The sequence below is a fragment of the Thamnophis elegans genome, chromosome 14 (assembly GCF_009769535.1).
Source record: "Thamnophis elegans isolate rThaEle1 chromosome 14, rThaEle1.pri, whole genome shotgun sequence".
NCBI lineage: Eukaryota > Metazoa > Chordata > Lepidosauria > Squamata > Colubridae > Thamnophis > Thamnophis elegans.
In genome coordinates this window covers 12757138-12898989 of record NC_045554.1, presented here as the reverse complement: position 1 = coordinate 12898989, position 141852 = coordinate 12757138, and the positions used below count along the sequence as shown (strand labels likewise).

Sequence of the window (141852 nt, the reverse complement as noted above, 5' to 3'; positions counted from 1 at the left end):
CTGATGATGTCCCCTAGTTGTGTAGTAAAACATCTGTAGGAAAACCACCAAGCTGAGAGAGCACCGACACCCCACAGTCTCTTTCCTCCCCCTCCTCCCTTCTCCTCCACAAAGCCCACTCCCTTCTAGAGCACTGATGATGTTACCTAGTTAGGTAATGAAATGTCTACAAGAAAACAAGCAAGCACAGAGAGCACCAAGGACCCCACATTCTCCCTCCTCCTCCTTTCTCTTCCACTCCGCAAAGCCCACTCCCTTCTAGCATTGATGTTATTACCTAGTTAGGTAATGAAATGTCTATAAGAAAACAAGCAAGTTCAGAGAGCACCAAGGACCCCACATTCTCCCTCCTCCTCCTTTCTCTTCCACTCCGCAAAGCCCACTCCCTTCTAGAGCACTGATGATGTTACCCAGCTTGGGTAACGTAACATCTGCAAGAAAACCACCAAGCTCTGGAGAGCACCAAGGACCCCTCATTTAACCCTGAGTTACAAATACCCTCCTTTATTAGTCCAGATCTTGCCACTCCTCAGCAGGAGTGCAAAACAAGTGTGTTTGGGACAGGTGTGTGCAAGCCCACAGATTATTTGCCCTCCCCTGATGTGGCTCCGTGTCCTGGAAACTGAGCTTTTGCTGGTGGTTATATAGACTCGCATCTAGTAACAGGAGGATGTGACTCTTCTTCAAGACTTGGTGGGACAAATCCAGCACGAATGGTGACGTTTTAGCCGGCAGTTAGGATAGGATTGGCAGGAGTGCGTTATTTTTTCCACAACTCTATTTTCACTTGCCTGGAGTAGGGAATTAGAGGCAATCTTTTTACATGTCATAATGTTGGAGAAGCGGATGTAGAATTTTATGACTTGCTGACTAGTGACATCTGGCCATGTTGCAACCAGCTGTTAAGTTTGTTTCTTTGGTATCTGTGACACTATGCAATGTTTTTATCTCTCTCTCTCTCCACTATACAAAGCTCTTTATGTACATTTTTGACTCCCATCCCGGAATAAAACAGATCTGTTGCTGGAGCTGTTGAAAGCAGCTCACTGGAATGGAATGGAATCCCCAGATTTTATTGTGTTTCTGTGTGTGGGGGGGGGGAACAATGAGAAATTTCTGAGCATGCTAGACCGAAACCCAAAACGGGAAAGCAGGAAAGCAAATCCTGGATATTTACTAAATATTTGCAGAAAACACGACTTCAGCAACGGAGTGGTCAATGCCTGGAATGCTCTACCTGACTCTGTGGTTACATCCTCAAACCCCCATAATTTTAATCTTAGACTCTCTACTGTTGACTTCACCCCATTCCTAAGAAGTCCGTAAAGGGGATGTCCATAAGGCCAGTGGTCTCCAACCTTGGCAACTTTAAGACCTGTGGACTTCAACTCCCAGAGTTCTCCCAGGAACTCTGGGAGTTGAAGTCCACAGGTCTTAAAGTTGCCAAGGTTGAAGACCACTGGAATAAGCGCACCAGCCTGCCTTCGGTCCCTGTCCTAACAGAACTGGGCCTGGCTAGTCTAGTGAAGAGAAGGACCAGGGGAGACATGATAGCAGACTTCTGATATTTGAGGAGCTGCCACAGAGAGGAGAGGGTCAAGCTATTTTCCAAGGCACCTGAAGGCCAGACAAGGAATAATGAATGGAAACTGAACAAGGAGAGATTCAACCTGGAAATGAGGAAGAACTTTCTGACAATGAGAACAATTAACCAGTGGAGCAGAAGTTCTGGGAGACAACCTTCATTAACATGATAGGCTGAGAATTGCACACTTCTATCTTCCTTTTAATAATAATAATAATAATAATAATAATAATAATAATAACAACAACAACAACAACAACAATAACAACAACAATAATAATTGATGCCAAATGCAGACTTTGCAAAGAAGCTGATGAAACTGTTGATCACATACTCAGACTGATTGTAAATTGTGGCACAATTCAGTAGCACAAATGATCCATTGGAATTTGTGCAAAAATTATAATATTAAAACAGCAACAAACTGGTGGGAACATCAGCCTGAAAAAGTCACCGAAAATCAGATGGTCAAGATCTTGTGGGATTTTCGCATACAAACGGACAAAATACTGGCCCATAATACACCAGACATCACACTGGTTGAGAAAAATAAGGTTACAATCATAGACATAGCAATACCAGGCGACAGCAGGGTCGACGAGAAGGAATATGAAAAAATCACAAAATACCAGGACTTAAAAATTGAAATTCAACGACTATGGCACAAACCAGTAGTGGTAATTCCCATGGTGATTGGCACACTGGGTGCTATTCCAAAAGCACTGGAATTACATTTAAAACAGTTAAAAATTGACAAAATCACCATCAGTCAAATGCAAAAAGCTGCACTGCTTGGATCTGCACGCATATTATGAAAATACATTATAACGTCCTAGGCCCCTGGGTGGGGCCCGACTAGTAATCAATGCCAAATCCAGCGAAACAACTGGCCGCTGTGATACAATTCTGTTGTTGCTTAATAATAATAATAAATCCCGACTAGTTTTAAGCTCCTTTCTTTCCTTCTTTCTTTTTCTAAAGGCAGCTAGGAGGGAATGTTGAAAAGAACAGATGTAAAGTTTACAAATTAGGTGGGAGCCAGACCAGAAATATCATGGGAAGTTTGGCAGACAAGAAATCTTCCCTGCCAGGCAAATGGCCAAACCTGATTATTTCATATAATTGTGCCTTTCAACCCCCTTATTTTTCTGTAACTATTTTTGCCCAGTATATGTAGTGTATCTCGCCTCACAATCAGGGGGACTGTGAGTTCGATCCTAGATAGAGGCAGATATTTCTTTCTCTGGGCACACTGAGAATATATCTGCTAAGCAAAAACTCTGCATTGGCAACAGGAAAGGCATCCGGCCAATAAACACTCCGCAAGGGATTATGGGGTAATTAAAAGAGGATGAGGATGATGATATTCAAAGGCAGATTTGGGCAGTTTCTTTGGCAGTGATGAGGACTAGGAGTTTGGGTGGTTTTTTTTGAAGTTAAAAGACTCTCTTTTTAACATGAAAAGACTTTTAATGTTAAAAGATGCAGCCGCTGTGGAATCGGCTTTTCATTTCTATGGAAGGAGGATGGGGGGGGGGGGGCTCTGGGGAGACAGGCACCAAACTGTGATTAAATTATGGTCAGATTTTCTTTTCCTGAAAGCTAGCAAACAGTTTAGACCTGGCGGGGGGGGGGGGGGCAATTATTTCATGGGGATGGGCAGTTGGCATTTAAAGTAGAATTCAATTTTTCAAGGGACCAGATGGAAGGTTTCCTGGCAGTCAAATCAGAATGACATGCTTTGATCCAAAGAGGTTAATATTTTGAGTTTCAACCTGTATTTTAATTTAAGGAGTCAGTGAGTTCCGTGGGGGTGGGATGGCTCAGCTGTTGTGGCCCACCAGCGGAGCTGGCAGCTGTCAGACAATGAGAAGATTGGGGAAGAGCATGGGCCAGTCCAGGAGTCTGGGTGAGGCTCAGACAAGAACTCTGCATCAGAGGCAGAGACAGGGCCGAGGTTGTCTAGCAGTGATCAGGTGCCTTTAGAGTCAGACATCAGTGAGGCAGAGGAACAGCTGGAGCCTGTTCCCAGTGTGCGCATGCGCAGAGCTGCAGGAAGAAAAGAACAGCTAAGGAATCAGGTTCGACTTGGGAGTAAGGCCACAGGTGGAAGGTGATTGGCCCCTCCTATAGGAAATAAAAGAGGAGCGAAAGGGGAGTGGGCTTTTTCAGGAAACAATTCCGTCGGTCAGTCATTAGATTCATTTCCGAAGATTTGTCCGTGAATCTCAGAGACTCTGTGCCCAGTCTTTCCTTGCACAGCACCTCGTTTGGAAAATATTTACATGGCAGCTTTCCAAGATAGATAAGGTTTGTGGTCATAAATATTCCTTTGAAAGATTGTTTTCCAGGCTTTGGCTGAATGTGAATGGGAGGAATTCACATTCATTTAATAAAAGGGATTTTGTCAGGAGCAGGACTCTACCTCATGGGGAAGCCTAGGTCAGAACATCAGCGGTTAAAGACTCTGAGCTTGTCAGCTGGGAAAGCTAGCAGCCTGGGTTCGAGACCCGAGCGCTGCACGATGGGGTGAGTTCCTGTTCTCACCCCAGGTCCTGCCCACCTAGCCGCTAGAAAGCACGCAAACGCAAGTAGATTAATAGGTACCACTCTGGGCAACTGCCCTGACAAAGTTCAAAGTGTGTAGGAAAACCGAAGTTTGTGGCTTTGAGAATTTCAGATGCATCTCAAGGTTGTAGTCCTCGTGACGCATAGCCCTTTTTCTCTTAAAGCCCAGACCAAGCAGACCTTATGGAGGGTTGAACCTGTTTCCTTTTCCTTCCAGATTAGAACAGCTGGGGTTCAACGCGCTCCTGCAGCTGATGATCGGGGTACCACTAGAGATGGTGCATGGCGTTCTTCGCATCAGCTTCCTCTACCTCGCAGGAGTCCTGGCAGGTGAGTCAAGAACCTGGAGTATTTTGGCAGGATGCCCGTATCTCGGTCTTCCAGCTCAGCTACCAAATTTGATTCATCTGTTCTGGTCAGCCACAAAGGGTCAGCCTTTTGGGGTTCAACCATACATGCCAGGGGAAAAACAGGGGTCCTTTTTTTAAAAAAAAAAACATGTAGCGGTCAGGAATCCTTTAAAAAAACAAAACTTCTAAAAAAAACTGCTGAAGCAACTTTCCTGAACCTGATGTCTAAAAAAGTGTTGGGATTACAGCACCCATAAACCACCAATACTTGGATCACTGAGAACTGGAATGTCCCCGATCTCTGGTTCCCCTCCCCCCTTGAACATATGTGCTAGTCGTTCCTGACTCTAGGAGGCAGTGCTCATCTCTGTTTCAAAGCCAAAGAGCCAGCGCTGTCCGAGGACGTCTCCGTGGTCATGTGGCCGGCAAGACTAAACACTGAAGGCATACAGAACACTGTTACCTTCCCATCAGAGGTGGTTCCTATTTTTTCTACTTGCATTTTTTAGATGCTTTTGAACTGCTAGGATGGCAGAAGCTGGGACAAGTAACAGGAGCTCACTCCGTTATGCAGTGCTAGGGATTCGAACCACTAAACTGCCAACCTTTCTGATCGACAAGCTCAGCGTCTTAGCCCCTGAGCCACCAATCTTGGGAGAACCGAAATGGAGACAAATGGTGCATTATGGTGCTTTTTTCAACACGGTTCTTCCCCAAATCTTTGTTTCTCCAAGAATTCCGGGGAGCCTGGATGTGGGGGGGGATGACTGATTTTATTGCTGTTAACTCAAGAAAAGAAAGGGAGAAAGAAATGTGATTTTTCATCAGGTGATGGACAAGCAAAAGCCTTTCAAAGTAGGAAAGGAAGGTTTGTAGCTCAGCAACAGAGGGTTATTTTTATGCAGGGAGCTTTAGTTTAATCCTTGGCAGCGACAAGGCCATTCCCTCTGCTTCTAAGAAATGGAGGGCTTCGTAAGGTAGATAAGGATGTGTGCAGAACACCTGCAGACGGCGAATTGGAAGGAACCTTGGAAGGCTGAATCAACCTTGAGCCGATGAGATTCGAACTGCCAAAATGCAGATAGCAGTCAGCTGAAGTAGCCTGCAGTGTTGTACTCTAGCCACTGTGCCACCTCGGATCGAACTGCTGGAAGTTGGCAGAGTTAGCCTGCAATACTGCACTCGAAGGAAGGAAGGAAGGAAGGAAGGAAGGAAGGAAGGAAGGAGGGAGGGAGGGAGGGAGGGAGGAAGGAAGGAAGGAAGGAAGGAAGGAAGGAAGAAAGGAAGGGAAGGAGGGAGGCAGGAAGGAAGGAAGGAAAACTGCAATAGCAATAGCAATAGCCCTTAGACTTCTATACCATTTACTGCCCTCTCTAAGCAGTTTACAGAGTCAGCCTCTTGCTCCCAGCAATCTGGGTCCTCATTTTACCCACCTCGGAAGGATGGAAGGCTGAGTCAACCTGGAGCCTGGTGAGATTTGAACTGCTAAAGTGCAGATAGCAGTCAGCTGAAGTAGCCTGCAGTGCTGCACTCTAGCTACTGTGCCACCTCGGATTAAACTGCTGGCAGTTGGCAGAGTTAGCCTGCAATACTGCACTGGAAGGAAGGAAGGAAGGAAGGAAGGAAGGAAGGAAGGAAGGAAGGAAGGAAAACTGCAATAGCAATAGCCCTTAGACTTCTATACCATTTACTGCCCTCTTTAAGCAGTTTACAGAGTTAACCTCTTGTCCCCAACAATCTGGGTCCTCATTTTACCCACCTCAGAAGGATGGAAGGCTGAGTCAACCTGGAGCCGATGAGATTTGAACTGCCAAAGTGCAGATAGCAGTCAGCTGAAATAGCCTGCAGTCCTGCACTCTATCCCCTGTGCCACCTCGGCTTTTAAGCAGAAAGTACTTTTGTTCCTCTTTTTCCCTCATCTCCCCACCCTCCATTTCCTTGCAGGTTCGCTGACTGTCTCCATCACCGACATGAGAGCCCCCCTGGTTGGAGGTTCAGGGGGCGTCTACGCCCTTTGCTCGGCTCACCTGGCCAACGTCGTCATGGTGAGAACGGGGCAGAAAGCACAGCTTTTCTTTTGGAAATTCAGACGGTGCTGAATTTGCATCTATTTCCTCGCCGATCTTTTGAGAGCAAGTCAGAAGAGGGGAGATAAAAAAAATATTGCAGAGAGAAGGACTGTCCCGTGGCCAGGACTGAAGCGGAGAATCTGAGGGGTCTTCCAAACCGACTCAGTTATTTTGGCACCAGCATTCCAGGGTAGCAGCCAAGTTAAATCAGGAAAAGTATATACAACCCCACAGCTGTGACAGTTGAGAGTGTGGCAGAGTTATTTTGACAATCCATCAGGCCCAAGTTGGGGACTTGGGTATGAGGCACCTGAAATAGGCCAGTTTGTAGCTGCAGAGGGGAGAGGGTGGAAGGGGAAACTGAGTCACGGAGGCATCCTCTTCTCCTCTCTCCCTCTACAGAATTGGGCTGGGATGCGTTGCCCCTATAAACTCCTCCGTATGGTGCTGGCATTGGTGTGCAGTAAGTGTGCTTGCCTCCTTCGTTTTTTCCCCCTCTTGCGCTTCCTCTATCTTGTTGTGGCCCGCTAGCAGCCAGTGGAGCTGACAGCAGATTCGGACAGTGAGGAGCGCTTGAAGCACACGCGGAACACGTGTGAACTGGTACCAATGCAGGTAGGAGCCCACCCCTGGAGGGGCCATTCACCATCCACCTGTGTCTTTACTCCCAAGTCAGCCCTTGTTCCCTAGCCGCTCCCTTCTCCTGGCATGCGCACACTGGGAACAGGCTCCAGCTGTTCTTCTGCCCCATTGATGTCTGACTCTGAAGGCAGCTGATAACTGGCATACGGCCCTTCCCCAGACTCCAGGACTGGCCCAGGTTCCTCCCCAACCTCCTCACTGTCCGAATCTGCTGCCATCTGCTGGGAGGCCACAACACCTTCCTTCCTTTCTTCCTTGGCTCACTAACATGAAAGGTGACCAAGGCAGAGGTTTTGTGGCAGGAGATGTCCTGAGGACTAGAAACTTGACCTTCCACCCATGTTCTCTCTCTCCCTCCTTCCCTCCCTCTCTCTCTCTCTCTCCGCTTCCCTGCAGTGAGTTCCGAAGTGGGCCGTGCCGTCTGGCTGCGTTTCTCACCGCCGTTGCCCTCCGCTGGCCCCCAGCCCAGTTTCATGGCCCACTTGGCCGGAGCCATTGTGGGCATCAGCATGGGCCTGACCATCCTTCGCAGCTATGAGGAAAACCTGCAGGATCAGTGCGGGTGGTGGGTGGTGCTCCTGTCCTATGCCACCTTCCTGGTTTTCGCCGTCTTCTGGAACATCTTCGCTTACGACCTCCTGGGCACACAGATCCCGCTGCCCCCGTAGCCCTCAGCCCAGCCCGGGTTCTCTTGGCATCTGGATGACCCTGGGAAGGCCCAGACTTTTGCAGGGTTTTGAAAATCGGGTGGGGGAAAAAGGGGGGCTGGGCTGAGACCCTCGAGAGGGGCGATCCGGAGCGTGCAACCCCTCGCCTGGCCCAGCAGAGCGCTGATCCCATCGGATGCTGGAAAAGCAAAGCCAGGCTAGAGGCTGGTGGAGGCCGGAAGGCTGGGAGGTGGGTTGGTGAGCGCAGAGGGGGGAGCCAGGGGGGGTCCTAACCGTGCCTGCAGAAGGGGTGCTTGTCTCCCCAAGAAGAAACAAAGAAAAAAATAATCCTTCAGCGTGTGCAGTGGGTGACTCTTTTCAAGGCATGAGGATCTATGGGGTTTTTGAGGGGGAGGAGGGAGGTTACTGTCCCCACATCTTGGCCATTCGAGGGAAGGAGCCTTTCCCAGCCAAGCCCGGGCTGTGTCCGGCCTTGGTGACCCACTTCTGGAGCAAGGCTGTAGGAGATGCCCTCAGCTGATTCCCTGGGTGGTTGTTGGACTGAATGTTCCTTTGCCTTCTCCTCTCCTTCCCCCTCTCCTTGTCTCTTCTCCTCCTCCTTCCCCTGTTGTCATCTTCCTCCTCTTCCCCTTCTTCTACAGTCATCCTTCCCTCCCTTCTCCCCTCCTCCTTCTTTCCCTTCTCCTTGTCTCGGTTCTCTTTCTCTTGTCATTTCCCCCCTTCCCTTCCCTTCATCTCTTCTTCCTTTTCTTCCCCTCTCTTCCCCTTTCTTCCCTTCCCTTCATCTCTTCTTCCTTTCCTTCCCCTCCTTTCTTCCCTTCCCTTCATCTCTTCTTCCTTTTCTTTCTTTCTCCTCCCTTCTCTTCATCTCTTCTTCCTTTCCTTCCCTTCCCTTCATCTCTTCTTCCTTTCCTTTCCTTCCCCTCCCTTCCCTTCTCTTCATCTCTTCTTCCTGTCCTTCCCTTTCCTTCCCCTCTCTTTCCCTCCCTTCCCTCCATCTCTTCTTCCTTTCCTTCCCTTCCCTTCATCTCTTCTTCCTTTACTTCCTTTCCCCTCCCTGCCCTTCCCTTCCTGATAAAAGTGTCAGGTTGGGCTCTCCAGATCTCTAGGGAGAGCTGAGGGGACTTCCTGCCTGCCACCCTAACCCAGAAGTCATGGCTCAACACAATATTGTGTCCAATATTTCCAAACTTGTCCCGTCGCCCGATTTAGCCTGAGAACCCTTCCGGCATTAGCTCATGGTCTCCACAGTTCTAGTTCTGAAGAGGGTCCTCCGATGGATGCCTCAAAGGCCTCTGGTTCCAGTCCCTGCCCCAACCTCCCCATGCCCTTGTCCCCACTCCCGCTGACCTCACCCCCGAGACCATCAGCAACCCCCACCCCACCCTGGTCCGATTCCGACAGATGTGCAATGGTTCCTGAGCAGGCTAAGAGTTCCGCTTGTGTTGCCTGCTTTTTTTTTACAATCAGGGTTTAGTGAAATCAGGGATAGCCAATTTCTAGATTTTTTTTTGGTCCTGGGGAGGGGTCATGTGTATAGATGGGGTGGGCGATATTCTCCGAGGAGTTGGAAAGGAGCTTGTCTAAAAGTCTTACTTATTTATTATTATTTTCCCCACGTGAATTCTCCCCTTATTGACAATCTGGCTTTAAAAAATAAAAGCACAAAAGCACTTTTTGGGCGAGGGAAACACCAGAGTGAAGAGGTTTAGCTTGGCCCTAAGACAAGCCTCCTTCAAGCTCTCCCCATCATATCAATCTCCTCCTCCAACTTTGGAGCAAATCAGGGTTAAGGCCAGAGGTGGATTCCTACCAATTTGGACCGGTTCGACCGAGTAGGTAGTCACTCGGTCTGCCACCGGTTCTATCGGCGGCGGCACCATCTTGATTTTCAGTTCTGCCCATGCGCAGAACAGTTTTCATTGCAAAAAAAATATTTTTTTTTCCTTTCCTAATGTCATGTACCTACACAGAGCAATCTTCATTGCAAAAATTTTTTATTTTTTCCCCTTTTCTAACATCGTGTGCATGCGCAGACCTTTTTTTAAAGTTTTTTATTTATTTTTGTTACATAATCAAAATTCTTTTGTGAACAGAGTATTGTCCGAATTCCCCCTTGAACCTTCCCACCAAAAGACATAATTCATTTTACATTATATTTCCAATTTTAGCCATATTATTTTTCTTCTCCCATTTTCCAATGTCTAGTTTTTAACACGTACAAACAATATAATTTTTCTTTCCCTTTAAAAATAAATAATGTATCATTTCTTTTCCATCTATTTCCCGTTAACAATATGAATCTTCCAGTTTCAAATGTCAAGTCTTATATAATTAACATAACATAATTATTGAACAGCTTTAAGGTTCTTAATATAATTCCCACACATTCGAATTAAAACATATTTTTACCTTGTTAACAAGCTCTCTTTCTTCTGGGTCATATCATTCTACAATTCTCCTATTTCTAAATTTTCTTCTCTCTTTTTCTTCTTCTTTTATGTGTCTTATATATTTTCTTCTGTATTTTCCCTCTCACTTTTCGATTGATTTTTTTGAGTATCTCTGCCCCAAGTTTCTCTTTCCCATCTGCCTTTATTTCTCTCTTTGTTTTTGGCTAATTTCTTTTTCGGATGTTATTTCCATTTTTTCCTTTTGCACAGAATTTTTTTTGCACGCCGAACCAACAGGAATCCATGCCTGGTTAAGGCCACTCTCTCTCTCCCAGAGGCCCCAGTTCTCCTTGACATTCAGGGTGGATCCTTCAGATCTCTAGGAAAGGCTTGTAGCAAATGCTGCAGTCAGGGGTTCAAATCCTGCAGAGATATCAGCCGCCACGTCTAACTTTCTCCCTGGATGGAAAATGCCGTTTCAGCTGCAATGGTTTGTCTGGGGAGGCGCAGCGCCTGAAAACTGCTCAAAACCATCTCCAAGGCAGAAAATTAAACACTGTGGCCCAGCTAAGAGTCAAAACGATCCGTCGGCTTTTAAGTCTGGTTTCAAAACCCAATTTGGGTCCTTCTCAGTGGTGAAATTCAAATTGTTTACTACCAGTTCTGTGGGGGTGGCTTGGTGGGTGTGGTGGCTTGGTGAGCATGGCAGGGGAAGGATACTGCAAAATCCCCATCCACCCCACTCTGGGGCCAGCCGGAGATAGCATTTGCCAGTTCTCCGAACTACTCAAAATTTCCACTACCAGTTCTCCGAAATACTCAAAATTTCTGCTACCGGTTCTCTGGACTACACAAAATTTCCGCTACCGGTTCTCCGAACTATTCAAAAATTTTGCTACCAGTTCTCCAAACTACTCAAAATTTCCACTACCGGTTCTCTGAACTACTCAAAAAATTTGCTGCCAGTTCTCCAAACTACTCAAAATTTCCTCTATCGGTTCTCCAAACTACTCTAATTTTTTGCTACCAGTTCTCCAGAACCTGCTGAATTTCACCACTGGTCCTTCTGCCTTTGAGTCCATCGGGGCAGTGTGAAACCAGGTGTAAGAGGCCGGTGCCTGGCAGATGTTTCCCTGCGTCATCCACCCTCTTTTGCTCTTTCTCAAAGCTGGCTCTTGCAAAAAACAACAACAACACACACACCCCGTCACTCTGACAGGAGAAGTAGACAAGGGTGAGAACGGTTGGTGGAAGAAATGGAGGAGAAGGGAAGGGCCTTGGGATGGGGTGGAGTGGAGTGGAAAGGGAGAAGTTGTTAATAAAAAAAGCAATGCACTAATCCAGATTTTAAAAAATGTGACTGGGGGCGGAGAGGAAGATGTATGTTCGAATAAATATTTTGCACACCATCTGCCTGTTTGTTTTCTTGTCACTCCTAAATTTCCAATGCTGGCTAAACGGATGGGTTACTCACAGTTAAAAGGCGGCAGATGGCTCCGAGGCACATTTCATCTTCCAAAAAAAAGTGATGCGGAAAAATATATAAATGGTTCCACTTCTGAGGAATCCAGAGCCAAACTGGGATGGTTTTTCAATACCGCTGAAAACTTAATTTTGACTTAAATCATCCCTTTTCTGCCTTTTGCGGAATACCCTAGATCAGTGTCTGTCAAAATCGTTAAGACATCTCCAAGAATCTCCCAACCAACTTGAAGATGGGTGCAGTTCAACTCCCAGAATTCCTCCATCAGCTTTAAGATGGGTAGAGTTCAACTCCCAGAATTCCCCAATCAGCTTTAAAATGGGTGGAATTCAACTCCCAGAATTCCCAATCAGCTTTAAGATGGGTGCAGTTCAACTCCCAGAATTCCTCAATCAGCTTTAAGATGGGTGCAGTTCAACTCCCAGAATTCTCCAATCAGCTTTAAGATGGGTGCAGTTCAACTCCCAGAATTCCCCAATCAGCTTTAAGATGGGTGGAGTTCAACTCACAGAATTCCCCAATCAGCTTTAAGATGGGTGCAGTTCAACTCCCAGAATTCCTCAATCAGCTTTAAGATGGGTGCAGTTCAACTCCCAGAATTCCTCAATCAGCTTTAAGATGGGTGGAGTTCAACTCCCAGAATTCCCCAATCAGCTTTAAGATGGGTGGAGTTCAACTCCCAGAATTCCCCAATCAGCTTTAAGATGGGTGCAGTTCAACTCCCAGAATTCCCCAATCAGCTTTAAGATGGGTGGAGTTCAACTCCCAGAATTCCCCAACCAGCTTTAAGGTGGGTGGACTTTAACTCCTAAAATTCCCAAGTCAACTTGACGATGGGTGGACTTCACTTCCCAGAATTCTCTAACCAGTTTGAAGAAGGGTGGAGTTCAACTCCCAGAATTCCCAAGCCGACGAATGTGGTTGGACTTCAACTCCCAAAGTGCTGGGGAATTCTGGAAGTTGGTCCACAAAACTTCAAGTTGTCAAGGTTGAGAAACATCCTCTCAATCCTAACTTCGACAAGCTGCCATCAATCACCATGGTGCAGCCAGTAGGGGATTGAGATGCCTAGTTAAACCTTGGTGCAAACCCACTTTCAAACTGGGATTGAAAAGTAGGAAAGAGACTGATGGTATTTGAAGACGATGGGGGTTGGAATACCCCAACAGGAGCCTGTGTGCTGCAAATTACAAAGGCAACAATCAACCAATGGAACAGAAGTTGTGGGAGCTTCATCACTGGAGGCTTTCAAGAAGAGACTGGACTGCCATCTGTCAAACATAGTATAGGGTCTCCTGCTTGGGCGGGGGGTTGGACTAGATGACCTACAAGGTCCCTTCCAACTCTGTTAATCTGTAAATCTGCATCTGATAAACAAGCAGAACTATTGCTTGGTGCCAGTGCGGTTGTGTTGATTGTGTGGGAGGACAGCCATGCATGTTTGTGTATATTCACACACCCTGCCTGCCTGCCTCTCAATAGGCACAGTCCCAAATTATAACTTATTTTTGTGTTATTGTAGGTGGTTTGTAGTAAGATAAGGGGGCAGACAATGTGGGTTTCGAGAGAGTCTTAGTGACTGGTGGAAATTGCACAGGGTGGGACTTCACTCAACGCCCACAAAATATCTTTATCAGATTAGAGGCCAAACGTGTTTGGATCCAGCAGTTTCTGCCACATTAACAGTGATGAGACCTTTGGAAACAATGGGGAAAAAACAGCTCATCTTCAGCTATCCTATTAAGAAGGCTGAAGCCAAATGATAATTATTTCATCCTATGTACAGAACTATTATAGGGAGGACGAGGTGGCTCAGGGGCTAAGACACTGAGCTTGTTGATCAGAAAGGTCAGCCGTTTGGCAGTTCAAATCCTAAGCTCTGCATAACGGAGTGAGCTCCCGTTACTTGTCCCAGTTTTTGCCAATCTAGCAGTTTGAAAGCATGTAAAAATGCAAGTAGAAAAACAGGGACCACCTTTGGTGGGAAGGTAACAGTGTTCTGTGCACCTTCAGCACTTAGTCATGCCGGCCACATGACCACAGAGACGTCTTTGGACAGCACTGGCTCTTTGGCTTTGAAATGGAGATGAGCACCGCCCCCTAGAGTGTGAGGGGAACCTTTACCTTTACAGAACTATGGAAAGACACTACCAAGACTACATATAATATAATGTTTTAAATAACTTGGGGAAGCCAAAAGAGAAAACAAAAAAAGAAGAGAAAAGAGAAGAGAAAAGAAAAGAGAGAAGAGGAAAGGAAGAGAAGAGGAAAGGAGAAGGGAAGAGGAAGAGAGGAGAAGAGAACAGGAAAGGAAGAGAAGAAAGAGAGGAAAGGAAAATGGAAGAGAGAAGAGAAAATACAAAGAAGGGAGGGAGGGAAAGGGAGAGAGAGAGGAAGGAAGGAAGGAAAAATATTCTGTTTGAGCAGTGAGTTGGACTAGAAGACCTCAAAAATCCCTTCTAACTCTGTTACACTGTTACTATTACTGAAAGCTAGTTTCTCAAAATATCTCAGCCATATTTCAACCATCTATCTTCCCACCAAAACCAGATGCTCCGAGAACTCGAAAACCTGATCTTTAATACATACTTTTTTCCCCTTTCCGTCTTTTGCTGGCTTCCTGCTGCTTCCTCATCCCTCAAACATGGCCAATATCAGCACTGTTTATTTTCAGCTGCTATTCCTCCTTCCCTCCCCTCTCCTTTAGAAAATTAGTCAACGATTTTGTTTTGAAGGGCTTAAAACATAGCTGAATGGTTTGCAAGTCCTTTTTTTCCCCTCTCAAATTGCAGCCGGGCAGAAATACAACCGAACATATTTTTAACTTCTGAAGCTGTTTTTTTATGACATTAAAAAAATAAGAAGCGACAGAAGGTGGCCTTGAAAAGGCAGATAATAATAACTTTCTCTTCCTGAACACCCTTATTTCTTTTCCGAACTTTTCTCGGCCACCGTCATCCAAGAGAGGATTTCATGTCCTGTAGGAGATGTTCTGAGAAGTTCTGAAGGGGTTGCAATCTTGCAGAAATAGCGGTCAATATGTTTGGAAGCTGGAGAGAACTTCATGTTATTTGATGTATTCTGTTTTCTGTTTTTTCCCCACTTTTTTTTACAAAGATATCAATACGTGAATAGTGTGGCACCTGGGTAGTCCTTGATTTAAGAGCCGTGGTGGCGCAGTGGTTAGAGTGCAGTACTGCCTGTAATTTGGCAGTTCAAGTCTCACCAACTCAAGGTTGACTCAGCCTTCCCTCCTTCCGAGGTGGGTAAAATGAGGACCCAGATTGCTGGAGGCAAGAGGCTGACTCTGTAAACCTCTTAGAGAGGGCTGTAAAAGCACTGTGAAGTGCTAAGTGCTACTGCTGATTAGCTGTAGTGACGCAGTGGTTAGAATGCAATATTACAAGCCAATTCTGCCCACTGCCAGAAGTTCAATCCTAACTGGCTCAAGGTGACTCAGCCTTCCATCCTTCCAAGGTAGGTAAAATGAGGACCCAGATTGTTGGGCGCAAGAGGATGACTCTGTAAACCTCTCAGAGAGGGCTGGAAAGCATTATAAAGCGGTATAGAAGTCTAAGTGCTATTGCTATTTACAACCACAGTTGTGTCCAAAATTTCCATGCCTGAGCAAGGCATGGAACCAACTGTTGAGTTGGTATGGCCAAGTTAAAGAAAAGGATGTGGGTGACATGACAGCAGGATTCCAGTTTTGGAGGGGCTGCCACAAAGAAGAGGGGGGTCAATTTGTTTTCCAAAGCACCCAGAAGGCAAGACAAGAAATAATAGATGGGAACTAATCAAGGAGAGAAGCAATATGGAATTAAGGAGAAACTTCCTAACGGTGAGGACAATTAACCAGTGGAACAGCTTGCCACCTGAAGTTGTGGGTGCTCCATCACTGGAGGTTTTTAAGAAGAGACTGGACAGCCACTTTGTCTCAAATTGGCCTCAAGGAAAGGCATCTGGCCATTAAAACATACTGCCAGCTCCATTCAGTTGCCCGGACTCCACCCCACAAGGGATTATGGGGTTGTTAAGTGAAGATGATGGCAGGCGATCTCATGGTTTGCACTGAAGATGCTACCCCTAGTAACATCTGCAAGGAAACGAGCAAGCTCAGAGAGCAAGGACCCTACTGTCAGCGTTCCAAATAGCATCCAAAAGTAAATCAGAGTCCAAGGCATCCTCAAAGTTCCAATTGATTAAGAGAGCCATGTTGGCACATCCGTGAAAACCCGAATCTGAAAGCTTTCCAGTTTTCCCCACCTGGTTGAAAGTTCAAGATCTTGCCCCCACACCCACAAGTCCATCCCATGATCCAATCTCCCACTGCCATGCTGGCAGTTCCACCCATCAATCCGGTCAAGTGCAGAGGTGCAAAGACAAAGGGTGACCTTGGCTTTCTAGAAAGAATGTTGTTATGGCTACATACATTTAACTCTGTCCAATCCCCCCTCCCATTTTCCCCACAATAGAAACATCATAGTAGAATAATAGAAAGTGTGGCAGGCCTGAGAAGAGAATATGGTTGCAGGCCTGATATCTACATTTGTACAAAAAACCTCTTCAAAAGTTATGTTTAGACCTTGATTGACAGACGTGCCCTCTCAATGCTCATTAGGAACCTTCCCAGCTCCCGGGATTATTAAGCAGCCATCTCCAGGCTGGATGGAACAATGTTCTCCTTCACGCACACCTGCCACATCTGTAGGCAGAGCACATCTCTGTAATGGGCTGTAAATGAATTGGTGAAATCTCTCCCAGCAGCGTTAATGCTGGGGGAATTGCAAACTGCAGCCTCCTTGGGGGAAAAAGACGGAGGCAGGGGAATCGAAACCTATCAATATCCAATCCATGTTTACCTCCTTAACAAGGAGTAGATGAAGATGGACGGGAGCTAACTTCATGTCAGCATCGTCCTGCAAAGTATCAAGCAAAGGGATCGATGCAAACACTCAACAACGGCTCTGCTTTCTCCTCCCTCCCTCCACTCCCGTCCCCATTAATCTCCCCAACCCAGAATCAGAGGGGGCATTCAGCAGGTTCTGACCAGTTCTGGAGAACCGGTAGCGGAAATTTTGAGTAGTTCGGAGAACCGGCAAATACCACCACTGGCTGGCCCCGCCCACTCTGTTCTCTGCTGCCTGAGTCCCAGCTGATCGAGAGGGAATGGGGATTTTGCAGTATCCTTCCCTTGCCACGCCCACCAGGCCACGGCCACACAACTGGTAGTAAAATGTTTTGAATCCCACCATTGCCCAGAATGTCTTTTGTTTTAATGGGTGGGTCTTTTAAAATTCAAGATTTAAAAATGTGGGTGCAGGGGAGGGGAAGTTTAGCACAACAGTCCAGGTGTAAAGGACTTGCCTCAGCTGCCTCAGCTACCTAAAAAGATTTTGAGACTCTAGAAAGAGTACAGAGAAAAGCAACCAAGATGATTAGGGGATTGGAGGCTAAAACCGAAGAACGGTTGCAGGAACTGGACGTGATTTAATTTTGGATGCTATTTGGAACCGTGACACTGGGTATGTCTAGTTTGATGAAAAGAAGGACGAGGGGAGACATGGTAGCAGTGTTCCAATATCTCAGGGGCTGCCACAAAGAAGAGGGAGTTCAAACTATTCTCCAAAGCACCTGAGGGTCGGACAAGAAGCAACGGGTGGAAACTAATCAAGGAGAGAAGCAACTTAGAATGGAGGAGAAATTTCCTGATAGTGAGAACAATTAACCAGTGGAACAACTTGCCTCCAGAAGTTGTGAATGCCCCAACACTGGTGTCAGGCCTGCAATTCTATTCCTTTTAGAATTTTGGCCTGCCACACTTTATCTTATTTCATTATGCTGTTTCATTAGTATAGTTGATGGGAGGGGGGAATAGACAGGAGTAGTATTGTGGAATGTGTTGTTGTCATTCTTTTCTAGAAGACCAAGGTCATCTTTTGTCTCCGCACTTTTACACCTGACCGGAAGCAGCTGGGTGTAGATGCCAGCGTAGAAGAAGAAGATTGGACTGTGTGATGGATTGTGGGTGTGGAGACAAGATCATGAACTTTTAACTGGGTGGAATTCTGATGTAATTTCCAGAATTGGGATTACACAGATGTGCTATGATGTCTGATTTATTAAATTGGAACTTTAAGAATCGTTTTGCCTTGGACTCTGATTTAATTCTACATGATACTTGGAATGCTGACATCTGGAGGTTTTTAAGAAGATGTTGGATAACCATTTGTCTGAAGTGGGGTAGGATTTCCTGCCTAAGCAAGAGTTGGACTAGAAGACCTCCAAGGTCCCTTCCAATTCTGCTATTCTGTTCTATTCTATTCTATTCTATTCTACTCTACTCTACTCTACTCTACTTTATTCTCATTCCATTATTCTATTCTATTCTTATTCTATATTAAGATAATGCAGAGGGTTATGGTTATAAATATGGATACAGATTCTAAATTACCTGCATTCAGAACATGATGTTTGTTTACTACCTAGTTGTGGGTGCCTAAATAATTTACTGAAATATAAACATCCTACTTTTGTTAAGCTCTTCATGGTACTGTAAATAACATTAAGATTTTATTGTCCCTGTAGGACTCCTAGGTAAAAATTTAACAGAATGCCTGCAGTTTTGGGAACATAGGAAATAGACTTAGAAAAGCTGTGGGAGGAAGTTGGGAAAACAGGACAAAACATTCATGATACTCAAGAATAAATGAGCCATAATTGCAGTAAGACTAAAAAATAGGTCAACTCCTCTTTTCCAAAGAAACAAAAACATGGTTTGGATGAATTTCACCCTGTGCCAAAGTATGCTCCTTCTGCATCTTTTTATAAAATTTGCTTTTTTATAAAATTTTCTATTCATTAGATATGGTAAGGTAAAGGTTCCCCTCGCACATATGTGCTACCCGTTCCCAACTCTAGGGGGCGGTGCTCATCTCTGTTTCAAAGTCAAAGAGCCAGCGCTGTCTGAAGACGTCTCCGTGGTCATGTGACTGGCGTGACTCAATGCAGAAGGCGCACGGAACGCTGTTACCTTCCCACCAAAAGTGGTCCCCATTTTTCTACTTGCAGTTTTTACGTGCTTTCGAACTGCTAGGTTGGCAGAAGCTGGGACAAGTCATGGAAGCTCACTCCGTTACACGGCGCTAGGGATTCGAACCGCTGAATTGCCAACCTTTCTGACCGACAAGCTCAGCGTCTTAGCCAAGGTATTGCAGTGACAATGTGGGAATGATCTGGGAAACAGAAGAAAGAACTACAGCCAGGGAAACCATTGGATAAGAGGCAGCTGAGCCCACAGAAAACATGTCAAATATCTCAGAAGGGACCCTCAGACTTGCAAGAATCTGCCTATAGCAGCAGCACTTAGCCTTATATGCCACTTCACAGTGATTACAGCCTTCTCTAAGCAGTTTACAGAGTCAGCCCATTGCCCCCAATGATCTGGGTCCTCATTTTACCGACCTTGGAAGGATGGAAAGATGAGTTAACCTTGAGCCGGTCAGGATTGAACTTCAGGCTATGGGCAGAGTTTGTCTGCAATACTGCATTCTAACCACTGCACACCAGGGAAGAAAGATGGAAGGAAGGAGAAAAGGAAGAGCAATAGCTTTAGCACTATTTATACAGTTGCACAGCGCTTTATAGCCCTCTCTAAGCAGGTTACAGAGTCAGCCTCTTGTCCCCAACCATCTGGGTCCACAGTTCACTGACCTTGGAAGGATCAAAGGCTGAATCAACCTTGAGTCAATCAGGATCGAACTCCTGGCAGTCGGCAGAATTAGCCTGCGTATTGCATTCTAATCACTGCAAAGGAAGGAAGGAAGGAAGGAAGGAAGGAAGGAAGGAAGGAAGGAAGGAAGGGGAAAAGGAAGAGCAATAGCACTTAGACTTATATACAGTTTCATAGTGCTTTACATCCCTCTCTAAGTGGTTTACAGAATCAGCCTTTTGACCCCAACAATCTGAGTCCTCATTTTACCCACCTTGGAAGGATGGAAGGCTGAGTCAACTTTGAGCTGATCAGGCTGTGGAGAGTTTACCTGCAATACTGGTTGAAATTTCGGGCTTGGACAATCTGGAATTGCGCCACCTGCAGTCCGATCTAAGGACAGTACACAAAATTGTATGCTACTACATCCTACCTGTCAACGACTACTTCAGCTTCAACCTCAATAATACACGGGCAAACAATAGATACAAACTCACGGTAAACCGTTCCAAACTCAATTGCAGAAAATACTACTTCAGCAACAGAGGAGTCAACGGCTGGAATGCTTTACCCGACTCGGTTGTTACATCCTCAAACCCCACACAGCTTCAACCTCAAACTGTCTACCGTGGACCTCACCCCATTCCTAAGAGGTCCGTAAAGGGGGAGTGCATAAGCCCACCAGCATGCCTACCGTCCCTGTCCTACTGTCCCCATTTATCTTTATTTATTTCCTTTGTTCATGTCCATGTTTATATTTTTACCTGCTGTCTTGTACATGTTTGACAAACTAATAATAAAAAAAAAGATTATGAGGCTGCAAACTCATTAGGAAGTACCCACCGTAGAAGAATGATAGGGAAAATCCAGAAGAAAAGATATAATACATATAAAAGGGGGGGGGGGAAGGAACTCAAGAGTAGGGGATAGAAGGGCAAACAGAAAACTGATGAAAAATGGAACATCAAAGAGAGCATGAGAAGGGAAAATGGTTAAGAAAGGAGGAAGGGAAAGAAGAAATGTATTAGAAGAAAATGAAATATGTTAATACAGCTAACGATATATAGTCAAATAAAATAACATTGTTAATTGTGAATAACCAATTATGTAAAATGCTTGTTACATTAAAATTGAATTTGACGATATAGGTTACCTATAGAAATTAGAATAACAAATGGAAAATGAAATGATAAATTTGGTATGTTTTCGGAAAGGGCGAAAAATAATACTATGTGTTAAGAAAAGAATTAAATTTAAGATGGAAATATGGGAAGAAAATAATAGGGCTGAAATTGGAATGGTAAGGTGATTAAAACAAATTATGTGTCAGGCCTCCAGTCATATTCCTTTTAGGATTTTTGGCCTACCACACTATCTATTATTCTACTATGCATTTTCTATTGTGGGAAAATGGGAGGGGGGATTGTAAGGAGTTAGATGATATGTAGCCATAACAACATTCCTTTCTAGAAGCCCAAGGTCATCCTTTGTCTTTGCACCTCTGCGCCTGACCGGAACTACATGGGTGGAAATGCCAGCATGGCAGTAGAAGATTGGACCATGAGATGGACTTGTAGGTGTGGGGCAAGAGGATGAACTTTCAACTGGGTGGAAAACCCAGGAAGCTTTCAGATTCAGGCTTCCCACAGATGTACCAACATGTCTCTCTTAATAAATTGGAGCTTTGAGGAAAGCTCTGCCTTGAACTCTGATTTAATTCTGGATGATATTTGGAATGCTGACATTATGTATAAGAGAGAATGTAAAAGGGGGGGGGGATCCGGACAGCCCTTTGTTCGTAAAAAGAATTTAAAATTTGTAATAAAAATTTAAAAAAATATATTGAGGGGAAAAAAAGGAAGTACCCGCCCTCCCTTCAAATAGAAAACAGCGCTGGACTTTTCAGTAAAATGGAGATTCGGCCCTTTGAAAGAGGGCCTCGTTTTCCAGGGGTCTCCAGCCAAACAGCTACACCGCTCTCTCGATTTCCTATGGAATGTTCTGGATTCCAGTTAGCCAGGCATTTTACACTCTTCTCCCCAGGGCTCCGTCCCACTCTGGAAGGTTTAAGTTCCTTTAAAGAGAATAACCCTGGAGAACAAAAGAAATATGAGAAGAGAAACTGGAGCCCAGGGTAGAAATGTAATGAGAGAAAGCGTCTCAGACCAGTCCTTCCGTAGCTGTCAAAGGTGGAGATAGGGAGGGCGAGGCACATACAGACTTACTAGATTTTGTTTCTGTAATCCTATCAACCAAGGGAGGGTTGACTATTCACCACTTTGGTCTACCTCAAAGGACCGACACTTCCTTATAATTGGATGCTCCATGTTTAGTTGTGTTGGAAGAAATGTCCATCTGGGTTCAGTTCCAAGTGGGATGGGGCGGCGAGACTGGAAATATGGTGGCTTTTAGAAAGATGGTTTAATGGTGGACAGGATCACATGGTTTGAGATCCTGGGCAAAAAAAAGGGGGGGGAGATGTTGAGAGTGCCTGGGTTTTATGCCCTCTCTGGGTTTTTGAATTTGAGCTTGTATTCTGATTGGTTGTCAGACTCCCATGGGGCCATGCAGAGGTAACTTTATAGGTTGTCTATGTCCCAGGCTTGGTTGACTCTTGTTGGGTGATGATGTAATGAAGGGGCTTTGGGCTATTCCTACTATGGCTCTGCCTGAAGGCGGTAGATCTTTGTTATGTTGAATAGACTGGCTCAGGCCTTAATGGCCCGTTGACAAAGGTGGGAGGGATAGGTTTCTGCCTCCCTTTTAGGGGGAAATATTCTGCCCTTTTAATATTTCCTATAATATTTCATTTTTCTAGGAGAGGGATGGGTGCTAACTTCCTACAGTTGTCTGTCAGAATGGACAAGCCACCTTACTTTAAGCTCTCACAGCAATATGGATGCCATTGTCTCTTTGTAGAAGACTTTACACAACTCCCACTGCCCCAAGAAAGGGGGAACTTCTGCTTTTAGTGCACATCTGGTGTTTTTACTTGTAATGGCCACTAGAAGGCAGCACACAATAAGTTTCCTTCTGTATTAGTGTTTCTCAGCCTCAGGCACTTGAAGATGTGTGCACTTCAACTCCCAGAATGCCTCAGCTAGCATGGAGAAACTTTTAGTTGTACAAAATTAGTTGTAGGAATATTGTTATTATTAAAGTAGTATGGTATGATATAATATTAGTATTAATATAGAATAGTATAATATAGCATAGTATAAGTATTAGAATAGTATAGTATTAGAATTAGTATAGTATTAGTATTAGAATAGTATTAGTATTGGAATAGTATAGCATTAAAATAGTATTAGAATTAGTATAGAATTAGTATTAGAATAGTATTAGTATTCAAATAGTATAGTATTAGAATAGCATTAGTATTAGTAGAGTATTAGAATTAGTATAGTATTAGCATTAGAATAGTATTAGTATTCAAATAGTATATATTAGAAAGAATAGTATTAGTATTGGAATAGTATAGTATTAAAATAGTATTAGAATTAGTATAGAATTAGTATTAGAATAGTATTAGTATTCAAATAGTATAGTATTAGAATAGCATTAGTATTAGTAGAGTATTACAATAAGTATAGTATTAGCATTATAATAGTATTAGTATTCAAATAGTATAGTATTAGTATTATAATAGTATTAGTATAGTATTACAATAAGTATAGTATTAGCATTGGAATAGTATTAGTATTGGAATAATATAATATTAGTATTATATTAGTATTATAATAAGTATAGTATTAGAATTAATATAGTATTAGAATTAGTATAGTATTAGTATTGGAATAGAATAGTATTAGAATAGTATAGTATTAGTATAGTATTAGTATAGTATAGAATAATATGGTACAAAACACTACAATGTTATATTATATTATAATATGATATGATAAATGATATGATGATCCATCAGATCTCATCATCACTGGAGCTTTCAAGAAGAGACTGGACTGCCACTTGTCAGAAATGGGTCTCCTGCTTGGGCGGGAGGTTGGACTAGATGACCTACAAGGTCCCTTCCAACTCTGCTAATCTGTAAATAGACTGGAATAGGAATAGCCAAATCTCAAGGACTCTTAGATATCGCACGTTTCCTTCACCAGAGGTTTACAACGAGCTTAGGTGGGACAGGTCTTCCCCAATAGGTATACAGGGATTGTGCCCCATTCCGCTCCCACGTTGCCATTTCTGTCAGGACAAAGCTAGGACCTTCGTGGCTCTTTGTTTAAGGTTGCTGACCCCCTGGACTAAAGAAAGACGGGGTTTTGTTTTAAGTGACTGTGGCAGGTTCTTAATGTTGATTGTACCGGCTGAGGAGGGAAGCGGGTATTTCTTTTTTCCCCTATTTTTATCTCGTTCTTCCTTTTTCTTCTTTCCTGGATCTTTTGAAGTAGAGCTTTTTATTTTGTAATTGTGTAAGTTTTACTTGCATCTTTTAATCGTTTTTATTGAAAAATAAGAAAACAACTCCTCAATTCCATGGAAACAATTTCCACATGGACAGTAGATACCAGCCCGTCAGTTCCATTAAATCTTTTATCTCCTAACATCAACCAAGGGAACTCTAGACCTCCAGTTGCCCTCCCATATACCCCACCAAGTAAAGGAGGGTGGGATTCATTACTACAGAGGTAGAGGGGGTGAGGCAGGGAAGGGAAGGCTGCTTGTAACAAAACAATCCATTTCAACATTATTAAAACAGGAACATCTGGACAGATCCTTTGAAAGACGACCAAACAGGGTTTCTAACTATCTTGTGTCACACAAGCTGCGTTCTGTTTGTGAGAAAACTGTGCTGTGAGCTGGTGTGGCTGGTCCCAAAGTGAGCTAATGTCCCTTGGGTGTGTTTGTCAAGCTCTGCCATTCGCGTGCCGAGGAGCAGGTGTTCATTTCACAATCGCAGGAGCTGGGAAGCGTTCTGTTGTGACCCACCAGCAGTCATCGGGGGCTGGCAGCAGATTCAGACAGTGAGGAGGTGCGGGAGGAACATGGGCCAGTCCTGGAGTCTGGGGAAGGCTCTGATGAGGGCGAAGATCTGTTCCTGACTTCGTGCCAAGTAATTACTGCTACAGCATGGCGTTTGGAAGATATCGGCCTGGCAGCTCTCCAAGCCCGATCAAGGTCTGTAGTTGTGAAATCTCACAAAAGACTCTTTGCCGGAACTTTGCTGGAAAGGAATTCCCTTGAACCAAAATAAAAGAGGTTTTATCGGGACGAGGAGTCAGCTCTCTTCAGAAGCCTAGGTCAGAACACGTTCAGCTGGTTCTCTGCTTCTTCCTGGCTCTGTTTCCTTGCTCATCACCATCTCCCTGGTCTTCCTCTCGGCTCATAATCGGTAAAGAGGGCAAACGTAGCTTTTCAGCCAAAGCCCAGGTCCAGAGGCATTTTTCCACCAGGTGAGCTGTCCAGGTTTCCGTGGTGTTACCTAACAAAACACAGAATAACAGAGTCAAAAGGGACCTTGGAGAACTTCTAGTCTTTTCAGGATCAGCTTAATTTTGCGGTAAGGTAAAGGTTCACCTCGCACATATGTGCTATTCGTTCCTGACTCTAGGGGGCAGTGCTCATGTCTGTTTCAAAGCTGAAGAGCCAGCTGTCTGAAGACGTCTCCGTGGTCATGTGGCCAACATGACTAAATGCCAAATGTGCACAGAACATTGTTGCCTTCCCACCAAAGGTGGTTCCTATTTTTCTACTTGCATTTTTTTACATGCTTTTGAACTACTAAGTTGGCAGAAGCTGGGACAAGAAACGGGAGCTCACTCCATTACACGGCACTAGGGATTTGAACTGCCAAATTGCCAACCTTTCTGATCAACAAGCTCAGCGTCATAGCCCCTGAGCCACCAGTAATTTTGCAGTAATGAAAGGCTAATATTTTCCAACTGCGTCTATTTCTGCATCGGAAAGTTTGTAAAATGGGCAAAAAATATCAATCAACAAATGTCTCACTTAACAACAGAAATTTTGGACTCAATTGTGGTCATACATCCAGGATGACCTGTACAATCTAAGCAATAAACTCCACAGATAAATACATTTTCTCTGCTTCCTGTCTCTTTCAATAGGTTCTCTTTATATTTCAGCCTTTGTAGACATTAAGAGGAGGGAAATGAGAGTTTCTCAAATCAAGTGCAGTCTGTCACTGAATTTTCAAGAAAAGATTGGACAGCCATTGTCAGGGTTCCAAATAGCATCCAAAATTAAATCAGAATCCAAGGCAAAGTATTGCTCAGAGTTCCAATTTATTAAGAGAGCCATGTTGGAACATCTGAGAAAACCCAAATCTGAAAGTTTCCCAGTTTTCCCCACCCAGTTGAAAGTTCAAGAACTTGCCCCCACCCCCCCACAAGTCCATCACATGGTCCAATCGCCCACTGCCATGTTGGCAGCTTCCACCCATCCAGTTCTGGTCAGGTGCAGAGATGCAAAGACAAAGGATGACCTTGGCTTTCTAGAAAGAATATTGTTATGGCTACATATCATCTAACTCCGTACAATCCCCCCTCCCATTTCCCCACAATAGAAAAGGCATAGTAGAATAATAGAAAGTGTGGCAGGCCAAAGATCCAAAAGAAAAGATAGCTGCAGGCCTGACAGCCAATTTGTCCTGAATTTATTTATTTATTTTAAGAAAATTCATATGGCCACCCAACTCGCTCTTAGTGACTTCATGAATGGTATTAGGACTTGGGTTAGGGGTTGGATTAGAAGACCTGCGGGGCCCCTTCCAGACTTACGATTCTATGATTCTGGAGTGGAGAACAGCGAAAACTTCGTCTTACCTTTGTTCAGTTTCTTCACAAGGTTCTGAATCCTGTCCATATAAAGCAGATAATATTTCAGGGTGTACTGGAGGGGTCCCAGGCCTGGGAGGGTCTCCATCACTTCATCAGCCATGAAGGCAGCAATTTCGGGTGCACCGGCAGCGAGAATGGCTAAAACAGAAGCGAAAACATGGGACTATGGAAGAAATCGAATATTTGAATATTCCCTATGGAACGTTGATTTAATTCTGGAAATATGAGCAATACAATAGGTGGAAAACACGCCTTTGAATATTTTAGCGATATGAATGGGGGGGGGAGTTAAAATAGGGATAGAAAATAGTGGAAGGGAAATAATAATTATATATCAATATGCTAAGATAGACAAAAGGACAGAAAGTTGGTTCAGAAAGGAAGCGTGATATTAAAAGACATGTATAAATAATATGAAACAATGGAAACGAAATGTAATATTTAGGAATAATAAGACTATGTTTATGTGTACTGAAACGTATGTTACCCAGTTACCACGCCATTCATGCGTTGAGATGTATAAAGAATATAAAAAATAAAAATGTGATTGCATTTTTTAAAAAAAGAATATTTGAATATTCCCACTCACACTAGTAATACCATTACTAAATTTGCAGATGATACAACAGTTGTGGGACTCATCTCGGGGGGGGGGGGGGGGGTGAGCCTGCCTATCGAGATGAGGTGGAAGGGTTGCTTTCGTGGTATGGAGACCATAACTTGGTCCTTAACAGCAATAAGGCCAAGGAGCTTATAGTGGACTATAGAAGGAATAGATCAGACGTCCAGCCCTTCCTTATCAATGGAGACCGAGTGGAGCAAGTGGCCAGTTTTTAGTTTCTGGGAGTTGTCATAAAAGAGGACCAGACCTGGGGCAACTCACATTGCAGCCCTGGTCAAAAGGGCCCAGCAGAGATTATACTACCTGAGACTTCTCAGGAAACAACAAGTGAAGGAAAAACTGCTGGTGACCTTCTACCGCTGCACCATAGAGAGTATTTTAACTTACTGCCCCTGTGTCTGGTTTGTCAATTGGACAGTGGCAGATAGGTGAGCGCTCCAGAGGGTCAATGTCATTGCCCAGAGGATCATGGGTTGCCTCCTCACCCCTTTGGAAAAGCTTGATAGCTCTCGCTGCCTTAAGAAAGTTCAAAACATCCTCAAAGATCCATCTCTTCCCGGCTCCCTTTTTCTTTTGAACTATTACCATCTGGCAGACGGTACAGGACAGTAAAAACTAGGACAAATAGATTGAAAAACAGCCTCTATCCCAGGGCATCAACCATATTGAATTCTACGGTATAATGCAATATTAATGCAATATCGGGTTTTCAATTTCAATTATATGCAATGTGAAGGATGTGGTTTTGTGTTTTTATTTTTATAGTTATAATGTACAATGCAGATGGCATTTAATTTCGTTGTACGAGGTGCAATGACAATAAAGTAAACTAAACTAAACTAAACTAAACGGGAGACTGAAAACAAGGAATTTGGACAAACTGGAGTCTTGAAAAAAAGGAAAATAATTGAAATAAGACACCATCTGGCAGGGGGTACAGGACAGTAAAAACAAGGACAAATAGGCTGAAAAACAACTTCTATCCCAGAGCAGTAACCCTATTGAATTCTACGGTATAGTGCAATATTAATGCAATATCAGGTTTTCAATTTCAATGACCATATTTTTCAGCATATGATGCAATTCCCCCCCCCACACACACACACAAAAAAGAGGGTGAAAATTAGGGTGCGTCTGATACATTGAATGCAGCCATTTTTGGCCTTCTGAAATCCCTCCCTACATATCCCATTTTTTGCAAAAATAGATGTTCAGAGGTTTGGGAGGCCTGTAGGGTGCTCCTGGGGCTGGGGAGGGCAAAAATGAGGGAAAATGGGCTCGTTTTTCACAAAACGGGGGTGTTTTTGCCTCCAAACCCCACCCCATCCTCTGGTTCGTGTTTTTGCCCTCCCCGGCCCCCATTTTTGAATACCTGAAGCTGTGGCTGGCCCGATGCCCTTCAGTTCATTCAACTTCTTTATGGCCACTTCTATGTCTGGGAGTTGACGGAAAGCTTTTTTGGTATGTTCCTTCACCATCTCGCTCGGATTAGCAGCCACCAGCTGCTGCAAACGAGGCCGAAATTTTCCTCTCTGCAAGGGCCGAAAGCAGAAATGAGTGCGAGTTGCAAGTGTTTAGCGTGATTTCCATTCTGCCGAATTGTACCATTTCGCCACCGTTTTGTCTTTCCTCAATGCTAGGCTTAAACCTTCTATCTCGTCTTCAGACTTCATGTTTCTAGTCTCCATCCTGGCTGTTCTCTTTGCTCCTCTTGGAACCCAAATAATTTTTGATTAAAAAATATTTTTTTAAACAAAAAATTGTCTGCTACAATGTCCTACCTGTCAATGACTTCTTCAGCTTCAACCTCAATAATACACGGGCAAACAACAGATACAAACTCAAGGAAAACTTGAGTTGCAGAAAATACGACTTCAGCAAGAGAGTGGTCAACATCTGGAATGCTCTACCTGAGTCCATTGTTACATCCTCAAACCCCACACAGCTTCAACCTTAAATTGCCTAGTGTGGACCTCTGTTTAACTCTCTCCTATTCTATTCTATTCTATTCTATTCTATTCAACTCTAACTCCTATTCTATTCTATTCAACTCTAACTCCTATTCAGTTCTATTCTATTCAACTCTAACTCCTATTCTGTTCTATTCTATTCAACTGTAACTCCTATTCTATTCTATTCAATTCTAACTCCGATTCTGTTCTATTCTATTCTATTCAACTCTCCTATTCTGTTCTATTCTATTCTATTCAACTCTCCTATTCTGTTCTATTCTATTCAACTTTAATTCCTATTCTATTCAACTCTAACTCCTATTCTGCTCTATTCTATTCAACTTTAACTCTTATTCTATTCTATTCAACTTTAACTCCTATTCTGTTCTGTTCTATTCTATTCAACTCTCCTATTCTGTTCTATTCTATTCAACTTTAATTCCTATTCTATTCTATTCAACTCTAACTCCTATTCTGTTTTATTATATTCAACTTTAACTCCTATTCTATTCTTTTCAATTCTAACTCCTATTCTATTCTATTCTATTCAACTCTAACTCTGATTCTGTTCTATTCTATTCAACTTTAACTCTTATTCTATTCTATTCTATTCTATTTTAACTCCTATTCTATTCTATTCAACTCTAACTCCGATTCTGTTCTGTTCTATTCTATTCAACTCTCCTATTCTGTTCTATTCTATTCAACTTTAATTCCTATTCTATTCTATTCAACACTAACTCCTATTCTGTTCTATTCTATTCAACTTTAACTCCTATTCTATTCTTTTCAATTCTAACTCCTATTCTATTCTATTCAACTCTAACTCCGATTCTGTTCTATTCTATTCTATTCAACTCTCCTATTCTGTTCTATTCTATTCAACTTTAATTCCTATTCTATTCTATTCAACTCTAACTCCTATTCTATTCTATTCTACTCTAACTTCCATTCTATTCTACTCTATTCAACTCTAATCTCTATTCTATTCTATTCAACTCCTATTCTATTTCATTCTATTCAATTCTAACTCCTATTCTATTCCATTCCATGTTTAGCCCTTCAGAATGAAATACCTACGGTAAGCTTCCATTCCATGAGTTTCGACAATTCCTCTTTTGTCAAGTATTTTTCCTTGCGCCCTGCAAGAATTTCGGGCAACTCTTCTTGATACCTTGAAAAGAAACAAGAAAAAAGAGACAGTAAAAACATACAGAGCCATCCTCATTCTCAGAGAGACCTTTTTAAGAAGCTTATGGAAAGAAAAAAGAGGGTTGGTAATGCACAAACCCTCTTAAAATGCGGTTAAATTCTGTCCTGCGCATGGAAAATTATTAGCTAGGCCAACTAGGGCTTATAACCTTTGTTAAACTGTCCAAATTAAGGTAAAGGTTCCCCTCATACATATGTGCTAGTCATTCCCGACTCTAGGGGGCGATGCTCATCTCCGTTTCAAAGCCAAAGAGCCAGCGCTGTCCGAAGACGTCTCTATGGTCACTTGGCCAGCATGACTCAACATGGAAGCACACGGAATGCTGTTCCCTTCCCTGTTTTTCTACTTGCATTTTTACATGTTTTCGAACTGCTAGGTTGGCAGAAGCTGGGACAAGTAATGGGAGCTCACTCCGTTACGCGGTGCTAGGGACTCGAACCGCCGAACTGCCGACCTTTCTGATTGACAAGCTCAGCGTCTTAACCACTGAGTCTTTTAAACTGTCCAAATTGCACATCAGTAATTTACCACTGATCCAAGGCAATTAGTTTCTTCTTCTTGCTTCCCATAGCTTCAATCACATCCTGGTAAATCGTCAAAACGGCTTCCCAGGAGGCTGGATCTTCACACGCATAAAGACCCCCTTTCCCTGACATGCTTTAAGGCTTCCTGGAACTGAGAAAAAAAATTCAAAATATTAGGTAGCCAAGGGCAAAGAGGTCCTTTTTATATTTGGTTGTTTAAAACAGTCTTTCTCAAGTTTGGCAAACTTTAAGATGGGGAGGGGGGACTTCAACTCCCAGAATTCCCCAACTGGATGGGGAATTCTGGAAATTGAAGTCCACCCGTCTTAAAGTTTGCCAAACTTGAGAAAGACTGACTTAGGGTATTATTATATAAACTCTGGCTCAAAGTAAAAAGCCAAGTCAATCATATCGAGGATATTCTAAGCAAAGCCCTTGTTTATACACCTTGGTTCATGTTTTTGATTTCAGCCCCAAATCTTTCAAGAAATAATCCAGATTTAGCTCAATATGGGATCCCTTCCATCGTGGGTTGCCACTTGTCACTTAAGGCTAAACCTCTCAGCTTTAATTGTTTAATGTAATTGTGGTCAGATATATACCCAAATGTGCTATGATGCGAAGACACACCGACATACAGCTTTGCCAACTTTGTGGGTTATTTATTTTGATTTTTGGGTATTTTTGAGTCAATGTTGGTTCTTTTTGACCGTACAAATTCCTGCAGTTTCCTTGGCAATGTTTCTTGGAAGTAGTTGCCCTTGCCCGCTTCCCAGGGCCAAGAGAGAGTGACTGGCCCAAACTCTGAGGCTTGCATGCCCAAGGCAGGACTAGAACTCACAGCCTCCCAGTTTTTAGCCTGATGCCTTGGCCATTACATCAAACTAGCGCTCATTAAGAATAATAACGATAACTGTCTGTACTCGTGACCCATCAAAACCGCGGTCCACAAAAGCGCGATCGACGAAAGCGCGCATTTGATGTCATCACAGCGCGACGAAAAAAATTAAAATAAAAATAAAATTAAAGGAAGCCGATTCACATAAAGGTAAGGGTTAGGTTTAGGGTTAGGTTAAGGGTTAGGATTAGGTTTAGAGCGTTAGGGTTACGTTTAGCGTTACGTTAAAGGTTAGCGTTAGGTTTAGCGTTAGGTTAAGGGTTAGGTTTAGGGTTAGATTTAGGCTTAGGTTAAGGGTTAGGTTTAGGGTTAGGTTTAGGGTTAGGTTTGGGGGGGTTAGGGTAAGGTTTTCGCTTTATTTTTACATTTTTCGATCACAGCGCGATGTTTTCGTCGCGCTGTGATGACGTCAAATGCGCGCTTTCGTCGACCGCGATTTTGTCGTCCGTGGTTTTGTACCGTCCGTACTAGTATTATGATAATAACTGTTTAATGTTAGTATTGTATTTTTTTTAGAAGATATGTTGAAGGAGATACAGAGCTCTATAGTGTTTTAAATATTCAACGTATTATAGCTTATGGAAGAACTTATGCACAGAAATATTTGTACCCAGGTGACACACTGCTTATGGAAAGATGTTGTTTATTAATCTATTTATTTATTTCGTCAAGTATGAATTAGGTAACAGATACAAGTGTAGACATGATTATGAATACATGAAAGGTATATGAATATTAGGACAGGGACAGTGGGCATGTTGGTGCACTTATGCACGCCCCCTTTCATGGACCTCTTAGGAATGGGGTGAGGTCCACAATAGGCAGTTTAAGGTTAAAGTTATGGAGGTTTGGGGATGAAACCACAAGTCAGGTAGAGCATTCCAGGCGTTGACCACTCTGTTACTGAAGTCGTATTTTCTGCAATCGCGTTTGGAGCAGTTTACCTTGAGTTTGTATCTATTGTATGCTAGTATCTATTGTTGCAGTTGAAGCTGAAGTAGTCCATTGACAGGTAGGATGTTGTAGCAGATAATTTTATGTACTGCGCTTAGGTCAAACTGAAGGTGGTGTAGTTCTAAGTCAATGTTTCTCAACCTTGGCAACTTGAAGATGTCCGGACTTCAACTCCCAGAATTCCCCAGCCAGCAAATGCTGGCTGGGGAATTCTGGGAGTTGAAGTCCGGACATCTTCAAGTTGCCAAGGTTGAGAAACACTATTCTAAGTTGTCTAACCCCAAAATTTCAAGCCTGGTGTCATAAGGGATTCTGTTGCGAGCAGAGGAGTGGAGGACTCTTCTCGTGAAATATCTCTGGACTCTCTCGACTGTATTACTGTCCGATATGCAGTGCGGGTTCCAGACAGATGAGCTGTATTCGAGAATTGGTCTAGCAAAGGTTTTGTATGCTCTGGTTAGCAGTACAATATTCCAGGAGAAGAAGAATGGTTATATATTTTTTAAATTGAAACTAAATAAATAAAACTTTTTTAAAAATAAGAATAATAAAGTCCCTGCAGTTTTCTTGGCAAGGTTTTTAGGAAGTGGTTTCCCACTGTCCCTTTCCTAGGGCTGAGAGAGAGAAGGACTGACCCATGGTCATCTGGCTGACTTTATGCCCCAGACAGCACTAGAACTCCCCATCTCCCAGTGTCTAGCTTGGTAGACACCAGTTACTTTTAATTTTGGTTTAACTTGCAGCAGCATCAACCGACTGAACTCCAATGTATCTTAGCAGCCTCCCCCTTGGGTGAAACGATCAAAACTTAACAGAATAACAGAATTGGAAGGGACCTTTGAGGTCTTCTAGTCCAGCCCAGGAAGGAGACCCTGTAATATTTCGGACAAGTGGCTGTCCAGTCTCTTTTTCAAAACCTTTAAAAGTGATGGGGGATTAGGATCCAACCCGCACTTTAACCAACCAGTTTGGAAAGAGCCGCCCCCACCCCAAGTCAAGGCCCATCAAACACGGTTAGACTCAACAAGCCAGCGGTTGCTCCCTCGACCAGCTTCAAGGAAGATCCCCTTCATCCTTTTTGAGTCGATCCGTTTCCCCGCCCGGGGAACAACCGAGCCAAACCGCTCCTGCCCGGCGGCGCCCCCCACTCCCCGCGCCCGACCGTTAAGCCAACCGACGGTGCGCAACCGGAGCCCACTGGGCGCAAAGCTGGGGTGACGACGAGCCTCCGAGGTCGCCCTCCTGCCTGCTTGCCCGGCGCTCGCTCGGCCGCCCCCTCCGATCCCCCGGCTGGACGGAAAGCGTGGTCGTCCGCCCGCCTCCTTGGCCGGCGCTCGCTCGGAGACCCCCTCCCCACGCACTCACCCTCCTGGGCGCAACCACTCACCGCCCGCCGGAAAGCGAGATCGCCCACCCGCCGGCTTGCTCCGCGACCCCCTATCCACCCGTCCTCCCACTCCGACGTCACCGGCGTCCTGAAAGCCAGCGCTCGCTCAACGACCCCTTACCCACCCACCCAACTAGGACCCCCTCCGATCCCCCGGCTGGGCGCAGCCACTCCTCGGCAGCCGGGAAGCGAAATCGCCCAACTGCCGGCTCGCTCAGCGACCCATTCCCCACTCACCCATCCCTCTTACTGCGACCCCCCCCCCCCCGGACTGAACTCATCTACTCACCGTCGGACGGAAAATCAGGTCTCTCCCCCACCCCCGCCTGCTTACCCAGCGCCGGCTGAACGACCCCCTTCCCCACCCACCACTGCCTCCCCACTGCCCCTCCCGACTGGGCTCAGACACTCACCGTCGGCCGGAAAGCGAGATCGCCCTCCTGCCGGCTCGCTCAGCGACCCCTTCCACATCCACCCACCCATCCCTCTCCGATCCCCCTCCGGATTGGGCTCATCTACTCACGGTCGTCCAAAAGCCAGATCTCCCCGCCGCCCGTTTAGCGACCCCCTTCCCACCCTCTGGGCTGGGCTCATCTACTCACCGTCGTCCGCAAAGCCAGGCCTCCCCCCGCCGCCCGCTTAGCGACCCCTTTCCACAGCCAGCCAGCCGGTTCCCCCTCCTGCCGGTCGTGGCGGCCGGGCGCAGCAGTAGCAGTAGCCGCCGCCGCCGCCGCCGATCCCTCCCCTTCCTCCTTGCCACGGCAGCGCTCCGCCCGTTCCTCCCGGCTGCTGCCGGCTCCTCCTCCGGCTGGCTGGCTGGCTGCTCCGGGGCTGCCGCCGCTCCTGCCTCCTCTGCCTCTGCCAGGGCTGCTGCTGCTCTCTCGAGGAGGCGGGCGGGCGGGCGAGCGGGGCCCGGGCCGGGCTGTGGCGGTGCGTCGGGGCCGGGGCGAGCGGTGCCCGCCGGGCTCCTCCGGGGGCGGCGGCGGCTGCTTCTGCCTGGGCGGCCTCGGCGGCGGTGCGGGAGGCATGAAGGGGAAGGAGGAGAAGGAGAAGGAGAAGAAGGAGGGCGGCGGAGGCGGAGGAGGAGGCGCAGGGCTGCCCGGCGGAGGGGAGGCGGGCGGCGGCGGCGGCAGCCCGGAGAAGACCCGCAGCGCCCAGGAGTACAAGGAGCAGGGCAACCGGCTCTTCGTCGGCCGCAAGTACCCCGAGGCCGCCGCCTGCTACGGACGGGCCATCGTGAGTCGGCGGAGGAGGGATGGGCGGTTGGGGAAGGGGCGAGGGGGTCTCTGGGCGCGGGCAGAGCGCGGAGGAGCATGGGGATGGGGGGGGGTTAAACTCCGGATGAGGAAGGAAGGAGAGAGTGCCTCTGAGCATGGAAAGAGTGCCGCAGGTAGGTCGGCCCCGGGTGGGGTTATATTGCAAGGGAAGCTGCAGACAGGCCGGGTTTTGTTAGGGTAGGAAAGGAGGGGGGCAGTTGCAAAGCGGGAGGGGGCCTCTGAGCATAGGCAGAGGGCGCTGGAGAGGGAGAGTTTGGCCTGTGGTACTAGGAGGGAAGCAAAGGGCACCTGCCCAGTGCCCACCCACCCAGAAAAAGAGCCGCCTGTGCAGGTGCCAGGCTTGGTGGGTTTGTGTGTAGGGAGGAGAGAGTGCCTCTGAGCATGGGGAGAGTGCCATAGGTCGGTGGGCCCTGATTGGGGTTGCCGGAGGGAGCAGGAGGAGGAAGAAACTGCAGACAGGCCGTGTTTTATGTTAGGGTAGGGAGGAAGGGGGTCAGTTGCAGAGAGGAAGGGGGCCTCTGAGCATAGGCAGAGGGAGCTGTTGATGGAGAGTTTGGGCTGTGATTTGGGAAGCAAAGAGTAAAGTGAATCCCCCCCCTACCCCTACCCAGAGAAAGACAGGCTTTTGAGCAGGGCCAAAGTGCATCGGGTGCCAGGCGTGTTGTGTTTGTGGGTTTGTGTGTGGGAAGGAGAGGGTGCCTCTGAGGACAAGCAGAATGCCACTCCTCCTCCTTTTGGAGGTCAGCAACATGCCTGCATTGCCGCTTTCTGTACAGGGAGCCCTTAGAGCAGTGTTTCTCAACCTTGGCCACTTTTAAGTCCTGTGGACTTCAACTCCCAGAATTCCCCAGCCATCTGGCTGGGGAATTCTGGGAGTTGAATTCCACAGGACTTAAAAGTGGCCAAGGTTGAGAAACACTGCCTTAGAGGCTTACTAGTCCATTTCGTGGCTGTTTAAAAGGACAATGTACCTGAAAACCTGGTGCCTTATGACTGTTTTTCACACTTACTGACCGTCGCGGCATTCCCCGCGGTCAAGTGATCAAAACATTCCGATGTTCTGCAACTGGCTCGTAGTTATGACGGCTGCCGTGTCACCTTCTGACAAGCCAAGTCAATAGGGAAGCCGGATTCACTTAAGCAACGGGTTACTAACTTAATCTGCTGCAGCGATTCGCTTAACGACCTTGGCAAGAAAGCTCATAAAACGGGGCAAAGCCCACTCACCAAACACCTTTTTAGGAATGGAAATTTTGGTCTCGGTCATGGTCGTAAGTCAAGGACTACCTGTGCGGACAGAACGGCAACGCATAATGAGGTTAGCTTTCCTCTCCCAAGCATAGGAAGAGTGGTCCTCTGAGCACGTGCAGAGTGCAGGCCAATTTTGGCCCCAAGGAGGAGAAATGAGGTGGCAACTGGGAGAGGATGCTGTGAATTAGTCACCTGACGGGCTCCTTGCAACTAAAGGCACCTGAGCACACACAGAGAGCTGGGCAGGTGTGGATTGGGGAAGGCAAGGGAAGGCCTCACCTCGAGAAGACCTATCTTGAACCTCCCTTTTTGGGGGGGACGAGGACAAATGGGCTGGGAGTGGTTGACGCTGATCAAGGTAAGTGAGGGGTTTGGGGTGGGCGGGGGGCTTGAGAAGTTTGTGGGACTGCAGCAGTGTTTTTCAACTGTGGGAACTTGAAGAGGGGTGGACTTCAACTCCCAGAGCTCCCCAGACAGCTTTGCCGGTTGCTATGCTGCCTGGGGAACTCTGGGAGTTGAAGTCCACCCCTCCTCAAGTTCCCACGGTTGAGAAAAACACTGTGTTAGAGTGTCAGAAAGGGTGTGTGAATGGGCTCCAGGCCTCTGGGGACAGGAATAATTGGGCTCTGAGCTGAGCAAAGAGCCGGAAGGAAGGAACTAGCTGTGATCCGCTGTTTATATCCTATTCCCCCCCCCCTTTTCCCCCAAAAATTGTGCACCTGGAGAAGTGTGCAACACACAATTTTATGTCCAAACTTGGAAGACATACAGAGTCAGGCTTGTGACAAAGCGAATCGCAAATGCTCACCTAAAAGAGTAAACAGTAACAGAGTTGGAAGGGACCTTGGAGGTCATCTAGTCCAACCGCCTGCTCACGCAGAGGCGACCTGTACTAGGGATTCGAACCGCCGAACTGCCCACCTTTCTGATCAACAAGCTCAGTGACTGAGCCACCTAGTAAGGAGACCTGGTGACTTCATATGTGTGAACAGATATCTGGGGATTAAAGTTTCCCAGAATGGGTTACTGTAGTGTAAGGTAATAAAGGGAGTCCTTGATTTACGACCATAATTTTTATAGCTAAGTAAGTGGGGTTGTTAAGTGAGCCGGGCCTCATTTTGCGACCTTTTTCTCCGCGGTTGTTAAGCCAATTCAGCTTCCCCCATTGACTTTGCTTGTCACAAGCCGGCTGGAAAGCTTGCAAATGTAAATAATCAATGTCAACGCAATCAGCCAGCAAACAAACAAGCAAAACAAGGCAGACCTAATAAATATTAAATGGTGATTATGTGACTCTGGGATGCTGCAACCATCATCATAAACTCCTGCCACAAGCACCCAAATTTTGATCGTGTGACCGTTGGGATCTTGTGGCGGGTTGTAAGTGCAAGGATCGATCCTAAGTGTCTCTTTCTTCGGTAAGTTTTGAACAGTTGCTAAACAAATGCTAATTCAAGGATAATCTATACACAGACTAGATTAAGTGTCTTGTGTGAATTCAAAACACTGTTGGTGGCCACAAGATCAGGGGACTGGAGGCTAAAACATACAATGAACGGTTGCAGGAACTGGGCCTGGCTAGTCTAGGGAAGAGAAGGACCAGGGGAGACAGGATAGCAGCTTTCCAATATTTGAGGGGCTACCTCAGAGAGGAGGGGGTCAACCTATTTTCCAAAGCACCCAAAAGCCAGAGACGGAATAATGGATGGAAACTGATCAAGGAGAGATTCAACCATGGAACAGAAATTGCCTTTGGAAGTTGTGGGAGCTTCATCACTGGAGGCTTTCAAGAAGAGACTGGACTGCCAGCTGTCAGAAATGGTGCAGGGTCTCCTGCTTGGGCAGGGGGTTGGACTAGATGACCTATAAGATCCCTTCCAACTCTGTTAATCTGTTGTTGTTGTTTTTAAATTCCTCAACCAGCCATTCATTCCACTGGCTGAGGAATTCTGGGAGTTGAAGGCCACAAGTTTTAAAGTTTGCTAAGTTTGGAGACCCCCCCTTGGTCGTTTAGCCTGTTATGCGAGAGCCTGCCTGTCACCTGTACAGCAGCCCTGTGAGGTTGGTACACGGGAAGAGGGAAGTGACTCAGTCAAAGTCGAATTAAAAACGGGGATCCAAATACCCCTCCGGGCTCCTGGCTGAGGAGGCTTGTGTGGCGTCAGCCCTGTGACAAATAAGAAAGATGAGGTATCCGGCCAGTGGATGGGATGTGAGTCATTTACTATGGGGCAAATTATGCGCCTTCCGATGCACCTTCCAAAAGCCGTGCGTGCAGGTTCCTCCAGGCAGAATCTTGCAGAGGCGAAGTTGGCTACATCCTGCAAAGAGGAGGCATCCTGCCCGCCTCCTGGCACATCTGGGGTGGATGGGAAAGTTTGTATCTGGAGCATCTTCCAGGAAATTCATAGGACCGGGCGAAGTTTAGACCTGGAAGCAGCCCCAGAGCCTCCAGATTTAGGAGCACGCTACCTTATTTCTCGTCTTAATCCGACTCCAAGCTTCCCCAACCCCAAGGCGACGCCAGACTACTTCGCAAGTTAAAGGAAAGGACATGCCAGGTGGCCCTCGCTTAGTGACCATTCAAAGTTATGGAGGCACTGGAAAAAAAGTGACCTACGGCCTTTCTTCACACTTATGACCGTTGCAGCATTCCCCATGGTCAAAATTCAAAATACTTTGCCACCGACTCGTATTTATGACGCGTTGCAGCGTCCCCGGGGTCACGCAATCCGCTCTTGAGACCAGCAAAGTCAACGGGGAAGCCCAATTCACTTAACAACCGTGTGACTTGCTCAACCACGGCAGTGATTCCCTCAACCACGGTGGCAAGGAAGGTCGTAAGGTGAGGCAGGACTCGCTCATCAACAGATGTCTCGCTTAAGGGACCAAACAGAAATTTGGGCCTGCGTTGCCGTCGTAAGTCGAGGATCACTTGAACGTGAAACGAAACGTCCGAGAGACAGTGTCCGGCCACATCGCAACCTCTTCAGGGTTGTGAAACTCTAATGGGGATGTATGCCTTTTATTTCATCTGTTCCCCAAGAACAACTGTGCTCTACAACTTACCTAATGTTGTGTTACGTCTTGGTTTTAAACCCTGGAGGGCTGCCCGGAGTCCTTTTGCAGTTGGGCAGGCGGGCTAGAAAGTTAAGACATAAAGAGACTTTAGCAACAACATGGAAAAAGCTGGCCTGTTAACAGTTAAGGGTTAATTGTGAAAGATGATGTGTGTGTGTGTGTGTTGGATAAACTCTTTGGAGCACTCTGCCTGCTGCTTAAGGAACATCTTCACTAACTAAAAAAATCCAGGGAAAAGAAGAATCAGAATTCTACCAGATATGGGATAAATGGTGTAGGTGGATGGAGGAAAGAAACAAGAATCAATGAAGGAATATAACAAAACTCAAAAAATAATAGTTATGAGTAAAATAAGAGGGTTAAGAATGGTGAAATCCAAATGAAATACAATAGAAGGGGAAATAATATAAGGTGAGCGGTATCGATTGATGATTGCTATTATAAAAAAACAGGAAGTTCCTGTTCGTATTGTATTGTATAAATGTGGTTTACGTCTAAATTTTGTGTGCGTGTATTTTACATGTTTGTTAATAAAAATCTTTAAAATAATTTTTGAAAAAAGGAACATCTTCACATAGGAACGGTTGCAGGAACTGGGTATGTCTAGTTGAATGAAAAGAAGGACTAGGGGAGACATGATAGCAGTCTTCCAATATCTCAGGGGTTGCCACAAATAAGAGGGAGTCAAGCTATTCCCCAAGGCACCTGAGGGTAGAACAAGAAGCAATGGGTGGAAACTAATCAAGGAGAGAAGCAACTTAGAACGAAGGAGAAATTTCCTGACAGTTAGAACAATTAATCAGTGGAACAGCTTGCCTCCAGGAGTTGTGAATGCCCCAACACTGGAAGTCTTTAAGAAGATGTTGGATAATCATTTGTCTGAAGTAATGTAGGGTTTCCTGCCTCAGCAGGGGGTTGGACTAGAAGACCTCCAAGCTCCCTTCCAACTCTGTTATTCTATTCTTTTTTTTGTTTTATTTTCAACCAGGCATATTTTGGAAAAATCTCAGTTTTGATCGGAGTCAGCTCCTCTCCCCTGACTACAGCTGTGTGACTTAATTGCGTTTAGCTGAAAGAATAATCCTGCAATACTTTGTTTCAACAATTCTTTGTTGTTGTTGTTGAGATGCACAAGCATTAACGCTTCCTCCTCCTTGCAGAACCGCAATCCTCTGGTCGCCGTCTACTACACCAACCGTGCCTTATGTTACCTAAAAATGCAACAACACGACAAAGCTTTGGCCGACTGCAAGCACGCCCTGGAATTGGACGGCCAGTCAGTCAAGGCCCATTTTTTCCTGGGACAATGTCAGCTGGAGATGGAGAATTACGACGAGGCCATTGCTAACCTTCAAAGAGGTGAGCGGGGCTGATCTCTGGGTATCCTATGTCTCAACGTTGGCAGCTTTAAGAGGTATGGACTTCAACTCGCAGAATTCCCCAGCCAGCGGTGGCTGGCTGGGAAATTCTGGGAGTTGAGGTCCATACCTCTTAAAGCTGCCAACGTTGAGAAATTGTCCTCTTAACTGTGTATTCATAAACTCAGCTGGGAATTTTATAATCCTGGCCTCTGAAGTGTAATAGTAATAGCAATGGCCCTTAGATTTATATATCACTTTACAGTGCTTTGCAGCCCACTCTAAGCGGTTTACAGAGTCAGTCTCTTGCCCCCCAACAATCTGGGTCCTCATTTTACCCACCTCGGAAGGATGGAAGGCTGAGTCAACCTTGAGCCAGCCAAGATCGAACTCCTAGTAGTTGGCAGAATTAGCCTGCAATATTGCATTCTAACCACTGCACTACCAGGAAGGAGAATGAGAAGAGGAATTAAGAGAGGGAATTAAGAGAGGAAGGAAGGACTTCATTTATGTATTCATTTATTATCTCTTATTATTAAAAGATGAAATGAATTGAAAAAGTGTGGAATCAAAACACAGGACTCAAAGCAAGTAATCAATTCTCACTATAATATTTATTGTTAGCAGTGTGCACTGGAGGGGGTGTCCCATCCTCCCTGCTCCCAAGAAAAAAATAATGGTAGACACACCCCTAAAAGACAAAAGAATGCACTCATCTTCATACATTTCAGAAAGGACCATAAAGTGGTGCCTGAATACATATTTATAAGTGGTAATAGACCTCAGATTACTTCCTGGCCTTCTATTATCCGCAGAGAACAATGACCTTAGCTAAAAAATATTTACATCTCGAGATTCAGAGGTTGGCATGAGAATTGCTGATAAAACTTGCCAGAGGCTGCTGTGAGCTACAAGGTCGCATTCCTTGTCTCCCAGTTTGTGAAACAGTCCCATTTATTTGGAAGCTGATTTTTTCCCTCCAAAAGTAACATAAAGATGAAAGAAACATTCCTTTGATGCAGGCGGAGATAGAAAACCAGCAATAACACAGTGATATAAGAGCCAATTAAAACATTGCAGTCAATTAAAGAGAGTCCCATCCCCTTTAATCACAGTATATTTTATATTTATGTTTTACATTCTTTCACCCTTTAATTATGTACAGTAAAATCAAGAGAGGCAAGTTTACCAAAATTAAGATCCGAAACAGCTTTCCTAAGTATGCCTTGGTAAGGCCATACTTGGAAAACTGCACCCAGTTTTGGTACCACAATGTAAAAAAGATGTGGAGACTCTAGAAAGAGTTCAGAGAAGAGCAACAAAGAGGATTAGGGAACTGGAGGCTAAAGCATGAGGAATGGATGCAGGAACTGGGTATGTCTAGTTTAATGAAACAAAGGACTAGGGGAGACATGATAGCAGTCTTCCAATATCTCAGGGGCTGCCACAAAGAAGAGGGAGTCAAGCTATTCTCCAAAGCACCTGAGGGCAGGACAAGAAGCAATGGGTGGAAACTAATCAAAGAGAGAAGCAACCTAGAACTTAAGGAGAAATTTCCTGACAGTGAGAACAATTAATCAGTGGAACAGAAGTTGCCTCCAGAAGTTGTGAATGCCCCAACACTGGAAGTCTTTAAAAGATGTTGGATAGCCATTTGTCTGGAATGGTATAAGGTTTCCTGCCTAAGCAGGGGGTTGGACTAGAAGACCTCCAAGGTCTCTTCCAACTCTATTCTATTCAGTAATGACGAGAAAGCATCTTTTTTTGGGTGAGGGTAGAAAAATTGGAAAAAGTGAGTTGAAACTGAAGTTAGAGAAGGCTGCCTGGGGTATTCTGGGATTTGAAGTCCACCCATGTTAAAATGGGTAAGGTTGGAGAACACTGTCCTATGGTCTCTGAGTCTAGTTTTGGATTCAGATTTTTTTTTTTTTACTTATTTGGGTATGCCAATTACTCCTGCAGGATCCAGGTTCTGGGAACTTTGATTAGAGTTGTGTGTTAGGGCCAACCATGGGTAAAGATTCTGGCTAATTTGTAAATATGCTTTGAAACGAGTCAGCAACCCACGGACGAAAAGAATGGGTGAGGGATTAGCTCGTATTGTCCTCGTATTGTCCCTCCAGGAAGTCCGCGTTTCTCTGTTTTGTGCAGCTACTCAAAAGTGCCATTCTCATTAAAAATATTAAGTGGAAACTTGGCCAGGTGCAAAAATAGAATAACTTTATCGTCACTTTGAATATACACTGATCGGCAAATTTCGTTGCATACAGCTCTCAAAGGGTCACCACCTCCAAGATACACTACATAAACATGACAAAATAAATATACAAAAATAGATAAAATACAAACCCAAAATCTTTCTACTGGGAATAATCAAAGAAAATTAAGTTCATATTAACACATCTGCTAATTACAGCTAGAATAGCATTTGCCCAATGCTGGAAACAAAATAATACCCCCTCGGACGAATTAGTGATAAAAAAAACAACCTTTGGATTGTGCAGAGATGGACAAATTAACACTGAAATTAAAAGATAAAGAAGAGTCGGAATATTATGAAATTTGGAACAATTGGTACAAATGGCTGCAAAACAAGAATAAAATTAATTAAGCCAAAAAACAATATATATAAATATATATAGAACTGTGAATAAAGGTGTGTAAATATAGAAGCCAAATATTATATATATGTACAGGTATGATGACATAACAATGTTGATATAATGACTAAGGTGCTATAGAAAGGAAAAAATAATTTTAAAAAAATCTGCTAACAAAAATATGCCTATACCCACACATATTGTCAGGGTCCCAAGTAACACCCCCAATGAAAGAAGACTCTGAGGCTTGAAGTTCCTCAACGTTCCATTTTATTAGGGATGTCCTATTGGCACATCTGAAAACACCTGAATCTGAAAGCTTCCAGGTTTTCCCCACCCAAAAGAAAGTCCAAGCCCCTGCCCAGCACCCACATGTCCGTCACATGGCCCAATCAGGCACCGTCCCAAGTGGAGATGCCTCCCAGTTACACCAGCGCAGCTGCAGGGCAAGATGCCCTTCACTCGGAGAAAAGAATGTTGTTATGACTATATACCTCCCATACTCCATATCACCTCCCCTCCCATTTTCCCACAGCATTACCTGTGGCAGACCTGAAGGCCCCATGCAAAAGATGGCTTCCAGGCCTGACACTTATATGACACGGAGAAACAACATAGTGTAGTCGGACACACACAGAGACAGAGAGAGACACACACACACACAAGACACAGAGAGAGACACACATACATACAGAGACACACAGAAAGAGACACAGACACACAGAGAGAGACACACACAGACATAGAGAGAGACACACACACATGCAGAGAGAGAGAGAGACACGCAGACACAGAGAGAGAGACACACACAGACACACGCAGAAAGGCACACAGTCATAGAGAGAGAGACACACACACAGACATAGAGAGAGAGACACACACACATGCAGAGAGAGAGAGACACGCAGACACAGAGAGAGAGACACACACAGACACACGCAGAGAGAAAGGCACACAGTCACAGAGAGAGAGACACACACACAGACACACGCAGAGAGAGACACACAGACACAGAGAGAGACATGCACACAGACACACGCAGAGAGAGAGAGAGACACACAGACAGAGAGAGAGACACACACACATACACAGAGAGAGACAGACAGACAGACAGAGAGAGACACACAGACACACACACAGACACACACAGAGAGACACAGAGAGAGAGAGAGACAGAGAGGGAGAGCGTGCTTTGGACAATACTTATAAACATTTTCTTCTAAATTGTAATTTAGAACAAATTTTAAACTTTTCATCCATCTATTCTTCCATTAGATCCAAAGTTCTTTGCCCACTAAATCATACAGCGCTTTGCCTATTTGCTTCCCAAATTCAAATTCAATCATGTTTGATGGACTCTACGTTCTCAACTTTGCTTTTCATTTTTTTTAAAAAAATCCAAGCTCTCCTGATTCCCCACTCTCAAACCCTGATTCTTGGTTGCTTCGGAAAACCCTTTTCCGAAGACGGTTCAGAAAACCTCGGAGAAGAGTAGGCAGAGAGAAAGAGACACAGAGGTTGGACTAGAAGACCTCTGGGGCCCCTCCCAGCTCTATAATTCTATAGATTCCGCGAGAAGGGTGAAATTTGGAGCTTTGGATTTTGTACACCTGTCTAACTCACATGGCTGCTGCTTATGGGGTTACATCTTTCCGACTCTGCTGCTGCCCCAAGGGTTGGGTAGTCATAAGCTGGCTGGGGCACATGGCAGCTGTAGTTCCCCTCTTGGACATGACAGACTGGGGGGAAGAAACTAACCTGAAAAGGAGCGACATTTGTCAACCTGGGATTGCAAACTTGAGCCGAATGTGAGAAGAGCAGGCTGAGTGGGTGGTGAGGATTAGATTTAGATTTTGGAGAACTTGTTTTTCCCGCTCCTGTTCTTGGCGTTGCATGCAGTTCATTCTTTTTTGCATTTTTCAGCCCACAATTTAGCCAAAGAGCAGCGGCTGAACTTTGGGGATGACATTCCGAGCGCCCTGCGCATCGCCAAGAAAAAACGTTGGAATAACATTGAGGAGAAGCGGATCAACCAGGAGAACGAGTTGCATGCTTATCTCACCAAGCTCATTATGGCGGAGAAGGAGAGGTAGGTGAGGGGGAGGGAGGGAGAGGGAGAGGATCAGTGGGCATGGATGGAAAGACTCTGGGAGAAGGCATGGATCTACTTCTAGGTGGGAGAAGACCTGATGACCAGTGGTTTTTAAAGGGAAACTTTCACCCATCCTTTCTTTAAGTCCACCCATCTCAACAAGATATCTAAAAGAGCAAGCAGAATTGGGAGGCAGAGTTAAGCGAGTCATCAGCTTGGAGTCCTTAAGTTGCCACAAACAATCCAAGGTCAACCGCTTTTGAATTCCTGTTGTGGCCCACCAGTGGCCAGTGGAGCTGGCAGCAGATTCAGGCAGTGAGGAGTTGGGGAGGACCATGGGCCAGTCCTGGAGTCTGGGGAAGGGTCGGACAAGGGCTCTGTGTCAGAGGCAGAGAGAGGGCCAGAGCCATAGGCCAATTATCAGCTGCTTTCAGAGTCAGACATCAGTGAGGCAGAGGATCAGCTGGAACCTGTTCCCATTGGGCACATGTGCAGTGTTGCCAGACGAAGGGAACAGCTAAAGAACAGGAGTCGACTTGGGAGTAAGGTCAGAGGTGGACGATGAATGGCCCCTCCCAAAGGAAACAAAAGAGGAGCGAAAGGGGAGTGGAGTTTGCAGGAGACCATTAGTTCGCTTAATTGGTTCGTGATTCTCCAAGACTCCTTGCCAAGTTTTGCAGATATTGGCCTGTCAGGTCTCCAAGCCAGATATGGTCTGTGGTTTTAAATCCTCCCTGGAAAGACTTTGCCGGCTACGATTGAGCAGAATTCACAGTAAATTAATAAAAAGGGTTTTTTGTTGGGACAGGGAATTTGCTTCATGCTCTTGGGAAAAAACCCTTTTATTAATTGACTCTGAATTCTGCTCATTCACGTCCAGCAAAGTCTTTCAAGGGAGGATTTTTAGTCACAGACATTATCTGGTTTGGAGAGCTGCCAGGCCAATATCTGCAAAATCTGGCAAGGAGTCTTGGAGAGTCACAAACTAATGGTCTCCTGCAAACTCCACTCTCTTTTTGCTCCTCTTTTATTTCCTCTGGGAGGGGCCATTCACCGTCCACCTGTGGCCTTATTCCCAAATCGACCCCTGTTCTTTAGCCTGGCAACTCTGCACATGAGCCCCTTGGGAACAGGCTCCAGCTGTTCGTCTGCCCCACTGATGTCTGACTCCGAAGGCAGCTGATAACTGGCATACGGCCCTGGCACCCTCTCTGCCTCCAACGCAGAGCCCTCATCCGAGCCTTCCCCAGACTCCAGGACTGTCCCAGGTTCCTCCCCAACCTTCTCGCTGTCCGAATCTGCTGCCAGTTCCGCAGGCTGCTGGCGGGCCACAAAACCTGGTTGTTAAGTGAACCTGGCTTCCCCCATTGACTTTGCTTGTCAGAAAGGTTGCAAAATCACAGAACCCCAGGATGCTGCAACTGTCATAACTACATCTGCTCCCACCACACCCTCCCCACACTTTGCTTCTCTCTTCCAGGGAACTTGACGAATGCCAACGGGCACAGGAGCAGGAGAACATGGATGAAAACCGAAGCCGAGCACAGTTGGCCAACATCAAAGCCAAACACGTAAGGACCCCTCCGTGGCCCTTTGCTCCTCCCCTCCGTGGCATTGAATGAGGGTCAGAAGCAAACCAAGTTGTGGGGCCTCTTATCTGGTCCCCCGGTAGGGTGCACAGACCCTGTTCCCTGTCCTTGAGTGGGCGTCTTTTGTGTTGGCGTTGGCCAAAGGGGGACTGGGGTCAACGTTTGCAAGTTGGCTGCGTCTTCTTCCAACAGAGCTAGATGCAATTTGCCAAAGCAGATGCCTTAAAAAAAAAAACATGTTCATTGGAAAATGTGTCTGTTTTCCCCCCACCACAAACCAGCATTGTTTTCCTCCTAGTTGGCCTAAGATGGTCTATAGCAGTGATGGCGAACCCTTTTCGCCTCGGTGCCACCCCCATAATTTAATGCTCCCCCTGCACCATGCCTCCATTCCAAAGCCACGCGCATTCTTCCTGACCTCCCTCTCCAAAGATATCTGATCTTTTAAAACCCATTCAACCGCGCTTGTTATATAGCCCAATGATTCTGCTTTTCAAGGTAGCACTCCATTTGGGTCCCAAAGGTGCTTTTTCAGGAGGCAAGTGGACTTTCTTGTTGTTGTTGTTTTTTCTTTTGAAGACGTTTTGCTTCTCCTCCAAAAAGCTTCTTCAGCTTCTTCAGGATTTATGTCAGAGCTGAAGAAGCTTCTTGGAGGACAAGCAAAACATCTTCAGGGAAAAAAAACCTCAAGAAAGTCCAGTTGCCTCCTGAAAAAAGCACCTTTGGGACAACCGTGACCTGGATGATGGAGAATCTCTACATCCTTTTGAGCTATGCAATTTGGGATGAACACCCTTGGAATGGTGTGGGAGTAGGAATGAATTTCCAGAGGAAAAATTGCAGACTACAGGAACCATTTGCACCACTCAGGGGACCCTGAGGACACAGACAAACCTCCAAGTGGCCTCATAGACCCTCTCAAAGGATGCAAATGACCAGCTGTCTGCAAGGAATATAAATCCTTACATTCCCCACCATCCTGTCAGAGCTGAAGAAGATTCTTGGATGAGAAGCGAAACGTCTTGAAAAGAAAAACAAGAAAGTCCAGTTGCCTCCTGAAAAAAGCACCTTTGGGACAACCGTGACCTGGATGACTGAGAATCTCTACAGACTTTTGAGCTATACAATTTGGGTTTAACACCCTTTGAATGGTGTGGGAGTAGGAATGGATTTCCAGAGGGAAAAGAATTGCAGACTACAGGAATTATTTGCACCACTCAGGTGACCCTGAGGACACAGACAAACCTCCAAGCGGCCTCAACGACCCTCCAAAAGGATGCAAATGACCAGCTGTCTGCAAAGAATATAAATCCTTCCACTCCCCATTGTCCAGTCAGAGCTGAAGAAGCTTCTTGGATGAGAAGTGAAACGTCTTCAAAGAAAAAACCAGAAAGTCCAGTTGCCTCTTGAGAAAAGCACCTTTGGGTCAACCATGATCTGGATGACTCTCTACAGCAGTGGGTCTCAACCTTCCCAATGCCGCGACCCTTTAATACAGTTCCTCATGTTGTGGTGACCCCCCAACCATAACATTATTTTATATTTTAAACTTTAATAGAATTTGTATGCCGCCCACTCCCTAGGGACTCTGGGCGGCTCACAACAAGTAAAAGCATTTAAAACATTTAAAATTACAGAATTAAAATCAACACAACATCCATTCCATCAAATGGGGTGGAAATTAATCAACAGCCCCAGGCCTGCTGGAACAGCCAGGTCTTGGTCGCTTTACGGAAGGCCGGGAGAATGGTAAGGGTCCGGATCTCTGCAGGTAGCTCGTTCCACCAGGCCGGTGCAGCTACAGAGAAGGCCCTCCCTCGGGGAGCCGCCAACCGTCATTGTCCGGTCGACAGCACCCGGAGGAGGCCCAACCTGTGTGATCTTATTGATCGTTGGGAGGTAAATGGCAGGAGGCGGTCTCTCAGGTAGCCAGGTCCAATACCATGTAGGGCTTTAAAAGTAACGACTAGCACCTTGAAGCGGGTCTGGAGATCAATAGGAAGCCAGTGCAGCTCACGGAGGATAGGTGTAACATGGGTGTACCTCGGTACACCCATTATCGTTCGTGCGGTTGCATTCTGGACCAGCTGTAGTCTTCGGACACTCTTCAAGGGCAGCCCCATACTTTTCCATACTTTTTTGGAAATATGTGTTTTCCGATGGTCTTAAGCGACCCCTGTGAAAGGTTGAGAACCACTGCTCTACAGTGGGTGCTTGCAAGCAGGGGTGGGGGGTGGGGGTCTCTCCCTACAATGGATATTTGGCCCCCAGCCCAGAGGGTAACATGGGTTCGCCTAGAGTCTTCCAGGAATCAGTTCACTCCTCTTTGAAAGCCACCCAAAACTACTCTTTTTTTTTATGTTCATGATAATGAAAAGGATCCAATTTCTCTTTCAGGAAAAATATCTAGCAGACATGGATGAGCTCTTCTCCCAGGTGGATGAGAAGAGAAAGGTGAGTCTTATTTACGTATTGAATTTATTTGAATTTATTTTGCCACCCATCTTGGAGAGATGGATGGATCTATATGTTTCTAAATGGCTGTGTGTGTATGTTCCAGCAATAACTGTGGAACGCCTCAAGAAATTTCAACCAAACTTGGTACACTGGTGACTTACTCTCTGGAAACAAATTGTGGGGGTAAGACACCACTAAAACCCCTCGGGGTGTGTGTTGTGTTAAGATACAGCCTGTTGTGCCTTCGAATGGCTTCTACTGTACTACCTTCAAATGTCTTCTACTGTACAGCACAGTGGAGTTGCCATGGTAATGGCTTCACAGTACTCCCCAAAGGGGCTCCCTCTGGTACAGGGAAAATCCAACATTAGAAATTACATTTGGTCCGGGATTATTTTTGAGGACAAATATATGGATTAGGATAAACAAATGCTGGGCAATGCGGGGTTATCAGCTAGAATCTAATATTATACTTTTGAGCCATCCTTAGAAAATGAAAAGGGTGAACCTGCAGTTTAGAAGCTTGATGCTGAGTTAGAAATACCAAGTAATATTCTCTCCTTTTGGGCCAGAAACGGGACATCCCTGATTACCTGTGTGGGAAGATCAGTTTTGAACTGATGCGGGAGCCTTGCATTACGCCGAGTGGCATCACCTACGACCGGAAGGACATCGAAGAGCACCTTCAGGTAAAGAAGGCGGGTTGGCTGCCCTAGAAGGGGAACAGGAATCCCAAGTCATGAAATCATGTCAGGATGAGCCACAAGGCCGTGAGAATCCCAAATCTGGAGCTGGCCACGGGGCCAAATCCTGGTTCAGAATAAATACAAATCTCTAACCACCGGATCTTGTTTCTGTGGCCTCTTTAGCTTTATTTAAGGGTGAAGAAGCCAGATAGGCGGCCGATAAATTTTATAAATAAAATAATAAATAAATAAAATAAAATCTATCTATATATAAAAGCCAAATACCACTCACTCATCACAAAATCTCCAGAACTGTAAAGCCTACAAAGATGAAATTGGGCATGTATGTTCCTCTTGGCTTCTAGGTGCCTGTTTAGAAAGGAAATGACCATCAGATCATCAGTATTTCTTATACAGTATTATATTAACATGTGTCGATGCTAAGGAGTTAGATGTTCAACTCCCCCTCCCCACTTGAAAGGAACTCTGTTCCAACTGCCACTTGCCTTGTATGGGCGTGGCCAGTGTGTGTGACTCATCCTGTCTCTTGGCTAGGAGTTTAGACATTCTACTCCCCCTTCCCACCTGAAAGGAACTCTGTTCCAACTGCCGCTTGCCTTATATGGGCGTGGCCAGCGTGTGTGACTCATCCAGCCTGTTGGCTGGGAGTTTAGACATTCTACTCCCCCTTCCCACCTGAAAGGAACTCTGTTCCAACTGCCACTTGCCTTATATGGGTGTGGCCAGTGCATGGCTGGCCCAATCACTTGGTTTCGTTGTGCAGCATGGGTATCCAGCTAGTAATAAATAAAATAATAAGTAAAAAATTTTTAAAAATAATAAAACAAAATAAAGTAAAACCGTAACTAAAATAATGAGGTCCTTAAGGATAGACAGCCTTTTTTGACGGTTAAGGGAAGAGGCTGGAGGCTGCAGGGGGTGGACTGAGAGTGATGCAAATGATTTGAGGCTTTCTGTGCCCCAAATAGTTTTTCTATTTTTCAATGGAAAATTGAAATTCCACCCATTGATTGATCTCATCTGGGTTTAGAACAGGGATTCTCAATTGTAGCCATTCTAAGATGTGTGGACTTCCAACTCCCAGAATTCCCCAACCAGCATGATGTGTTGTCTTTAATCATCTTTAAAATTTCAGTGGAATATTGGCCAGGTCTCCGCCTGGCCTGGCTGTGGTTAGTTTTTCCCTCCCATGTTTTATTTATGTTATTTATATAACATTCAATTTCCATCGAACAACGTGTGATCTGGGTACAGTTATTTTTAAACAATCATAATCCACTGTTGTAGTATTCATCACAATAATATTGACAATCTAATAATGTAAAATCAATAATAGTATCTTCCTTAACAACTCTTCACATTAGTAATTCCTCTTTTTTTATCTCCTCCTTTCTGACTCCTGTTTCTGCTGTCTAGCCCAGTGATGGCTAACCTTTTTCTAAAGGTGTACCAAACGTGTGTGTACACCAGGGATGGGTTCCTGCCACTTCTAACCTCTTCTATAGAAGAGGTTCCACAAATCTGCAGTGCATTTTAGAACTGGTTCCAGCTCCCTCCCCCCGCCTGTCCGCACATCATCAAGATGAAGAGCGAGAGGAGGAATTCTGGTAGTTGAAGTCCACAAGTCTTAAAGCTGTCAAGTTTGAACACCCCTGGGGTTTTTTTTTTCTAAAGGGTTAGGGGTGCAAGGGTCTTGTAACTTGACAGCTTTAAGACTTGCACACTTCAATGCCAGAGTTCCTGAGCCAACATGACTGGAGGAGGAATTCTGGGAGTTGAAGTCCACAAGTCTTAAAGATGTCAACTTTGAACACCCCTGGTTTTTTTCTAAAGGGTTAGGGGTGCAAGGGTCTTGTAACTTGACAGCTTTAAGACTTGCATGCTTCAATGCCAGAGTTCCTGAGCCAACATTTTGGTTGCTAACCGACAGCGTTGTTAAGTGAGTTTCACCACATTTTACAAGTTGGCCACACACACCCAGTCACATGACTCACCAAGCTACTCCCACACAGTCACATGGCCGGCAAGCCACTCCCACAAAGCAGGCCACACCTACAGAAGAGGTTCTAAAAAAAATTGTAACCCACCACTGGTGTGTGCCCCCCCCCCCTACGCATGCACCAGCAACCCCTGCACAGGGGTGGGGGTGGAATTTTCACCCTTCCCGGGCTTCAGAGACTTTCCTTCCCCCTTTCCTAGGCTTCAGGAAAGCTTCTGGACCTCGGATAGGGCGAAAAACAGGGCCAACGGGCCAACCGGAAGTTCGGAAAACAACTTCCGATTGACCCATTGTGTCTGTTTTTCACCCTCTCTAGGTTCCAGGGCTTTCCTGAACCCTGGGAGGGTGAAAATGGCCTTCCCTGGCCCTCTGGAAAGCCGTAAATCAGCTGGCCAGCCCACGCATGGGCGCCGGAACTGAGGGCTGCCATGTTGACAAATATGGCTCCGTGTGCCACCTGTGGCACGCAGGCCATAGGTTTTCCATCACGGGTCTAGCCATTGATAAAATACATCCCATATCCAAACATATTCATTCTTCTTTATCCTTAATAGTGAGTGTCAATCTATCCATTTCTGCACATTCTGATATTTTCTTAATTACATTCTCATCGGACGGAATCTCATCGTTTGCTGCGCAAAAAGAGTTCTGGCTGCGATTAGTATATGCTGTAGTTATTGAGGCTACCTCTGGCCTGAAAATGACCTTTTCTCTTGGCTCCTGCATCCCTTCCTTCCCCTCACAACCACCTTTTTTCTGTTCCCCCCCTCCCAGCGGGTTGGCCACTTCGACCCCGTGACTCGAAGCCCGCTGACCCAGGACCAGCTGATCCCCAACTTGGCCATGAAAGAGGTGATCGATGCCTTCATATCCGAAAACGGCTGGGTGGAAGATTACTGAACTCCAAAGGACGGGGAATGCTCCTGGGGCACCTCCAGGCTGCGACAGCAACCAAGAAGGACCCCTCCTCTCCAGACCGCACCAGACTGCCCGATGGGCCACCCCCATGCCTTAGCATCTTCCCCCTTTCCCATTCTTCGCCCGGCCGGCTCAGCCGAGTTGGGGTTGGCTCTCCCTTTCCCTCCTCCGGCACGCAGGAGGGTGGGGTAGCTCCGTGGCTCCCGTGGTCTTCATCCAGGCAACAAGGAGACCTCAGCTTTTGATCTGGACACAGGTGGAGTAGCTTCATGTTTGTGGTGGTCTTCTTCTGAGCCGGATCTCCTTCCGGGCAACAAGGAGACCTCAGCCTCTGATCCAAGCAGGATGGAAAATGTTCCCAGCACAGAAGCTGAAGGAAGCTAAGTTCCTTTTCCCGGGCTTGGTAAGGGCCTCATTATCTCAAGCCGGTCTGACTTTGGCAGCACACCGTAAAACCCCTTCCCGCTTCCACCCAGATCCCTTCGCCCCTTGCTCGGCACGCCTTCCTTCCACGCAGCCGTCAGCCCTGGCAAAAGGACCTGGCCCGCTCCGTGGAGCAAAGACTGGATCCAGCCCACCCACCCATCTTCCAGGAGACTCCCCTCTCCCAGCCATTGCTTCTTCTTTTTCTCCTGGTCTCTTAATCTGTACAAAGTTTTCTTTCTCCACCTCCGTTCTGCTGTCTGTTCAGAAGAGCCGAAGTTCTGCATTTGCTTCTCTGTAAATAAACGGCCACCGATTTGGGGGCAAATCAAGGAAGGGTGAAGAGAGAGGGTGATTATGTCTTGTTTTTTCCGAAAAATGGACTGGAATTGGGAGTTTCTTGGGTGAAAATGGTCTGCCCAAGTTTGCGGATAATTGTATGGAGGAACGGAGAGAAAGAGAGAGAGAGAGCAGGGCCCCGTTCTGAGTTGTTTGTTTTACCTATTACAGTTACTCAAAAGTTTTATGTTTTCGGGTTGGTTTTGAATTAAACTCCCCCTTCTCCACTTCGATCCTCACAACCCAGTTTTGCAGTTTTATTTGGACCCACCGATGGGGAGTTTTCCCTCTCAGGGAAGACAAATAGGAAAGCTTACCCGTATTTTTCAGAGTATAAGACACACTTTCCCCCTCCCCTAAAAGAGGGTGAAAATTTGGATGTGTTTTACACACCAAATGTAGCCCCACCCATCCGCTGGCCCCCACCCTTTGGCTTCTGCCTCCCAGCAATTTGCCTCCTTGCAGCAAACAGTGAACAGCCTGTTTCAGTTTCAGCTTCAGCACAGCCTGATTAGCACAAGCAGCTGATTGTTGGTTGGATCGGCCTCCCAACCATCAGCTGTTTCAGGCTGCAGGGATTGCCATCGCCTATTGCTGCCTCCGGGCACCCTATTTCCAGCCTCCGCATCCCATTTTTGGCTTCCACGTGCCCCATTTTCAGCCTCCACATCCCTGCCGCCCAAAACGGGTGGAAAATGGGACGCACGGAGGCTGGAAATGGGACGCAGAGGACAAAAATGGGACGCACAGAGGCGGCAATAGGCAATGGCAATCCCTGCAGCCTGAAACAGCTGATCGTGGGGAAGCCCAATAATCAGCTGCTCGAGTGGGAAGGGCCAGGAAGCCTAACAAGGCAAAGAGGAATATCATGATTTTTTTAATATATCCATCTACATCCTCAACTTATGACCACAGTTTTATCTTGCTCAGTGAGAAATCAGTTAAGTGAGCTTTGTCCCCTTTTTACGACTTTTCTTGCCTCGTTTCTTAAGCAAATTGTTGCCGTTGTTAAATCAGTCACACAGCCATTCAGTAGATCTGCCTTCCCCATCGACTTTGCTCATCAGAAGGATGCAAAAAAGGGGAATCACGTAACCGCGGGAGGCTGCAAGCGTCATAAATGTGAGCCAATTGCCATGCATCCGATTGTCAATACGAATCACCCTGGGGATGCTGCAACTGTTGTAAGTGTGAAAAAGAGCCATACATCCCCTTTTTCAGTGCTGTTGTAACTTCGGACGGTCACTAAATGGAACTGTTGTAAGACAAGGACTACCTGTATTGCCATATCTATTGCTCCTTCCAGCCTTGGCCCTGCTAAAGATAGTCCTCGACTTACAACCGTTCGTTTAGCAACTATTCAAAGTTATAACGGTACTGGGGGAAAAAGTGACCTGTGGCCGGTTGTCTGACAACAGATAGTCAGCATGAGCACATAATCGCATGAGCACAATTCAGGTGCTCACTAGCCTCCCTCCCTTCCTTCCTTCCTTCCTTCCCTCCCTCTCTCCCTCCCTCCCTCCCTCCTTCCATCCATCGGGCACAGTGGTTAGAATGCAGTCTTGCCAGCTAACTTTGCCAGCAGTTCAAATGTCACCAGGCTCAAGGTTGACTCAGCCTTCCATCCTTCCGAAGTGGGTAAAATGAGGACCCAGATTGTTGGGGTCAAGAGGCTGACTCTGTAAACCGCTTAGAGAGGGCTGGAAAAAGCACTATGAAGTGGTATATAAGTCTAAGTGCTATTGCTATTGCCCTTCCTTCCTTCCTTCCTTCCTTCCTTTCCTTCCTTCCTTCCTTCCTTCCTTCCTTCCTTCCTTCCTTCCTTCCTTCCTTCCTTCCTTCCTTCCTTCCTTCCTTCCTCCTTCCATGGTGCACAGTGGTTAGAATGCAGTACTGCAGGCTACTTCTGCTGCCTGCTGGCTGCCTGCATTTTGGCAGTTCAAATCTCACCAGGCTTCAGGTTGACTCAGTCTTCCATCCTTCCGAGGTGGGTAAAATGAGGACCCAGATTGTTGGGGTCAAGAGGCTGACTCTGTAAACTGCTTAGAGAGGGCTGGAAAAGCACTGTGAAGTGATTCCTTTTCCCTTCCTTCCTTCCCTCCTTCCTTCCTTCCTTCCATGGTATGGTGTACAGTGGTTAGAATGCAGTACTGCAGGCTACTTCTGCTGCTTGCCGGCTGCCTACAATTTGGCTGTTCAAATCCCACCAGGCTCAAGGTTGACCCATCCTTCCGAGATGGGTAAAATGAGGAGCCAGATTGTTGGGGGGCAAGACTCTGTAAACTGCTTAGAGTGGGCTGGAAAAAGCACTGTGAAGCGGTATATAAGTCTAAGTGCTACTGCTATACTTATAGTTGATTAGATGTCGCAATAGGAGCCCTGGTGGCACAGTGGTTAGAATGTGCTATTGCAGGCTGATTCTACCCACTGGCAGCAGTTTGATCCTGACGAGCTCAAGGTTGACTCAGCGCTCCATCCTTCCGAGGTGGGTAAAATGAGAAGCCAGATTGTTAGGAGGAGGGGGGGGTGCAAGAGGCTGACTCTGTATATTCCTTAGAGAGGGCTGGAAAGCATGGGGAAGAGATATAGAAGTCTTAAGTGCTGTTGCTATTGCTAGTCAAAAATTCTTTGGCACCTCTTATTGCTTCCATTTAACACATCCCGCAGGATGTTGCAGGGCGAAAGGCTCGCCTGCAATGTGACAGCAGCACCTTTATCTGGGACACTCTGTTCCATTGTTTTTCCCTCCGCACTGGGGCCATGCAGGCATTAAAGCAAATTAACTTTTTGCAGAGGTGGGACTTTTTCTTCCCAGCACCCTTCATATCCTGCTCTTTTATTTTGGGGCAGCATTGTTCGGCTCTCCAATTAAGATTCTTGGAGCAGATGAAGGAGAGGGAGGGAGGGGGGGAGGGAGGGAGGGAGGGGAGAGAGAGAGACAGAGAGAGAGAGAGAGAGAGAGAGAGAGAGAGAGAGAATCTGAACATTACTGTCTAGCGAGGAAACAATGATAAAATATTTTTAATCCAATATTCAAATTGCTAGCTAAGTGAGCAAGAAGGGAAGATGCCCGGATGCCTGTTTAGAAAAAATAACGACAGGTTTCTACTGGCATCTGGACACCCTCCTGTCTTCTTTGTAGATTTTGTCTTCCTTTTGCTGGTTAATCCATCTCTGAGCATGTCCAAAACGCCTTTTCTTCACCAGTGAGGAATTTCAGCCTAGCTAAAGAGAATATAATATAGAAAACAGAATAACAAGAGCTGGAAGGGACCTTGGAGGTCTTCTAATCCACCCCCCCTCCGGCTCAAGCAGAAGGCCCTATAACTGTGATGGCGAACCTACGGCATGCGTGTCACAGGTGGCATACGGAGCCCTCTCCATGGGCACGCAAGCCGTCGCCCCAGCCAGCTCCACTGTGCCTCTCACCGGCCAGCTGATTTTTGGGTGTCTGCCGTTCATGCGGCTTTTAGAAACAGATCCTTTATGACAAGGAGTTCCCCAACCGATGTGCCTTTGCGGGTTGGCAGGAGGGGTAGAGGGGATGGATCCGCGTGCGTGGCAGACATCCATGTGCTCAGCGCCATTGGCACAAGCGGCAGGCATGTACATCCACCCTGCATGCAAATGGAGCACATGGGCTCACCCGCTAATGCCAGTGGGGGTGTACCAGTGGTGGGTTGCACATTTCATTACCTTCTGCTTACCTACTTTGCTCGCCCGTGCGCTTTCTGTGCATGCGCCTGACCCCAAAAACGTTGCCTAGATAGGATGGTGAGTTCTAGTCCCACTTTAGAAACAAAAAGTAACTGGGTGACTTAGTACCAATCACCAGGAGATGGCAAGTTCTAGTCCCGCCTTAGACACGAAAAGTAACTGGGTGACTTAGTACCATTCACCAGGAGATGGTGAGTTCTAGTCCCGCCTTAGACATGAAAAGTAACTGGGTGACTTAGTACCAATCACCAGGAGATGGTGAGTTCTAGTCCCACCTTAGACATGAAAAGTAACTGGGTGACTTAGTACCAATCACCAGGAGATGGTGAGTTCTAGTCCCGCCTTAGACATGAAAAGTAACTGGGTGACTTAGTACCATTCACCAGGCGATGGTGAGTTCTAGTCCCGCCTTAGACACAAAAAGTAACTGGGTGACTTAGTACCAATCACCAGGAGATGGCGAGTTCTAGTCCCACCTTAGACACGAAAAGTAACTGGGTGACTTAGTACCAATCACCAGGAGATGGCGAGTTCTAGTCCCGCCTTAGACACGAAAAGTAACTGGGTGACTTAGTACCATTCACCAGGCGATGGTGAGTTCTAGTCCCGCCTTAGACACAAAAAGTAACTGGGTGACTTAGTACCAATCACCAGGAGATGGCGAGTTCTAGTCCCACCTTAGACACGAAAAGTAACTGGGTGACTTAGTACCAATCACCAGGAGATGGCGAGTTCTAGTCCCGCCTTAGACACGAAAAGTAACTGGGTGACTTAGTACCAATCACCAGGAGATGGTGAGTTCTAGTCCCGCCTTAGACATGAAAAGTAACTGGGTGACTTAGTACCAATCACCAGGAGATGGTGAGTTCTAGTCCCACCTTAGACATGAAAAGTAACTGGGTGACTTAGTACCAATCACCAGGAGATGGTGAGTTCTAGTCCCGCCTTAGACATGAAAAGTAACTGGGTGACTTAGTACCAATCACCAGGAGATGGTGAGTTCTAGTCCCGCCTTAGACACGAAAAGTAACTGGGTGACTTAGTACCAATCACCAGGAGATGGCGAGTTCTAGTCCCGCCTTAGACACGAAAAGTAACTGGGTGACTTAGTACCATTCACCAGGAGATGGTGAGTTCTAGTCCCGCCTTAGACATGAAAAGTAACTGGGTGACTTAGTACCAATCACCAGGAGATGGTGAGTTCTAGTCCCGCCTTAGACATGAAAAGTAACTGGGTGACTTAGTACCAATCACCAGGAGATGGTGAGTTCTAGTCCCGCCTTAGACATGAAAAGTAACTGGGTGACTTAGTACCAATCACCAGGAGATGGTGAGTTCTAGTCCCGCCTTAGACATGAAAAGTAACTGGGTGACTTAGTACCATTCACCAGGCGATGGTGAGTTCTAGTCCCGCCTTAGACACGAAAAGTAACTGGGTGACTTAGTACCAATCACCAGGAGATGGCGAGTTCTAGTCCCGCCTTAGACACGAAAAGTAACTGGGTGACTTAGTACCAATCACCAGGAGATGGTGAGTTCTAGTCCCGCCTTAGACATGAAAAGTAACTGGGTGACTTAGTACCAATCACCAGGAGATGGTGAGTTCTAGTCCCGCCTTAGACATGAAAAGTAACTGGGTGACTTAGTACCATTCACCAGGAGATGGTGAGTTCTAGTCCCGCCTTAGACATGAAAAGTAACTGGGTGACTTAGTACCATTCACCAGGAGATGGTGAGTTCTAGTCCCGCCTTAGACATGAAAAGTAACTGGGTGACTTAGTACCAATCACCAGGAGATGGTGAGTTCTAGTCCCGCCTTAGACACGAAAAGTAACTGGGTGACTTAGTACCAATCACCAGGAGATGGTGAGTTCTAGTCCCGCCTTAGACACGAAAGTAACTGGGTGACTTAGTACCATTCACCAGGAGATGGTGAGTTCTAGTCCCGCCTTAGACATGAAAAGTAACTGGGTGACTTAGTACCAATCACCAGGAGATGGTGAGTTCTAGTCCCGCCTTAGACATGAAAAGTAACTGGGTGACTTAGTACCAATCACCAGGAGATGGTGAGTTCTAGTCCCGCCTTAGACATGAAAAGTAACTGGGTGACTTAGTACCAATCACCAGGAGATGGTGAGTTCTAGTCCCGCCTTAGACATGAAAAGTAACTGGGTGACTTAGTGCCAATCACCAGGAGATGGTGAGTTCTAGTCCCGCCTTAGACACAAAAAGTAACTGGGTGACTTAGTACCAATCACCAGGAGATGGTGAGTTCTAGTCTCATCTTAGGCATGAAAGCCAGTTGGAGGATCTTGGGCCAGTCAGTTACTCTCAGCCCAACTCTCTCTGAGGGTTTCTGTTTGTGAAGAAAATAGGAGGAAGAAGGTATTTTAGGTATGCTTGCCACCTTGAGTTACTTATAAAAAGAAATACAGGTGAGATATAAATAAATCAGCAAAATCTCCAGAGGAAAAGCGAGAACGAAGTTAACTCTTGACTGAAATACACATTACATTTTTTTTAAAATAGAACATTTATGGTAAGATCTGGTCCAGTATTGCACATCAGCCAGGGATATAAATCCGATAGAAACAAGACTAAAATCAGCTGGTTGCATTTCTGTACATCCAGTTGGCAGTAAAACCGTTTTGAAAGAGAAAAAGAGAGGAAGGTAGACCTGCCAGAAAAACAGGGGGAGGAGGGTGAACAAACAGGTTGCTTCCAAGTTAAACCAATGTCTTTTTCATCCTCAGGTAGATTGCTGACCAACCCCGCATACAAGTCATGAGATTTCCTGCCTGCCTTACAAGGCTGCAATTTTGAGCAGCCTGGAATTATTTTTAGTCACCTGGTGGTGTAAATATCCCCTGGGGATTTGGAAGAGCTGGATGAGGCATGAGAGAAGCAGTAACGGTTACATCTTTGCAGCCTTTATCAGGAAACACCTCTGCGTAAGCACACAGAGACAGAGACAGCGAGAGAAAGACAGAGAGACAGGCAGAGAGAGAGAGAGAGACAGCGAGAGAGAGAGAGACAGACAGGCAGGCAGAGAAAGACAGACAGACAGCGAGAGAGAGACAGAAGACAGTGAGAGAGGCAGCGAGAGAGGCAGAGACAGTGAGATACAGAAACAGGCAGCGAGAGAGGCAAAGACAGCGAGAGAGAGAGAGAAAGAAACAGAGACAGCAAGAGAGAGACAGACAGCGAGAGAGATACAGAGAGGCAGGCAGAGAGAGAGAGAGACAGACAGACAGCAAGAGAGAGGCAGAGACAGTGAGATACAGAAACAGAGGCAGCGAGAGGCAAAGACAGCAAGAGAGAGAGAGAGAAAGAAAGGCAGCGAGAGAGGCAGAGCAGCGAGAGAGATACAGAGAGGCAGGCAGAGAGAGAGAGACGGACAGACAGAGAGAGACAGACAGCGAGAGAGAGGCAGAGACAGTGAGATACAGAAACAGAGGCAGTGAGAGAGGCAGAGACAGCGAGAGAGAGAGACAGAAGACAGTGAGAGAGAGAGAGAGGCAGCGAGAGACAGAGAAACAGGTAGCGAGAGAGGCAGAGACAACAAGAAAGAGAAACAGAGACAGAAGACAGAGAGACAGCGAGAGAGTCAGAGACAGCGAGAAAGAGAGACAGAAACAAAGGCAGCGAGAGAGGCAGAGACAGCGAGAGAGAGAGAAACAGAGGCATGAGAGAGAGACAGAAACACAGGCAGCGAGAGAGGCAGGCAGTGAGAGAGGCAGAGACAACGAGACAGCGAGTGCGAGAGACAGAAAGAGAGACAGAGACAGACAGTGGGAGAGAGAGACAGAGTTCAAACATCATACAGATAGTCCTTGACTTAACCATTTGTTTAGTGACCAAAGTTAGAACGACACTGGAAAAAGTGGGTTATGGCCATTTTTCACATTTACGATCATTGCAGGATCCCTGGGGTTGTGTGGTCAAAATCCAGCCGTTTGGCAACTGATTCATATTTATGACGGTTGCAGAGTCCCGGAGGGGGGGGGAGGGTCACGTGATCCCCTTTTGCGACCTTCTGACAGGGAAAGCCAATGGGAAAAACCCAAATTCACTTCACAACCGCGTGACTCACTTCATAACTAAAGGGATCCCCTTCGCAGCCATGGGCATCCCAGGTCTTAAAAATGGGCCGAACTTCACTTCACAAATGGCTCACGTGAATTTTGGGCTCGGTTGTGGACCTTCAAAGTCGAGGACTAGCTGTAATTGAGGGAAGGAAGACCCCGCTTCACCTTTTTCCACCCTGCGGCAAATGCAAGGACAGGTCGAAGGATGTTGGGGAGCAAAACACACCTTAGAAAGCATCAATCTTGTGCCCTGCAACATTTCTTTAAAAAATTGGGGGAGGAGGAAGAGAAGGAGGAGTTGGTCCTGAGATGCTGGCTTTAAAAGGTTGGGGAGGAGGTCCCTGAGAAAGATGGTCTAGGTATGGTCAGTTGGGACCACATCATCTCGGCTGGTCTACATGGCCATAGAGGTGGTGTCAACTAGGGTCAACCATCGCTGATGGCACCACCTTCACGAGGTCTTCTGGCTGTTGAATGTCATCAAGTCCCTTGCTGGTGAAAGCCAACAGAGATATTTCCAGGTGATGGGAGTTATAGTCTCTGGCTCCCAAAGCCTTGTGCCGAAATAAACGATTGTGCTGTTCATCTGACAGGAGAGATTGGGAGAATTTTCAATCGATAGACCAGCACGGAGGTTTGAAATGGCCAAGGAATCCAACTTCTTTGCATGAGGAATGGTGGCTAGAATTCCTTCACATAGGAGGGGGCCCCTTGGAGCTGCTAACCCAGGAATGTGGAGATGAAAACACTGGTGTCCAGGTTGAGGGTTGCGTGCCACCAGCGGTCCGGAAAATAGAGAATCTGGAAGGGAAGAGAGAATGACTTCAGAGGCAATGGTTTTGTAGAAGATCCTTCCTTCCTCTTTCCCTCCCTGTAGAAACAATCCCTTTCTCATCGTCTACCCGGATTTCTCTCATCACAGGATGGTATCATGTGGCTGGAACAATTAATTCCTTCCTGACTTCCATCCTGCTTCCTTCCTTCCCCTTCCTACCTCTAGCCTTATTTCCCTCTCTCCCCCTTCTTTCCCCTTTCTTCTTTCCTTCTCCCTCCCTCCCCCTTTCCTTCCTTCCCTCCTCCTTCCATCCCTCCCCCTTTTCTTCCTCCCTTCCTTCCTTTTTTCCCTCCCTCCTCCCTCCCCTTTCTTTCCTTCCCCTTTCTCCTTCCCTCCCTGCCTTCTTTCCTTCCCTCCCCCTTTCCTTCCTCCCTTCCTCCTTCCTTCCTTCCTTCTTTTCCTCCATCCTTCCCCTTCCTTCCTTCTCCATCCTTCTTTCCCTCCCCCCTTCCTTCCTTCTTTCCCTCCCTCCCCCTTCCTTCCCCTTTCCTTCCTCCCTTCCACATTCCTTCCTTCCTTTTCTGCTTCAGGCTAATCCTCCTACTTGATGGGACCAAAACTGCTTATCTGCAGAGTTCACATCTCATTCTAAGCCAATGTTTCTCAAAATTGCCAATGTGGACTTCAACTCCCAGAATTCCCCAGCAAAGGGCAACTTTAAGAACCATCATTCTAAAACGGTGATCCACAGCAAATACCCTGGGGCTCCAGCCAACCCTTCAAAGCTTGGAATCCAGGTATTCCTCGACTTCACGACCATACTTGAGTCCACAACTTTGAATGTAAATTGTGACAATTGTAAGGACACATGACCTGATATAAGAAACGTTTCCTGCGGCAATTGAAAAATAAGCCCATTGTTTGCTACGGGGGAATTTTGGCTGGAAACCAGAAATAAATGCTGGTTTTTAACCAAGATGTCATAAACTGCAGTCACATGAGAGTGGGGTGAATGGCCATAAATGCGAGCCGGTTTCCAGGTGCCCAGAATGTGGCCACTTTGAATCCTCTTTGTAAGTTCCATTTTCAAGAGTCCACCCCTAACTTCAAAGGGTCCCTAAGCAACCAGTCGTAATTCGAGGACTACTTACAAAAGCCCCAAAGACTTCCTGAATCATAATTTTCACTGTACAGAAAAGGGAAAGCTTTTCCTACACGACAGAAGAATCCTCTTCCATGCAGAGAATTTGAACTGCGTGCAGAGGTTGGGAACCTTTGTGCCTAAAGCAGTTGTGTTGTGAATCCAGGCAACTGTGCCCCGTTTCCTAAACCACCGTTGGACCAAGAGACCTTGGCATGGTTTCTGCATTCTTCCTGGAAGTCCCATCTGTACATGGGGCAAAGGGAAGTGTGCGCATACACATAGCCCTACAGCAACCTGCTGTTGTGGCCTGCCAGCGGCCAGTGGAGCTGGCAGCAGATTCGGGCAGTGAGGAGGTTGGGGAGGAACATGGGCCAGTCCTGGAGTTGGAGAAAGACTCTGTTGAGGGCTCTGTGTCGGAGGCAGAGAGGGGGCCAGGGCCGTCTGACAGTTATCAGCTGCCTTCGGATTCAGACATCAGTGAGGCAGAAGAACAGCTGGAGCCTGTCTAGCAGCAGAGTCGGACAGTGAGGAGGTTGGGGAGGAGCATGGGCCAGTCCTGGAGGCTGAGGAAGGTTCAAACGAGGGCTCTGCGTTGGAGGCAGAGATGGAGCCAAGGCAGTTCTCAGTTGCCTTCAGAGCTAGACAACAGTGAGGCAGAGGAACAGCTGGAGCCTGTTCCCAGTTTGCGCATGCACAGAACTGCTAGAAATAAAGAACAGCTCAGAAATCAGGGTTGACTTGGGAGTAAAAACACAGGTGGACACTGAATGGCACTTCTCATAGGAAATAAAAGAGGAGCGAAAGGGGAGGGGGCTTTTGCAGGAAACAATTCGTTCCTTCGTTTCAGGAGTGTGAAGATCTGTCCATGAATCCCAGAGACTCTGTGCCCAGTTTTTCCTTGCACAGCACCTAATTTGGGAAAATATTTACATGGCAGCTTTCCAAGCTAGATAAGGTCTGTGGTCGTAACTTCACCCTTGAAAGACTGTTTGCCAGTCTTTTGCTGAATGAGAGGAATTCACATTCATTTAATAAAAGGGGTTTTGGGGATCAGGACTCAGCTTCGTGTTTTTTGGGGGAAGCCTAGATCAGAACACTTGCCTCTCCTGGATGGATGGTGCACTCCACCGGCTTGTCCCAGGGAGCCAAAGAAGGGTACATATCCAGGAACCAGGACAAAGTTGTCCTATTGGGGTGGAACGCTGGTGTTTTCTCTGGAGGATACAGGAACCAATGCTGGGAAGAGAGAGATTTCAAGCTGTAAGAAACAAGCTTTATACCACTGCATGATATTTCAGTACTTCTCCTTAGTTTAGTTTAGTTTAATTTAGTTTAGTTTAGTTTAGTTTAGCTTATCTTAGCTTAGTTTAGCTGTTGGTGTCTTATTTCAATTGTTTTCCTTTTTTTCAAGACTCCAGTTTGTCCAAATTCCTTGTTTTCAGTCTACCATTTGGTTTAGTTTAGTTTATTGTCATTGCACCTCGTATAACGAAATTAAATGCCATCTTCACTGTACATTATAACTATAAAAACACAAACACACTTCCTTCACATGGTATATAATTGAAATTGAAAACCTGATATTGCATTAATATTGCACTATACTGTAGAATTCAATATGGTTAATACTCTGGGATAGAGGCTCTTTTTCAGTCTATTTGTCCTTGTTTTTACTGTCCTGTACCGCCTGCCAGATGGTAATAGTTCAAAAGAAAAAGGGAGCCCGGGATGAGATGGATCTTTGAGGATGTTTTGAACTTTCTTAAGGCAGCGGGAGCTATAAAGCTCTTCCAAAGAGAGGAGGGGGCAACCCATGATCATCTGGGCAATGACGTTGACCCTCTGGAGCGCTCTCCTATCTGCCACTGTCCAATTGGTACACAGGGGCAATAAGTTAAAATAAGGTGGAATGAAGATGATTTTTTTTTAAAAAAAACCTCTTTGAAATATCTATGGCATGAATCACAGGAGGATCCTCACTGCCACCACCGTCTTCCTCCAATTACTCAGAAATCTTGTCTTTCTCTGTCCCCCAATGCTAAATTTTTAAAGTCATGTTGAGGTTTAGTAGAGAATAGGACATGTTTTTCAAGCTAAGCAGCTTTGAGATGTGTGGATTTCAACTCCCAGAATTCCCCAGCCAGGAGAACTAGGTCAGGTTTCTTCTCTTCTGGAATAGCCAAGATGACTGAAGTGGCCCGCAGAAGCATGTCGGCTGGCACACGCAGCATTGCCCGTTCCTCTTCTGGGTTTCTGGCATCCATGCGCATGATTGTCATGCGTACATGCGCAGTAGTAACCGGAAGACAAGCTGGCCGGTGTGTATGCTGGAAACCGGAAGTTCATTTCCCAGCACACGCATGCCCACTTGGCAGCTTCTCTTCCGGAACGCTCCCTTGATGAGCGCGTGTGCACACACACTATTTTTGGCACTCGGTGCCAAAAAGGTTCACAATCACTGTGGTATAGGGTCTCCTGCTTGAGCAGGGGGGGGGGGGTTGGATTAGAAGGCCTCCAAGGTCCCTTCCAACTCTCTTCTGTTCTGTGCTTCTCAGGTGCTATCTCCACTCTCATTCCTTCTTTTATGTGTGTGTGTGTTTGTGTATTGCATTTGTGCTGATAAATAAATAAAGGGAGACTAGTATAGATCTTTTTCAAGCTATTTAGCTCTCATCAGCTAGCCATACCCTTACTGGGATTCAAACCTGGGCTGTTTTTACATGTTAGGCAGTTGTATAGCCTCTAAGCCACAAGCTCTCCTCCCTTATCAGCTGAGCCAAGGAAATGATTAAGTGTTATGTCAAAGCACTTGGTATGCCCAAATATGGGAGGGAGCATACTGCTTCCCTTTTCTGTCTTTCGGCTGACCCTAGGAGCCATCCAGGCAGAAAGCCATTTTTTTTATGTTGCCTTTGTTACATATATACATATACATATACACACATATACACACATATACACACATATACACACATATACACACATATACATATACATATACGTACGTACGTATGTATGTTTTTGTAAATTTTCACAGGTGTAAGTATGCTGGTCTTGTTGTATTCGGGTCTTTTCCCGTGTAAGATTGAGATTGTCTTGGCAACATTTCAGCAACATTTCACTCGCCATCTTCAGGCTGGGTTTTGGGCTTAAAGTGTGATCGCAGCTGCCGTCTTTCTATAAATCTTGGTGGGGGTGTGTGGAGTGCTGGCTTTGTTTCAGTAAGTGGAATGATTGGTTGTGTGGTTGTATCATGATTGGTAGATTGGTGCTGATTGGTGCTGGCTGTGTGTCTATTGTTGTTTCGTGTTGTAAGGGCCTGGGTGAGTGGGGCTTGTTTGTTGACTAGGGCTGGTTTCCAGATGTCTGGTAGGCGGGAGGTATCGTCACATTTATTCATGTTGTGGGGGTGTTTCTCTATTTTGATGGCTTCCATAATTATTCTCTTGTTGAAGTGTTCAGTTTTGGTTATTTTTTCATTTTCATAACATATAACCACATGTATACTATTACATAGCCAACATCATATTGTATTATTAAATGTTTACATCAATTCATCTTACCATCAGCTCCCCAAAACAATTATTGGCTCTTCTGCTCTCCACACACCATATTTGTATTTTATCCATCACTTTCTTCTCCCCCTCTCCCCCCTCCCTACCTCTTTTCTTCCCTCTATCACCCTTCTCTTCTCTACTTCCCCTTCCTCTCTCCTTCTCCTCTTTCCACTCCTTTTTTCTCTCCCCCTCTTCCCCCCCTTGTCATCTCTCCTATCCCTCTCTTCTTCTCTTGCCTCTCTCCTCTGCTTCCCACTCTTCATCTCATTTACTTGGTGTATTTCAGCTTCTGAACGAGCTCCATTTTATGTTGATGGTATTTATAATTCCTTTTCAATATACACATTTAATTTCTTTTTTTAAAAGAAAGAACAAAAAACCCTAACCCTAACCCTCCTCCTTTTTTAAAAAGAAAGAACAAAAAAGTATACATATATAGTCATAATGCTTTTAAACCCCCTCCCTCCCTGCCTAATTTTGGCTGAGATATAGATCTGGTTACAATTCCCAGCCATTCTCATCATTATATTTATATAATTATACATCCTTACACGCCCCCACTACTCCCATTTCTTCTGTGGCTTGGGATTTCTATGATCCACTGTAGCTGTCTAGGCTGCAGCATCTTCCCCCTGTCTCCCAAGGCCATTCTCACCTCCCCTAACAGGTGGGAACACAGTTTTTGGGCAACGCCTTGTTGGGGCACTCACCTTCCTCCCAAAGATGACCTCCGAAAAGCCAGGCCCGTGCCAATGAAATGGCACTCCGGAACCAGACCCTGAAAGGGGTTGGAAAAGAGAGAAAAAGGAGGAGAAATTAAATCCAGGCTGGGAATTGTGTTGTTCCTTTTACCAATGACCTGGATCAGAGTCCAGAATTCTCAACTGGGACAGAAGGATGCTTGAGAAAGCAAGGCTCTCGGATCACACAATGGACATTCTGTATGAATGATCTTGGTGGTTCCTGGGTTCAGCCCAAAGGTCATTGGCATATGACTTTGACCTTTGGAAATGTTCTGAGCGAGGCTTCCCAAGAGCCTGAAGCCAACTCCTTGTTGTCAGCTTCTGCCTTGCTACTGCTTCAGCTGTCATGAAACGGGGAGGGAGGGTTTGGTATTTGGGTGGGGTTATTCGATGTGCTGGAGGAATGTTCTAGTAGTTACTGGATGGTTGGACTACGCATGCGTGGGTGCTTCCCGCCTGGACCAACGGCCCCGACATTCCATCTTCGTGATGCCTTTTGAAGTTATCTCACACCTGACACTTGAAGGACTTATGATTGGCCTGAGGCTATGATCCCAAGGGGTGGGGAATGGACTATTCTATATATCAATTGCTTTCGCGCCTAATTAAACAGACTTCGCTTCGCAACTGCTCGCTAACCATTTGTAATTAGTAAAAGTACTTTTGATTTCCAACACATGGAATCTCTTGGTCTTTCTTTCCTAATTATATAACCTAAATTGTTGGGGGGCAAGAGGCTGAGTCTATAAACCACTTAGAGAGGGCTGTAAAGCACCTTATTTTTTAGATTTCTATCCCATCTTTATTACTTTATAAGTAACTAGCCGATAACCCAGCATTCCCAAGTATTTATTTATAGGAGTAAAATGTCCAGACCAAACGTAATTTCTAATGTTGGATTTTCCCCCTTACCAGAGGGAGCCCCCTTGTGGAGTACCGTGAAGCTGTTACCATGAAAGCTCTACTGCGTTGTACAGTAGAAGCCATTTTATGGCAGTACAGTAGAAGCCATTTTAAGGCACAACAGGCTGTATCTTAATAGAACACATATCCCAAGGGGTGTTAGGGGTGTCTTACCCCCACAGTAATTGTTTCCAGAGATTGTTGAGGGCAAGAGGCTGAGTCTATAAACCACACAGAGAGGGCTGTAAAGCACTTTGAATTGGTATATAAGAGGTCCAACCTAAGCAGTTGAAGCCAACACTGTTGCCCAGTGAAGGTGTTAAAACATCTCCTGAAGATACCAGCTACTGACCCGCAATCCCAAAACTGTAGGCTTCCGTGGTGCCTGGAATCCTGAAAGGTGGAGGGTTGTATTTCTTGAAGAGGGACCCCCACTCAGTGAAATTATTGTCTCCGAAGAAGTAGAGGGTTTCTGCAGTAAAGAAAAAAAGAAAGAGAACTTAGTAGTTTTCCCCCAACAGATCCTCCACTTTTCTTGAGTGCTGGAGGTTGAAACCAGGGACTAAATTGGTTTTGGTCCCTTTGCAACTGCAACCTTCTTGTCTCAAGTATCTTCAAGGGAAAAAATAATCTGGGAGAGAAGATCATTTGCAAAAGGGAGATAATTTATCTATAAAGAGCAGTGAAAATAACCGCGATCAAAACAAAGATAAGGGAAACCTGAATCCAGAGCAGAAATGTACTTTGAGAAAGTGTCTCAGATATAGTTTATTTTTTTAGATTTCTATCTCATCTTTATTACTTTATAAGTAACTAGCCAATAACCCGGCGTTGCCTAGGTATTTATTTATAGGGGGGAAATGTCCGGACCAAACGTAATTTCTAATGTTGGATTTTCCCCCTTACCAGAGGGAGCCCCCTTGTGGAGTACTGTGAAGCCGTTACCATGGCAACTCCACCGCGTTGCACAGTAGAAGCCAGTATGGCAGTATGGCACAACAGGCTGTATTTTAACAGGAACATCCCCCCCCCCCGAGGGATGTTAGGCTGTTTTACCCCCACAGTATTTGTTTCCAGAGAGTAAGTCATCTGTGTACCATGTTTGGTTGAAATTGTTCGAGGCATTCCAGAGTTATGCTGGAACACACATACCCATTTATATATATATGTGTGTGTGTTAACCATTGAGCTACAGAGCTCGACTCCTTATCAGCCAGCCAGGGTGAGAGGTATATATTTATAGGAGTCGAGCTCTGTAGCTCAATGGTTAACACATCTGCCTAAGAGGCAATAGAGCACAGGTTCGATTCCCAACATGGGTATGGCTAGCTGATGAGAGCTAAATAGCTTGAAATAGATCTATACTAGTCTCCCTTTATTTATTTATCAGCATAAATATAACAAATGTAACAAAAAGGCAACAGTAAAAAACATTGGGTTTCTGTCTGGATTGTCTCTTGTGACGAGCCGAAGACAGAGAGTGGAAGTGTGACCTTCCTCCCATATTTGGGCATACCAGGGGTTGTGACTTTAAATATATACCTCTCACCCTGGCTGGCTGATAAGGAGTCGAGCTCTGTAGCTCAATGGTTAACACATCTGCCTAAGAGGCAATAGAGCACAGGTTCGATTCCCAACATGGGTATGGCTAGCTGATGAGAGCTAAATAGCTTGAAATAGATCTATACTAGTCTCCCTTTATTTATTTATCAGCATTAATATAACAAATGTAACAAAAAGGCAACAGGAAAAAACATTGGGTTTCTGTCTGGATGGTCTCTTGTGACGAGCCGAAGACAGAGAGTGGAAGTGTGACCTTCCTCCCATATTTGGGCATACCATCTCTCTATATATAGATTCAAGCCTATCACTTTTTCCTCCGTCTATTAGTTTAGTTTAGTTTCCTTTATTGTCATTGCACATTGTACAATGAAATTAAATGCAATCTTCAGCGTACATTATAACTATAAAAATAAAAACACACATCCTTCACATGCTATATAATTGAAATTGAAAACCTGATATTGCACTATACTGTAGAATTCGATATAGTTACTGCCCTGGGATGGAAGCTGTTTTGCACCTTATTTCTCCTTGTTTTTATTATCCTGTACCGTCAGCCAGATGGTAATAGTTCAAAAAAAAAAGGGGGAGCCATGGAGGAGATGGATCTTTAAGAATGTTTTGAACTTTCTTAAGGCAGTGGGAGCTATGAAGCTCTTCCAAAGAGGGGAGAGGGCAACCCATGATCCTCTGGGCCAGTGGTAGTCAACCTGGTCCCTACCGCCCACTAGTGGGCGTTCCAGCTTTCATGGTGGGCGGTAGGGGTTTGCTGTAACTCTGCTTTATAAATTTTATAAAGTTACTTCCCTACTTTATAAATCACCATTAGTGTGGAACCGGTGGGCGGTTAGAAAATTTTACTACTAACAGAAATACAAAAGTGGGCAGTAGGTATAAAATGGTTGACTACCCCTGCTCTGGGCAATGACGTTGACCCTCTGGAGCGCTCTCCTATCTGCCACTGTGCAGTTGGCAAACCATCCAGAGATGCAGTAAGTTAGAAATTTCCCCCTGGCAGAAGAAGGCGGGGCTTAGCAGTGAGAAGACGGACTTTCGGCATCTCCTGAATGACCATCTACACCGGAGTCTTTTTTGGAGGATTCTTTTGAATCTAAGCTGTCCCGTAGAGACAGTGACGTGAGAGGAACTCCAGTGGTCCCAGAGATGTTCGCAAAATCTCTGGGAACCTAAGGAAAGCCTTCCTAATCCAGTGACTTCCGGATCGGCTCGATGCCGACTGCAACTGCCATAGCCCAGACAGAGAGCTGAATATGAACATGTCGTTTGATGTGAGTTTTAAATCCTTTTTTCTTGTTGGAAAGAGAACACCCTAAATTTGGAAACTTAGTTTAAAATAAGGCTGATAAGTGAGAAAAGCGGCGGTGATAAATGTTTGCCACTTGGAAGTTTATTTTTCTGTTCCTTTTTTTTAATTCCTGGAAGCCGGGCTGGACTTTCCTGTAATTCGAATCGGCTTTTTGCGTTCCTTCTCTTTGTTGTCGATACCTTTAACTTTGAATCTAATGGGGCACTAAATCTTAAACTCAAAGTGCTTTGAAGATCGGTTTTTTTTTTCTTTTTTGGGGGGGGGGGGGGGTTGTTTTTCTTTGTTGCCTTTTAGCCCTTTTGATGTTTTTTTTTTAACAATTAGTAATTAACAAACGGAACGGACTAAAACAAGCTGTAAACTACAAACTACAAGCCAACACTGCCATCTTGTGGACTCGAACTTTGTCATTAAAATCCCCCCTGTAATGCATTTGATTTACGTGTTTACGCAGCTGGGAACCTGTGAGATAAAACAGCAAAGCTGAGCGTGACCTTGAAGAGACTCTTATCTTAGGGGGGGGGGGGGAAAGAGTCCGGAAAAAATCATTTGTTTTAGCTTGTTGACATCCTTTCATTTCCCAACACCATTCTCATATTACCGGCTGTGGAGACATCGACACTGAGTTTTTCCTTTTTGATCATCACCATCGACCTTTTGATCTTTTACATTTTTTTTTTCTTTTCTGTTTTGATTATTCTTTTTAACCTTCGGATCACCTCTTGACTATTTACATTTTTTCTGCTTCTTTCTTTTCTCACTTGTAACTGAAGCACCCCTTCTCCCCTTTTTGGAGGGGGGGTGTCTTCCTTTTTTTTTTTTACTATTTCATACTCTCTTATTTATATATATATATATTTATTGCATTCTACTGCATTTCATCTTTAAAAAAAAAGTTTCCTCTTCTTTCCTTCCTTTTCTCTCTCTTCTCTCTTTTCCTTCCCTTTCTTTTCTCCCCCCCTTTCTTATCTCCCCCCCTCTCCTCTGTGTACTTTACGTACTTAATCCACTATACTTATAACCCTCCACCCTCTAATACTAATTGGCTATGAGTAGAAAAGCAGCTGCCTCTGGCTTTACATCAACCCCTGCCCCCTGCGGGAGGCCAGAGGACAACACAGACGATGTCCCATCAGGAAAAAGAGAAGGAAGCCAACTTTGAAACACTTATACAAATGATGCAGAAAATGCAAGCAGGAAACGATACCCTTGTAAAAAAAATGGAGGCAATGGAACAACAAAACCAAAGCATAGTGCAAAAAGTTGATAATATGGAAGGAAAAGTAGAAAGTATACACAACTGGATGCTGAAATATGAAAATAGGATTCAAAAAATTGAAAATAAGATTCAAGAAGGAGAGAAGAAAACTGAAAAGCTAGAGATCAGACTAAGTGATGTAGAAAGAGAGAGCAGTGGAATATTAAGATGGGAGATGGACAGATCTGAATTTTTTTTAAGATTTCAAAACATAGAAGAAGAAAAAGGAGAGGACTTAGTTCAGATAATTTCAAATATTTTGATAGATGTTCTGGGGATGTCCCAGGACCAAATAAAAGAAACAATCGATGAGACTTTTAGAGTATACACAAGGTATGCAATGAGAAATGCTCTTCCAAGGGAAGTGCATGTAAGATTCACTAAGAAAACAATTAAATCACAAATCCTACAGAAAATGAGAGATAGAAAATTAGAATATAAAGGAAAGGAGATTGTAGTACTCAAACAAATTCCAAGAGAGGTGAGAGAGAGGAGAAGAGAATATCAATTTCTGACCAAAGTATTGATAAAAAAAGGTGTTAACTACAGATGGCTCATACCGGAAGGTTTATTATGTACTTGGCAAGGACAAAGACACAGGATAGATACAACTGAGAAGGCAGAAGCTTTCTACGAAGAATACTTTAGAGAAACGGCGGAGAAAGCTGGGAAAGACGATGCAGTGATACAAATACTGGAACCACCTGTAACTGCGACCGAAAAAATAGAAGGAGCAGTAGGTGGAAGTGAGAAAGAAGGGGAGACAGGGAATGGGAGCCGCAAAGAAAAACGAGAACCTAGATCCACTAGAGCGATAAACCCTGTATATAAAGTATAAACATGGAAGAAAGAAAAATGATTACAATTAACATTAATGGACTCAATTCGGTAACTAAAAGGAAGAAAGTATTCCATAAATTAGAGAAATTACAACTTGACATAATTTGTCTGCAAGAAGTACATATTCAAAAGAAATATGAACATTTACTGACTCAACCAAAGCTTGGGAAAATGTTTTCATCATTGGAAAATTGTAAGAAAAGAGGAGTGGTCTTCTATATTAAAGGCAACATCCCAACATAAGTAGTATACGCAGAGGAAGAGGGAAGAATTTTGATGGTGGAAATTATGGATACCAAAAGGACACTCCTAATTGGAATCTATGCCCCCAATGAAAAACAAGATGAATTCTACAAAAAACTACACAAAAAAGTTTTGGAACTAGACTATGCTGATATTTGTATGATGGGAGACTTTAATGGCATTGTGAATCAAAATATGGACTATAAAACACATAAAACAAAAAAATTAAATAGGAAGCCTCTGCCGAAATCTTTTTTTAGGATGATAGATGAACTAAATTTAAAAGATATATGGAGAGAAAGAAACGTTAAAAAAGAACAATATACCTTCTACTCAAATAGACATTCTTCATTCTCTAGAATAGATATGATATGGGTCTCAGCGGAGTTGAGCTCCAACATAAAAGAAATTGAGATTGAAGCAAGTACCTGGGCGGACCACAATCCAATTTTAACTAAATGGAAAGGCCAAAGGGCAAGATCTAGATGGACACTAAATAACACTATATTGAAAGAAAAAGAGTTTGTACAAAAAATGGAAAAAGAGCTAGTCCTTTTTTTTAAAGAAAATAGGAAAGAAGATACGTCGTTGCAGAATCTCTGGGACACAATGAAGGCTGTTATCAGAGGTTTGACAATAGACTACACAAGGAAGAGAAACTCAAAAAAAAGACAAATGCATAAAACCTTAGACAATGACTATAAAATACTTGAAAGAGACCTACAGAGAGCACCACAAAAAAAAGATGTTAAAATAAAAATGGACATAATTAAACACAAAATGGACCTATTAGAAAAGGAAGAACTGGCACAAAAAATTAGAGGTGCCAAACAGAATTATTTTGAAAATGCGAACAAACCAGGCAGGTGGTTAGCATATAAGATGAAAAAAGAGAGAGAAACAAAGAAAATACTTCAACTAAGAGATAAACAAGGAGAAATTCAATATGGGAATACCAAAAAAAAAAAAAATTATACATGACTACTACGTTAAACTCTATGAACAAGAGAAGGTGGAGGAGGGACGAGTCAAAAAGTATCTACAAGATGCCAATCTCCCCCAGGTACCAGATGAAACTAGAACAATGTTAGAAAGAAAAATAACAATGATGGAACTAACAGAGGCACTTAAAAAACAAAACAATGGGAAAGCCCCAGGACCAGATGGCCTACCCGTGGAATTCTACAGAACATTTGAAGAAATATTGACCCTCCCACTCTTACAACTCATGAATGAAGTGATGACTGAGAACCAAATACCGAAGTCATGGTCAGAAGCGTATATCACATTACTACCCAAGGAAGAGACTGATTTAACACAAATCAAGAATTATAGACCAATTTCTTTATTAAACTCAGACTACAAGCTATTTGCATCGATACTAGCTGAGAGACTTAAAAAATACTTAAATGGCTTCATTCATTCAGATCAAAATGGCTTTTTACCTAAAAGACAAATCAAAGACAATATGAGAATAATTTTGAATACCTTGGAATACTATGAGGCCCACCCAGAAAAACAATTGGCATTGATGTTCCTCGATGCGCAGAAGGCCTTTGATAATGTGAATTGGCAGTTTATGTTTTTGCAACTGGAGCAGATGAACTTTGGCAAGAAATTCACTCAAAGTATACGAATGATATACCAGAAACAAGCAGCAAAGATAATGGTAAATGGAGAACTAACAGAACCGATTGAAATAAAGAGAGGTACAAGACAAGGCTGCCCACTATCACCGCTACTCTTTGTCCTAACACTAGAGGTCTTAAATAAAAAGATTAGAGAAGAAGAAGAAATAAGAGGAATGAAAATTAAGAGAGAAGAGTATAAACTGCAAGCGTTCGCAGACGACTTAGTTTTCATTCTTGAAGATCCATTAGAAACCGCACCCAAATTGTTAGAAAGAATAGAGGAATATGGAGAAGTAGCAGGCTTGAAAATAAACAAAGATAAAACAAAGATCATGACAAAGAATATCCCAGCTATACAAAAGGAACAGTTGTCAGAAATGTTGCAGATTCAAAACACAAGTAAGATTAAATATTTGGGGATACATTTATCACCTAGATGTAGCACTCTTAAAGAGGATAATTATACCAGATTAAAACGACAAATAGCAATCGATTTGGAGAAATGGGAAAACTTGCATTTATCAATGATGGGAAGAATTTCCACAATTAAAATGAACATTCTACCTAGAATTCTATATCTGTTTCAAACAATCCCAATTAGACTGGGTAAGGATTTTTTTCTAGACTTAAATAAAATAGTTTTGAAATTTATTTGGCAAGGGAAAAAAGCTAGAATAAAGCTTAAATTACTACAAGATGTTAGATCAAGAGGAGGTTTTGGCTTACCCGATTGGGAGCTATACTATCAGGCAGCAAACCTGATGTGGATTAAGGAGTGGATATCATTAAAAAAACTCTAGATTATTGAACGTAGAAGGTCACGATTTGCTGTTGGGATGGCATGCTTTCTTATGGTATAAGGGAACTAAACCACATGGTTATTTTAGAAGACATAAGGGAGGCGTTGTTGTTAAATTGGGAAAAGATTAAAAAATTACATTATTTAAAAATTCCAGTCTGGACATCAACAATTGAAGCATTCTCATATCCGATAATACATAAAAAGGAACAAACAGTTAGATATATAGAATTACTGAATACAGAGGGTGAGCTCAAATCTAGTCAAGAGTTGAAGCAAGAAGGGATGGAAATGAACTGGTATTCATATGTACAGATACAATCTAGATATAATGAAGATAGAAAAACTAAAGGTCTCTATAATAAAATGACTGAGCTAGACAAAATTCTAACAGGTACCGACGAAAAAGTAATTAAAAAACTATATGGATATTTATTGGAGTTTAAATTGCATGAAGAACAAGTTAAAGAAACTATGATTGCTTGGGGGAAAAATTTTAAGTATGGGATTGATTTAGAGAATTGGCAGAAATTGTAGTCTCAAAATTACAAAATGACAATGTCTACTGCATATAGAGAAAACTTGTATAAGATGTTTTACAGGTGGCACCTACCCCCGACCAGAATCGCAAGAATGTTCAAGAATAAATCAGAAAAGTGTTGGAAATGTCACCAGATACCTGGCTCATACTACCACATGTGGTGGACTTGCACTGAAGCCAAAAGATACTGGACTAAAATCCACATGTGGTTGGAGAAAATGATACACAAACAAATAGACTTTAAACCAGAGGTCTTTTTATTGGGAATCTTACCAGAAATCTACAACAAAGACTTAAAATATTTGATTGTAAATGTGTTAACAGCAGCCAGAATTGTATTTGCAAAAAACTGGAAAAATGAAACAATACCAAAAGAGGAAGAAATCATTCAAAAAATAATGGACTGTGCCGAAATGAGTAAATTGACATTTGAAATTAGAGAGCAAGAGGATGAACAATTTTATAAGATATGGGACTTGTTTTATCAATGGCTAAGGGAAAAAAAACAAAATTTTGGAAATGAAAAATGATACACTTATGTCTTAATTGGAAAAAGTAAATGATGATATAATTATGCTGTGAAATAATTCAACAATGATATAAGGAAGTACTAATATAAGGTCTGGTGATATAATGTATAAGGTTAAGAACTTACTATAATGATATTTCGCTGCTGATAAGGCAATTCTAATAGGGGAACAAATGAAAACTGGTATATATAGGCAGCGATGCCTTGTTGAATAATGAAGGAATAAGATCTCTGTTTGAAGGTATGAAATGCAAGATTAACAATGAATAGAAGTATATTCTCTGGGGGGAAATAATGCTAATGTTAACTGAATATATATTGTAGAAGGAAAATGAGACCTTTAGCTACATTAGAGGAAATATCTGAGATGGTAAACATTATTTGAAGATGTAGATGTTAAAACAACCGTAATCAAACGACATGTTGCATGTGATGATGGTTTTTGTTTTTTTTCCTCTTTTCTTTTCCATTCCTTTTTGGACCTTTTTTTGCCCTTTTTGGCCTCCCCCTCCTCCCCCTACCCCTTTTTTCCTTTTTTTTTTTCTTCTCTCTCTCCCTTGTTTTATTTTGTTGTTTTTTGTTTCTTAAACCCTAGCTTATTGTGGTGCTTATCAAATATACAATAGAGAAATACGGGATGTATAAACTTAGTAGGGATGCACCTGTGATTAAACGACATATTATATGTGAAGATGGGTTTTCCCTCCCCCCCCCTTTTTTCTTTTCTTTTTCTTTTTTTTTCCATCCTCTCCCTTTCCCATTGTTGTCTGTGTAATAAAAAATAAAAATAATTTTTTTTTTTAAAAAAAAGAAATTTCCCCCAACAACAACCCTGCGAGGTGGCTTGGACTAAGGGAGAAAGTCACCCCATAGGTTTTCATGCCTAAGGCAGGACTAGAACTCATCGTCTTCTAGTTTCCAGGCTAGCGCCTTGACCACTATTCAAAATAGACTCTTGTTCTTCTGAAATTAAAGGAAAGGGAAAGTGCCTTCAGAATTGCAAGATGTGTTACTGCAATCCTATCATTAAAAAGTAGTTTTCATATTCATAATTTTGGTATTGAGGTCCAGACTACAGGTAGCCCTCGACTTACGACCACAATTGAGCCCGGAGGTTCTGTTGCTAAGTGAGACCTTTGTTCAGTGAATTTTACCCCCATTCTCCAACTTCTCTTGCCATCGTTGTTAAGTGAATCACTGTAGTTCTTAACTTGGTACCATGGCTGTCGTTAAGTGAATTTGGCTTCCCCATTGACTTTGCTGGTCAGAAGGTCGCAAAAGGGGATCACGTGATGCCAAGACCATCATAAATATGAGTCAGTGGTCAAGCCTCTGAATTTTAATCACCTGATCATGGGGATGCTACAATGGTGGCAAATATAAAAATGGCCGTAACTTTTTTTCCAGTGCCGTCGTAACTTTGAACGGTCACTAAACGGACTGTCGTAAGTTGAGGACTATCTGTGCTCTACCTGGAAGAGCTGACACCAATTGATTTTGCTCTGTGGAACCCAGGCTGAGTTTGGGTTGCCTTAGATCAAGGAAAGGGGACTGGAGACTAAAAACATACGAGGAACGGTTGCAGGAACTGCGTATGTCTAATGTTTAATGAAAAGAAGGACTAGGGGAGACATGATAGCAGTGTTCCAATATTTCAGGGGTTGCCACAAAGAAGAGGGAGTCAAACTATTCTCCAAGCAGAGGTGGGTTCCTACCGGTTCGCACCAGTTCGGTAGAACCGGTTCGTCAAATCTACCGAACCGGTTAGAAGAGGTTCCACCAGTGGACCCGGAAAGCAGGCCACACCTACAGAAGAGGTTCCAAAATTTTTTGAAACCCACCACTGTCTCCAAGGCACCGGAGGGCAGAACAAGAAGCAATGGGTGGAAACTAATCAAGGAGAAAAGCAACTTAGAACTAAGGAGAAATTTCCTGTCTGTTAGAACAATTAATCAGTGGAACAGGTTGCCTCCAGAAGTTGTGAATTCCCCAACACTGGAAGTCCTTAAGAAGATGTTGGATAGCCATTTGTCTGAAATGGTATAAGGTTTCCTGTCTAGGCAGGGGGTTGGACTAGAAGACCTCCAAGGCCCCTTCCAACTCTGCTATTGTATTGTATTGAAACATGAAGAACTGATAATGCCAAGGTGTAGTTATGTCCTACTCACCACTTCCTAGGGAAGCCAGATCCTGGGGTTCCAGCAAATGAGCCACATAATCTTGGAAGGGTAGATCAACTGCATCAAAGGAACAGCCAGTAAGAAAATCAATGCTGTGCAATCTTTTAGCCCGACTTTTTGAACCATGCTCGGCAGAATAATGTTGTGGTCTGCCGGTGGCCTGCAGAGGCGGACAGTGAGGAGGTTGGGGAGGAACATGGGCCAGTCCTGGAGTCTGAGGAAGGCTCGGACGAGGGCTCTGCGTCGGAGGCAGAGAGAGGGCCAAGGGCCATCTGGTAGTGATGTGCTGCCTCCAGAGCCTGACACCAGCGAGGCAGAGGAACAGGGAGAGCCTGTTCCCATTACGCACATGCGCAGAGCTGCCAGAAGGCAAGAACAATTAAGAAAAAATGGACAACTTGGGAGTAAGGCTTGGAGATGATTGGCCCCTCCCATAAGACATAAAAGAGGAGCAAACGGACGTGAGCCTTTGCAGGAAGCAATTAGTTCATCTGGTCGGTTCAAGCTCTGAGAAGTTCCGTTTGGCTCTGTGCTACGCTTGGCCTTGCAAAACTAATTGGCAATTCGGTCTCTGGCAGCCTTTCAAGGGAGGTAAAGGTGGGCGCTTATCAACATTACCCTGAAAGACTGCGGCAACTCGAGCAGACATCTGTTGGACTCTTCACAGGCTGTTTGTGAATCATTACGGGCTGTGAATGACCATAATTCACAGCCGTCTAAACAAAAGAGGGTTTGGGGGACTAAGATTGTGATTTATGCTTTCTCAGGAAGCCTAACTCACAATTGGGGAAGAAGCGGGTTTTTTCCCCAATCCTCACCTTTGCGGTAAGAGTAGGTGTTGGCGGTACTGAGGCGAACCAGATGTTCTCCAAACCTGGCCAACAGCTGGTCTTTGGTGCACTGAGCCTGGAATTCCTGTGTGCACAGAAGGGAATCAGGATGGAGAGACACCTCCAATTTTCATACACACAAACACACATACACACACACACACACACACAATCCTTTATATTATACTTTATATGTATATTTTATACATTTTTCCTTTAATCAATGTAAATGCCTAATGAACACTGTACTGTCTGAGTCAATTTGCATATACAAGGTAATAATAATAATGCTACTAGGAATAATAGTATATTGTTTAGTTATATATAATATATCTTTCATCATTTACTTGTACATGATAATAAACTTTTATCTTCTAATTTCTACCTCTATTATCTAATCAACTGATAAAATAAATCCCATGTTGAAAAAATATTGTTTCTTCCTTATCCTTTATTTTTAATGTCAATCTATTCATCTCTGCATGGATTTACTTATACATGATAATAAACTTTTAACTTCTAATTTCTTCCTCTGTTATCTAATCAACTGATAAAATAAATCCCGCGTTGAAAAAATATTGTTTCTTCCTTATCCTTTATTTTTAATGTCAATCTATTCATCTCTGCATGGATTTATTTATACATGATAATAAACTTTTAACTTCTAATTTCTTCCTCTGTTATCTAATCAACTGATAAAATAAATCCCGTGTTGAAAAAATATTGTTTCTTCCTTATCCTTTATTTTTAATGTCAATCTATCCATCTCTGCATGGAATTACTTATACATGATAATAAACTTTTAACTTCTAATTTCTTCCTCTGTTATCTAATCAACTGATAAAATAAATCCCGTGTTGAAAAAATATTGTTTCTTCCTTATCCTTTATTTTTAATGTCAAGCTATCCATCTCTGCATGGAATTACTTATACATGATAATAAACTTTTAACTTCTAATTTCTTCCTCTGTTATCTAATCAAGTGATAAAACAAATCCCACGTTGAAAATATTGTTTCTTTCTTATCCTTTATTTTTAATGTTAATCTATCCATCTCGGCACAATCTAGTATCTATAGTTTTCTGGTAGTATACCTAACAAAAATGTTTTGCTTCTCATCCAAGAAACTTCTTCAGCTCTGACTGGATGGTGGGGAAATCAGAGTTAATGAAGCTTCCTGGATGAGAAGTGAAATGTTTTCAAAGGAAAACAAAGGAAGCTCAGTTGAAAAAAAAATCACCTTTGGGACAACCATGACCTGGATGACTGAGAATCTCTATAGACCTTATCACAGTGTTTCTCAACCTTGACAACTTGAAGATGTCCAAATCTTCAAGTTGCCAAGGTTGAGAAACACTGCCTTATGACCTTAATTAACCCTGGAATTAGGCATTAAGTGGCTCATCCCACGATGGACCCCATTTTGCATTTTTTGTGGCCCTTGTTAAGTGAATGTGGAGGGAGTTAAGCAAGCCCATTTCTTGCAATGAAGATTTTAAAAAAAATTGCAGGGAAGCAAACACTGGCTTGAACCAAAAAAAATGTAAATTGCACTCAGGTAAACTCAGGATGGTGGGTAATGATTCACTTAATCGCTTGGTTTCTGGTCCCAATTGTGGTTGCACATTATGGATTATCTGTATTTATCGTTTGGAGCGCATCGGTGCCTGGGTATGTGTGGCTGAGTGATTCCCTCAGACAATTAGCTGGGATTTAGAAACTCACTCTTAGGAAAACCACAAGATTGCCTGGCGTGTAAATATAACCACTGTTGTTTCTACCTGTGCAATAAATCTCTGCCTTTAAATCACACTGAGAGATATTGGGACCACATTCAGGCTTCCCCAAGTGGCTTCACAGCCCAAGGCTGATCACTTGATTTTTATTAATTCATGCCCAAAACGGAGGGGTCTCAAAAATAGAGTGGCATCAGAGATTAGGGTTAGCACTGGTTTTCACCAGAGCCGAGGTGGCGCAGTGGTTAGGGTGCAGTACTGCAGGCCACTTCAGCTGACTGTTATCTGCAGTTCAGTGGTTCTAATCTCACCGGCTCAAGGTTGACTCAGCCTTCCATCCTTCCGAGGTGGGTGAAATGAGGACCCTGACTGTGAGGGCGAAATGCTGACTCTGTAAACCGCTTAGAGAGGGCTGAAAGCCCTATGAAGCGGTATATAAGTCTAACTGCTATTGCTATTGCTATTCACCTGGAACTAAGGAGAAATTTCCTGACAGTGAGAAAAAGTATACAATTCATCAGTCGAACAGCTTGCCAAGATGGGTACTCCATTGCTGGAGGCTTTTAAGAAGAGGTTGGACAGCCACTTGTGTCTGGAATGGTATAAGGTCTCCTGCTCCAGCAGGGGGTTGGACTAGAAGACCTCCAAGGTCCCTTTCAGCCCTTCGATCCTGTGATATTTCATCTGAATTTATAATGCAGGGGCACTCACGGTATTGTCAGTTAATCCCTGAAGTATTACCGGCCGAGAGAAGGCATACCTAGGAGGAGGAAGAGGGAGGGAGGGAAGCGGAGGAAGAGATGGAGGAGTTGGAGGAGGAGGAGAAGGGGGAGGAAGAATTGAGGTGGAAGAGGAGGAGGAGGGGGAGAGGAGGAGGGGGAGGAGGAAGGGAGGGAGGAGGGAGAGGAAGAGATGGAGGAGTTGGAGAAGGAGGAGATGGGGGGGAGGAAGGGAGGTGGAAGAGGAGGAGAAGGAGGAGGGGGAGGAGGGGGAGGAGGAGGAGGGGGAAGGGAGGGGGAGGAGGAAGAGGAGTAGAATGAGGTGGAGAGGAGGAGGAGAGGGAAGAAGAAGGGAGGGATGAGGAAGAGGAAGGGGAGGAGGAGTTGGAGGAGGAGGAGAAGGAGGAGAAAGGGAGGGGGAGGAGGAAAAGGAGTTGGAGGAGGAGAGGCGGAGAAGGGGGAGGAGGAAGGGAGGAGTTAGAGGAGGAAGATAAGTTGGAGGAGAAGGAGATGGAGGAGAAAGAAGAGGAGAAAGAAGAGGAGGGGGAGGAGGAGGGGGAGGAGGAGGAAGGGAGGGGGAGGAGGAAGAGGAGGAGAATGAGGTTGAGAGGAGGAGGAGAGGGAGGAAGAAGGGAGGGATGAGGAGGAGAAGGGGACAAGGAAGGGAGGAGTTAGAGGAGGAGGAGGAGGAGGAGGAGAAGGGGGAGGAGGAAGAGGAGGAGGGGGAGAGGAAAGAAGGAGGAAAGAGACAAGGAGAAAGAGACGATCATTGTAATAGCCTTATGCATTACAGTATAAAACAATAGGACAAAGTGTGTGAATGATGAAAGCTTTCCGGGGGGGGGGGGGAGCAAAGCCTCAGGAATAATTGGTGATTTTTTTTCCCCCCACGGGTCTGCTGTGCTCTTTGACATGAAGCGGGCGTCCTGTGGATAATCACTCAGCACCTCCCAAGAAGCGGAGCTGTTATTGGCGGCACTGACTTTTCTACAATATGCTCCTCCTTTGATTTCTTTCCTTTTTCTTTTTTTTTAATAAGCGTGTATTCGCATTGGGAATCATTTAAGCGCACTGCTCAACCACACTTGCTTTTGAGGCTTCTGGTCTACCTTGAAGGCCTGATGGAAAAGGCTGGGGAGAATTTCAAAGGACTCTTAATATGCCTGACTCGTATTTTAACCCTAACCCGTGATGGAGGCTTTTATAAGGAGCCCAGGAAAAGTTTAAACCAGTGGTTCCCAAACTTGGCAACTTTAAGACTTGTGGACTTCAACTCCCAGAATTCTCCAGCCAGCTCAGCAGAGCTGGCTGGAGAATTCTGGGAGTTGAAGTCCACAAGTCTTAAAGTTGCCAAGTTTGGGAACCACTGGTTTAAGTGACTCAAGAGTTAAATAGCTGGTAGGAGACGGTGCGTGGGACTCTAGCCAAAGATGGAGCTGTCTCAGCTTTGATTTTGTTTTTTAATTTCTTCTTGCAAAAAAAAAAAATCTGGAATCTATTCCTGCTGCCTCCTTGTGGTGGAAATCGCTGGATCATTTGCCATCACTTAACTGTTGAATTTTTTTTTTTGTCTTTTAATGACCCCATCATCCCTTGCATCGGGGTGGAATCTGGGCAACTGAACGGAGCTGAGTGTTTACTGGCCGTATGCCCTTCCCTGTCGCCAATGCAGAGTTTTGTTCGGCAGATTTATTCTCATTGTGTCCAGAGAGAGAAAGATCAGCCTCAACCTGGGATCGAACCCACAGCCTCACAGTGAGGCCAGAGCTCCACCTCTAGGCTGCCCCCGCACCGCTTCCATCACTTAACTGTTGAATAAACTGTGCATAAGTGAGGGAGGCGTCCCTTCTCTCCACCGTGCAACTCCCATCTTCTGGCAACGCGGCGTGCCTGTTGGTCCGCCTGCAGGGAGAAAAACACAGAAAAGCTGATGTGTCATCAGAGAGATACAAGACACTCGGTCTCTAAAAGTTCACTGCTCTAGAAAGAGTGCAGAGAAGAGCAACCAGGATGATGAGGGGACTGGAGGCTAAAACATACAATGAACAGTTGCAGGAACTGGGCATGGCTAGTCTAGGGAAGAGAAGGACCAGCAGAGACAGGAGAGCAGCTTTCCAATATTTGAGGGGCTGCCACAGAGAGGATGTTGGGGGGGGGGGGGGGTGTCAAGCTATTTTTCAAAACACCCGAAGGCCAGACAAGGAATAATGGATGGAAACTGACCAAGGAGAGATTCAACCTGGAAATAAGGAGGAATTTTCTGACAGTGAGAGCAATCAACCCATGGAACAGAAGTTGCCTTCAGAAGTTGTGGGAGTTTCATCACTGGAGGCTTTCAAGAAGAGACTGGACTGCCCTTTATCAGAAATGGTGTAGGGTCTCCTGCTTGGGTGGGGGGCTGGACTAGATGACCAACAAAGTCCCTTCGAACACTGTTAATTATCTAAGTATCTAAGATGATCAAAGGCCTAGAGACTAAAACATGCGATGAACGGTTGCAGGAAATGGGCATGGCTAGTGTAGGGAAGAGAAGGACCAGGGGAGACAGGATAGCAGCCTTCCAATATTTGAGAGGCTGCCACAGAGAGGAGGAAGAGTCACGCTATTTTCCACAGCACCCAAAGGGCAGACAAGGAACAATGGATGGACACTGAACAAGGAGAGATTCAACCTGGAAATAAGGAGGAACGTTTCGACAGTGAGAACAATCAACCAATGGAACAGAAGTTGCCTTCGGAAGTTATGGGAATTTCATCACTTGAGACTTTCAAGGAGATTGGACTGCCATTTTTTAGAAATGGTGCAGGGTCTCCTGCTTGAGTGGGGGGGGGGGGGTTGGACTAGATGACCTATAAATTCCCTTCCAATTCTGTTAAACTGTAACTAATCTGTCCTCCCCTCTTAAAGTTGCCATGTTGAAAACCACTGCTTTAGAATAATCTATACACTTCATTCATTCGTTCGTTCAATCCATTAATTTTTACGTTACCCATCTCCTCTAAAAGGTGACTCTTTCTGTTTTTTTTTCCTTGCTGGATGGCTACTCACCAGCCTCCGTCTGCTTCTAGCAGCGTGAAACTCCCCGGGATCCAGAAGAACATGGATAAGGGTAGAAAAAGCAGGATTTGGCTCCTGGTCTCCATTGGTTGCAAGATTCTACAGAACAAAATCCTTCCTTTGGGTGATTCTCAGCAAAACAGCCGGTATCTTGAGAGAGGTAGAACGTTAGACGGTGGATCGGCATGGAAGACCAAATCTTCTGAAAAGAGGTTTTAAAAAAAAGGAAGGGTGTTAAAAGAAGCAGAAGACCAAGGATGAAGACTTGGAAATCTTCTAGTCTGGTGTTTCTCATAAGACGCGTGGACTTCAAGAGCTTCTCGCTGGAGAATTCTCGGAACGGAAGTCCACGCATCTTAAAGTTGCTGAATTAAGAAACCCCATACGACTGATGATGTTACCTAGTTTGGTCGCGAAACGTCTGCAGAAAAAAAACAACCCACAAACCCAGCTCAGAAAGCACCAAGGACTCCCGGTCTCCATTTTGACCCTACAGTCACGATGAGAGATGAAAGGAAAGATCTCTCTCTCTCTAAAAAAAAAAGACTCAATCTCTGATGATTGAGGATCACTTCAAATGGACACCACCTACAATGCCACAGAATTCCTTGTAGGATCAAGTAAATTTGTACGGTGGAAGAAAAGATGCTGTTACCTAGTTGGGTAATGAAACATTTTCAAGAAAACGAGCAAGGTCAGAAGCACCAAGGACCCCACAGTCCACCTCCTATCTACACCACTCTGCACACCCCCAGCATTGATGCTGTAGTTTGGTAATGAAATGTCTGCAAGAAAACCACCCAGTTCAGAGAGCACCAAGGGCCCCATAATCCTTCTGCCCCCACCTCCATTCTACTTCTTTTTAGCCCTGATGATGTTACCTAGTTTGGTAATGAAATGTCTTCAAGAAAACCACGCAGCTCAGAAAGCACCAAGGGCCCCATAATCCTTCTCCCCCCCCTCCGAATTCCACTTCTTTTTAGCCCTGATGATGTTACCTAGTTTGGTAATGAAATGTCTGCAAGAAAATCACCCAGCTCAGAGAGCAAGGACCCCACAGTCTTCCTCCTATGCCACCACCACTCTGCAACACACACACACACACACACACACACACCGCACTGATGCTGTAACGTAGTTGGCTCTGCAACCCAACAAGACAGACACAGACTTCAACGGAGAATAAGAACTGCAGAAAAAAACAGTTGCAAACCAACCAAAGGGTTTTCTTCCAGAATTCTCTCCGTCTGGTCCCTTATCAGCTCTTGCTAGCTAAATAAGGGGAGTGGACCCCAAACTTTAGGACAGGCAACCGATTCCTTCGCTCATTTGCTTCGGATGAACAGATGCACCCTCTCCTTTGGGGCAAGAATTCACACCTCAAGGAAGGAAAGAGATGGCGCTTTGCAAGAGAGGAGCGCGGTGGCTCTTTTATAAAACTGTGTGCTCTCTTTCTTCCTCTTTTCTTGCCACCAAAGCAATTCAGGAAACTAAACCGAGCCAAGGAATGAGGCTTGGAACCGGTTTTCTCAGGCAAAAACTTCCTGCACAAACCTACGCTTGAAAACGGCTCATTTTGGGTTGGAAAAAGGCCAACCTCTCCACAAGGGAGAGTTTGCGAGGGTGTGTGTGTTATTTTCTAAGTTGGGGTTACAAGATGCTTAGGACAGTGAGAGCAATCAACCCATGGGACAGAAGTTGCCTTCAGAAGTTGTGGGAGCTTCATCACTGGAGGCTTTCAAGAAGAGACTGGACTGCCATCTGTCAGAAATGGTGTAGGGTCCCCTGCTTGGGCAGGGGGTTGGACTAGATGACCCACAAGATCCCTTTGAACACTGTTAATTATCTAAGCATCTAAGATGATCAAAGGCCTAGAGACTAAAACATGCGATGAACGGTTGCAGGAACTGGGCATGGCTAGTCTAAAGAAAAGAAGGACCAGGGGAGACAGGATAGCAGTCTTCCAATATTTGAGGGGCTGCCACAGAGAGGAGGAAGGGGTCAAGCTATTTTCCAAAGCACCCAAAGGCCAGACAAGGAACAATGGATGGAAACTGACCAAGGAGAGATTCAACCTAGAAATAAGGAAAAAAATGCTGACAGTGAGAACCATCAACCCATGGAACATCTTTGGAAGTTGTGGGAGCTTCATCAGTGGAAGCTTTCAAGAAGAGACTGGACTGCCAACGGTCAGAAATGGTGTGGGTGTCCTGCTTGGATGGTGGTGGGGTTGGACTAGATGACCTCCAAGGTCCCTCCCAACTCTCTTCATCTGTTAAAGAGCTGTTAAAGCTTCTTCAGCTCTGACTGGATGGTGGGGCACTACTACTATCAATGCCCCGCACCCCCAAGACAAAGGGTGCTGCTCCGCGGCTCGACCGCTGCTTGGTCTCTCGATCTGAAATCCAGATCGGATCGCGGGGATAGAAAGAGAGCCACAGCCCCGCCCGATCCCTCGCTGCTTTCCGCGCCTGGGATGCAAGATGCAGCCCTCCCACCCACCAAAGCCCCGATTCCCCCCTTTCTTTTGTGGGGGAACATCCTTCTTCTTTACCTCTAAATGCAAAGCGTTGGATCTCCGAGACATCGAAAAGTCCCTGGAGGAGCCAGCGCCCCCGCCTTTTCTCTGCTCCTTTGCATTCTGGGGTTTGTAGTCCAGGCGTTGCCAATGCGGTCCGTGGGAAACTCAAACTTTTCCAACTATTTTTTTAAGGGTCTCTAACATTTGGCTGCTTTGCCATTTTTTAAATTTCCCTTTTTTTAAAATGCATTTTGTTTGGCCGTCCAGGGATGATGGATGCACTACAACCCCCAGAAAGCACCGCGTGGAGTCGGGGAAGGGGGGGAAAGAGTTGGGATTGGGTAGGAGGTGTGGAAACTACGTTACCCACAAGGCGTCGCGGTTGAAACTCATGCCTTGGCTGCTTGGTTGGGGGGTGTTCTTTCTTCGGTATCTTGACAATGAAATGGGGAACGGGACGGGGACGGATTCCTGCATTCGGACGTTCGCCCCGAAGATCGGGCAATTCTGGCATTGACAGTGTAGTGATGGCATGTTCAGACTCAGCGGAGATTTAGCAATCCCCGCATTCGGACCCGCCCCAGAGATTTAGAATGGGATAGGATGGGATAGGATAGGGTAGGATAGGATAGGATAGGATAGGATAATGGAATGAGAATACAATGGAATGGAATGAGAATAGAATCGAATAGAACAATGGAATGAGAATAGAACAATTGAATGAGAATAAAATAGAATCGAATAATGGAATGAGAATAGAATAGAATAATGGAATGACAATAGAATGAGAATAGAATCAAATAGAATAATGGAATGAGAATGGAATAGAATAATGGAATGAGAATAGAATGGAATAGAATAATGGAATGAAAATGGAATAGAGAATAGAACAATTGAATGAGAATAAAATAGAATCGAATAATGGAATGAGAATAGAATAGAATAATGGAATGACAATAGAATGAGAATAGAATCGAATAGAATAATGGAAAGAATGGAATAGAATAATGGAATGAGAATAGAATAGAATAATGGAATGAGAATAGAACAATGGAATGAGAATAGAATCGAATAGAATAATGGAATGAGAATAGAATGGAATAGAATAGAATAATGGAAATAATAGAATAGAATAATGGAATGAGAATAGAATAGAATAATGGAAAGAATCGAATAGAATAATGGAATGAGAATAGAATAATGGAATGAGAATAGAATAGAATAATGGAAAGAATAGAATAGAATAGAATAATGGAATGAGAATAGAATAGAATAATGGAATGAGAATAGAATAGAATAATGGAATGAGAATAGAACAATGGAATGAGAATAGAATCGAATAGAATAATGGAATGAGAATAGAATGGAATAGAATAGAATAATGGAAAGAATAGAATAGAATAATGGAATGAGAATAGAATAGAATAATGGAAAGAATAGAATAGAATAGAATAATGGAATGAGAATAGAATAGAATAATGGAATGAGAATAGAATAGAAAAATGGAATAGAATAATGCAGTGGTCTCAACCTGTGGGTCGGGACCCCTTTGGGGGTCGAACGACCCTTTCACAGGGGTCGCCTAAGACCATCAGAAAAAACATATTTTTGAAAAAATACGGAAAACATAAAACAATTTTATGGTTGGGGGTCACCACAACATGAGGAACTGTATTAAAGGGTCATGGCATTGGGAAGGTTGAGAACCACTGGGAAAATGGAATAAGAATAGAATAGGGCAGGGTAGGATAGGATAGAATAGGATAATGGAATGGGAATAGAATGGAATAAAATAATGGAATGAGAATACATTAGAATAGAACAGAATAATGGAATGAGAGTAGAATAGAATAGGATAGGATAGGATAGAATAGAATAACAGAGTTGGAAGGGACCTTGAAGGTCTTCTAGTCCAAACCCCCTGCCTAGGCAGGAAACCCTATACCGTTTCAGACAAATGAATATCCAACATCTTCTTAAAGACTTCCAGGGTTGGGGCATTCACAACTTCTGGAGGCAAGTTGTTCCACTGATTAATTGTTCTAACTGTCAGAGATTTTATCCTTAGTTCTTGGTTGCTTCTCTCCTTGATTAGTTTCCACCCATTATTTCTTATTCTACACTCAGGTGCTTTGGAGAATAGTTTGACTCCCTCTTCTTTGTGGCAACCCCTGAGATATTGGAAGACTGCTATCATGTCTCCCCTAGTCCTTTTTTCCATTAAACTAGACATACCCAGTTCCTGCAACCGTTCTTCATATGTTTTAACCTCCAGTCCCCTAATCATCTTTGTTGCTCTTCTCTGCACTCTTTCTAGAGTCTCCACATCTGTTTTACATTGTTGGCGACCAATGTTGTGGGGGATTTAGCAATTCCTTATTCAGACGTACCACAAAAGAGTTAGCAATTGCTGCATTTGAATCTGCATCGGAGACCTGGCAGACCCTTATTCATACGTGCCACAGAGTTTGGGTATTCTCATATTTAGGATGCGTGCCCTTGCTTACCCACTCCATGGCGGCACCCATCCCCGCAGCTGGAAAGCCAGCTGCCAGGACACCCTTACCTGGATCGGTGTGGCCAATCAGGTTCTGCCTCTTGAGATTTAGATGCATGCAAAGCAAAGCAAAGCTGACTTGCAATCAGTTTTTCCCCCTTTAATAGATGTAACATTCCAGATTTCATACTGGGTTTCTTTTCCCTTCAACTTAGAACTATGCCGCCTTCGGGCTGACCTGAACGTAGTACATAAAATTATCTACTACAATGTTCTACCTGTCAACGACTTCTTCAGCTTCAACCACAACAATACACGGGCACACAATAGATACAAACTCAAGGTAAATCGCTCCAAACTCGATTGCAGAAAATACGACTTCAGCAACAGAGGGGTCAATGCCTGGAATGCTCTACCTGACTCTGTGGTTTCTTCCCCAAACCCCAAAAACTTTAACCTTAGACTGTCTACTGTGGACCTCACCCCATTCCTAAGAGGTCTGTAAGGGGGCGTGCATACGCGCACCAGCATGCCTTCCGTCCCTGTCCTAATGTTCCCTTTTATTCGTATCCATTTCCTGTATTCAAAATTTTGTATATACTGTTATCTATTATCTGATACACACTTGACAAAACAAATAAATAAAGTAAAATAATTGACTATTTATCAGTCCATCTCTCCAGAGCTTCTGTTATATGCTCCAGAATAGGGTTCCTTTTTTTCCCTTTATTATGATGATAAATAGCTCAAGGGGGTGAACATATCCAACACACCTTCCTGCGTCTCTTTTCCCCACAAGCAACAACCTTGTGAGGTAGGATGGGCAGATATCTATCTATCTATCTATCTATCTATCTATCTATCTATCTATCTATCTATCTATCTATCATCTATCTATCTATCTATCTATCTTCTATCTATCTATCTATCATCTATCTATCTATCTATCTATCATCTATCTATCTATCTATCTATCTATCTATCTATCTATCTATGGTTCTATCTATCTATCTATCTATCTATCTATCTATCTATCTATCTATCATCTATCTATCTATCTATCTATCTATCTATCTATCTATCTATCTATCTATCTATCTATCTATCTATCTATCTATCTATCTATCTATCTATCTATCTATCTTCTATCTATCTATCTTCTATCTATCTATCTATCTATCTATCTATCTATCTATCTATCAATCATCTATCTATCTATCTATCTATCTATCTATCTATCTATCATCTATCTATCTTCTATCTATCTATCTATCTATCTATCTATCTATCTATCTATCTATCTATCTATCTATCTATCTATCTATCATCTATCTATCTATCTATCTATCTATCTATCTATCTATCATCTATCTATCTATCTATCTATCTATCTATCTATCTATCTATCTATCTATCTATCTATCTATCTATCTATCTATCTATCTATCTATCTATCTATCTATCTATCTATCTATCTATCTATCTATCTATCTATCTATCTATCTATCTATCTATCTATCTATCTATCTATCTATCTATCTATCTATCTATCTATCTATCTATCTATCTATCTATCTATCTATCTATCTATCTATCTATCTATCATCTATCTATCTATCTATCATCTATCTATCTATCTATCTATCTATCTATCATCTATCTATCTATCTATCATCTATCTATCTATCTATCTATCTATCTATCTATCTATCATCTATCTATCTATCTATCTATCTATCTATCTTCTATCTATCTATCTATCTATCTATCTTCTATCTATCATCTATCTATCTATCTATCTATCTATCTATCTATCATCTATCTATCTATCTATCTATCTATCTATCTATCTATCTACCATCTATCTATCTATCTATCTATCTTCTATCTATCTATCTATCTATCTATCTATCTATCTATCTATCTATCTATCTATCATCTATCTATCTATCTATCATCTATCTATCTATCTATCTATCTATCTATCTATCTATCTATCTATCTATCTTCTATCTATCTATCTATCATCTATCTATCTATCTATCTATCATCTATCATCTATCTATCTATCTTCTATCTATCTATCTATCTATCTATCTATCTATCTATCTTCTATCTATCTATCTATCATCTATCTATCTATCTATCTATCATCTATCATCTATCATCTATCTATCTATCTTCTATCTATCTATCTATCTATCTATCTATCTATCTATCTATCTATCTATCATCTATCTATCTATCTATCTATCATCTATCATCTATCTATCTATCTATCTATCTATCTATCTATCTATCTATCTATCTATCTATCTATCTTCTATCTATCTATCATCTATCTATCTATCTATCTATCTATCTATCTATCTATCTATCTATCTATCATCTGTCTATCTATCTATCTATCTATCTATCTATCTATCTATCTATCTATCTATCTATCTATTATCTATCTATAGATAGAGGAGGGGGAGGGGGAAGGGGAGGGAGGGAGGGAGGGAGGGGGGGGCGAGGGAGAGAGAGAGAGGCTGGCTCAGTCACCCAGGCAGCTTTCACAACTAAGCAGCACTAGAACTCACCAACTCCTGGTGATTGGCTGAAAGTCACCTAGCCGGCTTTCATACCTAAGGAAGGACTAGAACTCACCAACTCCTATGATTGGCCGAAAGTCACCTAGCTGGCTTTCATGGCTAAAATGGGACTAGAACTTACCGTCTCCTGGTTTCTAACCTGGTACCTTAACCATTAGACCAAACTGTCTCTTTAAATTAGCCAACAATGAGAAACGCGGCTTTCCCTCCACTCATAAGGACTAGCCTCTTGGTTTATTTGGAAGGAAGGAAAGAGGCCGTTTTACTTGTGCATCTAGTTCTTGCTTAGAGGGCTTTATTAGTCAAGGAGTGATTTCTTTTTTCACACTGGGAGTGTGCTAGTGGAGGACGAATATTTGACCTCGTCTCTCTGGGATGACCCCACATAGTTGTCCCGCCTGGCAGCGTACTCCCCGACGTTGGGCAGTCCCGGGACCACACAGCAGCTCAGCGCACTGCGGTAGATGCTCATGTCATGGGCATCATACCACTCGTCCGTCTTCTCGTCGTAGCACTCGACGTTGAACGTGGTCGTGAAGCCATTGAAGCCGCCCACCACAAAGAGCAGGTCGTCCACCACCTCAATGCCGAAGTTGCTCCGAGGGTTGAACATGGTCGGGATCGTGCGCCAAGTGTTGGCGATCGGGTTGTACGCCTCGGCGCTCCGCAGGCGGTTGGCGCCGTCAAAACCGCCTACCTGCAGAGGGCAAGAATCAAACCAAGGAACGACGTAAGGGGAAGGGCGGCTTGGCCCCGTGGCAGATGGAGAAACCCCAACATTTATTCGAATGGAATAGAGCTGGAAGGGACCTTGGAGGTCTTCTAGTCCAGCCCCCTGCTCCAGCAGGAGGTCCTATACCATTTCAGACAAGGGACTCTCCAATGTTTTCTTAAAAGCCTCCAGTGATGAAAGACCTACAACTTCTGAAGGTAAGCTATTCCACCAGTTAATTGTCCTCACCAAGGGTGTCAAACTGGCAACCCACAGGCTGAATGCATCACATGTGGGTCACGGCCACCCCAGCTCCACAAATGGGGGAAATGTTGTCACACGACAGTAAGGGGACACGGCGAGTTTAGCACCCATGGTCCTCACTGTTAGGAAGTTTCTCCTTAATTCCAGGTTCCTTGTCTACCTACCCCATGGACTTCTTAAAAGTGCAGAGAAGAGCCACAAAGATGATTAGGGGACTGGAGGCTAAAACATATGAAGAATGGTTGCAGAAACTGGGTATGTCTAGTTCAATGAAAAGAAGGACTAGGGGAGACAGGATAGCAGTGTTCCAATATCTCAGGGGTTGCCACAAAGAAGAGGGAGTCAAGCTATTCTCCAAAGTACCTAAGGGTAGGACAAGAAGCAATGGGTGGAGACTAATCAAAGAGAGAAGCAACCTGGAATTAAGGAGAAATTTTCTAAGCTACATCAACAGAGGGATAGAATCAAGATCACGTGAAGTATTAATACCACTTTATAAGGCCTTGGTAAGGCCACACTTGCAATACGGCATCCAGTTTTGGTCGCCACGATGTAGAAAAGACTGGAGGCTAAAACATATGAAGAACGGTGGCAGGAACTGGGTATGTCTAGTTTAGTGAAAAGAAGGACCAGAGGAGACATGATAGCAGTGTTCCAATATCTCAGGGGCTGCCACAAAGAAGAGGGAGTCAGGCTATTCTCCAAAGCACCAGAGGGCAGGACAAGGAGCAATGGGTGGAAACTAATCAAAACAGAGAAGCAACTTAGAATTAAGGAGAAATTTCCTGACAGTGAGCACAATCAACCAGTGGAACAGCTTGCCACCAAGAAGTTGTGAATGCTCCATCAGTGGAGACTTTTAAGAGGAGACTGGATAATCATTTGTCTGAAGTGGTGTAGGGTTTCCTGTCTAGATGGGGGGTTGGACTAGATGACCACCAGGGTCCCTTCCAACTCTCTCATTCTATTCTAAAACAACCCTGACCTACTTGCACTCCTCCAGATGTGGTGGACTGCTTGTCCACAATCTAGGACAGGGATGTCAAACTCAAGGCCCAGAGGGGAGGGGGGCGGATCTGGCCAGCAGGTGCTTAGATCTGGCTGCGAGGCCACCCTGGAAACAGCAAAGGAGTGGCACCGCGGTGCCTCTACCAGCGAAAACTGTGTTCGGGAGGGCCGCACACGGCCTTCCCAGGCTCCGTTTTCAGCCGCGATGGCCTCCTGCCACCCTCTGCTGGCAAAGGGCGGCAGGAGGCTGTCGCGGCTGAAAATGGTGTGGCACGACAAAACCGCGCTCGTCAAAATAGCGGTGATAAAATCGCATCGCTAAAGCCGCAACGTCATCACCGTGTGTCATCACCGCTGCGACAACAGCACGGCGACAGAAGGGCGCTTTAAAACAGCGCGGCAGCAGAAAGCGGATTTAAATTAAGATAAGGGTTAGGATTAGGTTTAGGGGTTTGTTTTAGGGTTAGGTTTAGGTTTAGGTTTAGGTTTAGGGTTAGGGTTAGGTTAGGGTTAGGGTTAGGGTTAGGGTTAGGGTTAGGGTTAGGTTTATGATGCTGAGTGCTTGGGAATGCGCGGATTTGCCCTCCGCGATTATGTCATCGCGGTAGGGTCGCATTTTTCTTAGCGCTTTGAATGGCGCGAATTAGTCTCCGCGGATAAGGGCTTCGCGGATTTGTGGTGGAACCGAAAATGGAGCTCGGGAGCCCATTTTCACTGGCAGTGCCCGGGCCACCACAGGCGCCCCCGACATGAGTGACATCAAGCTGGCCACGCCCATCCTATCCCCCCCAAGGTCAAACGACCCTGATGCGGTTCTCGATGGAGTCGAGTTTGACACCCCTGATCTTGGAGTTGTTTCCCGACTGTTCTAGAGCAGTGTTTCTCAACCTTGGCCACTTGAAGATGTCTGGACTTCAACTTCACAGCATTCGCTGGCTGGGGAATTCTGGGAGTTGAAGTCCAGACATCTTCAAGTAGCCAAGGTTGAGAAACACTGTTCTAGAGGGCCAGGGCTTGGAGAGAGCTGCCCTAGACGGCGCATAGAACCGTGCAGCTAGCAACCGCGATTGAAGGATGCTGCCGGCTCGCCTGCCCTTACCACCCCAAGAGGACCCCAGCCTTACCGCGTAGACGTGTTCACCGTACGCGATCACGCCGATCCCGCTGCGCCTGCTTCGCATGGGAGCAATCAAGCTCCACTGATCCACCTTGGCATCGTACACCTCCGCCGTGAAGAGACACTCGTTCCCATTGAAACCACCGCAAATGTAAACCTTGTGTTTGCAGAAACCAAAAAACGGGAAAAGAGGAGCGGGGGGGGGGGGAGTTCATTAGATGCCTGCAAGCACTGAGAACACTGGAAGGGCATTATTGATAAGGATAAGGGATACAGTTAATGATACATACATGTACTATCATAATAAAGGGAACGTGGACACAAATTGTAAACAGTGATTCGAGGGGAGAAAAGGGCTCAGATATTTTGTCAACTAGTTTTTGTTTAGAATGTGTTATAAAGGTTTAAGGCTATTGGATGACTTTTGTAATAATTAATGAAATGCCATTAGGTGGTTGTGTTTTTTTTTAACTATGGATTATTCTAGGCAAAAGAACATTAAAACAATTTCAGCTAAATGAGAACTATGATATGTTGAAAGTAAGACTCATTAAGAACTTTATATTCGATATGAATGTAAGTAAGGATTCTGGAAGAGATGCATGAAAGCTAATTGTAACCAATTGACACACTTTCTACAAGATGTAATGTAAGATGGTCATTTTTGTGTGGTGTTTGTTTAGTAAAAATAAAAAAAAATGTTTATTTAAAAAAAAATCAGAGGTGGGTTTCTACTGGTTTGGACCATTCCCTGCCCTGCTCTCCCCATTTTTTCGTATCCATTTCCTGTATTCATCATCTTGTAGATACTTCCATCTATTATCTGATACACGCTTGACAAAACAAATAAATAAAATGAAATAAAATAAATGACTCTTTATGTGTTCACCTCTCCAGAGCTTCCGTTATAGGCGCCACAACAGGTTTCCTTTCTTGCCTTGATTATGATGGCAAATAGCTTAAGGGGGTGAACGTATCCAACACACCTTCCTGCGCCTCTTTTCCCCACAAGCAACAACCTTGTGAGGTAGGTTGGGCAGAGAGAGAGGGAGGGAGGGAGGGAGAGAGAGAGAGAGGGAGAGGGAGAGGGAGAGAGAGGGAGAGGGAGAGAGAGGGAGGGAGAGGGAGAGAGAGAGGGAGAGAGGGGGGGGAGAGAGGGAGAGAGAGGGAGAGAGAGAGGGGGAGAGGGAGAGAGAGAGAGAGAGAGACTGGCCCAAACTCATCCAGGCAGCTTTCACGACTCAGCAGCACTAGAACTCACCATCTCCCGGTGACTGGCAAAAATCACCCAGCTAGCTTGCATGCCTAAGGCAGGACTAGAACTCACCTTCTCCTAGTGATTGGCCCAAAGTCACCTAGCCGGCTTTCATGGCTTAGGCAGGACTAGAACTCACCATTTCCTGGTGATTGGCTGAAAATCACCCAGCTAGCTAGGAAGTTAGCACCCACTCCTCTCCTAGGGGAATGAAATATTTTGAGAACTATTAAAAAAAGGCAGAATATTATATTTCCCTGAATGATAAGCTTTTGTTTTAGAGGGAGAAAGCAGCCCCCGCCTTTTCTTAATAGCCCACAGCAGAGGTCACCACTTAAGAGACAAAGTGACAGATAGCGCTATTCATAGGCAAAGCAAATATTGCCGGCAGAAATCCATTCCAGGCAGGAGGGTTTTGAAATTCCCTGCTGCAAAGTCTGAACAAAGGCAGAGTGATAGGATTAGCCCTTACCAGTGGTTTTTACTACCAGGTTTTTACTACCGGTTCTGTGTGCATGGCTTGGTGGGCGTGGGTGTGGTTTGGTGGGCGTAGCAGGGGAAGGATACTGCAAAATCCCCATTCCCCCCCCACTCTGGGGACAGCCAGAGGTGGCATTTGCCAGTTCTCCAAATTACTCAAAATTTCCGCTACCTCAGAACCTGCTGAATTTCACCCCTGGCCATCACTCAAGATCCAAACCATAATAGGAATTGCCAAACACCCTTTCAGAAGATGAGCCTCTTCATCCCATCTCATCTCAGCAGCCCAAACTTCAACCAAACTTGGGAGCTCAGGCAACCTATAGAGCAGTGATGGCGAACTTTTTCAGCCCCAAGTGCCGAAAAGGGGGCGCTTTGCATGTGGTGCGGGGGCCTAGAGGTGGCACTCTTGCCTCACAAGCAGGAGGCTGTGAGTTCGATATCTGCAGAGGCATATATTTCACTCTCTGGGCACCGTGAGAAAATTTCTGCTGCAAAAAACAAAACTCCGCACCGGTGACAAGAAAAGCATCCGGCCAGTAAACACTCAGCTCCATTTAGTTGCCCAGACTCCACCTGCAAAGAGATTATGGTGTCATTTAAAGGAGGAGAAGAAGATGATGATGAAAGATCCAAGGCATGAGCCTGCAAAGGGCCTGGCAATTCTACTCCCCGCCGGAAAATTCTGCACAATAATTACCTTTCCGTAGAGTGTCGTTGCACTCGCGTCACTCCTCTGCTCGTGCATGGGAGCGATTAAGGTCCACTGGTTGGTCTCGGGCTCGTACCTCTCTGCCGTGTTGAGGCGCACGTAGCCGTCAAAACCACCCATGGCATAGATGAAGTTTTCAAGGACCGTGACGCTAACGTAGCAGCGCCTGGAGTGCATGGGGGCCACCTGGTGCCAGGTTTTTTTGATGGGCTCAAACCGCTTGACGCTGTTGAAATAGTCTACGCTGTCAAACCCGCCAATGATGTAGACGTAGCCCTTCAGGTAGGCAGCACCGTGGTACGCCCGGGGACTCTCTTGCTGGCAAGTCACGTTCACCCAACGATCCGCCCGGGCGTCATATGTCTCAATCGCATTGGTCGGGCTCCCTCCACTCCAGCCGCCAATGGCAAACAGGATGGCGTAAGGGAGCCGGGGTCTCGTCAGGGGATTGGTGAAGTCGGAACTCGAAGGGCCGTTCATGTTCAGGTCGTACATGGCTTTGAGGGCATCGATCACGATGGGCTTGCACTCCTCGCTGTCCTTCACGTAATCGTGCATTTTGACGTTGTTCATGAAGTACTCCGCGTGCATCAAGGCCAGGCGCACCTTCAAAGAGAGGAGGAGGGTTGAGGGGATTGCAGACGTTTTCAAGAAGAGAATATAGGCTGCTGAACATTCTCCATCATCCAGGGAAAGCTGCTGGAAGGTTGAGCCATGGGCAACTGGAACTAATGAAAATAAGTCCTGCTACCATGACTCAATTTTCAGACAACTGGACGAATGAGAATCTTTAAGATTACGAGCCCTGGTGGCACAGTGGTTAGGGTGCATTATTGCAGGCTAACTCTGACCATTGCCAGCAGTTCAATCCTGAATGGCTCAAGGTTGACTCAGCCTTCCATCCTTCCAAGGTGGGTAAAATGAGGAGCCAGATTGTTGGGGGCAAGAGACTGACTCTGTAAACCGCTTAGAGGGGGCTGTGAAAGCACCATGAAGCGGTATGTAAGTATAAGTGCTCTTGCTCCTTTTTTCTCCTTCCCTCCCTCCCTTGCTCCTTCCTTCCTTCCTTCTTTCCTTCCTCATTCCCTCCCTCCTTCCCTCCCATCCATCCATCCATCCATCCATCCATCCATCCATCCATCCATACACAGTGATTAGAATACAGTAATGCAGGCTAATTCTGCCCACTGCCAGCAGTTCGATCCTGACCAGCTCAAGATTGACTCAGCCTTCCATCCTTCTGAGGTGGGTAAAATGAGGACTCAGAATGCTGGAGGCGATATACTGAGTCTCTAAACCGTTTAGAGAGGGCTGTAGAGCATTGTGAAGTGGTATATAAGTCTCAAGTGCTATTTCTCTCTTCATCAACATATTGCAATAGACTTTGGGAAGGAAACCCCTGAGGTTGGTGCAAGAGGATTGGTAACACTTCAACGACTCTCTGCCTTATTAACGTGCTCAGATTAATGAAGCTGATTTCATGAGCAGCGAAATGTCTCAAGCTAACTAAAACTAGTCCAGTTGCCATCACTCACCTTCAGCCAAGAAGATGAAAAGCGATAGCAGGGCATCTGCAGGGAGACTCAAAAATGTCAAGAGAGTGCCCACCTTATTATTCTTAAGAGCTGAATGCAACAAAATTTCATGTGAATGTATGCTAATTAGTGTCCATTTAAAGTGGCAATATTCTCTATTCTATTCTATTCCTAGTCCCTATTCTTATTCTATTCTATTCCATTCTATTCTTTCTCTATTCCTATTCCCTATTCTTATTCTATTCTATTATTCTATTCTATCCTTATTCTACTCTATTTTATTCTATTCTTTCTCTATTCCTCGTCCCTCTTCCCTATTCTTTTCTTATTCTATTCTATTCTATTCTATCCTATCCTATCAAATCCTATCCTATCCTATCCTATCCTTCTTCTTCTATTCTATTTTATTCTATTCTTTCTGCATTCCTATTCCCTATTCTTATTTTCTTATTCTATTCTATTCTTCTTATTCTATTCTATTTTATTCTATTCTTCATTCCTATTCCCTATTCTTATTCTCATTTTCTTATTCTATTCTAATCTAATCTATTCTATCCTATCAAATCCTATCCTATCTTTCTTATTCTATTCTATTCTATTCTATTCTTTCTCTATTCCTATTCCCTATTCCCTATTCTTATTTTCTTATTCTATTCTATTCTTCTTATTCTATTTTTTCTATTCTTTCTCTATTCCTATTCCTTATTCTTATTTTCTTATTCTATTCTATCCTATCCTATCTTATCCCTATCCTTATCCCTATTCTTATTCTATTTATTCATTCTTTATTCTATTTATTCTCTGTTCTGTTCTATTCCCTCTCTGCCTGCCTATCTCTGCCCACCAATCAAGTTCCTGCAAGATGTTTGCATAGCGGTCAGTCTGTGCCCAGGTTGGTGAGCAGCTCCCTTTTTCTGCCCAGCTGGGTGACCTTGAAGCAGAGCCTGGAGGCAGCTTCTACTTTTGTTTCCCCACAAGCCTGCCGCTCCTTTCATTTTCCTCCCCCCCCCTCCCCACAATTTTATGGCACACGGTCGCCGCATAATAGTGAACATAAGGTGGCAGCTGACCTAAACTCACCTTCGGTAGCAGGACCGCCATGTGCTGTTTCCGGTTGGGAGGTTCGTGGGCGATCCACTTGAGAATGGCTTCGAAGACAGCGTCTTCCTGCTTCACGTTGAGTTCGTCCTTTTCAATGATGTCCTTAAACTCATTGACCGAGAGCTCCAGGAATTCAGTCGACGCTTTTACCATTTCCTCAAAGTTGTGCAGGATGAACATGTAGGCGGCCTGACGTAGCTCCGGGCAGTAGTAATACTCGGTGAATTTGCAGATGCCGATGCAATTTTCTAAACAGAGCTGAGACTTCATAAAGTCGGAGCAGGCCCTGACAATACCCATCACATTAAACTGGTCGGCGGCCACTAGGAGCCTCTCCACATTGTCCACCGTAATGGGCACTGTCCTTGTGTAAGCGTATTCAATAATGAGCTTCATCATATCTGGGGTAATACCAGGAATATTATATATCTTTTTTTCGGAGTTGTTCCAACTACTGGTAAACAGAGCTCTGCAAGAGAAGTATTAACAGTCATGGTGTGCTGGGCCTCCAAGGGACAGCGTTGGCTTAATACTGGAGTCTCCAAACTTGGTAACTTTTAAGACTTGTGAACTTCAACTCCCAGAATTCCTGGCTGGTGGATTCTGGGAGTTGAAGTCCAGAAATCTTAAAGTTGCTAAGTTTGGAGACTCATGGCTTAATGAAATCCCTCCAGCTTGCTTGCTTATTAGTTTGTTTACTTGTTTAAAATAAGATAACTTTTACTGCCACTTTTTTTCAGTGAACACACTGCACAGTTTTTAAAAAAAAATGAAATTCTGGTTCCGGCTCTCAAAAGAAAAATGAATATAAAGGTAAAGGTTCTCCTTGCACATCTGTGCTAGTCGTTCCTGACTCTAGGGGGCGGTGCTCATCTACATTTCAAAGCCGAGGAGCCACCACTGTCTGAAGAAGTCTCCGTGGTCATGTGGCCGGCATGACTCAACGCCAAAGGCGCACGGAACACTGTTCCCTTCCCACTAAAGGTGGTTCCTATTTTTCTACTTGCATTTTTACGTGCTTTCGAACTGCTAGGTTGGCAGAAGCTGGGACAAGTCACAGGAGCTCACTCTGTTACGTGGCGCTAGGGATCCAAACCGCTGATCTGCCGACCTTTCCGATTGACAAGCTCAGCGTCTTAGCCACTGAGCCACCGCTGTTTAAAATAAGATAATCATTATTGTCATTTTGTTCTGTGAACACACTACTGAGATTCTGACGCCCACTCTCAAAAGAAAAATAAATGGATAACCATAAAAATAAATATATAGCCCTAATAACAAATATAAATAAAAACCATAAACATAAAGATATAACCATATATTTATTGGAGGCATCCCTTTATTTATTTTTATGTGTAACACAAGGCAGTAAACATAGCCAACCCACTTTCCTTCTCCTACTTTTCTCCACAATCACCACCCTGTGAGCTGAGTGAATGACGGGCCCAAAGTCAGCCAGTTGAAGGCAGGACCAGAAGCAATGGATGGAAACTAATCAAGGAGAGAAGCTACGGTGGAACTAGAACTCACGGTCTCCCGCTTTCTAAGCTATTCACCTAACCACTAAACTGGTTCTCCAACTGGTTCGCCACTTCTCTTCTCTCTTATACGTTTGAGACATTGAAAGCTATTAGTGGCCTGGTTCAAAAATGAGTCACAAAATTTAGTTAGTCTTTGTCTCTCTGTCTCCTCCCCGCCCTACTATTTGAATAAGGAGCTTGACACACAAGAGATTTAACTTTGGATCAATTTGGGGGCCAAAGTCTATTAAAAGCTTCTTTCCTGGTTGCATTAAATCCATAGTAACAGTTTAACTTAGTTCCATGTGTATTTATTTTGTACTGTTTTAATTTTTTTCTGTCTTATTGTATGTACTGCCATATGTAGATGTAGAAATCATACATACATACATACATACATACATACATACATACATACGGTAAAGGTTCCCCTCGCACATATGTGCTAGTCCTTCCCGACTCTAGGGGGCGGTGCTCATCTCCGTTTCAAAGCCGAAGAGCCAGCGCTGTCCGAAGACGTCTCCATACTCATGTGGCCAGCATGACTAAACATCGAAGGTGTAAGGAACGCTGTTACCTTCCCACCAAAGGTGGTTCCTATTTTTCTACTTGCATTTTTTACATGCTTTCGAACTGCTAGGCTGGCAGAAGCTTGGACAAGTAACAGGAGCTCACTCTGTTACGTGGCGCTAGGGATTCGAACCACTGAACTGCTGACCTTTCTGATCGACAAGCTCAGCATCTTAGCCACTGAGCCACTGCGTCCCCTATATACATACATACATACATACATACATACTTTCCTCAATAAATCAACGAAATAGTAGAATGTTTGTGATTCATCAGTTTAACTGGGTTTTCATCTTGTTTTAGGACTTACCTGGAAAGCAGGTCACATTGCATTTATAAGGAAGTTTTGGACATTCAAAAGAGTTTGCAAACTTTTAAGCACCATAGATAATTTCTCAGCTGGAAGTAGATGGTCTCCTTCTGCTGAAATGCCTTAATTGCTATACCCCATTTAAGTTATTTTTGGGGTGCCAGTGTATTCTCTTCTAGAAGAGAGGAGCAACCTATTTTCCAAAGCACCCGAAAGCAGGCAAGAAGCTATGGATGGAAACTAATCAAGGAGGGAAGCAATCTGGAACTAAGGAGAAATTTCCTGATAGTTAGAAAAAAATCATCAGTGGAACAACTTGCCTCCAGAAGTTGTGGGTACTGCAACACTGGAGGTTTTTGAGAAGAGATAGGACAACGATTTGTCTGAAATGGTATAGGGTTTTCTGCTTGAGCAGGGGGTTGGACTAGAAGACCTCCAAGGTCCCTTCCAACTCTGTTATTCTGTAGAGGGAATGGAAGCAAACACATTTCTGGCTTGATCTCACAATATCCTAAAATCATTTCAATGGAATCCATTTTATCCCCGAAAAAAGCAAAATACTTAAGCAAAATTCAAACTCCATCTGCCTTTTGTATAGCACTTTCCCCAAATTTGATGCTCTCCAAATGTTTTCTAATTGCAATGTATAATGGTATCTGGAGGGTGCCAGATGTGGAGAAAACTGCTCTAAATTCTCATTCTTGCTTTTTTGTGATCCTAGCTCATGCATTTTTTTTCTTTTTTTTGTACAGCAGTATTGAACACCCCCTAATCCAGTGTTTCTCAACCTTGGCAACTTGAAGTCCTGTGGACTTCAAGTTGCCAAGGTTGAGAAACACTGCCCTAATCCATACGCTGTACAAATGTTGGAGGGTTAAAAACTACCTTCTTTATTTTAGAATGTCATTTAATCCGAGAAGGCAAATAATACCCTTAAAAAAGGTTTGCTATCTGTGTTTTTTTATTTAAAAAGATGAGTTATTTTAAAGGAAATTAAAGACTCTTCATCAGAAAGGTAGCTATGGAGTTTCCCAATCATCCAGGTCACGGTTATCCCAAAAGTGCTTTTTTCCAACTGGACTTAGTTTTGTTTTTCCTTTGAATGTGTTTAAACCCTTCTCTTCCAAGAAGCTTAGAATTCAAGAAGCCTTTTGGATAGCGAAACATTATCAAAGGGGGGAAAACAGGTACATTATAGGTGGTACCTTGCTCAATAGTAGTAACTGTGAAAGGAATCTTGGAGTCCTGGTGGACAACCATTTAAATATGAGCCAGCTGTGTGCAGCAGCTGCCAAAAAGCCAACACAGTTCTAGGCTGCATAAACAGAGGGATAGAATCAAGGTCACGTGAAGTGTTAATACCATTTTATAATGCCTTGGTAAGGCCACACTTGGAACCCTGCATTCAGTTTTGGTCACCACGATGTAGAAAAGATGTGGAGACGCTGGAAAAAGTGCAGAGAAGAGCAACAAAGATGATTAGGGGACTGGAGGCTAAAACATATGAAGAACAATTGCAGGAACTGGGTATGTCTAGTTTAATGAAAAGAAGGACGAGGGGAGACATGATAGTAGCCAAGATCTCAGGGGTTGCCACAAAGAAGAGAGAGTCAGACTATTTTCCAAGGCACCTGAGGGCAGAACAAGAAGCAATGTGTGGAAACTAATCAAGGAGAGAAGCAATTTAGAACTGAGGAGAAATTTCCTGACAGTGAGAACAATTAATCAGTGGAACAACTTGCCTCCAGAAGTTGTGAATGCCCCAACACTGGAAGTCTTTAAGAAGATGTTGGATAGCCATTTATCTGAAATGGTGTAGGGTCTCCTGCCTAGGCAGGGAGTTGGATTAGAAGACCTCCAAGGTCCCTTCCAACTCTGCTATTGTATTGTATTATAATGCTTTGATAAACAAACCAAGAAAGTCCAGTTGCCTTTTAGAAAACACACCTCCACAAAGACCTTTATGATTAGAATTGCTCCTTCTCCTACAACCGGGGAGAGGGGTGTATTTATATGCTGCTTGTCTGGCCAGGGGCCACCCAAGGTGGCTACAATCATTACGCTGTCCAGATAAGAGTATCCACCATCCAATTGATGGGAGGGGGATCTTGGCTGGTTGCTTACATCCCTTTCAAGAGACGGGGAGCACTGACCGAAAATAAGAGCTGCAGCTACAGAGAATGTTCTTATGAGCATTGAATTCACACCCGTTGACTTTGATGATGACGTCACACAGCTTCCCTTCCAGCCGAAGTTCGTTGAAGACCGTACAAGCCATCGCACTCATCTTCCGCTCCATGTGGCGATAGGAGTACCCTGCCGAAGCAGAGGTATCATCCATTCTTTCAAAGTGGGGGGAGGCAGCGGGAAATGCTGCCAGGCCTTCCACTTAACCCTCCTCTTGGGAAAAAAAAAGGGTGTGATTGGTCCAGGGGTTCCAGAACCCCCTCCCATAATGAGACCCTTGACATGACCAGGTTCTAGAACTCCACTGCCCTCCAAAGCAGCATTGCCTTCGCAAGAAGGGAGAAGGTCGCGTTGGGCATCTTCAGGGCTCCTCAATGTCTGCAGAGATGCTCAACCATCCAGGTGACGGTTGGAGGGGACTGGAGGCTGAAACTTCTGAAGAACGGTTGCTGGAATTGGGTATGTCTAGTTTAATGGAAAGAAGGACTAAGGGAGACATGATAGTGACACGATAGTATATATTGGATAGTGTTCCAACATCTCAGGGGTTGGCATAAAGAAGAGGGAGTCAACCTATTCTCCAAAGAACCTGTAGGCAAGATAAGAAGCAATGGATAGAAACTAATCAAGGAGAGAAGCAACCTAGAGCTAAAGAGAAACTTCCTGACAGTTAGAACAATTAACCTGTGGAACAACTTGCCTCCAGAAGTTGTGGGTGCGCCATCACTGGAGGTTTTTAAGAAGGGTTGGTCAACCATTTGTCTGAAATGGCACAGGGTTTTCTGCTTGAGACTAGAAAACCTCCAAGGTCCCTTCCAATCCTGTTATTCTGTTCTGTTATTCTGTTAGATTAAGTATCTTGTACAACTGCCATGCTGGGGGGGGGGGGGTGTTACTTATGTCTTAACCGCAAGAAATTCTAATTGATGGCCACAAGATTAGGTGTCTGGAGACTAAATCCTACGATGAATAGGTAAGGGAAGTAGGCATCTTTAGCCTAATGAAGAAAAAGCTCAGTGGAGACATGATAGCTATCTATCAGTACTTGGAGGGTATTACAAAAAAGAGGGGGGTCAATTTATTCTCCATACCATTTAAAGACAGAACAAGAAGCAATTGGTGGAAATTAATCAAGGAGAGAAGCTACCTGGAACTAAGGAGAAATTTCCTGACAGTTAGAACAATTAACCAGTGGAACAACTTGCCTCCAGAAGTTGTGAGCCCTTCAACACACAAGTTTTCCAAGAGACTGGACAACCAATTGTTGGGAATAATATAGGGTTTCCTGCTTGAGCAGAAGGTTGGACTAGAAGATCTCTAAGGTCCCTCCCAACTCTATTATGGTTGTCCCAAAGGTGCTTTTTCCAAAAGGCAAATAGAGGTCCTTGGGTTGTTTTTCCTTGAAAGGGTTTCACTTCTCCTCCAAGAAGCTTTTTCAGTTCTCAAGGGTTCCTCATTCCCACGCCATGCTTGGTTGGAGATGGCCCACCTCCCCTTGGAGGACAGCTTGAGGGCACAGTACACTTTTTCCAGGAGTACTTAAATGGTTTAAAAGAACTGGTGCTGGAAAACCAGTAGGGTTCAGCCTTGACACCCAAATGTTTACAGATTGAAGTTCAGGGTGGTGTGGGGTCCTTGATGCTCTCTGAGCTTGGTGGTTTTCTTGCAGACATTTCATGACCCAACTAGGTAACATCATCAGTGCTAGAAGGCAGTGGGATTTGCTATTTTTTATATATACTAATTATATATTGGTGGTTTCCGTTGTTTGGATTGGTAAGTCCCTTGATTGGGGTATGAATTGTATCACTTGCTTACAATCAAGCAAACAACAAGGAACTACCAACAGAAACTAGTAGTAAACAACAGTCTTAACCAACATTTTTGGGAGGGAGTTTATATTTTAAATGTTTGGAATAAAAATAATCAGACACAGGATTTTCCAATTGTAAGCTGAATCTCAACCAAATTTTCATGATGCTACTTCAGTCTCAATGATGAAGCATTTAAATGTAAAAGGTAAAGCTTTCCCTCGCACATATGTGCTAGTCGTTCCCAACTCTAGAGGGTGGTGCTCATCTCCGTTTCAAAGCCGAAGAGCCAGTGCTGTCTGAAGATGTCGCAGTGGTCATGTGGCTGGCATGACTAAACGCCAAAGGCGCACGGAACACTGTTACCTTCCCACCAAAGGTGGTCCCTGCTTTTCTACTTGCATTTTTACATGCTTTCGAACTGCTAGGTTGGCCAAAGCTGGGGGAGCTCACTCCCTTACACGGTGCTAGGGATTTGAACCGCTAAACTGCCAACCTTTCTGATTGACAAGATCAGCATCTTAGCCCCTGAGCCACCACGTTCCTTATATAAACATACCTATATTTTAATGGTTGATATTACTCCATTTTCTTTTTGAATTTAAATATTTCATTCCTGCATTTTCTTATATGTTCCCCAGGCAAGGTTTTCTTTAAAGTAATATAATGGCTACAGAATAAAATACTAAGTAAGTCGATCTCTGTAACATAAGCTAAAAATCAGGTTAGATCAGTTCATAAAAAATGCTGTTCCATAGCAATGCTACCATTTTAGGAAGAAGAAAAAGAGAGACCAGGAAAATTGTCATAATGTGTATAGGAAGGGCTTGATTAAAGAATTCATAGAATAGTGATAGACCTTAACAGAATAAGAGAGTTGGAAGAGACCTTGGAGGTCTTCTAGTCCAACCCCCTACTCAAGCAGGAAATCCTATACTATTTCACACAAATGGTTGTCCTCTCTCTTCTTAAAAACCTCCAGTGTTGGAGCACACACAACCTCTGAAGGCAAGTTGTTTCATTAATTGTTCTCAGGAATAAAAGAATAAGAGAGCTGGAAGAGACCTTGGAGGTCTTCTAGTCCAACCCACTGCTCAAGCAGGAGACCATATACAAAAGGCAGATGGAGTATGAACTTAAGTATCTTGCTTCTTTAGGGAAAAAAGGGATCCCATTAAAATGATTTTAGGATATTCTGAGATCTAGCCAGAAATTTGTTTGCTTCCATCCCTCTACAGAATAACAAAGTTGGAAGGGACCTTGGAGGTCTTCTAGTCCAACCCCCTGCTCAAGCAGGAGATCCTACACCATTCCAGAGATGTGGTTGTCCAGTTTCTTCTTAAAAACCTCCAGTGATGAAGCACCCACAATTTCTGAAGGCAAGCCGTTCCATTGATTCTGTTCTGTTCTGTTAGGAAATTTCTCCTTAATTCAAGGTTGCTTCTCTCCTTGATTAATTTCCACCCATTGTTTCTTGTCTTGTCCTGCCTTCCAGTGCTGTGGTAGGAGTAGTTTTTTCTACATCTTTTAAAAGTTGTTTTTAAAAATCTTCATAACATATGCATACAATTCACCGCCTTTGTGGTATTTCAAATTTGGTAATTACAAAGGATGCATGTATCACCTAAGAAATAATTGACGGCTTTGAACTCTGGTGCTGGAGAAGACTCCTGCGAGTCCCTTGAACTGCAAGGTAATCCAACCGGTCAGTCCTAGAGGAGATCAACCCTGGCTGCTCTTTAGAAGGCCAGGTCCTGAAGAGGAAACTCAAATACTTTGGCCACCTAATGAGAAGGAAGGACTCCCTGGAGAAGAGCCTCATGCGGGGAAAAACAGAGGGCAAAAGAAGAAGAGAACAACAGAGAATGAGGGGGCTGGATGGAGTCACCAAAGCAGTCGGCGTGAGCTTAAATGGACTCCAAAGGATGGTAGAGGGCAGGAAGGCCTGGAGGAACTTTGTAGGGTCGTGATGGGTCAGACACAACCTCACAACTAAGAATATATCACTCAATGATGCTGAAACTGGGCACCACATAGAAACATCCGCACACTAAATGCACAGCTGTCTCCTACATCTTCTGCTGGTTTCTACTGTCAGGTTCCAGGTCTTATGACCCAAAAGCAGAAAAATCTATTTACAAGACAAGATGTGGGTATGAAACTGAAGGAGGAAACTATGTGAAAGTTTTCTTTTTTAAAGGTTCCTGGTTTTTAAAAGGCTGGAAAGCAGATGGAGAGCAAAAATCCATTTTCCGCCTGATTTACTGAGCAGCGAGTTTGATAGAGCCATCCAAGTATTTCGAAGATGAAAAGAACAGTTTGAACAAATGAACAATTGTTATCAAAGCTCTGTAGATCCATTCGAGCAGAAGTTTTGGAAAAACGGAGATCCAGCAAGCCAAGCCCTGACAGTCCTTATTTGACTTTTAATAGCCTAAGACAGTGTTTCACAACCTTTGCAACTCTTTAAGATGTGTGTGGATTTCAACTCCCTAATGACGACACTAAGCTGGCAGGAATAGCCAACAGCTCAGATGATAGGCTCAAGATCCAGATGGATCTTGACAGATTTGAACACTGGGCTCTATCTAACCAAATGAAATTCAACGTAAAGAAAAGAAATGAAGAAATAAGAGTGGTTAAGAGGGTAGCACTGCAGGCTACTTCAGCTGACTGCTAGCTGCAGTTCAGCAGTTCGAATCTCACCAGGCTCAAGGTTGACTCAGCCTTCCATCCTTCCAATGTGGGTAAAATGAGGACCCAGATTGTTGGGGGCAAGAGGCTGACTCTGTAAACTGCTTAGAGAGGGCTGTAAAGCACTATGAAGCGGTATATAGTCTAAGTGCTATTGCTATTGCCCTTTTCCTTCCTTCCTTCCTTCCTTCCTTCCTTCCTTCCTTCCTTCCTTCCTTTCTTTCTTTCTTTCCTTCCTCCCTCCCTCCCTCCCTCCCAGTAGTTAAATGCATTATTGCAGACTAACACTGCCCACTGCCAGCAGTTCGATCTCACCAGGCTAAGGTTGACTTAGCCTTCCATCCTTCCGAGGTGGGTAAAATGAGAACCCAGATTGTTGGGGGCAAGACGCTGACTCTGCAAACCGTTTAGAGAGGGCTGGAAAAGCATTATGAAGCAGTATATAAGGGCTATTGGTTTTGCTAATGTCACGCAATTAAGGCAAGAAAAACCAAAGTTTTTCTTGCCCAAGTACAGGTAGAGATTGGGTGAAACCTGGCTCAATAGCAGTAACTGTGGGAGGATCTTGGAGTCCTGGTGGACAATCATTTAAATATGAGCCAGCAGTGTGTAGCGGCTACCCCAAAAAAGCCAATGCAATTCTAGGTTGCATTAACAAAAGGACAGACTTGAGTTCACGTGAAAATACCACTTTACAAAGCTTTCATAAGACCACACTGGAAAAACTGCATCCGGTTTTAATCACCCCATTACAAAAAACAAATATTTTGAGACTTTGGAAATAGTGCAGAGAAGAGCAGCAAAGATGATTAGGGGCCTGGAAGCTAAAATATATGAAGAACGCTTGAATGAATTAGTTAGAACTAGTCTAGTAAAAAGAAAAGGACCAGGGATGATAGGATAGCAGTGTTCCAATATTTGAGGGGCTGCCACAAAGAAGAGGGGGATCAACCTATTCTCCAATGCACCTGAAGGCAAGACAGGAAACAATGGATGGAAACTAATCAGGAGAGAAGCAACCTGGAACTAAAGAGAAACTTCCAGTGGAACAGCTAGCCTCCAGAAGTTATGAGTGCTCCATCACTGGATGTTTTTAAGAAGAGACTGGACATTCACTTGTCAGAAATGGTCTCCTGCTTGAGCAGGGGGGTGGACTAGAAGACCTCCAAGGTCCCTTCCAATGCTGTTATTTTGTTATTCCCAGAATTCCCGAGTTAGCAATGCTGGCTGGGGATTTCAGGGAGTTGAAATCCACCCATCTTAAAACTGCTGGAGCTGTGGAATACTGGTCTAACAAGAGTAAGGCTGTTATTCTCTGCTCCCAAGATTAAATTCTTTCAGATCAGATGGACTTATTTTTTAAGACTGGTAAGAAGACAGTACATAATCCACTATTTTTCCCTTTTAAAGACTGAGGAAGATTGCTGAGAACGGAGAATCTCTTAAAGTTCATCTCACCAGATCCAGTGTTCTTGTTTAAGTTACTCGGCACGAAATCCTGAAACCATTTCAATAAAATAGAAAAACTTCTCTTGTTCAGCCCAACCATACTTGCTCCAGCTGCGAGCTGGCAATTTTTAACTTTTGGCCCAAGATCAGTAAAATTACAGATTCTGATGTGTCTCTCTTTTTTTTTTTTTGGAGGAGAGAGCCTCACTCCTGTTCGGTAGCTGGCCAGTTATTTAGAAGCCTTGACACAGAAAGTTTTGCAAATGCAGACGAGAAAAACGGTACATTTCACCTTGTTTAATTCGGTATTGAAAAAAAAAAAGCTGCCTGAAACTTTCTGGAGCCACCCTGGCTAATGAAGCAGGTGTTGTATAGAACAATGATGGGGAACTTTTCCGGCACTGAGTGCCCAAACCAGAACATGCATGCATGTGTGCATGTCAGGGCACCAGAAATCCAGCTGGCCGGTGCACATGCCAATCAGCCAGACTTCAGGTTTCCAGTACTTGCAGGCGTGCTGCCCAGCTGATCTTCACAGGGGCCGGAGCACTGGAAACCCGAAGACCAGCTGGCCAGCTCACATATGCCTGTTTTTGGTCAATTTTTTTTGGACGTTTTCAGGCTGTTTTGGGGGAGTTTTCTGGGCCATTTTTGGTGGCGTTTTCCGGCGCTTGCAAAGACCAGCACTGTTGAAACCAGAAGAGCAGCTGGCGACGGCGCGCATGTCCACAGGGAAGGCTCTGTGTGCCACCTCTGGCACACGTGCCATAGGTTCGCCATCATATGTAGAGAACAAACTGCCTCCACAGCAGGACATTAGAAGAAAATGTGTGATTTTTCTGCCCCCTAGCAGAATCTCCTGGACATATGGCTGTGCTGGGTCCCCCCCCCCCCCCGCCCCCTGGAAGCAAAAAAACCACGACCCACCTTGCAAGTCCCAACCTGGTGGAGAGGTTTCACGGCAGCTATCTAGATCAGCAACCCCAGTGACTGTCTCTCCCCCTTCCCCACCCCCACCCAAAGTGAGGTTCTCAGTTCTAGGCAGCCCCCAGTGGGCCGCCTCGGCCTTTTCTTCGATTCAGGTGTATTCGCAAAGGTGGCCGCATCCTGTAGGACAATGGGAACTCGTTTCCAGCCACTTCATGATATGTTGCAGGTGACCACCGTGACTGCAGCCCTGGCACCACACAAAGAGGCCCTTGACCACGTGGTGGCACACGGCGCACATGCTGGCACACTGCCGGCACCTGAAAAAGACCACAAAAGAGAACAGCAGCTGAAGGACACAGGTGGGGCTGCAGGGGAAGAGCAGAGCCTCCAGCAACAGAGAGAGTTCAACCTTCAGCTATGAAGTTCAGCCTGTTACTTGACTCTCTCTCTCTCTCTCCCCCTCCCTCCCCCCTTCCCAGTCGTGGATAGAATCCTGATTCAGTTAATTCTCTCTCTCTCTCCCCCCCCCCTTCCCAGTCGTCGGTGGAATCCTGATTCAGTTAATTTTCTCTCTCTTCTGTTTTTCTCTCTGTCTCTCTTTCTCTCTCTCCCAGTCGTGGGTGGAATCCTGATTCAGTTAATTTTCTCTCTGTCTCCCTCTTTCTGTTTGTTATCTATCTATCTATCTATCTATCTATCTATCTATCTATCTATCTATCTATCTATCTATCTATCTATCATCTATCTATTTATCTTATATCTATCTATCTCCATCCATCCATCCATCCATCCATCCATCCATCCATCCATCCATCTCTGTTTCTCTCTCTCTCTCTCTGCTCAGCCTAGACTATTTCGCAAACTTTGGGAAACGAATAGGACAAATACAGGTAGTCCTGAACGTATGGCCACAATCAAGCCCAAAATTACTGTTGTTAAGTGAGACATTTGTGGAGTTCTGCTTCATTTTACAACCTTTCTTGCCACAGTTGTTAAGTGAGTGGTTGCAGTTCACACCGTTGTGAAGTGAACCTGACTCCCCTGTTGACATGGCTTGTCAGAAGGTCGCAAAAGGGGATTGTGGGATCCTGGGATGCTTCAACGGTCATAAATACGAGCCAGTGGTCAAGTCTCTGAATTTTGACCATGTGATCATGGGGATGACTGCAATGGGTCCTCCCGAGCTCAGTTTTAGCTGACAGAGGCATCTCAGGCCGGTCCTTCACTCTTTCCAGGGTGGGCCTGTAGGCCTCGAGTTTGACACTCTGGTTCTAAAGCCTACCCCTTTTGAATTCCGCTGACCATTATATAATGCCAATTTAATACTGATTAGATTCTTGTATAAAGTTAAACATAAATGTTCCTCTCACACGTATGCACTAGTTGTTCCCAACTCTAGGGGGCAGTGCTCATCTCCGTTTCAAAGCTGAAGAGCCAGCGCTGTCCGAAGACGTCTCCGTGGTCATGTGACTGGCATGACTAAATGCCGAAGATGCATGGAACACTGTTCCCTTCCCACCAAAGGTGGTTCCTATTTTTTCTACTTGCATTTTTTAAACGTGCTTTTGAACTGCTAGGTTGGCAGAAGCTGGGACAAGTCACGGGAGCTCACCCCATTACGTGGCGCTAGGGATTCGAACCGCCAAACTGCCGACCTTTCTGATCGACAAGCTCAGCATCTTAGCCACTGAGCCCCCACCTCCCCTTGTATATGATTCTTGTATACAGAGCAATAAATCTTCTACACTGCAACTGAATGGACGGTCCTGTATCGATGCACCTGACACCTTCGCTGAAAGGTGGAAAGCCCCCCTTCTGCCTTCAGGTTCTGAGGAAACTCTCCAGGCTACACTTGGCGTGACCTGACAAAAGGGCGAACGACAAAACCGCGCCGACTAAACCGCGTCGCTAAAACCACGATGTCATCAGCGCGCCGACAACAGCGCGCCGACAGAAGCGCGATTTAAGTTAAGTTAAGGGTTAGGTTTAGGGTTACAGCGCACTTCTGTCGGCGCGCTGTCGTCGGCGCGCTTCAGCGCTCATTCGTCGGCGCGCTTTAGAACTCGCGGTTTTGTCACCGCGGTTTAGTCAGGCGCGCTTTTGTCGTTCGCGCTTTTGTGGGTGAACCACGCTTGGTATGTAACAAAGAAGTGAGATCATTACGGGTTGCCTAACTATTTAACTTTGCTCTCCTGCAACAGGAAGGGAGCTTCTCACCGGTCACAGATCCATCCCTTGTTGCTCATCGGCCGCTTGCAGTTGCTGCAGTTGATGTGCAGGGTGGTGGAGGCCTGGTTGAGGCAGTGGACGGCCCTGCAGGTGCTCAGTTTGATCACTTCGTTGGAGATGTTCCACAGCTGGAACCGCTGCAGCAGGTCAATGTACGACATGTACCACTGTTCCTGGGGGAGACAAAGGACAACAGTATCATTGTTCTGATCGAGGCTTCCCGAGAGCCTGAAGCAAACTCCTTGTCCCGACAAAAACCCCTTTTATTAATTGACTGTGAATTCTGCTCATTCACCTCCAGAAAAGTCTTTCGAGGGAGGATTTACAGTCACAGACCTTATCTGGCTTGGAGAGCTGCCAGGCTGGTGTCTGCAGAACTTGGCAAGGAGTCTCAGAGTCACAAACCAATTAAGTGAACTAATTGTCTCCTGCAAACTCCACTCCCCTTTCGCTCCTCTTTTATTTCCTCTGGGAGGGGCCATTCACTGTCCACCTGTGGCCTTACTCCCCAGTCGACCCGTTCTTTAGCTGTTCCCTTCGTCTGGCAACTCTGCATGTGCACACACTGGGAATAGGCTCCAGCTGTTTCTCTGCCTCACTGATGTCTGACTCTGAAGGCAGCTGATAACTGTCGGATGACTCTGGCCCCCTCTCTGCCTCCAACACAGAGCCCTCATCAGAGCCTTCCCCAGACTCCAGGATTGGCCCAGGTTCCTCCCCAACCTCCTCACTGTCTGAATCTGCTGCCAGCTCCACTGGACGCTGGCAGACCACCACAGGCTTTAGGTACCTGTGTTTGGTCATCAATCCCCTTCTTGATACGATCCCCCAGTACAATCAGGATCGACACGGCCATCTGGACATCTCCCTGCTCGGCGTAGAAAAGCAGCATGTCATGGACAATAGGGTTGAAGAAATCGGCGGGCAGGCGATTGTCATAGAGGGAGTGCGAAATGGAAATGAGGGAGAACGATTCCACAGGGGTGAGAGACACGGTCTCCGCCTCGTTGCCACTGACGTGGGGCGAGTCAGCTTTATCTTGCAGATGGTCCAGGGCAGAGGGGTTGTCTACGATCTCGTGGCGTAAAGGAAAGGCTTCCTGGGGAAGGATATACTCTTGTTCTTCGGCTGCAGGAAGACATGGAACCATGAAGGAGAAAGCAAGCAGACCTAAATCCCTCCATTCTCTCCTCTTATATAATGTTATATTATGCAGATTACTAACCAATAAACCCCTCCCCCCCTATTTATTTATAGGGAGAAAATGTCCGTACCAAACGTAATTTCTAATGTTAGATTTTCCCCATTACCAGAGGGAGCCCCCTTGTGGAGTACTGTGAATCTGCTATCATGCCAACTCCATTGCGCTGTACAGTAGAAGCCATTTTAAGGCACAACAGGCTGCATCTTAACAGAACACACATCCTGAGGGGTTTTAGATGTGTCTTATCCCCACAGTATTTGTTTCCAGAGAGTAAGTCATCTGTGTACCAAGTTTGGTTGCTCAAGGTGTTCCAGAGTTATACTGGAACACACACATACATACACACACAAACAGCAGTTTTTATATAGATAAGACTAATTGGTTTCACACTGTCATCTTTTGTTTGTCTCCTAGCCGCTCTGCCCTTTGTAGTTCTCACCAAGCACTGGATAATGAACAAAATGGAATGAATGTTTTTATTGACGTTCAATGGAGAGAAAGGGATTAGAAGAGAGTAAGCAGGTACACAACAGAGAACACACATCGGAAGCAATGCACTGGCACCCAGCAGCCATGAGCATGCTTGATATAAACTGCCTTGTATCCCTCACGGTGTGCCTGCTTACTCTCTTGCAATCCCTTCTTCTCCAATCTCTCCGCTCTGAAAAAGGGAGAAAAAGAAAAACAACAGATCAGGCATGAAGAGTAGGATGGGCACTCACTGTGAGGATTCTCATGGTCCATCATGTACAGATCATCTTCATCGGCTTCCACATCGCCCAGGAGATAATCGGCAGGAACGTCACTTCCTTCTGTCTCCTCGTTCTCTGGACATCCCGGAAAAAGAAAAAGACACTTACAAGAAGAGTCATAGAGTTGGATGATGAAGCTGTTTTGGCCAGAGTTCAGCTTCCTGTTCATTGCAGGAGTTTAGATTAAGGCACCTCTGATCAATAGGGTCAGTCTAGGCCAGGGGTCAGCAACCGCATGTGGCGCTTTCATCCCTCTGCTGCGGCTGTCGCTCAAACTATGCGTCACAACCGCCAATGTGTGATACCTGCGGGCACGCGATTGATTGAGCTTTTCAACCACCGGTAGGCCAACCGTGGATAACTCCAAGAAAATAAGAGTTTCAGAAGAAAACAGAACGTTTAATTCAACTCTATTAGGTTAGTTCTGTGGCTGCTCAGGAAATAGTCAGGCACGGGAAGCGTTTTGTGGCTCCCGGTGTTTTCTCTTCTGTGGGAAGCAGGTCCAAATGGTTCTTTGAGTGTTTAAGGTTGCCGACCCCTGGTCTAGGCACCACATGAACAAAAGCAATGAAGAGAAGTTCACTCCTTTCTCCAAGGTTTACTATTGCACCGCTTGGCTACTTAAGAGATTCAATCAGAATCTGCCTTTATCTAGCATGGATCTATTGTTCCAAGTCCTAAACACGAAAAGGAGATTGTACTTTCTTTTAGGAAATTCCTCTTTGGGTATTGAATGAATGGGGTCAGGCAGACAGTTGAGCAGCATTATGTTGAATGTTGGTGATTGTTTGAAGTTACAGTGGCACCTGGCTCTTGCCCATGCAACCATCTCAGCATCCCCGTGTCACGTGATGAAAATTCAGGTGCTTGGCAACCAGTATGTACCGTATTTTTGGGAGTATAAGGCACACCAAGGTTTTGAAGAGGCAAATTAAAAAAAAAAGTTTTTGCACTCTGCAAACCTCCCCAAAAAGGCCCGTTTTTCGTGAAAACGGGCCAGTTTTTTTTTGTTTTTTTTAAAAAGGGGGGGGATGAATAGCCTTTAGGCTTGTCGAATGCTCCTAGGGGGTGGGCTGGCACAAAAATGAGCAAAAAACGGCCCCTTGTTTGCTCATTTCTGCCCTCCCCAGCTCCCAGGAGCTCTCTGGAAGCCTCCAGAAGACTCTGCACGGCCATTTTGGTGAAGGGGGTGGGGTTTTCGAGAGGCAAAAAAAAATGCTGTATCCAGTGTATAAGACGCACCCAGATTTTCAGCCTCTTTTTTGAGGGGAAAAGGTGCATCTTATACTCTGAAAAAAGAGAATTATAATAGTTGCAGCATCCTGGGATTGTTTGACGGCCGTTGGTGATCTTCCCAGCCAGTTTCCAATATGCAAAGTCAACGGGGAAAGCTGGATTTGCTTAATGATCATACGAGTCACTTAATAAATGCAGCGGTTCACTCAACAACTGGCTCACTTAGCTACCGCCTTACTTGGCATCAGAAATTCTGGTCCCAATTGTGGACTTCAGTCAAGGATTGTCAGTATTCTGCTTCCACGGCCATCTTTTGCCTGGACTGAATATAGCCACTTCCCTTGCAAATGTAAAGGTAAAAGCTCCCCTCGCACATACATGCTAGTCGTTCCCAACTCTAGGGGGCAGTGCTCATCTCCGTTTCAAAGCCAAAGAGCCAGCGCTGTCCGAAGACATCTCCGTGGTCATGTGGCCGGCATGACTAAATACTGAAGGCGCACGGAACATTGTTAACCTTCCCACCAAAGGTGGTTCCCATTTTTCTACTCGCATTTTTTATATCCTTTCTTTTTTTTTTTTTTTTAAATATATTTTATTCATTTTTCACATTCCATTTGCAATCTCTTATATACAGGGTATTTACTATAAGAAAAGAAAAAAAAAAGGAGATAAAACGAACAAAAAAAGGAAACACAACTCATCATTCACAACCCCACCTAACCCTTCCATCCTCCATACACCCCATCTACCCTCTCCAACTTTCCTTTCTCCCTCTAACACTCCCCTCCTACTTCCCTTTCCCCTCAAGCCTTCCTACTCCCCACACACCCTCCTTACATTCCCCTTACTCCTTCCTTACTCCTCCCTCTTCTTTCCCTCTACCTCCCTCCTTGGTGTATGCCTTTATTCGAGTGTTGTTTGATCTGATAAAAGTAAAATGAACCAAGGAAAAAAAAGAAAAAAGAAAAAAAAAAGAACCACCGTATATAAATACATTCTTGTTCTTATTAAGACTATGTTAACCCCCCCCATCCCACCCCCACAAATCCCCATCCCTAATCCTCCCGACTTCCCAGGGCCCACACCTGGCACTACCTTCTGTCTAAAATATCTTGTATACATATGGATTAAAAAAATAAAAGTAATATGTCAAAAAAAAAGAAAAACAGAAAAAAAAGAAGAGAGAAGAGAAAAGAGAAAAGAAAAAAAGAAAAAAAAAGAAACCACTCTTTGTGTTGATCTCAGCCCCCCATCTTTATCTATGCTTAAATAGTATAAATCATTCTATCTATATTTTATTCTCGTCTCTTACTTCTTTGCTATTTACCCCAACCTTCTGTAGACTCTCCCGTTCCTCTTCCTAAACCTTATGATCCCTTCCGATAAAATTTAAGCAACGTGGTTCATGCCACATATTCAAATTACTTTGCAGAAGAGTAATCAAGCTTTCCCTTCTAGTAAAATTTAAACAGCGTAAATGATCTTTCTTAACCTCCTTTTCAAACAGTAATTCAAAATAATCTAGCCAAGCTTCCCCTTCTTAGTAAAGTTAAGCAGCGTAGATCAAATATTACTTTACACAGAAATCAACTTCTATCTTAAGATAATTCCAACCGACTTTCTCTTCTAATAGGATTTAAATAATGTAGTTCATTCCACATGCATTTTACCCTCATCCCTTACTTGTCTGATATTTACCACTATCAAATTTATGCTAACATTTGTTTGAAATCTAACTCAAAGCAATTTCAACCAACTTTCCCTTCTAATAAAAGTTAAATAGCATGGATCATTCCACATATTCAAATAATACTTTCAGCAAGAGTCAGTTAACCTTCTGTTTTAAAATAGTCCCTTCTAACAAAGTTTAAACAACATAAATCATTCCGCATTCTTTTTACACCTATCTTAAGATAATCCCAACCGGCTTTCTGTTCTAATAAGCTTTAAACAACGTAAATCATTCCACATATATTTTACCCTCATCCCTTGCTTGTCTAATGTTTACCACTATCAAATTTATGCTAACGTTAATTTAAAATCTAGCTCAAAGTAGTTTCACCCAGCTTTCCCTTCTGATAAGAATTAGTCCGCTTTTTCTACCGGAGAGAGGTCTCAAACCCCCATTCAGTCCTTAACTTTGGCGAATATTTTGAAATGTCTAAATTCTCGATCTCCGTTTTTCTGCTTCTCCGAGGGAGGAAAGGCTACCCCCTCCATCTTGCAGCCACATGGCCTGCCGTTTGCCTTCTCCTTCCGCTTGTCTCTCCTCTCTTCCAAGTGAGTCAGGAAGTCCCGCCTTCAAAGTCCTGCAGTAGAAATCTTGAGCCTCCGAAACAGAGTTAAGACGAAATCTTTGATTCTCAAATGTAACCGTGATGCCGGCAGGGGCCTCCCATCTGTATCGAATCTGTTGACTCCTAAGCTCTTTAGTTAAAAAGGTGTAGTCCCTTCTTGCTTTCAACATCTGGAAAGGTATATCTTTGAAGACAATCAGGACCTGGTCATCAACTCGGAGACTGTTGTTATGAAACTTTTGCACAATCACGTTTCTAGCTTCTTTTGTAGAGAAATGTATAATTATGTCCCTCGGGAGCTGTCGCTGTTCCGCTATCAATGAGTTCTGGCGATAGATTTTCCGAATCTGCCAATCAAAATTAAGTCCCGGGCTTCCCACCGCATGGCTGAAGGCTTCAGCAAAGGTCTGTTTCAGATTCTCTTGCCCCTTTTCACGGAATCCTCTGACTCTTATTGCAAATGCCTTCCTATTAAAATTTATCATCATAAGCTGTTGTTCAGTGTCTCTAATTTTTTGTTGTAAAATTTGAATATTGGTAGTCAAATTAAAATTAGCCTTCTCCAAACTTTCCAATTTGTTCTCTATTTCAGCAGAATAATCTGACAGGGCAGACACGGCTGCAAACGTGTTCGCCTTCATTTGATTAACTTTAGACTTTAAATCATCATATAGTTCCAATACAAATTCCTTAATTTCTTGTTTAAAATCATTAAACATTTTAAAGAAATATTCCTGTGTTAAAAGTTCTCCAGTAGATGGCATAGGAGACAAAGGCTGTGGTTCCAGTAAAAATTCTTTAAATTCTTTAGACACATTTGTAGCAGAGCGCTTCTTTGACCTGGGTGCCATAATAAATACACAAGTAAGCAGCGCTTTGCTCCCCTCTGTTTCCAAAGAAGAAGAGTTTATTTTGTTAAGGAGCGGTCTGCAGGAAGATAAAACCGGCTAAGTATATCCACTATCAATCATCCACGGAGAGAAATCGCCATTTTGAAATCCATTTAGACAAAGAAGTCTCTAAGACAAATGGTGCTGGTATTTAAGATAGTAATAAAAACATAAATCTCACAGGGGTGGGACCCGCCCGTATCGATTCTAGCTTGAAAAAACTTTGTTTTGTCCTGGGGGGGGGGGCTAGCCTGTCTGGGGCTGCCAAAAAAAAAAAAGGCAGCTGAGAAGAACTGGCTGGAGATAAAAGCTCCGCTCCGGCTGGATCTAATCTCTATCCACAGCCAAAAAAAGAAAAAGGCTGTGGCTTACGAATAGACCCTAGCCTACAGAGCTACTCCCTGCCCCTTTCTTAGCCAAAAAGGGGTGCTATCTATGATCTTATTTAGATATACAGACCAGATCTCTGAGGAGCTCGGTGGAGCCCTCCTCGGCAACAGGCCACGCCCCCAGGAAGTCCGCATTTTTTATATCCTTTCAAAGTAGGTTGGCAGAAGGTAGGACAAGTAACAGGAGCTCACTCTGTTATGCGGCGCTAGGGATTCAAACCGCCAAACTGCGACCTTTCTGATGGACAAGCTCAGCGTCTTAGCCCCTGAGCCACCGCTTCCCTATTTTCCTGGTACAGCTGTCTGCTCACCGTCGTTATTGATGAGAGTTGAAGTGGAATCCATGAGAATGGCTTCAGGACGATTCTCCCCCTTGGTCCTCTCCAGCCGTGACTCCGTCCCTATTCCAGAGGGAATATCTTTCAAGTTAAAGCTGGGAGAGAAGCAGAAAATGCTGAATAGTCCACAGTAATATTTTCTATCCCTTTCTTCTCTATGTCTGCAATGCTTTCAATTTTGGCTAAGTGCGATTGTTTTTAATTCTGAATTTGTCACCAGCTGAGCTATCTGTCAGGCCTGCAGCCATCTTTTCTTTTGGATCTCAGGCCTGCCACACTTTCTATTCTTCTACTATGCATTTTCTATTGTGGGGAAAATGGGAGGGGAAGTTGTATGGAGTTAGATGCGATGTAGCTATAATAACATTCTTTCTAGAAAGTCAAGGTCATCCTTTGTCTTTGCATCTCTGCACCTGACTGGAACTGGATGAGTGGAACTGCCAGCATGGCAGTGGGAGATTGGACCATGTGATGGGGCTCGTGGGTGTGGAGGCAAGATCTCGAACTTTCAACTGGATGGGGAAAACCGGGAAGCTTTTAGATTCGGGTTTTCCCAGATGTGCCAACATGGCTCTCTTCATAAATTGGAACTTTGCGCAGTACGTTGCCTTGGACTCTGATTTAATTTTGGATGCTATTTGGAATCCAGATACTATCTTTATTTATTTAACTTAATCTCTTTATTTTACTTTGTTCCAATCTCTGCAATTTTTTTCTGTCATTTTCTAATTTTAATGTTTTAACAATTTGTAAGCTGCCCAGAATTAGTTGGGAGTTGGGCAGCCTATATAGGTAGCCCTCCACTTACAGAAGTTCATTTAGTGACTGGGGGGTTGAAGTTACAATGGCACTGAAAAATTATGACCATTTCCCCACACTTATGATCATGGCAACACCTCCCATGGTCACGTGATTTATATTCAGATGCTGGACAACTGACTCATATTTATGACAGTTGCAGTGCTCAGGAATCATTTTGTGACCATCTGACAAACAAAAAATCAACGGGGAAGGTGGATTCCCTGAACGACCGTGTTACTAATTTAACAACTGCAGGGATTCGCTCAACAAATATGGCAAGAAAAGTCGTAAAATGGGACAAATCCGCTTAACAAATTTTTCACTTAACAATATAAACTTTGGGCTCAATTGTGGTCGAAAGTTGAGGACTACCTGTAACTCTCACGTAGTCACAGCAACGCGTCCTTGGAAAGGACTTGGTAGGTGAACAAAAAGGCCAAATCGATTGCACCGTCAGCTAGATATCTGAACATCTAGCTGACTATGCAATGAATCATAACAATAATTTTGTAGGACCACCAATGTTATGTACATGATTCTGGGCAGCCAATAGAAGGAAGACAGCAAAAACAACTTGAATTAAAAATAATAGGGCAGCCAAGAATGTTCATGATATTCCATACTTTAAGACCTGGCTGGAGGATAGTGGGGAACCAAGAACCATGCTCACCCACTCTATGATATTATCATTACAAACACATGCAGATGAATCAGCAATAGCTTTGAATTTATGGGGACAGGATTATCTGATTTACCATTTTGTGATATTTCCTGTTGGCCTTTGACAAAACCTCCCAGGATCTGTTGTTCCAGAAAGTCTTTAGGGCAAAGTTTCTCAACCTTGACAACTTTGAGATGGGTGGAGTTAAGCTCCCAGATTCCTACCCTAAATGGGGGCTACAAGGCTCCAGGGTCTTGCCTGGATTTGCCCCAAGTCACATGTCCCCACAATGCAGGCCCCTCCCCTTTCTCTTTACCTGTTCATGAGCGGAAGGCTAGAGCTACTTTTTCCCAGGCTGTGGTTGAGGTTCGTGGCAGGGACGGTGTTAGGGCTTGAATAAATAATCCGGAGCATTGTCCACGTCTGAGCAACCTGGAGAAAAAAGACAGAAAAGAGCTAAGAAACCACCGGCTAAGCCTTGTCAATTGAAGGACTGTAAGCCAACCCTCCAGCAGAGTCTCTCTCAACTTCAGCCACTTTTCAGATGTGTGGATTTTAATACCCGAGTTGGCTAAGGAATTCTGGGAGTTGAAGTCCATCTATGTGGAGTGGAGTGGAATAGAATATGGAAATAGAGAATAGGAATAGGAATAAGAATAGAATAGAATATGGAAATAGAGAATAAGAATAGAATAGAATATGGAATTAATACAGAATAGAATAGGATAGGAATAGAATATAATAGAATATGGAATTAATATAGAATAGGATAGGAATAGGAATAGAATTAGAATAGAATTAAAATAAAATTAGAATAGAATATGGAAAGGGAATGGGAATGAGAATGAAATAGCTTTATTGGCCAACTGTGATTGGACACACAAGGAATTTGTCTCCAGTGCAGAAGTTCTCAGTGTGTACACATACACACAACAACAACAACAAAGTAGGTCATAGATCATAAAGCAGAGTTACAATCATTAATCATCAGATACAAACAACAAGTGCTAAATCATAAGATACCAATCAGAAGTAGATAGTAGGAAAGATGAGAAGGTGAGAAAAGATGAGAAATGAGAAGGATAACAGAAATACAGCCCTACTACATGTGTAAATATCTTGAGGCCTAAGACAGTGCTGTGGGAATTAGGTGTTCAGCAAAGAGATGGCACAAGGGAAAAAATGACCTTTGTGTCTAGTTGTTTTGGCATGCAATGCCCTATAGCAGTATCCTAAGGGGAGTTGAAACAATTTATCTCCAGGATGTGAGGGGTCTCTAGATATTTTCTTTCTGGTTCGTGCATTAAATGTATCCTCAGTAGAAGGAAGGCTGGTTGCAATCATTTTTTTCTGCAGCCCTAACTATCCACTGAAGTCTGTACCACGGTTGGAAAACACCACCCTAAGAGGATGAAGTTTTAAACTGAAACATATTTCAAGAAGAGATTGGCCTGTCATCTGTCAGAAATAACAGATGACAGAATAACAGAGTTAGAAGGGACTTTGGAGGTCTTCTAGTCCAACCCCCTGCTCAGGCAGGAAACCCTACACCACTTGAGACAAATGGTTGTCCAATCACTTCTCTTTAGGAGCCGTGATGGCACAGTGGTTAGAATGCAGTACTGTAGGCTACTTCGGCTGACTGCTGGCTGCCAGCAGTTCGGCTGTTTGATTTTCACCGGCTCAAGGTTGACTCAGCCTTCCATCCTTCCAAGGTGGGTAAAATGAGGACCCAAATTGTTGGGGGCAAGAGGCTGACTCTGTAAACCGCTTAGAGAGGGCTGTAAAGCACTGCAAAGTGGTACATAAGTCTAAGTGCTATTGCTGTTTATTCCTTCCTTCCTTTCTTCCTTCCTCTCTTAATTCCTTCCTCTCTTAATTCCCTTTCTCATTCTCCTTCCTTGTAGCACAGTGGTTAGAATGCAATATTTCTGCCAACTGCCATCAGTTCAATCATGACTGGCTCAAGATTGACTCAGCCTTCCATCCTTCCGAGGTGGGTAAAATGAGGACCCAAATTGTTGGGGGCAAGAGGCTGACTCTGTAAACCGCTTAGAGAGGGCTGTAAAGCACTGCAAAGTGGTACATAAGTCTAAGTGCTATTGCTGTTTATTCCTTCCTTCCTTCCTCTCTTAATTCCTTCCTCTCTTAATTCCCTTTCTCATTCTCCTTCCTTGTAGCACAGTGGTTAGAATGCAATATTTCTGCCAACTGCCATCAGTTCAATCATGACTGGCTCAAGATTGACTCAGCCTTCCATCCTTCCGAGGTGGGTAAAATGAGGACCCAGATTGTTGGGGGCAAGAGGCTGACTCTGTAAACTGCTTAGAGAGGGCTGTAAAAGCACTATGAAGCGGTATGTAAGCCTAAATCCTATTGCTATTAAAACCTCCAGTGTTGGCGCATCCACAACTTCTAGAGGCAAGTCATTTCCACTGATTAATTGAATAAGAGAGTTGGAAGGGGTCTTGGAGGTCATCTAGTCCAACCCCCCATCTAGACAGGAAACCCTACACCACTTCAGACAAATGGTTATCCAGTCTCCTCTTAAAAGTCTCCACTGATGGAGCGTTCACAACTTCTGGTGGCAAGCTGTTCCACTGGTTGATTGTCCTCACTGTCAGGAAATTTCTCCTTAGTTCTAAGTTGCTTCTCTCCTTGATTAGTTTCCATCCATCCCTTCTTGTCCTGCCCTCAGGTGCTTTGGGGAATAGTTTGACTCCCTCTTCTTTGTGGCAACCCCTGAGATATTGGAACACTGCTATCATGTCTCCACTAGTCCTTCTTTTCATTAAACTAGAGATACCCAGTTCCTGCAACCATTTTTTATATGTTTTAGCCTCCAGTCCCCTAATCATCTTGGTTGCTCTTCTCTGCACTCTTCCTAGAGTCTCCACATCTTTTTTTTTACATCGTGGCGACCAAAAATGGTGTTGGGTCTCCTGCTTGAGTGGGGTATGGGGGGTGGTGGGTGTTGGACTAGATGACCTCCAAGGTCCCTTCCCACTCTGTTAATCGGTTCTAGGAAGAGATGCCACTTTACCTGGTTGCGCTTCAGCTCTTTGGCTACTTTGGCATTGTGGTCACACAGCTCGGCCAGCGGCCGCCCCGTCAGCAGGTACTGCTTGGCAGTCCGCACAAACCAATCCATGCTGCTGGCGTCGCAGCCCGCGTCAGCCTCGAAGACGCTGAGGGCGCTGGAGGAGGAGATGAACTCGAACTGCTCGGCGGGGTCCAGCTTCCGCTTGAAGAAAATGGGATGGCGGCGGTCGCCGAGGTAGGGCTTCCGATTCGAGTCAGCGGAGATGAGGCTCTCCTTGGCCGCGAAAGCCAGGTCTCCGAAGAGGCTGTAGCACAGGCCCTCCGGGTTGGCCCGCTCGATGGGCTGGCTTGCGTCCTTGAAGATGTGCTGGTAAAGAGTGCTGTCCTTGGATCCCGAGAGGAGGAAGTAAGGGTCGTGCAGATGCCGCCAGACGATCCCAGTGGTGACGTCTTTGTGCTCCTCGAACATGGCGGAAGGGATGAAGGGGCGCCGGATGTCCCAGACATAGATGTTGTGGTCCACCATCATCGAGCAGGTGGCGATGTGGTGCTTGCATTCGGGCCTCCACTTGACCCGGGCTACGGAGGCTATCGTTTGCACACAGTAGATCTCTTTGGCCCGGTTGGTGCTCATGTCCCAGACTTTGACCATCTTATCTCGGCCGCCTGTGGCCAGCCAGCCTCTAGCGGAAGGGAAAGGCCAAGAATGGATGAGACTGATAACAAAAACAGTTCGATAGACATTGCGTGCAACTAAAAAGATGGTTGAACAGGTGCCCCCTTTGAACCATTACATTTTTGGTGGCCATCACCTCCGCCAGGCGAATATCTGAGCTACAGGCATTGTCTACCAGGGATGATTTATATATATTTCACCATGACAGGGTGGTTTTAAGGCTGGAGCCCTCCTTCATACCCAAGGTGTGCTCTTACTTCCATGGATCTCAGGAGTTGATTTTGCCTAATTTTTGTCCGGATCCTTCTCATCCTTTAGAGAAAAAATGGCACATCTTGGACGTGATGAGGGCTCTGAGGATTTATCTCAAAAGAATTTGTCGACTAGAAAGACTGAAGTATTATTTGTTTCTTTCCAGCCGGGATCCCTGGGGAATAAGGTGACATGTACTACCGTAGGCAGATGGCTGTGAGCCTGTATTGCTTACTGCTTTACCAAGCACAAGGGCCCCAGGATATATAATATGGAGTACAGGAAAAGTAAAAATGCTCCTTTTGAGGATCACCTTCACTACTTAAAGCAGTTGAAAGCACAATATAAGACCCTTCTAAAAGAAAAGAAAAGTGCGGCTCTGAAGAAGTCTTGGCATAAACTACCGTATTTTCCAGAGTATAAGACGCACCAAGGTTTTGAAGAGGCAAATTAAAAAAAAAGTTTTTGCACTCTGCAAACCTCCCCAAAACGGGCCCATTTTGCCCCCCCCCCCAAATGGCACGGGGGCTTGCAGAGTGCCCGGAGGAGGGTGAGGGGGGGAAAATTGAGCAAAAAATGGGCTGTTTTCTGCTCGTTTCTGCCCTTTCCAGCCCCCAGCTCTCTAAAAGCTTCCTAGAGGCTATGCATGGCCATTTTGGTGAAGGGGGTGGGGGCTTTGGAGGCAAAAAACAGCTGTATTCAGTGTATAAGATGCACCAAGATTTTCAACCTCTTTTTTGAGGGAAAAGGGTGCGTCTTATACTCTGAAAAATATGGTAATTACATCAGTCAGGACAAAAAATACATCCCTTTTTTGGTACATCACCAGAGGATTGGGGAAACCTCCATTACCCCCAACTAATCAGGTACCGATTCATGCCTGGGAAGAATATTTTAGGGAGCTTTATACAGACCCCGACTATGTAACCAAGAAGAGCCAAATTAGTTTGAACCAGACTCCTTACTGGCCCCCTGTTACAGCAGAAGAGATATCTGCTGTTGTAGAGGTTGGTCGGACCTCTAAAGGCTAATAAGGCAACTGGTGCTGATAATATCCTGCCAGAAATAATCAAAAAGAACACCAGTTGGTGGGCTCCACTTTTAGCATCACTGTTTACATTCATAGATAAAACAGGCCATATGCCTAGAGATTGGGGAGTAGCAATTATCATACAATTTATAAAAAAGGTAATAGAAATGACCCAGGCAATTATGGACCCATCAGTCTTCTGAGCATTATTAGTAAACTGTATGCCAAACACCTAAACTATAAACTTCAGGATTGGCTAATTTCAGGGGGGATAATCAAAGATGAACAAGCCGGTTTTAGAGAAGGAAGATCAACGGTGGATCATATCTTAATGAGAATGATAAAACAGTTCGGCTACAATCTCTAAAGTTGGTGCAATAGGACTGGAGAACTAGCAGCTTTCCAGGTGCTGTCCAGGCAGTCCTCGACTTACAACAGTTCACTGAGTGATCGTTGAAAGTTACAACGGCACTGGAAAAAAGTGATTGGGAACCGGTTTTCCCCACGCACAACTCTTATAGCCTCCCCATGATCATGGGATCAAAATTCAGATGCTTGGCAACCAGTTCACACTTATGACCATTTCTACGTCCCAAAGTCATGTATTCCTCTTTTGCGACCTTCTGACAAGCCAAGTCAATGGGGAAACTGGATTCACTTCACAAACCAGGTTCCTAACTTATCAATTGCAGTGAGTCACTGAACAACCATAGCGAGAAAGATTTGTAAAATGGGGCAAAAGTCACTTCACCAATTCTCACTTCCACAATGTAGATGTTGGGCTCAATTGTGGTTTGTTATCGAGGACTGACTGTAGTTAGTCCTTGACATACAACCATAATTGAGCCTGGAATTAGAATCATAAGTCACCATGGGCCTTAAATCAAAGCATCAGATAAGCAGACCCAATTTTCCCTCTCCTTTTTTTACAGCAATTTTTAGGATAATCAATTTTAATCATTGAATGGAAGTTTTTTGCTGGAAATCAGAAGCAAACTCTGGAATGAGGTGTTCTTGGTGCTCTCTTTGCTTGCTTGTTTTCTTGCAGGCATTTCATTACCCAAATTAGTTAACCTCATCAGTGCTAGAAGGGAATGGGGTTTGCAGAAAGGAGGAGGAGGAGGAGGAGGAGGAGGAGGAGGAGGAGGAGGAGGAGGATGACGACGACTGTGGAGTCCCTGCTACTCACTGAACTTGGTTGTTTTCTTGCAGACATTTCATTACCCTAGCTAGGTAAAACTCTGAAAGCATAGCAAAAAAACCCCACCATTGCAAAGTGTGATCATGTGATCGCAGGACGCTGCAAATGGTTGTAATGGTGAGCCGGTTGTTGAACACCCAAACCAGGGTTTGCTTGATATCTGCGCGATTTATTTAACAATCATGTTGATCTGCTTAACAGCTAGCCTACAAATTGTGACATCTAAGCCAACCAGCAACAACCTACGGCATAAATTCTAATCCCAATAACGGTTGCTAAGACGAGGGCTACCTGCAAACTGTCAGAAAGGGCAAAATGATGCTTAAAATGCGAAGGGCAATGTGACTTCCCAACAAAAATGCTATGCAGAGAAGTTGCACAAGGTGGAAGGGAACTGAAGAGGCTTCAGTTGGACAGGCTCACAAAAGAGCTAAAAGGCAAAGAGGAATCAGAGTACTACTTAGTATGGGACTTATGGTATAATTGGCTAGAGGAAAGAGGGGGAAAAAAACAGGATAGTAACAAAGAGAAGAAGAAAGATCAAGAAACTACAAAACAAATATAAAAAAGTGCAGAATCAATAAGAGGGGGGGAAATACAAGATAGATTGTAGATGAAATAAGAAATATGAGAGGATCAAATGTGTATACTATGTATGAAATAAGAGGTATAAAATATGTATATAGATATGGATATAGTTATATAAGATATATGTATTGATAAAGGAAACACAATGGATATGTAGAAGATGTAAAATGTGCTGCAAAGATGATATGATTGCATAAATAAAATAAAAAACTTTAAAAAAAGAAGCAGCAGCTGCTGAAAACAGAACCCTAGATGGCTCTGTCAGAAGGTGCTAGAAAACAAGGCAGGCACAGAAAAGCATCCGATACAGAAAAGATAGACAGACAGACAGACAGACAGAGACAGACGTGTTTATACCTGTCCTCTGGATGCCAATCACAACAGAACACGGGTCCGTTGTGGGCCGTGAACATCCTCTCGTAACGGTCTGGCCGGCGAATATCCCACAGTTGAACGTTCCCGTTTTCAAAGGTGGCAGCAAAGGTGAAGTAGTCGCGGATACTAAACTGGACGTCACGCACGCTTTCCGACTGACCTGAGGGGGGCAGAGACCACATTGGGTTGATCTTCTACCTTCAGGGCTGTTCAAACTTGGCAACTTTTAAGACTTGGGGACTTCAACCCCCACAATCCTCCAGTCAGTCATGCCAGGTCTTAAAAAGTTGCCAAAATTTGGAGAGTTCCGTTTCTACCTGATAAACCATCCAGGTGATGTTTGACCCTCTGAAAACAGGTTCTGTTCCCCCATCTGGTGCTGCTCCAAATGTATTAAGACTCCAATGCCTTATAATCTCCTAGCCAGCCTGGGCGCTGGGGATTATGGGAAGCGAAGCCTCCTTGTGACACGGTCATTCTCTAATTTCCAAAAGAATGGGGTTTTTTGCACAAAATAGGAAATGGTGAAATTATGATATGTGGATTTGATCATTAGTAATACTGATAAACTACCGTATTTTTCGGGGTGTAAGACGCACCAAGATTTTGAAGAGGCAATTTTTTTAAAAAAGTCTTTGCACTCTGCAGACCTCCCAAAAATGGCCCGTTTTTCATGAAAATTGACCTTTTTTTTTTTTAAAGGGCATGAATAGCCTTTAGGAGGCTTGTAGAGTGAGAGTGCTCCTGGGGTGTGGGGCAAAAAATGAGCAAAAAAATGGCATGCATAGCCGTTAGGAGGCTTATAGAGTGCTGCTGGGGGTTGGGAAGGAGGGCAAAATTGAGCAAAAAAAAAGCCCATTTTTCACTCATTTCTGCCCTCTCCAGCACCCAAGAGCACTCTGAAAGCCTCCTAAAGACTATGCACGGCCATTTTGGTGAAGGGGGCAAGGTTTCTGGAGGCTAGAAATTGCTATATTCAGTGTATAAGATGCACCCAGATTTTTAGCCTCTTAAAGATGCGTCTTATACCCCGAAAAATACGGTATTTTTAAAAAAATGAATGTTATGATGTAACCTTAGAGAAAGAGTTTAATGTATGTTTCATTTGCATCTATTAAAAAGTTGGAAGAACATGCAGAACATAGAATCATAGGGCTGGAAGGGACCTCAGATCGGTCAGATCTCTCTTTAACAAGCTTCCACCCATTACTTCTTGTCCTGCCCTCAGGTGCTCCTCTCTGTGACAACCTCGTGATTATACAAATCAAGGTTTTGCAATGTCTATACCACCTGAACATCTGTGAATTTGCTTTCAAAATCCTTTAAAACATTTCTGTCCTTTTCAGTTTTTATTTCTTTTAAAGACCCTGTAATCCCTTACATCGGGATGGAGTCGGGGCAACTGATCAGAGCTCAAGAGTTTACTGGCCGGATGCCCTTCCTGCTGCCTACGTGGGGGGTCACAGCAGACAATTACTGTACATTTTGGAGTATAAAACGCAGCAAGATTTCGAAGAGGCAAATTTTTAAAAAAGTTTTTGCATTTTGCAAACCTCCCAAAAATGGCACGTTTTTGTAAAAAAAAAAGGGGGGGGCATGCACAGCCTTTAGGAGGCTTGTAGAGTGCTCCTGGGGGTTGGGGGGCTCCAAAATGAGCAAAAGGCCCATTTTCTGCTCATCTTTGCCCTCCCCAGCCCCCAGGAGCCCTCTGGAAGCCTCCTAAAGGCTATGCACAGCCATTTTTTGCAAAGGGGGCAGGGTTTTTGGATGCTGTATTCAGTGTCTAAGACACGTTCAGATTTTCACCCTCTTTTGGGGGGGGGAAAGCTGAGTCTTATACTCTGAAAAATACGGTAATCATTGCACCCAGAGAGATAAACATCTGCCACTGCCTCCTGATTGCAAGGTGAGAAGTCCACCTCTAGGCCACCGCGCTGCTCCATTACTGTCCTCCTCAGTAGCGTAGGATAATTCCACCTTATCCTAATCTACTCATGAGGAAGTCAGCGATTCCCAAATATGGATTCTTACCTGAGAAAGTGCTGACTGAGTCCTTTTTCCGTAGGTCGAAGCACTTCATGTAGCCATCCTGAGACCCGCTAAGGAGCATATAGACCTCCGTAGGGTGAAAGCACACCTTGTTCACGGTTCGCTTGTGCTCCATGAAAAGTTGGTCCTGTTTGTTCCGAGAGGGCTTGCCCAGGTTCCACGTGACCACCACTCCGTTTGTGGCAGCTGTGGCCAGCAAATTCTCGTCCATCTGGTGCCACACCACGTCAGCACAGCTGAAGTTCAGAGAGGGCTTGCGGCCGACACGCAGGTTGAGTTTTTCCACAAACTGGTCCTCTTCGATGGAGTAGATCTTGAAAATGTTGCGCCCGGCCACCACCACCTGAGCAGCGTCCCGGCACACACTGATGGCATTAGAAGGGGCGTCCAGATGGCAGCACATGGTCCGTCCCGTGATCGTGTTGCCACCAAGAGCGGTGGTCACCCTGGCCATTTTCTCCATGGCGCCCTACAAATATCCAAAGTCTTGTCTAAAACAGGAGCAGCTGAAAGACTAAGCAATACCGCAATATTAAAATCAATCTGCGACAAACTGCATACAACACTTCGTACAGGTAGTCCTTGATATATGATTTGAGCCCCACATTTACGTTGCCAAGCAAGGCAGTTGTTTTAAGTGAGTTTTGCCCAACTTTACCACCTTTGTTTTAAACGTATGTTAAGTGAATCACTGGAGTTGTTAAGAGAATCATGTGGTCCTGAAGCAAACCTGGCTTCCCTCGTTGACTCTGCTTGTCGGAAGGTGCCTGGGAAGGTTACTAATGGTGATCACATGAACCCGGGACATTGCAACTGTCGCAAGTACATGCCAGTTGCCAAGTATTTGCATTTTGAACAGGTCACCAGGAGGAGGATGCAATGGTCATAAGCGTGGAAACCGATCATGAATTACCTTTTTTCAGTGCTGTTGTAACTTCAAATGGACATTAAACAAATGGTTTTAAGTCAAGGATCACCTGTATACCACTCAACTATTTCCTATAAATCTATGCAATGAAAAGGAATGGGGGGCGGGGGGGGGGAATCCCTCAAAGCACTAATTATCTTTTTTTTTTAATAAAAAGTGTATAAAAGCAAAAATTAAGAGCAGAAAATTGCTTTCTGTTGCTGCAGTTACAACAGGATAGAATAGAACAGAACAGAATTAGAAATAGAATAGAACTAGGATTATAATTAGGAATAGAAATAGAATAGGAGTTAGAGTTTAGACTAGAATTCTTTATTGGCTAAGTGTGATTGGACACACAAGGAATTTATCTTTGGTGCATTTGCTCTCAGTGTACCTAAAAGGAAAGATACATTCATCAAGAATCATACTGTACAACCCTTAATGATAGTCATAGGGTGCAAATAAGCAATCAAATTGTATTAGGAAACGATCAATATATATATCGTAAGGATACAAGCAACAAAGTTACAGTCATACAGTCATAGGTGGGAGAAGATGGGGGATAGGGACGATGAGAAGATTAATAGCAATAGTAAGCAGACTTAATACATAGTTTGACAGTGCTGAGAACTGAATCCTATATAAACTATTTTTCTATGGGTTTTTTTTTTTTTGGCCATGAAGGACACCAAACATTTGGGGTGCCAATGGTCTTCCCAATCTAGTATTTTATAAATTTATTTATTAGATTTTCATCCCACGTTTTTGAATTTTATAAGTACCTCAGGGTGGCAACCCTAACCTAATCCTCCTTCCTCCTATTCTCCCCACAACAACCCTGTGAGGTAGGTTGGGCTGATGAGAGAGAACGACATACAAACTCGTTTGCCTGTCTAAATAAAAAGGGAAATAAAAATAATAAGCTGGTTAAAATGCACGTGTGCAAATGTGTGTGTTTATCTTATACACTCGTGTCTGCCTAAAAAAAAAAGGAAAATAACCACCAATATGGCTGCTGGCTAAAAGGCAAGGGGGGGAAATACCGGCGATTTTGATGTGCAAATCCGTAGATCTGTCCAAATGGAAAACAAATATATATTTATTTTAAACACATTTTAAATAAATGAAGGCTGGTTGCTATGACTACATGCTTATGCGCATGCTCGAGTGTCCTTTCCTACAGAAAGGCACGTGCGGGGCCGCTCTAGCAAACAAGACCTCGAAGGGGTTTCCGAGAGTGGGAATGAGGGGCTGGAAGGGAGAGAGTACTTCCGGTCCCGGCTTTCGAGGCAACAACCCTCTCAACTCAGTTCCAGCCACGCTTCCCTCGAGGCGACCTTCTCGCCTCCTCACCTCACACGACGGTCTCCACTGGTCTTCCACACTGGAATAGGCCGCCTCGCCGCGGGGCACTCACACTTCCTTCCAGCCGGCCCAACTCGGGCCAAGACTCGTCCGCCATCTTGGATTACCCGTCACGCCTTTCGGGGCTTGAGAAGCCGGAGGCCCTCATTCTGCGGCCGCTTTCCCTTCCTCCTCCTTCTCCTGCCTCCCTCCCCTCTGGAATCGTGACGTAGGGAGGTTGTAGAACAGGGTGGATCATACCATCGCAGAACCCGAGGCAGGGGTGGTGGCGGCGGTATTTCTCTAGTTTGCGTTGGTTTGATTCGTAAAAAACTGGTTGGAATGGCCTTTCTTCTTGCAAGGCTCCAGTAGAAAGCTAGCAGTGCAGCACCAGTTGTCAAGCATTCTTTATTTTTTATTTTATTTTTATTTTTACTTTTTTATTTTTCATTTTATTTTCATTTTATTTTTATTCTGTTTTTATTTTGTTTTTACTTTGTTTTTACTTTGTTTTATTATTTTTATTATTTTTATTTTATTATTTTTAGTTTATTATTTTTAGTTTATTATTTTTAGTTTATTATTTTTATTTTATTTTATTTTTTATTTATTAAATTTACATAGCTGCCCATCTCAGGCTTTGTGACTCCGGGCAGTACCTGTAATCCAATTGCCCAACAATAATTATGCAATTAGAGGGCGGTGGCTAAGACACTGCACTTGTCAATCAGAAAGGTTGGCAGTTCGGCGGTTCGAATCCCTACCGCTGCGTAACGGAGTGAGCTCCCATTACTTGTCCCAGCTTCTGCCAACCTAGCAGTTCGAAAGCCCGTATAAATGCAAGTAGAAAAATAGGAACCACCTTTGGTGGGAAGGTAAGGTGACCAGATTTTCAGATTGGTAAAGAGGGACACCATTGACGGGGGGGGGGGGGGGAAGCGCTTTAGTCAGTGGAGTTCGTGCTGGGAGGAATCTTTCTTCTCCTCCCTGCACGGACCCCACGGACCCCAATTCCACTTATGGCCTCAGGTCTATTTACCAGTTAGAGGGTCTGGAATTGATCGTTGCCAGTTGGGAGGCGCAGAGGAAGCCAGCAGACAGAGGGGAGACTTGGGGAGGGGGGAAGGAAGAGATCCCGTCCAGGGTGAAAAGAGGGAAAAGCGGAGAGCCTACCCTGGATGGGATCTTTTCCTCCCTCTCCCCCCCCCCCCTGGTCTCCCGTCTATCTGCTGGATTCCTCTGCGCCCTGCGATGCCTGTCTGGGTTGGCTTCCTTGGACACTCAGCTGCCATCCCACCCCCACCTTCCCTCCGACCAACTGTCAGTTTATTCTTTCTGCACGTGAAAGCGCTTTAGTCAGTGGAGTGTGTGCTGGGAGGAATCTCTCTTCTCCTCCCTGCACGGACCCCACGGACCCCAATTCCACTTATGGCCTCAGGTCTATTTACCAGTTAGAGGGTCTGGAATTGATCGTTGCCAGTTGGGGGGCGCAGAGGAACCCAGCAGAGAGACGGGAGACCGGGGGAGGGGGGAAGGAAGAGATCCCATCCAGGGTAAAAAGAGGGAAAAGCGGAGAGCCTACCCTGGACGGGATCTCTTCCTCCCCCACCCCCCGGTCTCCCATCTGTCTGCTGAGTTCCTCTGTGCCCTGCAATGCCTGGCGCCTCGTGAACATGGGTGGTGGCGATGTGATGCCTTTGCTTTGCAGGTGCCTCAGTTGATCGTGGGCAGATCTCAATTGATGAGGAACTCAATAATGGTGGCACATAAAGCTTTTTTCCCCCCTCGGAAACTGAAGCTCGTTTAAAGAAAAAGGGAAGGGCGGGCAGCTTCACGTGAGTGAGAAACTCCGGCGGTGGGAATTGGGAGGCTTTGGGTGGGCAGCGGCGCTTCCCTTGCAAACGGGGATCAGCGCACTCGCCGCCTCCCCTTCCCCTGGGAGGAGCTCTGCAGCGGGACAGACGAATGGAGGGGGAGATCACCTCTTCCTTTTCCGAGCCCCCAAACCCCGTCATCCCTGGCCTGCACCCCTGCGCCCAGGCTCCTTTGGGTTTGGGGCTAATCCGAATGGGTGGAGCAGGGGATCCCCAGGGCGGAGGCCTCCCGGTGCAACGGTCTTCCGCAGCTCCGGAGCTAACCTTCGCCTTCCCGCCCAGGATTGCAAGGCTGGAGGCCTCGGCAGCAGCCACCCCCACCCCCAGCCGGCCAACCCTCGCCCGTACCATGAGTTTACCGGCCAGGTATCCATTGAGCTGGAGGGCAGGCACCGTGGCTTCCTCGCGGCTAGTCTCCCTGCTTTCCCCGGGCTCGGCTCCATTTCCTCCCCACCCATTTTCACTCCCTCGACTGAGGCCTTCGCCCCGCCCAAACCTACCTGCCAGCGGACCCTTGCTATGAACCTCCGCAAGGAGAACCGATACACGTGGCCGCCTCTTTTCCCTTCCGCGGCCACTTCCAGCCTGCCTTCTCACATGCTGGTCAAGCGCTTCCCGCCCGTCCTTTGCTTTGGGGATCCTTCGCTTGCTCTCTTCGGCGCGCTTTGCATTTTTAGCCCTCACTTCTCATCTCTGCCTCCCCGGCTCAGCTGCGCCCTCGCTTCCCCCACCCGCCAACGATCATCCCAGAGACTGCAAGCAGAGACTAAAGGAAGACCGCATTTCAGTTAGCGCACCTCGGAGTCACCGATGCCGGCTTCCCCGCTGCGACTGGCGGGAACGGCAATGAAAGCTCGGGCTTCACTCCTCCATCTGGGGCTGCGGCTAACAGGGATGGCCAAGCGCTTTCCTCAAAAACCCCGCCTTCCACACACACCCGGCTTCCAAAATCCGGGGAGTTGCGGGGAGGGACGATCTTCTTCCCCTCTCTCAGGTTGCCCGGTTCCCCCCCCCCAGTTCCTCTCATGAGTAGCTCGCAAGGGAAGGCCTTCCCTTCCCTTGCTAAAGGCCACCGCCGCCCACCCGAAGCGGCGAAGCCTCCTGATTCCCACCGGCACCGGAGTTACTCACCAGGGCAGTGCAGCAAAAACAAACAGCGAAGGCGAAATGAAATGGAGACTCGTGAGAGTCACGACTCGCGCGGCTTGCTTAAGCGGACTCCAGCCAATCAGTGAGCTGGCTGGGATGGAAAATTTTAAGCACCCTCGTGCGTGCTTAAAGTTTTCCATCCTAGCCAGCTCACTGATTGGCTGGAGTCCAGGCCAATTAAATCAATGAGCGGCAGGCTGGGCTGGCTTAAATTTGTAGGTAGCATAGAACAGAACAATGAGCCAGCCCAGCAGCTGATGGGCGGGAGCTGCGAGCGCCAAAAAAAGCGTGCCTTTTAAAAAAGCGGGCGGGACGCGGGAAAATGTATCAAAAAGCGGGGGTGTCCCGCCAAAAGCGGGATGTCTGGTCACCTTATGGGAAGGGAATAGCGTTCCGTGCTCCTTCGGCGTTTAGTCATGCCGGCCACATGACCACAAAGACGTCTTCGGACAGTGTTGGCTTTTTGGCTTAATTATGCAATTATAAGAATAATATATTTGTCTATATACATATACATTATATAGCCCTAGTCAATAAATGAGTCCCAGCCACAAAAACCAACACAGGACCCAGAACAACACAGGACACCATCACCAATCACCCTCACCAAACATCAATTCCATCAACCAATCAAGATGTGACAACACAGTCAACTAATCCATTTAAGGCAGCAAAGCCAACATTCCACACGCCCCCACCTATATTTATAGAAAAACGGAAGCTCCGATCACGCTTTGCTCGCACAAGCACGAAGCCAAAGGCACTAGCCCAGAGGTGGGTTCCTACCAGTTTGCACCTATTCGGTGGAACCGGTTCGTCAAATCTACCGAACCGGTTAGAAGAGGTTCCACCAGTGGACCCGGAAAGCAGGCCACACCTACAGAAGAGGTTCCAAAAATTTTTGAAACCCACCACTGGTCCTTGGATATGATTATTCTACACTATCATGCTCATATTTATAAAACTCAGTGCCTCTGTGAAAGGTAAGGATGACTACTGCGTTTGTGGTGCAATCAGAACATTGCGTGTATTGAAGTTGTTTTAACGCAAACCAAAGATGCCTTTTAAAAAACAAGTTTACACCATATTCTTATGCATGCCAGTGCTGTGTGTGAGGTAATTTAAGGTGCTTCTGACAAGTGTCGTCGGCATCTTCATATCCCGTCACATGGGCAGCAAGCCGCTCCCATCCGGTCACATGGGTAGCAAGCCACTCCCACAAAGGAGGCCACACCCACAGAGTAGGTTCGAACAATTTTTGAAACCCACCACTGCACTAGCCTGAAGATGACAAGTGGGACCTCGTCAAAAGGTTGCCAAGACAATCTCAATCTTACACAGGAAAAGACCCGAATACAACAAGACCAGCATACCTACACCCGTGAAAATCTACGAAAACAAATGTTTGTGTGTGCATAATATACAAATTGGTTTTATTGAATCAACTATGGTTGATCAACAATAAGCTATGCTGGCTTGTCCATAGCCAGTTTTATGCATTGGGCTGAACGAAAGCCAAACAAAACACACTATGGTTTAAGACCCGTGTTTTGCAATCTTGACAACATTTTTGAGAAGTGTGGACCTCACATCAGAATTAAAAGCATGTTAGCCGCGGGATTTCTGGGAATTAGTTTATTAAATTTATTGGCTGCTCATCTTAAGGGTAATTATCTTGCTCATCTTACAGGGCAATTGGCATCTATTCAGAACACCCAGGGAGGGTGCTCAGGAATTGCATTCACAGAACAAACAGAACAGCCATCCCAGTTTATGGATTCAAACAAATCAATCTCGTGCAGGCACTATTCGCCACTATTACCAGTTCAAACAATTCCTTGAATCTTAAACCCTTGGACAGAAATATAATCCCAAAATTCAATGACCGTTTGAAGCAGCAGAGAAGCAAGCCCACTAAAATAAATAAATGAGAAACTAAAAGAACCAGATTTGCAGATCAGGTTAAATAATTACAAAGAAAGATTAAATTTGTCATGCGGTGCAAACAGACAACCAAATACCTACTAATCTTTCTCTGTTAATAATTATGTGGCACGAAACCAGTCAGTAGGTGGGATTTTTGCTTGCCCCGAATCCCTGCTTTTCTGAAGCTCCTCACAATGACAAATTATAAATTTACAATTGTATGGATTGCAGAAGAAATTAAGCAGTCTGAATATTAATAAATATTTTATCCTAGGGCTCCTGAACCTAGCAAGATTTTTTTTTTAAAAAAAAACTGTAACCACCATTAATTAGCAAGCTTTCAGCTTAGATTTCCCTCTGCATTAGTGGTTAGGTTTGTGGTCATTAGTGGCCAGTCAAGCAATTAGAACTAGCAGAAAGTTGTGGTTTGATATTTAACAAGTATGATGCAACACAGAGAATCCGTTTCTAAACATTTTATAACTCATAACATCACACTGCTGTAATTAAAAAAAATGTGGTCTAAAAAACCCTGAATCCAATAGGGTGATATAATACACACACACACACACACACACACACACACTCAACAAAACTTTTATTTTGCTCGTGGGTTTGAGCTCCACGTTGGGCGCCAATGTAAAATTTACACAAGCTCAAAACTTGAGAGAAAGCTTTTATAAGATGTTTTATAGATGGCATTTAGATCCTAAAAAGTTGGCTTCTATGTATCCGAACTTACAACCCAAATGTTGGAGATGTGATTCTCTCAACACTACATATTTTCATATATGGTGGACTTGCAAAAAGGTTAAGGCATTTTGGATAAAAATATGGTGGATTATGCAAAACGTTCTTAAAAAAAGGATAAAGTTTACTCCTCAGTTATTTTTGTTAGGTATAATTACTGATTGTACAGCTGTAGAGAGATTTTTACATTCGCACAAACAGTCCAAGTCTTGAATCCCATTAACATTTTTCTAGTGCCAATTTAGTGCTGTTAGCAATACCACCGATATACCGCTTCCCAGTGCTTTACAACCCTCTCTAAGTGGTTTACAGAGTCAACTTCTTGCCCCCACAAGCTGGGTCCTCATTTTACCCACCTTGGAAGGATGGAAGGATGGGTCAATCTTGAGCCTGATGAGTTTTGAACTGCCAAATTGCAGGCAGCCAGCAGGCAGCAGAAGGAGCCTGCAGTACTGCACTCTAAGCACTGTGCCACCAAGGCTCTTATTAGAGGTTTATTAGAGGTTATTAACATTTATAG

The 141852-nt window shown here is 44.7% G+C and overlaps 6 protein-coding genes across 9 annotated transcripts in view; 2 read left to right on the top strand and 4 right to left on the bottom strand.

The window, feature by feature from the left end:
- RHBDL1 (rhomboid like 1) overlaps window positions 1–7949 on the top strand; it is a 31586-nt gene extending 23637 nt beyond the window's left edge. Inside the window, exons 5-8 of the mRNA XM_032231361.1 lie at window positions 4371–4483; window positions 6448–6548; window positions 6975–7035; window positions 7611–7949. Coding sequence (XP_032087252.1) covers window positions 4371–4483; window positions 6448–6548; window positions 6975–7035; window positions 7611–7882 — 547 coding nt within the window. The 3' untranslated portion in view covers window positions 7883–7949. The remainder of the gene's footprint in view (window positions 1–4370; window positions 4484–6447; window positions 6549–6974; window positions 7036–7610) is intronic.
- A 16601-nt stretch (window positions 7950–24550) lies between these two features.
- Window positions 24551–34561, bottom strand: LOC116517360. Its single transcript, XM_032230256.1, has 6 exons — window positions 34434–34561; window positions 30597–30743; window positions 29936–30029; window positions 28276–28435; window positions 26267–26419; window positions 24551–24906 (listed from the first exon to the last, which is right to left on the bottom strand). The coding sequence occupies exons 2-6, from the start codon at window positions 30722–30724 to the stop codon at window positions 24737–24739; spliced, it is 705 nt and encodes a 234-aa protein (XP_032086147.1). The 5' UTR covers window positions 30725–30743; window positions 34434–34561; the 3' UTR covers window positions 24551–24736.
- A 105-nt stretch (window positions 34562–34666) lies between these two features.
- On the top strand, window positions 34667–53928 carry STUB1 (STIP1 homology and U-box containing protein 1). Its single transcript, XM_032230944.1, has 7 exons — window positions 34667–35067; window positions 40601–40799; window positions 45322–45487; window positions 46971–47061; window positions 49477–49533; window positions 50109–50225; window positions 53017–53928. Exons 1-7 carry the CDS (start codon window positions 34858–34860, stop codon window positions 53140–53142), a joined length of 966 nt encoding a protein of 321 aa, XP_032086835.1. The 5' UTR covers window positions 34667–34857; the 3' UTR covers window positions 53143–53928.
- A 7565-nt stretch (window positions 53929–61493) lies between these two features.
- On the bottom strand, window positions 61494–88883 carry JMJD8 (jumonji domain containing 8). 2 transcript variants are annotated; one of them, XM_032231331.1, is made up of 10 exons: window positions 88657–88883; window positions 86094–86304; window positions 84855–84947; window positions 83038–83086; window positions 80579–80675; window positions 79749–79817; window positions 69202–69321; window positions 67914–67981; window positions 64748–64882; window positions 61494–62528 (listed from the first exon to the last, which is right to left on the bottom strand). In XM_032231331.1, the coding sequence occupies exons 2-10, from the start codon at window positions 86186–86188 to the stop codon at window positions 62448–62450; spliced, it is 807 nt and encodes a 268-aa protein (XP_032087222.1). In that variant the 5' UTR covers window positions 86189–86304; window positions 88657–88883; the 3' UTR covers window positions 61494–62447. The 2 variants fall into 2 exon arrangements, with proteins under 2 accessions (XP_032087222.1, XP_032087223.1); XM_032231332.1 differs by having other exon boundaries at window positions 86094–86301.
- Window positions 88884–94036: 5153 nt separating this feature from the next.
- Window positions 94037–102405, bottom strand: KLHL10 (kelch like family member 10). Its single transcript, XM_032231022.1, has 4 exons — window positions 101878–102405; window positions 99251–99868; window positions 96823–96972; window positions 94037–94411 (listed from the first exon to the last, which is right to left on the bottom strand). The coding sequence occupies exons 1-4, from the start codon at window positions 102295–102297 to the stop codon at window positions 94037–94039; spliced, it is 1563 nt and encodes a 520-aa protein (XP_032086913.1). The 5' UTR covers window positions 102298–102405.
- A 10311-nt stretch (window positions 102406–112716) lies between these two features.
- Window positions 112717–135826, bottom strand: WDR24 (WD repeat domain 24). Of its 3 annotated transcripts, none has more exons than XM_032231327.1 (10): window positions 135643–135826; window positions 133362–133893; window positions 131313–131490; window positions 127210–127891; window positions 124483–124598; window positions 122678–122799; window positions 117525–117629; window positions 116389–116726; window positions 115587–115771; window positions 112717–113686 (listed from the first exon to the last, which is right to left on the bottom strand). In XM_032231327.1, the coding sequence occupies exons 2-10, from the start codon at window positions 133840–133842 to the stop codon at window positions 113518–113520; spliced, it is 2376 nt and encodes a 791-aa protein (XP_032087218.1). In that variant the 5' UTR covers window positions 133843–133893; window positions 135643–135826; the 3' UTR covers window positions 112717–113517. The 3 variants fall into 3 exon arrangements, with proteins under 3 accessions (XP_032087218.1, XP_032087219.1, XP_032087220.1); XM_032231328.1 differs by having other exon boundaries at window positions 133362–133885; XM_032231329.1 differs by having other exon boundaries at window positions 133362–133848.
- Between the last annotated feature and the right edge of the window lie 6026 nt (window positions 135827–141852).

What these genes read in the sequence shown, in the direction of transcription:
- JMJD8 (XM_032231331.1), bottom strand. Translation starts at nt 86,188, where the DNA reads ATGGAGACCAGGAGCCAAATCCTGCTTTTTCTACCCTTATCCATGTTC. An exon ending in TATGCACAGTTTATTCAACA is followed by an intron (nt 83,087 to 84,854) that starts GTTAAGTGATGG and finishes TCCTCCTCCTAG; the next exon opens with GTATGCCTTCTCTCGGCCGG. An exon ending in CTACAGTTTTGGGATTGCGG is followed by an intron (nt 67,982 to 69,201) that starts GTCAGTAGCTGG and finishes AACCCCTTTCAG; the next exon opens with GGTCTGGTTCCGGAGTGCCA.
- WDR24 (XM_032231327.1), bottom strand. Translation starts at nt 133,842, where the DNA reads ATGGAGAAAATGGCCAGGGTGACCACCGCTCTTGGTGGCAACACGATC. An exon ending in CTCAGTCAGCACTTTCTCAG is followed by an intron (nt 131,491 to 133,361) that starts GTAAGAATCCAT and finishes TGCCCCCCTCAG; the next exon opens with GTCAGTCGGAAAGCGTGCGT. An exon ending in AACTCTCATCAATAACGACG is followed by an intron (nt 117,630 to 122,677) that starts GTGAGCAGACAG and finishes CGGGATGTCCAG; the next exon opens with AGAACGAGGAGACAGAAGGA.
- LOC116517360 (XM_032230256.1), bottom strand. Translation starts at nt 30,724, where the DNA reads ATGTCAGGGAAAGGGGGTCTTTATGCGTGTGAAGATCCAGCCTCCTGG. An exon ending in CTAATTGCCTTGGATCAGTG is followed by an intron (nt 30,030 to 30,596) that starts GTAAATTACTGA and finishes TTTCTTTTCAAG; the next exon opens with GTATCAAGAAGAGTTGCCCG. An exon ending in CGGGCCAGCCACAGCTTCAG is followed by an intron (nt 26,420 to 28,275) that starts GTATTCAAAAAT and finishes CTTCTGTTTTAG; the next exon opens with CCATTCTCGCTGCCGGTGCA.
- STUB1 (XM_032230944.1), top strand. Translation starts at nt 34,858, where the DNA reads ATGAAGGGGAAGGAGGAGAAGGAGAAGGAGAAGAAGGAGGGCGGCGGA. An exon ending in CCTGCTACGGACGGGCCATC is followed by an intron (nt 35,068 to 40,600) that starts GTGAGTCGGCGG and finishes TCCTCCTTGCAG; the next exon opens with AACCGCAATCCTCTGGTCGC. An exon ending in ACATCGAAGAGCACCTTCAG is followed by an intron (nt 50,226 to 53,016) that starts GTAAAGAAGGCG and finishes CCCCCCTCCCAG; the next exon opens with CGGGTTGGCCACTTCGACCC.
- KLHL10 (XM_032231022.1), bottom strand. Translation starts at nt 102,297, where the DNA reads ATGATGAAGCTCATTATTGAATACGCTTACACAAGGACAGTGCCCATT. An exon ending in CAACGACACTCTACGGAAAG is followed by an intron (nt 96,973 to 99,250) that starts GTAATTATTGTG and finishes TGCAAACACAAG; the next exon opens with GTTTACATTTGCGGTGGTTT. An exon ending in ACGGTGAACACGTCTACGCG is followed by an intron (nt 94,412 to 96,822) that starts GTAAGGCTGGGG and finishes TGCCCTCTGCAG; the next exon opens with GTAGGCGGTTTTGACGGCGC.